The following is a 118,126-nucleotide window of genomic DNA, read 5'->3' on the forward strand; positions in this document are numbered from 1 at the left end:
TCAGCACAATCCCAATCAAAACCCAGCAAGTTAGTTCCAAAATTTATATCAAAAAACAAAGGAACTAAAGTAGTCAAATATCAATAACCTCAGATATGCAGATGACACCACCCTTATGGCAGAAAGTGAAGAGGAACTCAAAGGCCTCTTGATGAAAGTGAAAGAGGAGAGTGAAAAGGTTGGCTTGAAACTCAACATTCAGAAAACAAAGATCATGGCATCTGGTCCCATCACTTCATGGGAAATAGATGGGGAAACAGTGGAAACAGTGTCAGACTTTATTTTTTTTGGCTCCAAAATCACTGCGGATGCTGATTGCAGCCATGAAATTAAAAGACGCTTGCTCCTTGGAAGGAAAGTTATGACCAGCCTAGATAGCATATTAAAAAGCAGAGACATTACTTTGCCAACAAAGGTCCATCTAGTCAAGGCTATGGTTTTTCCCGTGGTCATGTATGGATGTGAGAGTTGGACTGTGAAGAAAGCTGATCGCCAAAGAATTGATGCTTTTGAACTGTGGTGCTGGAGAAGACTCTTGAGAGTCCCTTGGACTGCAAGGAGATCCAATCAGTCCATTTTAAAGGAGATCAATCCTGGGTATTCATTGGAAGGACTGATGCTAAAGCTGAAGCTCCAATACTTTGGCCACCTCATGCGACAAGTTGACTCACTGGAAAAGACTCTGATGCTGGGAGGGATTGGGGGTAGGAGGAGATGGGGACGACAGAGAATGAGATGGCTGGATGGCATCACCGACTCAATGGACATGAGTTTGAGTGAACTCCGGGAGTTGGTGATGGACAGGGAGGCCTGGCGTGCTGTGGTTCATGGGGTCGCAAAGAGTCGGACACAACTGAGCGACTGAACTGAACTGAACTGAAAGTAGTCAAAATAATTCTAAAAGAGAAAAACAAAGTTGGGGGATTCACACTACCCAATTTCAACACTAAGTATAAAGTTACAGTAATCAAGATGACGTGATATTGGTAAAAGGACAGATAAATGTACCAAGGGAACAGAACAGAGCCCAGAGATAGACACAACTATAGTTTGATATTTGACAAAAGTTCAAAGACAATTTATTGATAAAGAATAGTCTTTTAAAAATGGTGCTGGAACAACTGGATGTCTATACAAAAACAAAATAATATATAATACCAAGATTGGACCCTAATGTAAACTATGGACTTTGAGTGATAAAGTGTTAAATAGATTCATGTTAGTTTCTTAGTTTTGATGAAGGCAGCATGGTTATGTAAGATGTTAAAATTAGAGGAAGCTGGATGAAAGGTAAATAGAAACTCTATACTATCTTTGTAACTTTTTTGTAAGTATAAAATAATTTCAAAAAGAAATATTTTAAATGACTATAGAATGATTTAATTTCAGTCTACTCTCTTAAGTAAAACTGTAACATATATTTTTAAAAAGGCTTCTCAGTGTAATTTAAACTGTTATGATTTTTCTTGTTTTTAAATTATATCCCTCTTAGGATGTACAGTCAAAGCACTGTTTCAATGACTCTTACAGTAATTTTCCTAATGATCATGCCATTAATTTGATGGACATCTAAGGTCAAGTGCTTCTGTTTATTTTAAAAAGGAGGGAATCGTATTTTTTTCTTTTTTATTTCTTTTAATTATATATAAATTGTATATACATCTAGAGTCAGATTGTACATTTAAGTTTGTCTTGTTTCTGTTCCTGTCCCCTCTACTCTGTTCCCTCTCTCTCCTTGTAGGTAACCAGCTTTATTAATTCAGAGGTTTCATCTTTCTGTGTGCATGTGTGCAAAGTCACTCCAATCGTGTCCAACTCGGTGCGACCCTATGGACCATAGCTCGCCAGGCACCTCTGTCCATGGGATTCACTAGGCAAGAATACTGCAGTGGGTTATCATGCCCTTCTTCAAGGGATCTTCCCAACCCAAGGTCTCCCAACCCAAGAATTGCAGGCAGATTCTTTACCATTTGAGCCACCAGGGAAGTCCATTAACATATCCTAGATGAGTATACAGCTTTATCACTTCCTTTTTATAGATGCATTATACTTGAAAAAAATTTTTTTTCAACCTGTTCCCTAATGATGAATGAGTAGCCTAATGAATTATTGCCAATGTATCTTTGAGATTGATTCCTAGAAATGAGATTTCTGGGTCCAAGGGTAAATGCATATATACTTTTGGTGGGTATCACAGTGATGCTCTATCAATTTGCATCCTCACAAGCAATTTACAAGAGTTCTGATTTATTACATGCATATTGCCAAAATATTGTTTTGCTAATCTATTGATTGTGTGGAAAATGGCACTTCAGTGTAGTTTAAAAACTTTTTATTTGCTATTTATATTTATTTTTGGCTGTACCAGGCTTTCTCTAGTTGTGGTGAGCAGTGAGGAGATACTCTCTAGTTGCAGTGCAGAAATTTCTTATTGCAGTGACTTTCTTGTTGCGAAGTATGGACTCTAGAACTCATGGGCTTCAGTAGTTGCAGCACATGGACAAAGTAGTTGTGGCTCATGGGCTCTCGAGGACAGGCTTAGCAGTTGTGGCACATGGGTTTAGTTGCCCTGCAGCATGTGAAATCTTCCCAGACTAGGGTTCAAACCCATGTCCCCTGCACTGGCAGACAGATTCCTAACCACTGGACCACTAGGGAAATTCACACTGTAGTTTTAATTTGTATTCTTTTTATACAGTATTTTAATACAGTAGACTAAATACTTTTTCATTGTTTAAAGACCACTGCATTTTTCTGGTAACTTATATTTTCATATATTTTGCCCATTTTTATATTTGTATGTTAGATTTTTCTTCTAAAAATTCAAGAAGTATGTAAATATTTTATCGCTCAGTCATGTCCAACTCTTTGTGACCACCCCCCTGCCCATGGACTGTAGCTCGCCAGGCTCCTCTGTCCATGAGATTCTCCAGGCAAGAATACTGGAGTGGATTGCCAGTTCCTTCTCCAGAACTCTTTATCTATTTTGGATATTTGCCCTTTCCCTGTGATGTAAGTCTTTTGTTTTTTGACTTTGCTTATAAAGATTTTTTTGCCATGCAGATTTTTTTTTTTTAAAAAAGAAAAAGCTTCTTATGAAGAAGTGAAATTCTTATACAGTGCAAGATATCATATAAAGATGAACATTATTCCATTGCACTAGGGGGAAAGCCCTGGACCAAAATATGACAACCACTGTTGAAGTTGACTGCTCAACAGAATTTTCTTTTACCATTCTATATTTACTGATTTACTTACTCAAGAATATTTATTGAGCTCCTAATCTGTGCTGGGGTCTTCCCTGGTGGCTCAGAGGTAAAGAATTCGCCTGCTAATGATTCGATTTGATCCCTGGGTTGGGAAGATGCAGATTTGATCCCTGGGTTGGGAAGACCCCTCGGAGAAGGAAGTGGCAACCCACTCCAGTATTCTTGCCTGGGAAATCCCATGGACAGAGGAGCCTGGCAGGCTACAGTCCATAGTGTTGCAAAGAGCCGGACACGACTTAGCAATTAAGCAACAACAACAACAATCTGTGCTGGGCACTGTTATTTGGTATCCTGAGAGCAGAATTAGCTGCATCTAAAGGTCAAGGGCTCCTGTTCAAGCCTGGGTCTTAAGATGTGTGATTTTGGTAATGGCTGCCTTGACATCCTTGTTTCTTAGAGTGTAAATGAGGGGATTGAGGATTGGTGTGAGAATAGCATATGCTACATTGCCCATGATGTGGAAGTCAAGGGGCAGGTCAGCCCTGTAGGCCACATAGGCTACGGCAATGGATGAATAGTAGGTGCCGACCACCAAGAGGTGGGAGCTGCAGGTGGAGAAGGCTTTGGAGCGTCCTTCTCGGGAGCCGATGCGAAGCACTGAGGCCAGGATGTGGGCATAGGAGAGAAGCACCAGGAGAAGGGGCAGGAAGGACACCACCATGGCGATGCAGAAGCCCATGAGGGTCTGGGGGGTGGTGTCAGAGCAGGAGGCTTGAACTAGAGCCAGATGATCGCAGAAGCAGTGGTAGATTCTAGCAATGTTGTCATATGCCATCTGGGAGGTCTTCACTACTGCTGGGATGGGCAGAAGGAGGGCAGTGAGCCAGGCACTGGCTGCCAGGGCAGCGTTGGTCTGCGGGGTCATGTGGACAGGGTAGTGCAGTGGGCGGCAGATAGCCACATAGCGGTCATAGGCCATGACCACCAGGATGAAGGCTTCAGAGCATGTAAAGCTTTGGAAGAGGTACATCTGCAATAAGCAGGAAGTGAAGCTGAGAAAATGGTCCCCAAACAGGAATAGGGACAGCATCTTGGGGACAGTGGTTGTGGTGAAGAGGATGTCCAGGGCTGAGAGGTTGATCAGGAAGAAGTACATGGGCTTGTGGAGGCTGGGCTCTGCCACCACAGCCACCAGGATCAGGGCGTTACCCGTGAGGATGAGAAGGTAGAAAAGGAGAAAAATCAAAAACACAGGGAGGAAGAGGGACTCTGGCAGAGAGGGGATGCCCACCAGGTAGAAGACTGGTGAGCCACCTGCTGATCCATTACAGGTTGTGGCCTCCATAGTGAGCCAGAGCTGGATTTCTGGGAGATGGGCAGCTGGAACATCTGGACACTGGAATATCTGGAAACAATAGAATCAGAGGATTATGGAATGAGAAATCTACAATATTACACTCTAGTCAAAATATAAAAGTAATATTACAACCAGCTCTTGAGGACTGATTAGTAGGTTGTGGTGTTAACTCCTACCATATGAACCCAAAACTTCTACCTCCTTTCGTCAAACTAATTATTAATTAACTAATAACCTACCAAATGAAAGACTTTCTATGTTCAGCTGACACAGTGATGAAAATGGAGAAGGCAGGCAAAGTCCTTGAACCCATGCCTCTTCTTTTGCACTCAAAGTTCCACCACGTTGCTTTGGAAGGACTGCTTTCTCCAAGGTTCTTTGCAGCATGCTATTGCTCACATAGTTATCAAGCTTATTCTTCTCTTGTAAGCCTCGAATAGTGGTTCTTCCCAACTCCTTCTAAACTAGGTGTCAGTACTTGCATTTCTGTGTAGAATATAATAGATCACGCTAGCCCAACACTTCCACTGCAGCCATTAGGCAAACCTGAGTGAATTACACAAATCATATTTTTCAGTAATTTGCAGAAACACAGGTGCAAGAAGGATGCAATGAGTTGGATTTCCAGGTAGGAGCGGTCCTCCAAAGTGAACCTACGATCACCAGCTCTTTTCTTCTCTGGGAATATGACTCTGAGATTACTCCATCCCTGATGTTGCTTCTGATAAAATATCTTTCATGCCACTGAATTATAAAAATGCCAAATATAGACATGTCCAGCCAGGTTTGTTTTTTTTTCTTTGTAGACAGAAGGGGCAAGAGCTTGCCCAAGATTACACAGCAGAGCTAGGACCAGAACCCAGACCTCTGACTGCCAGACTAAGTCTATTTATTCTATGTTATGGCTTCTGGAGAATCTAGAACTTAAGTTTTCATGTGGAGAGAGATTGGACAACAATTTTCTCTTTCTGTCTCCTTTTCTAAGATGATATTGTCAACAACAACCCTAAATTCCAAATTGCTCTTAGGTTTCTTAAATGTGGAGGGAGGCATGATTCCCTGTAAGTTGGTGAAGGCTGGTAAAATGTCTTTGTAAAAGACACCTGAAATAAGCCACTCCGTTGTGAAGTCTTCCTTTAAAGAAAAAAAATATTCTAGAGGTTTGCCTCCATTAGCTAAGCAGAAAAGCAGAATTCCTGCACCTTGCCTTAAAAGAATGAACCCTCAGCTGACCAGATCCAGTCTCCCAAAGCCAATCACCAGGTTTCTCTCACACCCAAGTTGATGCAAATCACCTTTATTTTCTTGCATGTTGTAAGAGCTCAGAGAAGTCAATTTTGGATTGAATGTCACTGAGTTCAACTGAGTTGGGGTTTGAGGGGCAAAAATTCAGAGCCATCAAGTCCAACTCCTCCCACCTCTGGCTCATTTCTATTAAGTGGGGGAGACAGATACTGAGTCTGAAGCCCGGAAACTCTTTTCTTAATGTCAACTGACAATTCATAGTAGAGGTAGGTCTTGCACCCAGTGTCCAAGCTCCCATCCAGTATTCATTAAGGACTTTTTGTGAGAGATGGTCCCATAGCCTCCATTTGAAGCTTATCTTCTTATAGCCTTATTTCTCCTGACTCTATCGTCAAATGGCAACTCCTTGCTCTTGCCTCATTCTTTTTCCAAATTAAGCTCCAGTGTTCCCTCCTCCAAGAGGACTTTGTTGATCTCAGCTGGCTTGGAGGTCTCTTTCCTGGCTCTCACTGTTCACGTGCTTTTTTCGGTCATCGCTATGATCACGATAGATTGTCTCTTCTCTGTCTGTTGATTTGTTTGTGGCTCCATCAGACTGGGAGCCCACGGTTGTAACTAGGCCTGATATTCTATTTAATGAAGCACCAGCACCCTTCTTAGGAACTTGGGGTTCCAGAGACAAGGGCCAGAATGCAGTTTCCCAACAGGCTTTGATTTGCTACTCACTCATAAAATTAGAACAAAAGGATCATTAGCAATAAATAGTCTAACTGCCTCATGCGAAGAGTTGACTCACTGGAAAAGACTCTGACGCTGGGAGGGATCGAGGGCAGAAGGAGAAGGGGACGACAGAGAATGAGATGGCTGGATGGCATCACCGACTCGATGGACATGAGTTTGAGTGAACTCCGGGAGTTGGTGATGGACAGGGAGGCCTGGCGTGCTGTGATTCATGGGGTCGCAGAGAGTCGGACACGACTGAGTGACTGAACTGAACTGAACTGAACCCTTTTCTTATATAGCAGGGAACACAAAAGGTGGGGGGCTCAGTAGCAGGCTGTCATTTGCCCACGGTCACACAGTAAGTGAATGACAGAACCAGAATTAGACCATCAGCAGGGCTGGATTATCACTTTGAGTCCAGGATAACTAAGCAATGAGCCCAGTTTGCCTCATCTACTTGGGGCCACAAGACAGATCAGTATGTTGATGTTTATTTGCTCATCCTAAAGGCACTGATACACTTTCCTTCCCTAAACTTCTGCTTGGCAGAGTGGGTCTATGCAACAAACCAACAAAACATGTGTTTAGGGTGCTAGCTAGATAACAACATGAAAAAATGTTAGTGTTCGATATTTTAAAAAAGCATAATTTGATGTAACAACACAGCAAAAATCGGAAAAATTTTTGACTTCTTTACATTTATTTTGTGGTTTAGATTAAATAATTTTATTTTGAATACATATTTCAGGGGGTGTTTTCAGGACTTAAGGGCACTAAACATTGTTAGAAGACCATTTCTTTGGTCAGTATTATCTATGAGCCAGTTACAGAGCTGGCGGGGACAGAGAAGAACAGAAAAACCAATCACTCAATGTCCAGCCTGACACCACGCATTTCTCTTCCCATCATGAAATCTTGCCAGGGAGTGGTTATGCCCCTTCAACAAAGGAGAAACTGAGGGTTGAAGAAAAACAGATATTTGTTCAATGAGGGGTGAGAGCAGAGGTTGTTCTGGAGCCAGCCTGCTGGCAAAAGACTGTGCCCTGCCTGGCAGCCCAGAGTCCTGGCCCCTTGCTTGCTGTGACTTTGGGCCTCAAGGCCTCAGTCTTCCCATCTGCAAAAGGAACACCTTGGGAGAGATAATCTCCTTCCACTCAATACACACTTTTTAGTGTCCCCTCTGGATTTGGCCCCACAAACGGTCTGAGCTGAATGCCTCCTGGCCTAAGACTCTAGAAGAGAGAGTAAGATTCTCCCATTTATTAAGCTCCTGGTGCATGCTTCATTCTTTATAGTCATTTTGTCACTGTACCTCTCTACAACTCCCAAATCCATGCCATTCTCTCATATTTCCCCTACCCCATGCTATTCCCACAGCAAAGGAGAATAGGTGTGAATTACAGAGTGTGGGTTGATGACGTGGAATTGGAAGGGCCTGGGTTTCCCTTCTGGCTCTGCCTCTTTCACTTCCCCTCTCTGAACTGCAGCTCTCTCCTGTGTGACTCACAGTGCTGATGGACACCTTGTCGAATATTCCCATTTCTTTTACCATCCTCAGCCTTGCTTCCTTGTGAGAAACTCTTACAAGCTCATAGGCCTCTTGCTTGTGACTGCACATCCCTGTCTGTCCCGCCAAGGTGGCTGACCTGGGGTCACATATTCAGACTGTGTGTGCACACGGGGATCCGGATGCTAGCACAGCACGTGTGTACGCCTGGGCTCCTGGCCTCCCTGAGCTTGCCTGCCCATCCACCCCAGACTTTTCTCCCTTCTGAACACTCCCTCCCCAGCCCCGCTCACCTGCTATGCCTGATCCACCTTGGTGTCTTCTGTGGAGTCATCACACTTGGCCCCGGGGAAAGAGCCAGGTTGGAGCCGAGCCATGGCCCATTAAAGCCCAGAGCCAGGCCCTGTGGGGGTGCTCTCCTTCAAGTTGGCTCCCCTATGGGACCCCACCTCTGCCCACTGGGAACACTTCCTAGGGTGGAATGGGGGACTTGGCCCTTGGCTTTGCAGATAATGAAAACAACGTCATTAACCATCCTCATGGGTCCCAGAACTTTATCACTAACAAAGCAGTTTGATTCCTGTTTTCCTAGCTGGTCTCACAATAGCCAGTAGGATGATTCCTACTATATCGCATTTGAGGAAACTGAGATTTGGAGAAGTAGAGTGACTTGACTTAGGTCACATGGGTTGCTGGTGGCAGAGCTGGGATTTGGACCCCAAATCTGGTTCAGCAGTGCATCATCTTGTGGCTGAGACCTGAGTTCTTCCCAATGATGTCACCTTAAGCTCACTGAGCCTTCCTTCCCTTATCTTGTAAGAGAGTGTAAGGGGCTACTGGGAAGATTTTGTGCTTAGCCCGGTGTCTATCACAAGATAAACATTCAATTAAGTGAGAGCTATTATTATTTTTTTCTGATTAAACAAATAGACTGCAACATTGACTTTAAACACTTTGCTTGATGAATGGAAGGTGAATATTTTGCTAATAGTCGAGCTTTATTTATTTGGCTGTGTTGGGCCTTAGTTGCCTCATGCAGGACCTTCTGTTGTGTCTTGTGGGCTTAAGTGCACCATGGCATGTGGGAATTTATTTTCCAGGACAGGGATTGAACCTGAGTGCCCTGCACTGCAAAGTAGATTCTTAACCACCGGACCACTAGGGAAGTCTCCAGAACTATTATTTTAATGAACTTAACTAGGAAACCCTGTCCCATGATTAGAATATAATCGGTGATGCTATATGTGAGGTGGGGGTCTCACCCCCAGGCAGTGCCAAAGCCCGTTCCTGCCTCAGGCTTTCTGATTCTCTCCTTTGGTTCCACAGCTCTCTTTCCGTTATTCTTTCACTAATGTGTGCAAAATGTTAAAAAAAATTTTTTTTTAAATTTCACAAGTAACAAGTAGATCTCATTGTTAAATATCTTCATCAATTCAGAGCTTTTTTGAATAAAAAATGGAAATTTTCTTCACATCAGCCCTTTCGCACAGTTCCCCTTCCCTCCTCACAAGTCATCACTATGACCGATTTGGTGTGTTCCTTTCAGACCTTTTCTAAACATTTGTATGTGCATAGCTTTGCTTGGAGAATCCCAGGGACGGGGGAGCCTGGTGGGCTTCCATCTATGGGGTCACACAGAGTCAGACACGACTGAAGTGACTTAGCAGCAGCAGTTGTGTTTTGCTTTTAGCATAAGTGGAATCATTCTGTACTTATTGTGTCACTTATATTCTAACTTAATAAGTCTTGGAATCTTTCTATGTCTGATCTACTTCATTCTTTTATCTGATATTTGGTGTTTGATGGTATGGGTATTATATATTTTAATAATTATCCTGCTAGTGGATATTTGCGCTATATCCAATTATTGATATTATGAACAATGTTATAATTAACATACTTTTTTTAAAAACTTACTTTTAATTGGAGGCTAATTGCTTTACAATGTTGTATTGGTTTCTGTCATACAACAACATGAATCAGCCATAAGAATCCATATGTCTTCTCCCTCTTGAACCTCCTTCCAGCCCCCACCCCATCCCACTCCTCTGGGTTGTCACAGAGCAGCAAACTGAGCTGTCTGTGTTATAGAGCAACTTCCCACTAACTATTGTACACGTGGGAATGTATATGTTTCACTGCTACTCTCTCACTTTCTCGCACCCTCTCCTTCCCCCACTATGTTCACAAATCTATTCTCTATGACTGCATATCTATTCCTGCCTGAAATAGGTTCATCAGTACAGTTTTTCTAGATTTCATACATATGCATAGGTTATTTGTTTTTCTCTTTCTGGCTTACTTCACTCTGTATAACAGGGTCTAGGTTCATCCACCTCACTACAACTGGCTCAGATTTGTTCCTTTTTATGGCTGAGTAATATTTCATTGTAAAAATGTACCACAGATTCTTTATCCATTCGTCTGTTGATGAACATCTAGGTTGCTTCCATGTCTTGACTATTGTAAATAATACTGCAATGAACATTGGGGTACATGTTGTCTTTTTGAATTATGATTTTCTCAGGGTATATGCCCAATAGTGGAATTTCTGGTTCATCTGATAGATTGATTCATAATTTTTAAAGTAATCTCCATACTGTTCTCTGTAGTAGCTATGTCAGTTTACATGTGCAGTGAAAGAAGATTCCCTTCTCTCCACATCCTCTCCAGATTTATTGTTTGTAGATTTTTTTGTTGATGATCATTCTGACTGGTGTGAGGGGATCAGTTCAGTTCAGTTCAGTCACTCAGTCATGTCTGACTCTTTGTGACCCCATGGACCACAGCACGCCAGGCCTCCCTGTCCATCACCAACTCCTGGAGTTTACACAAACTCTTGTCCATCGAGTCAGTGATGCCATCCAACCATCTCATTCTCTGTCGCCCCCTTCTCCTCCTGCCCTCAATCTTTCCCAGCATCAGGGTCTTTTCAAATGAGTCAGCTCTTTGCATCAGGTGGCCAAAGTATTGGAGTTTCAGCTTCAACATCAGTCCTTCCAATGAATACCCAGGACTGATCTCCTTTAGGATGGACTGGTTGGATATCCTTGCATCCAAGGGACTCTCAAGAGTCTTCTTCAACACCACAGTTCAAAAGTATCAATTCTCCAGGGCTCAGCTTTCTTTATAGTCCAACTCTCACATCCATACATGACCACTGGAAAAACCATAGCCTTGACTAGATGGACCTTTGTCGGCAAAGTAATGTCTCTGCTTTTTAATATGCTGTCTAGATTGGTCATAACTTTCCTTCCAAGGAGTATGTGTCTTTTAATTTCATGGCTGCAATCACCATCTACAGTGATTTTGGAGCCCAGAAAAATAAAGTCAGCCTCTGTTTCCACTGTTTCCCCATCTATTTGACATGAAGTGATGGAACTGGATGCCATGATCTTAGTTTTACCTCGTTGTAATTTTAATTTGCATTTCTCTAATAGTGAGCGATGTTGAGCACTTTCTCATGTGTTTGTTGGTTATCTGTACATCCTCTTCAGAGAAATGTCTGTTTAGGTATTCCACCCATTTTTTGATTGGGTTGTTTTTCTGGTGTTGAGTTCCATTAGCTGCTTATATACTTTGGAGATTAATCTTTTGTTGGTGGTTTCATTTGCAGTTCTTTTCTCCCACTCTTTAACATACATTTGAGGGGCACATATGCCCAAATATATCTCTGAGATAGATTCTTAGAAGTAGGAATTCTGGGGTGAGCAGTAAGTAGATTTTGTTTTATTTTATTTATTTCTTAAAATTCATTTTTATTGGAGTACAGATGTTTTGCACTGTTGTATTAGTTTCTACTGTATGAATAGATTTGATTTTATTTTATAGATTTTAAAATCTGCATGTGTGCATAGACAGGGATGGTCCCAGCTTCAAACCCACAGAGTCTGAGAACACTGAGAAGAGACTTCCATAGTGAAACTCTACTCACTATAGATTTATAACTGCAGGATGCAAGGTTACTAAGCCTTGGCAGCTGAGTACAAAACTTCATGGAAACCAGAAACTGGTACCGCAGTCCCTCCTGATCTAATGAACTTCGTGATGGAGCTGAAGGTGGTTTTGAAAGTTTCTTTGAATAACAAACGAGAACTATATATGTCATCTCTTCCTCTCCAGATCTACTCCTTTTGATCAAAGAGAAAAATTTGAGTTGGGGATAAATTTATACATGTGGATCTCTACTTCTGGATGGTAAAGGTAAATGCTGAAATTGTTTCTGGGGGAGATAATCTAACCATTCTTAAGTAAAAGACAAAGAATTTTATAGAATAACCAGATTGTTAGGTGGATTCTTTTGTTCTGTTTTCTGTTTCTCAGACACTACAGAACTCCTTAATAAACAAGCAGAACCAGCTTTTGGCAGGCTTTCTGGGATGTTATGGATGACACTAATTGAAAAACTTGGAAACTTGGGCCAGAAGAACCTACTTGGAGTACAACAGTTAAGTCAGAGAAAACAAGCACAAACCAAGATTTAGATTCCTTTTAGGTTTCTAACTTTATTTTGTTTTACTAAAGAAAATGAACCTAAATAGAAGAGCTAAACAGTTGGCTGAGATTTCCATGTAAAAAGTCAATATTCTAAAACTTACTATTATCACATTATGGAATAAAATATTATTTATTTATTTACCTCTGAGAATAAAAATGTTCTCAAACTTGAGGAAATTACTGGTTCTTCTATAACTATGGTGACAAATAGTCACCATAACTTTTTTAAACCTGTTTTCGTCGCTCAATGACAGCTCTGCATCAGTACATATTGCTGAAAGCCAGCCAATCAATCAGTCACTCAGCAACTGCTTCACTCCAGTAACTACACTTGCATGGCTAAAGGCAAACCAACCCCTAGATACTCCTACTCCTGAAAGTCCACCAACCCCTAATCTCCACATTTTCCACAACTCTATTTAAGATCAGCTCCCTGTGTTGCTCAGAAACAAACCATGCCAGAAACTATAGCTTTCCTGTGCTTAAGCTAGTGATGAACTCAGCTTTTCCTTCCAGATGTTATATGGTGGTCTCTTTTAACATTTCTTATTTATGTCTCTGTAGATGGTATTGATGTCTTTCTTTTCATTTTTATTTCAGTAATTAGCTCTTCTTTCTTTTTTCATGGTCAGTCCAGATAAAGTCCTGTCAAATTTGTTGATACATTTAAAGAATCAGTGTTGGTTTTGTTTATCTTCTCTGCAGCTTTTCTATTCTCTTTTCATTTATTTTCAGTCTAATCTTTATCATTATTTCATGCCTACTGCTTTGAATTTAGTTTGTTTTTCTTTTCTAATATCTTAAAGTTAAAAATTAGGTTATTAATTTTGAGATTTCCCCTTTTAAATGTAAATATTTATATAAGTATTTACAGCTATAAATTTCCTTCTAAGCACTGTTTTGGGCTTCCCTGGTAGCTCAGCTGGTAAAGAATCCACCTGCAATGCAGGAGACCCCAGTTCCTGAGTCAGGAGGATCCAGGGATAGGCTACCCACTCTAGTATTCTTGAGAGTCCCTGGTGGCTCAGACAGTAAAGAATCTGCCTGCAGTGTGGGAGACCTGGGTTTGATCCCTGGGTTGGGAAGATCTCCTGGAGGAGGACATGGCAACCCACTCCGGTATTCTTGCCTGGAGAATCCCCATGGACAGAGGAGCCAGGCGGGCTACAGTCCATGGGATTGCAAAGAGTCTGGCACTACTGAACGACTAAGCACAGCACAGCACAAGCACTGTTTTAGCTGCATCTCCTAAGCTTTTCATTTTCCTTCATCTCAAAATATTGTCTGATTCCCATTGTGATATCTTTTTTTGACCCATTGGTTATTTAAAAGTGTGCTGTTTAATTTCTAAATATTGTGAAACTAGTATTCAGTAATGGGCTTCTCTGGTGTCTCAGACAGTAAAGAATCTCCCTGCAATGTGGGAGACCTGGGTTTGATTCCCTAGTTGGGAAGAGTCCCTGGAGGTGGGTATGGCAACCCACTCCAGTATTCTTACCTGGAGAATGCCCACGGCCAGAGGGGCATGGTGGGCTACAGTCCACAGGTCGCAAAGAGTCGGACACGACTGAGTGACTAAGCACAGCACAGCACAGCAGTGACAGCCTTTATCATTTTAAAGAAAGCATAGAAAAAGTGTGCATATTATTTTTAAAATGTATTGCTTAAAACCATAAAAAGTTAGTGTAGAAATAATGAAGTCAAAGGTGAAACTAGACAAGGTTAGTGTGAACAATTCTGGCAATATACTTGAAAAAACATAAGAAGAACATAAATTAAAGTGAACCATGTTATTTGGAATACAAAAAGAAAGAACACAATAAGAATTTAGTATACTATAACCACTTCATTTACCATAAAGAATATAAATAATCAATGCATAAAAATAGTATTACAGGGACCTCCCTGTCTGTCCAGTGGTTAAGAATCCACACTTTCACTGTGTGGGAGCGTGAGTCTGATCTCTGGTCAGGGAACTAAGATCCTGCATACCGTGAAGTGTGGCCAAAAAAAGAATGTTACATAAATATGCTTCCCTGGTAGCTCAGCTGGTAAAGAATCCACCCTGATTTGATTCCTGGGTCGGGAAGATCCCCTGGAGAAGGGATGGGCTACCCACTCCAGTATTCTTGGGCTTTCATGGTGGCTCAGATGGTAAAGAATCTGTGAGCAATTCAGGAGACCTGGATTCAATTTCTGGGTTGAGAAAATCCCCTGGAAAAGGGAACAGCTACCCACTCCAGTTTTCTGGCCTGGAGAATTCCACAGACAAAGGAGCCTTGCAGGCTACAGTCCATGGAGTCGCAAAGAGTCGGACATGACTAAGCAACTTTAACTTTCAAGGAAGAATTTTCACTTTGCATAAGTGATAAGTAAAGTCAGCTTTAGAATTCAACATTCTAATTAAGTTTAAATGTATTTTAAACTAGTTTTTGAAATTTTAGAATCATTTTTTAAATTATTTTTTAATATTTCTTCTTCCCTCCTCTCCAAGTAACATTGAGTATCATTGAAATATGAAATATAGTACATAGAAGGCTCATGATATACATGCTTAATACATGACAGCTTGTGTCATTTAGCTGACAGATTTGATTTTTCTGACAAGAAGCTTTGGTAGCCATTTGTGAGGACAGATTACTTTTAAAAAATCCGATCATCTCTGCCTGTAATACAGCTTGGCTTATGTGATTACTCCAATGCTTAGTTGATTTTTGTTTGTTGTTGTTTTTTTAGGTCTCCACTGGGAAGAATCAGTAACATTAGGACTATTAGTTGTGTACCCTATGACTCAGGATGAGCACTACATTTTTAGGTTAAAGTGAAATTGATTTTCAGGAAGTATTTTCCTGATGGAAGTACACCTTATCTGCATTTAATGCAAGAAGGTTCTGAGGGCTATAAACCTGACTCAAGTAGGACCTTAAGACTGGCAAGCAGTCATCCTATATGTCCCTGCTTTGTTCCCTTGTCTTCTTTTCTACATGTCTTTTTCATTCCTTCTCTTCTCAGTCCACGGATACCTATTCCCATTGTCACTACAGCTAATGAGGAGAGAAGTCCCGCGAGTTCTATCCTGTCTTCCCTCACCTACCACCATCTGTGCTCATGCCCTGCCTAGGAAGTTGGTCTGTTCCCATGAACTTTTCATGCCCCTTTCAATAATGTTCCCTTCTGCCTCATATCACCAATTTTTTTATTCTCTCCTGGATTATTTCCATCAGTGTACAAATATGTTGTTTTTACTCCCATCTTAAACTACTGATTAAATTTTTATTTTTTAGGATTCAAAAAAGTTTAAAATAGAGATAGACTGTGATTTTAGGGGGTAAGAAAAGGACGGTAAACAGACATTTCTCCAAAGAAGACATAAAGATGGCTAACAAACACATGAAAAAATGCTCAACATCCCTCATCATCAGAGAAATGCAAATCAAAACCACAATGAGATACCATTTCACACCAGTCAGAATGGCTGCTATCCAAAAGTCTACATGAAATAAATGCTGGAGAGGGTGTGGAGAGAAGGGAACCCTCTTACACTGTTGGTGGGAATGCAAACTAGTACAGCCACTATGGAGAACAGTGTGGAGATTCCTCAGAAAACTGGAAATAGAACTGCCATATGATCCAGCGATCGCACTCCTGGGCATACACACCGAGGAAACCAGAATTGAAAGAGACACATGTACTCCAATGTTCATTGCAGCACTGTTTATAATAGCCAGGACATGGAAGCAACCTAGATGTCCATCTGCAGATGAATGGATAAGAAAGCTTTGGTACATATACACAATGGAGTATTTCTCAGCCATCAAAAAGAATGCATTTGAATCAGTTTTAATGAGGTGGATGAAATTGGAGCCAATTATACAGAGTGAAGTAACCCAGAAAGAAGAACATCAATACTGTATATTAACGCATATATATGGAATTTAGAAAAATGGTAACCTGAACCCTGTATAAGAGACTGCAAAAGAGACATAGGCATTTAGAACAGTCTTTGGGACTCTGTGGGAGAGGGTGAAGGTGGAATGATTGGGGAGAATGGAATTGTAGCATGTATATTATCATAAGTGACCAGTCCAGGTTCGACGCATAAATTTTCCTCTGTTCAAAAAAAAAAAATAAAATAAAATAAAGTGTTAACTCAGTAAAAAAAAAAAAAAAGAAAAGGACGGTAAATGACAAAATAAGTTCATTAGGAGGAAAACAAAGTTCAGTATTTATAAGACGTAACAGTGGAAACAGTGGCTGACTTTATTTTTCAGGGCTCCAAAATCACTGCAGATGGTGATTGCAGCCATGAAATTAAAAGACACATACTCCTTGGAAGGAAAGTTATGACCAACCTAGACAGCATATTAAAAAGCAGGGACATTACTTTGCCAACAAAGTCGGTCTAGTCAAGGCTATGGTTTTTCCAGTGGTCATGTATGGATGTGAGAGTTGGACTGTGAAGAAAGCCGAGCCCTGAAGAATTGATACTTTTGAACTGTGGTGCTGGAGAAGACTCTTGAGAGTAGACTCTGGTCAGCACTACAGTGAAATCTCTCCTTCTCCAATGGGAGCAGTTTAGGGCTTCCATTCAATCAGTTCACATCCATCGTGGTGTTAACTCCATGAGGACTCCCAGACAAACAGAAACAAGTGCGTAGGTTAACAGTATTTATGGAAGACATTTTTATTGATATCTTGGATTAGATATTGCAAGGAGATCCAACCAGTCCATTCTAAAGGAGATCAGTCCTGGGTGTTCATTGGAAGGACTGATGCTAAAGCTGAAGCTCCAATACTTTGACCACCTCATGCAACGAGTTGACTCACTGGAAAAGACTCTGATGCTGGGAGGGATTGGGGGCTGGAGGAGAAGGGGACAACAGAGAATGAGATGACTGGATGGCATCACCAACTCGATGGACATGAGTTTGAGTGAACTCCGGGAGTTGGTGATGGACAGGAGGACTGGCGTGCTTGGGGTCGCAGAGAGTCGGACACGACTGAGCGACTGAACTGGATTAGATATTACCCTGGGTTCCTGCTGCCCCTTGTGCTTCCCTCTGAAACATCATCTGCCTCATTACACTTTTTCCGCTCATGTCTGTCTTCCTCACCAGACTGCGAGTGAATTGAGGGTGGTGATGGTCCCGAATTACCTCTGTCTTAGCTTTTACAGTATAGATTGTGCGGGTGTGCATGCGTGCTAAGTCGCTTCAGTTGTATCCAATTCTTTGGACCCTTTGACCGTAGCCTGCCAGGCTCCTCTGTCTGTGGGATTCTTCAGGCAAGAATACTGGAGTGGGTTGCCATGCCCTGCTTCAAGGGATCTTGTCGGCCCAAGGATTGAACCCACGTCTCTTACGTCTTCGGCATTGGCAGGCAGATTCTTTACCATTAGCACCACCTGGGAAGCCCACTATATAGATTAATACTTCCCAGATGCTCAGTAAAGACTTCTTAAATGAATGGACAAATGAAGAAAACTATATTCAGCAGCTTGATGCTTACCATGGATGTGAAAACCACCACCATCCATTGTACCCATGGGAAGACTTTGACCAAACCTTGAGAACTACTCTCAGAAAGTCTGCCCAGTGGAATGATGCCTTGGCAGAGGTTATAATAAGATACAATATTCATACAGAGCAGAACTGTATAAAGCCTAAATATAATAGTTTAATTGTAAAGAAAATACTCATGTCACCATCACTCAGGAGAGAATGAAACAGTGACAACACCTCATAAGCCCCTCGGCAGCCCTCTCCGAGAACAACCCTCTCCCTCTCCTGCAGAAATAACCATGATTTTGATGTTTGTAATAAATATACCTTCCCTTTTCTTCATAGTTAATGACATCTGTGTGCACTGATTTAAAAAAATGTATTTAGCTTTGCCTGTCTTTAAGCTTTCTACAACTGAAATCATATCACATGTGTCCTTTTGAGTCATGATTCTTTCAGTACTGTGGGATTCTTCTAGGTTGTTGCATGTATACATAATTCCTTCATATTTCATTGGCATATAGTGTCACATTTTAGGAACACTTCACAAATTGGGGAAATGCTGCTGTTGCTAGATCATAGAATATGTGTGTCTTCAGCATCACAAGAGAATGATGAAGTGTTTTCAGAAACGGCTGTACCAATTAGCACTCCCGCTCTCCGCGTGTGAGAGCTCCATCCATCCACATCCTAGCCAACCCGGGTATCATCAGACTTTGGCATTTTAGCCGGTCTGATTGGTTTCTAGTGGTAACTATTTGCTGTTGTAATTTACACGTCTATTACTAAAGAGCTTGAGCACATTTTCTTATATTTATTGGACATTTGTTTATTCCCTTCTGTGCAGTATTTTGCTCTAGCAGTATTTTTTTATGGCTTGACTACCTGTTTTAAAAATTGATTTGATTTTCTGTATATCCTGGCTATGAATCTTGAGTCTTTTTATTGATAATATACATAAGAAATAACTTCTTTTCTTCTGTAGCCTGGCTTTCCAGTCTCTTTTTGGTGCCTTTGGATGAATAGAAATTTTACATTTTAAAGCAGTCAAATTTATGCTTTTTTTCCTCTACATTTAGTTTTAAAAATCTTACTTAAGAAATACTTTTCTTCTCCAAGATCAGAACTATAGTCTCCTATACAGTTGCATAGTTCTGCCTTTCATATTTAGGTTGAGATTGTTTTTTGTGTGTGTTTGAGGTAAGAGACAAATTTCATCTTTTGACATGTGGATATCTGATAGTTCTAATACTGTCATACACTGATCTACAGTGTCCTTTATATATCAATTGCCCATATATCCAAGGGTCTGTTTCTGGGCTCTTTGCTGTTTTTCAATGATCTACATGCCTATCTATGTCTTAATAACTACTTTGTCTGCATTCTTGTCTTTATTCTTACTTTAGACCTATTATCTTAAAAAATCTACTTGATACTATTAAGAAGATACTTTACATACTCTGACATTCTTATTTCTTTCCACAAAAGGATTGATTTCATTACTTAGCTTTTCATTAATTTTGGAAAGGGAAGGTCCAATAGTGCATTTTTGGCCCTGCTATAAGTCATTGTTTCCTTCAAAGAAATTTTTTTATGGCATTCTCTCTTCTTAACACACAGGTATCCTGGGTGCAGGATTAACTATATCTAAGAGATGGGCTCCAAAATCACTGCAGATGCTGATTGCAGCCATGAAATTAAAAGACGCTTACTCCTTGGAAGGAAAGTTATGACCAACCTTGATAATACATTAAAAAGTAGAGACATTACTTTGCCAACAAAGGTCCGTCTAGTCAAGGCTATGGTTTTTCCCGTGGTCATGTATGGATATGAGAGTTGGACTGTGAAGAAAGCTGATCGCCGAAGAATTGATGCTTTTGAACTGTGGTGTTGGAGAAGACTCTTGAGAGTCCCTTGGACTGCAAGGAGATCCAACCAGTCCATTCTAAGGGAGATCGATCCTGGGTGTTCATTGGAGGGACTGATGCTGAAGCTGAAACTGCAATACTTTGGCCACCTCATGCGACGAGTTGATTCACTGGAAAAGACTCTGATGCTGGGAAAAGTTGGGGGCAGGAGGAGAAGGGGACGACCGAAAATGAGATGGCTGCATGGCATCACCCACTCTGTGGGCATGAGTTTGAGTGAACTCCGGGAGTTGGTGATGGACAGGGAGGCCTGGCGTGCTGTGATTCATGGGGTCGCGGAGAGTCAGACACGACTGAGCGACTGAACTGAACTGAACTGAAGAGATGGGAATCCCAGACAACCTGACCTGCCTCTTGAGAAACCTGTATGCAGGTCAGGAAGCAACAGTTAGAACTGCACATGGAACAATAGACTGGTTCCAAATAGGAAAAGGAGTACGTCAAGGTTGTATATTGTCACCCTGCTTATTTAACTTATATGCAGAGTACATCATGAGGAACGCTGGGCTGGAAGAAGCACAGGCTGGAATCAAGATTGCCAGGAGAAATATCAATAACCTCAGATATGCAGATGACACCACCCTTGTGGCAGAAAGTGAAGAGGAACTCAAAGGCCTTTTGATGAAAGTGAAAGAGGAGAGTGAAAAGGTTGGCTTGAAGCTCAACATTCAGAAAACGAAGATCATGGCATCTGGTCCCATCACTTCATGGGAAATAGATGGGGAAACAGTGGAAACAGTGTCAGACTTTATTTTTTGGGGCTCCAAAATCACTGCAGATGCTGATTGCAGCCATGAAATTAAAAGATGCTTGCTCCTTGGAAGGAAAGTTATGACCAGCATAGATAGCATATTAAAAAGCAGAGACGTTACTTTGCCAACCAAGGTCTATCTAGTCAAGGCTATGGTTTTTCCCGTGGTCATGTATGGATGTGAGAGTTGGACTGTGAAGAAAGCTGAGGGCCGAAGAATTGATGCTTTTGAACTGTGGTGTTGGAGAAGACTCTTGAGAGTCCCTTGGACTGCAAGGAAATCCAACCAGTCCATCCTACAGGAGATCAATCCTGGGTGTTCATTGGAAGGACTTATGCTAAAGCTGAAACTCCAATACTTTGGCCACCTCATGCGACGAGTTGACTCACTGGAAAAGAGTCTGATGCTGGGAGGGATTGGGGGTAGGAGGAGACGGGGACGGCAGAGAATGAGATGGCTGGATGGCATCACCGACTCGATGGACATGAGTTTGAGTGAACTCCGGGAGTTGGTGATGGACAGGGAGGCCTGGCGTGCTGTGGTTCATGGGGTCGCAAAGAGTCGGACACGATTGAGCGACTGAACTGAACTGAACTGAAGGATCAAACGTCCTTAGAATGCCCTAGGTTTTGAGGACATGCCATTTTGGTGATGGCTGCTTTGACATCCTTGTTCCTCAGCGTGTAGATGAGAGGGTGGAGGACAGGTTGAGAATAGCAAACACCACGTTGCCCACGATGTGGGAGTTGAGGGGCAGGTCAGCCCTGTAGGCCACACAGGCTACGGCAATGGATGAATAGTAGGTGCCGACCACCAGGAGGTGGGAGCTTCAGGTGGAGAAGGCTTTGGTGCGTCCTTCTTGGGAGTCGATGCGAAGCACTGAGGTCAGGATGCGGGCATAGGAGAGAAGCGCCAGGAGAAGGGGCAGGAAGGACACCACCATGGCAATGCAGAAGCCCATGAGGGTCTGGGGGAGTGGGGTTGTGTCAGAGCAGGAGGCTTGAATTAGAGCCAGATGATCTCAGAAGCAGTGGTAGATTCTAGCAATGCTGTCATATGCCATCTGGGAGGTCTTCACTACTGCTGGGATGGGCAGAAGGAGAGCAGTGAGCCAGGTACTGGCTGCCAGGGCAGCGTTGGTCTGCAGGGTCATGAACACAGGGTAGTGCAGTGGGCGGCAGATAGCCACATAGCAGTCATAGGCCATGACCACCAGGATGAAGGCTTCAGAGCAGGAGAAGCTGGTACATCTGCAGGAAGCAGGCAGAGAAACTGAGGTAGTGGTCCCCAAGTAAGAGAAGGGATAGCATCTTTGGGACGGTGGATGTGGTGAAGAGGATGTCCAGGGCTGAGAGGTTGATCAGGAAGAAGTACCTGGGCTTATGGAGTCTGGGCTCTATCACCACGGCCACCAGGATCAGGGCGTTACCCACCAGGATAAGCAGGTAAAAGGACAAGAAGGTGAAGAAGACAGGGAGGAAGAAGACGTCTTGTAGAGAGGGGATGCCCACCAGGTAGAAGATGGGTGAAGAGTCTTTTGATCCATTACAGGCTGTGGCATACATGGTGGGAGAGAGCTACATGCCAGGGTGACAGGCAGGCAGAGCATCTGGAAACTAGATAAAACAGAAGTTCGGAAGGAGAATTCTGTATAGTGCACTCTATAATGATTGCAATCCAAATCATTTATGCTGTCATTCTTCCATCTTAACCCACAATTTTCTCCTTCCTTCTTCCATAGTGTATTTAGTAAGTACCTACAATGCACAAGGCTGTGAGAAGGTAAATAAGGCACATAAGGCCCCTGCCTTTACAAGGCTTAAGTTCTAATAGAAGGATGGTGGGTTTAAAAGCAAACCACATAGGATTTCCTTGGTGGTCCAGTGGTTAAGACTTTGTACTCCCAGTGCAGAGGGCCTGAATTCAATCCCTGATCAGGGGACTAGATCACACATACTGCAATGAAGATTCCCTATGTGGCAACTGAGACCCAGAAGAGCCAAATTAATACATAAATATTTTTTAAAAAGCCAATCACATGGTTAATTATTAGTTATTGCTATGATAAGTGCCTTGAAAGAGCTTCTGTTCCTTCTCTGCTCCACGTCCCACTTCTCTGTCATCAAGGGCATTGTAGTTAACAGATATTGTTTAATAATTAGGATCATGTGGCCTCTATGCTGTTAGTCCCCAAACAATGCTGAAAATCCTCTGTGATGTACTCCCGGCACTCACGAGACCAGTCATCCATTCATTAATCTTGATTTAGGAATGCATATCCTGTCTCCAAGCACTTACCCCCATGCCCTAGATTAACTATAAAATCGTCCCAGTGGCCCCTCCATGGTGCATAGTGCAGCTATGAATTGCTCTAGATTCAATTTTCCAGATTGTTGTCTGCTTGATCCTGATAAGTTACCCTATAATAAAACCACCTTGTAAGTTCAGTCAGTTCAGTTCAGTCGCTCAGTCGTGTCCGACTCTCCGCGACCCCATGAATCACAGCACGCCAGGCCTCCCTGTCCATCACCAACTCCCAGAGTTTACTCAAACTCATGTCCACAGAGTCGGTGATGCCATCCAGCCATCTCATTCTCGGTCGTCCCCTTCTCCTCCCACCCCCAACCTTTCCCAGCATCAGGGAGACGCCGGCCCCGGCGGCGCAGACGGCAGACGCGAGAGACGCCGGCCCCGGCGCAACCGACCACGCAAAGAGGCGCGGCTGTGAGGAGCTACCTCACGCCTGAGGCCAGGGCCGGCGGCCGAGAAGAGTTACCCCACGACCAGTAGGCGGTGGCTGCGTGGGCGCAGGAGGGCCAAGAGGAGCTACTCCACGTTCAAGGTCGGGGGGGGGGGCGGCCTTGAGGAGATACCCCCTCATCCAAGGTAAGGTGCAGCGGCTGCACTTTCTTGGAGCAGCTGTGAAGAAATATCCCACGCCCAAGGTAAGAGAAACCCAAATAAGATGGTAGGTATTGCGAGGGGGCATCAGAGGGCAGACACACTGAAATCATAATCACAGGAAACTAGTCGATCTGATCACATGGACCACAGCCGAATGTGGTCCACTGGAGAAGGGAATGGCAAACCACTTCAGTATACTTGCCTTGAGAACCCCATGAACAGTATCAAAGGGCAAAATGATAGGATACTGAATGAGGAATTCCCCAGGTCAGTAGGTGCCCAGTATACTACTGGAGATCAGTGGAGAACTAACTCTAGAAGGAATGAAGGGATGGAGCAAAAGCAAAACCAATACCCAGTTGTGGATGTGACCGGCGATAGAAGCAAGGTCTGGTGCTGTAAAGAGCAATATTGCATAGGAACCTGGAATGTTAGGTCCATGAATCAAGGCAAATTGGAAGTGGTCAAACAGGAGATGGCAAGAGTGAACATAGACATTCTAGGAATCAGTGAACTAAAATGGACTGGAATGGGTGAATTTAACTGAGATGACCATTATATCTACTACTGTGGGCAGGAATCCCTTAGAAGAAATGGAGTAGCCATCATGGTCAACAAAAGAGTCCGAAATGCAGTACTTGGATGCAATCTTAAAAACGACAGAATGATTTCTGTTCGTTTCCAAAGCAAACCGTTCAATATTACAGTAATCCAGGCCTATGCCGCAACCAGTAACGCTGAAGAAGCCGGAGTTGAACGGTTCTATGAAGACCTACAAGACCTTTTAGAACTAACACCCAAAAAAGATGTCCTTTTCATTCTAGGGGACTGGAATGCAAAAGTAGGAAGTCAAGAAACACCTGGAGTAACAGGCAAATTTGGCCTTGGAGCACGGAATGAAGCAGGGCAAAGGCTAATAGAGTTTTGCCAAGAGAATGCACTGGTCATAGCAAACACCCTCTTCCAACCTTGTAAGTTACCCTATAATAAAAAGATCCATTGATCATATGGAGCTGCCTGCCTCATTTTACAGTCTCAGAATGTCTTCTCAATTTGGAGGGTACTTTTTATTCCCTCCATCCTCCAACACTTGTTTTTCTCATCTGTGTAGTGATGGGTTTAGAGGAAAAGAACTCTGAGGGGTTTCTAATCAGATGAACCCTTTCCCAAGTGTCTGCTCTGTGTCTGGCGGAGCACATGTCACATGGCCCATGACCCAAAGGGAGAGGGTGAGGGTGAGGGCTCTCCCCTCTAGTGAGTACCTGCTGCCAGCCAGGGGCTTTATCTGCAGCATATCCTGAGGGCCTTAGTAGTCAAGTGTGTGCACTGTGAGTCAGAAGGGACCAGATTCCCTTCCCAGCTCTTAACTGCAGCTAATTTCCTTCATCTGTGACCCCCGGGGTTGCAGAGTTCTGCAGAGAGAATGCTGAAGCAATGCTACACAAGAGCCTGGAACAACTATAAGCCCCAAGTGGGCTACTGTCTCCAATGTTGCTGCTGCCATCAGCCTTGCTTTCCCATGGGAGGCCTTGGCCAGGACGATTTGAATCCCACCTCTGAGCACACAGACCTGACAGGGTTTGTGGTCCAAGGTTCTGCAGCACACATGCACACAGCAAACCTGGCTCCTGGTGCCTACCTGTTGTGTACATCCAACTAGTCTTCCTGATCCCTGGTCCCAGTTCTATCCCTCCTTCCCACATCCTTGCCCTGTCTCCACACTCTGGTCTTTGCTGAGCTCTGGCACGTCACCCCCAGCTCACTCACCAGCCAAGTCCTGTCTACCTTGATGCCTCTCGTGGTGTCCCCTATGTGTCTTCCAACCTGGCTGGCAGAGAAGATCCCGGTAGCAGATGGGCTGTGGCTAATTAAACCCCTAACCCTCCCTTTCGGCCAGGCCTGCTGGAGTACTCTCCCTCGAGGCAGGGCTCCTTTGGGGCACTGAGCCTCCCTACTCACCCAGGATTGACTTCTTGGCCCCTCCTAGAGTTTGTGTTGGGATGGGATTTACCTCTGAGATTTGCCGATAATGAGAACAACATTGTTAATAGCCCTCATGGGTTCCAGAACTTTACACCCAATGGGGCAGCTTTTACTGACATTATTCCATTTGGTCCCCAGAACAGTCAAGGGAGACAGGCAGGTCACGAGGAGGAAATTGAGGTCCAGAGAAGTGAAATGACTTACTGATGCTTATGCTAATGTTCAGTATTAAAGTTACATGGCAGACCCAGAACTTCAACCCCAGGACTGTACTCTGCATATGGATCAGGGCAGAGGGTCTAAATAGGGTCCTGGGTTTGAATACCAGTTCTAATATATTTTAGCTATGGTTGGGAAGATCCCCTAGAGAAGGGATAGGCTACCCACTCCAGTATACTTGGGCTTCGCTGGTGGCTCAGACAGTAAAAATCTGCCTGCAATGTGGGAGACCTGGGTTCAATCCCTGGGTTGGGAAGATCCGCTGGAGGAGGGCATGGCAACCCATCCCAGGATTCCTGCCTGGAGCAACCCCATGGATGGAGGAGCCTGAAGGGCTAATCCACGGGCTCGCAAAGAGTCAGACACAACTGAGTGACTAAGCACAGCTTGTCACTTTAGGCAAGCTACTTGAACTCTGAGTCTGAGTTTCTCCATCTATAAAACGGAACATAATAATATTACCCATCTTATGAGTTTTTGAGAGGATTTAATAAGATAAATTGAAGAAAGAAGGGAAAACCACTAGACCACTCAGGTAAGGCCTGAATCAAATCCCTTATGATTATACAGTGGAAGTAAGAAATAGATCTGAAAGACAGAGTGCCTGATAAACTATGGACAAAGGTTCGTGACACTGTGCAGGAGACAGGGATCAAGACCACCCCCAAGGAAAAGAAATGCAAAAAGGCAAAATGACTGTCTAAGGAGACCTTACAAATAGCTGTGAAAAGAGAAGCGAAAAGCAAAGGAGAAAAGGAAATATAAACCTATTTGAATGCAGAGTTCCAAACAATAGCAAGGAGAGATATGAAAGCCTTCCTCAGTGATCAGTGCAAAGAAATAGAAGAAAACAATAGAATGGGAAAGACTACAGATCGCTTCAAGAAAATTAAATATACCAAGGGAACATTTCATGCAAAGATGGGCACGATAAAGGACAGAAATGGTATGGATCTAACAGAAGTAGAAGATATTAAGAAGAGGTGGCAAGAATACCCAGAAGAACTATACAAAAAAGATCATCACGACCCAGATAATCACAATGGTGTGATCACTCACCTAGAGCCAGACATCCTGGAATGTGAAGTCAAGTGGGCCTTAGGAAGCCTCACTACGAGTAAAACTAGTGGAGGTGATGGATTCCAGTTGAGCTGTTTCAAATCTTAAAAGATGATACTGTGAAAGTGCTGCACTCAATATGCCAGCAAATTTGGAAAATTCAGCAGTGGCCACAGGACTGGTAAAGGTCAGTTTTCATTCCAATCCCAAAGAAAGGCAATGCCAATGAATGCTCAAACTACTGCACAATTGCACTCATCTCACATGCTAATAAAGTCATGCTCAAAATTCTCCAGGCCAGGTTTCAACAATATGTGAACCATGAACTTCAAGATGTCCAAGTTGGTTTTAGAAAAGGCAGAGGAACCAGAGATTAAATTGGCAACATTCGTTGGATCATGGAAAAAGCAAGAGAGTTCCAGAAAAACATCTATTTCTGCTTTATTGACTATGCCAAAGCCTTTGACTGTGTGGATCATCACAAACTGTGGAAAATTCTGAAAGAGATGGGAATACCAGACCACCTGACATGCCTCTTGAGAAATCTGTTTGTAGGTCAGGAAGCAACAGTTAGAACTGGACATGGAACAACAGACTGGTTCCAAATAGGAAAAGGAGTACGTCAAGGTTGTATATTGTCACCCTGCTTATTTAACTTATATGCAGAGTACACCATGAAGAATGCTGGGCTGAATGAAGCACAAGCTGGAATCAAGATTGCCGGGAGAAATATCAATAACCTCAGATATGCAGATGACACCACCCTTATGGCAGAAAGTGAAGAGGAACTCAACAGCCTCTTGATGAAAGTGAAAGAGGAAAGTGAAAAAGTTGGCTTAAAGCTCAACATTCAGAAAATGAAGATCATGGCATCTGGTCCCATCACTTCATGGGAAATAGATGGGGAAACAGTGGAAACAGTGACAGACTTTATTTTCTTGGGCTCCAAAATCACTGCAGATGGTGACTGCAGCTATAAAATTAAAAGACGCTTACTCCTTGGAAGAAAAGTTATGACCAACCTAAAAAGCATATTAAAAAGCAGAGACATTACTTTATCAACAAAGGTCCATCTAGTCAAGGCTATGGTTTTTCCAGTGGTCATGTATGGATGTGAGAGTTGGACTATAAAGAAAGCTGAGTGCCAAAGAATTGATGCTTTTGAGCTGCGGTGTTGGAGAAGACTCTTGAGAGTCCCTTGGACTGCAAGGAGATCCAACCAGTTTACCCTAAAGGAGATCAGTCCTGAATATTCATTGGAAGGACTGATGCTGAAGCTGAAACTCCAATACTTTGGCCACCAGATGTGAAGAACTGAGTCATTTGAAAAGACTGATGCTGGGAAAGATTGAAGGTGGGAGGAGAAGAAGATGAGGTGTTTGGATGGCATCACTGACTCAATGGACATGAGTTTGAATAACCTCCAGGAGTTGGTGATGGACAGGGAGGCCTGGCGTGCTGTGGTCCATGGGGTCGCAGAGTCAGACATGACTGCGTGACTGAACTGAACTGAATGAAAAAACAGACACAAAGTATTTGGAGTGAAACACAATTATGTGAAAATTACTCCAGGAGTTTTGTTTGCATTTTCTAGCAATACCCAGGGGAGAGGCTGCCTGCATACATTCAGTTTCTCAGGCGACTAGTGATGTTCATCTCCTGCAGGGGAAGATGCACTTTTCATGGGCTCTTAGGGTCTCTAGATGCCTAAAAGCTGGCTTTATAGATATTGTACTTCTATAGGAGGTCAACAGCTGGCATCCAAGCTTAGACTGCTTGGTACCCAGTAGTTTGTTTGCTCTACTTACAAAGTTGCTCTCTTATTCCCTTTCCCCCAAAAAGGAAAGCAATGAGGGTCAGGGTCACCACACCTCTATCTTAGGGTATATGTGTGTGAGTTGTTAGCAGCCAGCACTCAGCTGCTAGAAGACAGACCACTGTCGACTCCAGTCTATCCCTTGAATCTCTCAGATTCATTCACTTTTTAAAAAGTTTTTCTAACATGGACCATTTTAAAAGTCTTTATTGAGTTTGTTATAATATTGTGTCTTTTTTTTATGTTTTGGTTTTTTGCCTGTGAGGCATGTGACATTTTAGGCTCCCCAACCAGGGACTGAACCCACATCCCCTGCACTGGAAGGCAAAGGTCTTAGCAACTGGACCACCAGGAAAGTCCTAGATTCATTCAGTTTTCACAAGTTCACTCCATTTGGACATAGGGTTTCCAGAATTCTGACTGGTGACATTTTCGAAGGAAATTTCCAAGAAAAAGATTAGTTGAATTAATGACTGCCCCTGCTGCTGCAGTTGGTCCCAAGGCTGTAAGCAATCCTCCTCTTCTTCCTCCTCTTTCACCCATTCTAGCTCCCTGTCCCCTTTTCCTTCACATTCAATCATTTCAGTGGATCTAGATGGAGTCCCTTCTAGCATGATCCAGATCTTCATCCTTGTCAGTTCTGAACCCCTGGTTGCTATTCCTCATCATGCTATGGTTGTTTTCATGGTCCATTAAGAGTTACAGTTGGCAGAAATAAGACATGCTACTTGCCTGAGTGCCAACCTCCCAGTCCCATTATGGAAGAGCAGTTTTCCTTCCTCCTGAAGATCACGGTAAATTGCCCTTGTTAACTCCTTTTTTTTACTGCTGGTCTACTCTCACAGTAAGCTTAAAATGACCAGGCAGAAGTTGTAGCTTTAAATTTGGTGAGATTTATTTTGTCTCCAGTTGAATCAGGCTGCTTAATCCACAGAGGTCAGAATCATCAGGACTGGAAACACAAATTTCCCCAGTGGGGTCACTGAGGGTAATGATGAGTGGAGCCACTCTAACTTCCACCCGCCAGTTCTTGGCAGGAAGCATCACTTTTTAATGGACATCCAAACTGAAAATGGATCCGTTCCATTGGACAAGAACACGGACCCTGTTACCGCTCCCTGACTGGAGAAGCTAGTGGTTTTCTTATGCAATCTTTTCAAGCCTCTCCCCCAACTGTATTGCTGATTCATGAATATTTGCTAACAAACAAGTGATATCAATGCCAAAAACAGAAGAACTTACAGGAAAATTTTAACATTGAATCAAATGCTAACTTCTTGGCCCCCTCAGTCCCCTCCCCTGTTGCTTCTCTCGGTCATATTGCCTTATAGTATTTCTTTGGGTCTGACTCTCCAGTTAAACTGTAAATACCACAGGAGCAGCAAATAGGTCTGGTTTATTTCTGTGCAGATCAAGTAAAGATTTTTAATATGAATCACTGAATGATCAAATTTTACTCATCATGTTAATGACTGGGGGAAATTGTGAAAATCAATTATTCTGTAGCACCAGTGGGAAGACTTCTTGATCCATTATTTGAGGACCAGGTTTTAGGTGTCTGATCAACCAAATGAAGTCAATTTGGGTTCTATAATTCATTTAAAAATGTTTATTGTGTTTATTCTGTACTGGGCACTGTCATTTGTGTCCAGGGAGCTGAATTAGTTGGAACTAAGGATCAAGGGCCCTGGAATTCCCTAGGTTCTGGGGACATGCCATTTTGGTGATGGCTGTCTTGACATCCTTGTTCCTCAGCATGTAGATGAGAGGCTTGAGGACAGGTGTGAGAATAGCAAACAGCACGTTGCCCACGATGTGGGAGTCGAGGGCCAGGTCAGCCCTGTAGGCCACACAGGCTATGGCAATGGTTGAGTAGCAGGTGCCACCACCAGGAGGCGGGAGCTGCAGGTGGAGAAGGCTTTGGAGTGTCCTTTTTGGGAGCCGATGCGAAGCACTGAGGCCAGGATGCAGGCATAGGAGAGAAGCACCAGGAGAAGGGGCGGGAAGGACAGCAGCATGGCGATGCAGAAGCCCACGAGGGTCTGGGGGTGGTGTCAGAGCAGGAGGCCTGGACCACAGCCAAGTGGTCACAGAAGCAGTGGGAGGTGTGAGCGATGTTTTCAAAAGCCGTGTGGGAGGTCTGTACCACTGCTGGGATGGGCAGAAGGAGGGCAGTGAGCCAGGCACTGGCTGTCAGGGCAGCGTTGGTCTGCGGGGTCATGAGCACAGGGTAGTGCAGTGGGCGGCAGATAGCCACATAACGGTCACAGGCCATGACCACCAGGATGAAGGCTTCAGAGCAGGAGAAACTGTGGAAAAGGTACATCTGCAGGAAGCAGGCAGAGAAGCTGAGGTAGTGGTCCCCAAACAGGAATAGGGACAGCATCTTGGGGACAGTGGTTGTGGTGGAGAGGATGTCCAGGGCTGAGAGGTTGATCAGGAAGAAGTATATGAGCTTGTGGAGGCTGGGCTCTGCCACCACAGCCACCAGGATCAGGGCATTTCCCACCAGGATGAGCAGGTAGATTACGAAGAAAATGACAAAGACAAGGAGGAAGAGGGATTCAGGCAGAGAGGTGATGCCCACCAAGTAGAAGACAGGTGAGGAGCCCTTTGATCCATTGCAGACGGCTTCCATTGTGAGTCGGTGCGGGATATCAGCAGACAGACACTGGAAACATCAGTACATTCCTGTAAACCAGAACAAGCATGAAAATGTCAACTGAAACATGTATCTTTTTCTTTTCAACCATGGATTTCAATCCTAACAGTTTCTTTGTGCCTAGAATTTCATTGCACAACTAAGATGCCCAGGATGGTGAGTTGTCTAAGGAGCATTGGTTGCAAAGCTGGTCCTGTCTGGTGGGGAAGAGAACTGGACGTAAACCTCTGAAGGACAGGTAGAACACATACCTAGAACTGGGGCCAGTGTGAGCAGCTCCAGGGACACAGAGAGTCCCACATATGAAATAAGTTTCTTACAATCATCATTATCCCATATGGCAAAAGACTGGCTTGAAAATGAGCAAATTTCATATAACTAGAGGTATGCAAATCTGGGGTCTTTTTGGCTAAAAAGGTGCAGAGGAAGTTTAATATTTAGATAGGCGCTTTATTAAAAATCTTTAAGCAACTGTCTGACCCTAGATCCATTGGTTCTTTTTAAAAAGTATTATAAATGAGTGACATAAATCAGAAAGTGGAGGATTCCCTTTCTGTGATGTCTTATTGATAGAGACAGCTGCTTTCCTCAGGGGCCGCTACAAAATGCCATCTGCTTCAGCTGAGAACAGCTCCTCTTTCCATGCAGCTGCTGCTGGGGCTCTGTCTGTCTCAATCTAACATGATTCCCTGGGACCTGTCCTTCCTGTCTCTTTGTCATGTCCAGGGACCAACCATCCTGCTTTGCCCAGATCTGCCTGGTTTTAGCACTGCTAGTGCCACGTCCCAGGAAATCCCTTCAGTTCATTTCAGTTCAGTCGCTCAGTCGTGTCTGACTCTTTGTGACCCCGTGAATCACAGCACGCCAGGCCTCCCTGTCCATCACCAACTCCCGGAGTTCACTCAAACTCATGTCCATCAAGTTGGTGATGCCATCCAGCCATCTCATCCTCTGTCGTCCCCGTGTCCTCCCACCCCCAATCCCTCCCAGCATCAGAGTCTTTTCCAGGGAGTCAACTCGTCGCATGAGGTGGCCAAAGTATTGGAGTTTCAGCTTTAGCATCAGTCCTTCCAATGAACACCCAGGATTGATCTCCTTTAGAATGGACTGGTTGGATCTCCTTGCAGTCCAAGGGACTCTCAAGAGTCTTCTCCAGCACCACAGTTCAAAAGCATCAATTCTTCGGCAATCAGCTTTCTTCACAGTCCAACTTTCACATCCATACATGACCACGGGAAAGACCATAGCCTTGACTAGACGGACCTTTGTTGGCAAAGTAATGTCTCTGCTTTTTAATATGCTGTCTAGGTTGGTCATAACTTTCCTTGCAAGGAGTAAGCGTCTTTTAATTTCATGGCTGCAATCAGCATCTGCAGTGATTTTGGAGCCCCCCCAAAAAAAGTCTGACACTGTTTCCACTGTTTCCCCATCTATTTGCCATGAAATGATGGGACCAGACGCCATGGTCTTTGTTTTCTGAATGTTGAGCTTCAAGCCAAACTTTGCACTTTCCTCTTTCACTTTCCTCAAGAGGCTTTTGAGTTCCTCTTCACTTTCTGCCATAAGGGTGGTGTCATCTGCATATCTGAGATTATTGATATTTCTCCTGGCAATCTTGATTCCAGCTTGTGCTTCTTCCAGTCCAGCGTTCCTCATGATGTACTCTGCATATAAGTTAAATAAGCAGGGTGACAATATGCAACCTTGACGTACTCCTCTTCCTATTTAGAACTAGTCTGTTGTTCCATGTGCAGTTCTAACTGTTGCTTCCTGACCTGCATACAGATTTCTCAAGAGGCAGGTCAGGTGGTCTGGTATTCCCATCTCTTTCAGAATGTTCCACAGTTTATTGTGATCCACACAGTCCCTTAGTCCCCGGCAAACTGAGATGTTAGTCGCCCTGCAAGGGTAGGAGCATTTTATATGCCTATGGTAAAAGGAGTCATCTCCCCAGTGAATCCAAGTGGAACATGGATTCTCCACCTATTGGGAAAAAAAGAAAAAAGCAGACTCCCAGGCACTTCCTGGACCACTCTGTGGTCTTCCCCGTGCCCGGCTGCTGCAGCTCAGCAGGTGTCACTGTCTAACCACTTCATGCCCACTGCCTGGGCCCAGTCCAGAGTGCACCACAGGGAACTAAAACATCTCAGAAGCAGTGTCAGGAGAGACAGCCAAGCCCTCTGCAGAGAGTAACTCCGTGCCTGGGAGACCACTGAAGAAAGCTACTGAGGATGCGTGGCAGCCCAAGGCCCCCAGAGTGAGACTTTCCAACCCTCAGAACTGAGCCAATGGCAGTGTTGACTCATGCTTCACCTTGACTGAGCAATCCAGGGCCAGGTTACGTTGATGTTCACTGCTTTTCTACCCCAGGAACCCCTGGAGCTGATCCACTTGATTTTCCAGAACCATCTCCAGCTTCTCTCCCTCTTCTAACAAAACCCTTCTTGTGTCAAAGATTATGCAAGCACGAAAATTGTTTGCAGACAGTTGAGTCCCTGAACCTTCCTTTCACAAATGAATCTTCAAGCTGGGGTGGGAATGACGAGCAGCCTCCGGTCAACAGCTGGTGTGCACCAGCCTTGGTCCTGGAATCTAGGCCTCTAGATCTGGTCTTAACACTCTTTCCACCAAGACAGGCCACCTGGAGGATTCAGAAGCTCTGGTTTCCACATGGGAAAAAAATAGGCCAAAATTTTCCTTTTCCTCTCTGTTTATTAGACTGCTATCAGAGACAGTTATGAATTTCTCTTTTGTTCTGAGGGTGTTTTCAAACAGTTTTAAGTGGACTGGTTACTAAACAGAGGCTCTGCATGGCTAGAAAAAAAAATGCTATCCTCAAGAAGTGACTTAAGGGGACTTCCCTGGTGGTCCAGTGGTTGAGAAACTGCCTTGCAACACAGGGGACCCAGGTTTGATCCCCGGTGGGGGAACTAGGACCCCTCATGCTGCAGGGGGACTAAGTCTGAGCGTCACAGCTACTGAGCCTGTGAGCTACAACTCGAGAGTCTGCAACGCAAGGAAAGATCCCACGTTCTGCAGCTAAGACCTGATGCACCCAAATAAATGTTTTAAAAGAGAAAGAAATGACTTAAAGAAGAGGTGGACTGGATGCTTCTGCATGCAAAAAAGTCATGGCAGTCAGAGCACCCATCCTGAGTAAAACTGTTGTACACTTTGTGCCTGGTAGAACCTAGCTCATAATAAACCCTCAACAAATACTTTTTTAAATAAATGAATTAATGAATAAGACGGTTAACCTGAGTTCAACTTAACTTTTTTCCATAATGGACTAATCAGCAGGGATTTTTCCTTTCTTTTGTTTTAGCATCTAAATTAATACAAACCATATTTCCGGGGAAGTTGATACAATTCTGAGATGCTGTTCTCTCGCCCCTGACTGCGCCCATGTAAGTGAGTTGTGTGAGGTTTGTGCAAGGTTTTCAGGGCTGTCACAGAATATCAGAGCCAGAAGGATCCTTAAAAGCAAGCGGTGTAGTCCAATTCCCATGGCCCTCCCCTCATTTGTCCAATAAAGTAACTCAGAGAAGGGAGCGACTTGCTCAGTCAAGGTCACACAAAGAGATGAAAGTCAGATCCCCGACTTCCTGCCCAGGACTCCCAAGGGTTCACCACGAAAGAGGCACTGAAGCGCCTCTGTCTGGCAGCCCGGATCATTCATGTTTCCCTCACTAGCCTGTGGCTTTCTTGGGGCTGGGGACCAAGCCAGCTCCTCTCCTATAAAACCAGCATCTCCGTGGGGCCCAGCACCTCGTTTCTCAGTGTTTCCACAGAGCTGTCCTGACCACCCCCAGGGCTTTCCCTCCAGCATTCTGCAGAATCAGACCCTTGATTCTGTGGAAGCTTCTGGCCCTGCTCCCTTACTGTCGCTAATAGGGAGGAGGAGGCCTAGAGAGGGGCTGTGCCTGGCCACAGTCACACAGTCAGTGAGTCAGCAGCCAGACTGCATGCCCAGTAGCTTCAGCCATGTCCTGTTCTTTCCATGGACTGTATGCCCACCAGGCTCCTCTGTTCATGGGATTCTCCAGGCAAGAGTACTGGAGCGGGCTGCCATGCCCTCCTCCAGGGGATCTTCCCAACTCAGGGATCGAACCCACGTCTCTTACGTCTCCTGCATTGGCAGGCAGGTTCTTTACCACTAGCATCAACTGGGAAGTCAGCCTGCAATTCTATAAATTGAGGCAGAAAGAGTTTATCCCATTTCCCTTCTCTTGGAGCCCCTCTCATTGTGGGGTGAAGGTCCTTGACTTTCTGCCCCCTTAAACCATGTCCTTCCAGAGCCTTGTCCTTCCTTGGGCTCTGACAGGCTCTGGGTACTTCTTTGTAGCCTCCAAGTCTACATGACGGGGGCTCAGCTCACCTGCAGCTCAGGCCACTCCAGTTGCCCCTTCCTCTCCCCAGGCCAGCGTCACCTCAGTAGGGAGGACCAGGCTGGGACTGAAACTGGATTCATCAGACCCCTAAGCCCTCATCCCTAGCCCGCTTGGGTCCTGTCCCCTGAGGCCCTCTTCTATCAGGGCCCTGTGTATTGCTTTTCTGGGGATTCCCAAGTGGCTAGTTAGCAGCTACTACTGGGCTTTGCTGATATGAGAACAACAATATTAATAGTCCTCACTGGGGCACAGAACCCTGTGGTCTATGGAGGCTTTCCCACCAATTGAACAACAATTCAGAACCCCATGTGACAGGTGAGGAAACTGAGGTGCAGAGCTGAAAGGAATTGCCCAATTCACACAGGCCAAGGCAGGATCGAGATCTCAGGTTTGCTAATTCTTAGTCTAGCCTCTGAGCCAACCAACCACACAAATGAGAAAAAGTTTGTGAAAAAATCTCCGTATAATTGTAAACTGTGCTACTGGCCAGAGGAAGGAGTGTGGGGAACTTTTGAGGATTTTGAAGCTAGAGATACAGGGGTTACAGAACAGAGAGCTACTCCGTTTCCCAAATGTCCACTCTCCCTCTCCTTGGCTTCTCTTACTCTGTCTTTCTTAGATGGAGTTTGTTCTCCATCGAATGAGTCTGGGAGGCCACAGAGTGGATATGTGCTCAGACCCTGGTGGCACACCAATTTGGTTCAAGCCTGGCTTGGAGCTCTCTGAGATTCTGTTTCCTCTTCTGTTGAACGGGAGTCTGTTCTGTGCAAGCTCTGTACTGGTGAGGTGCAGGGTGAGAAAAGGCGAAGGGGGCCAGCAGTTGGCAGAAGCACCTTCCGCCCAGGTTACATGACCCCGTCTCTCTCCCGGGACTGTGGGAAGGCCCATAACATTCCCAGTCCAGGTCTCCTCCATCTGAGAAAGTGGATGGGGTGGTCCAGAAATGTCTCCAGGAGGAGTCCATGTATCTCAGGAACATTTTTTTTTAATTTATAGGTTCCTTTACTTTTTATTAAAAAATTATTTGATTTATTTTTGTGGCCACACTGTGTGGCATATAAGATCTCATTTCCCTTACCAAGGACTGAACCTGTGCTCCCTACAGTAGAAGGGTGGGGTCTTAACCTCTGGGCCACCAGGGATGTCCCACCTCAGGAATACTTTTGAGCTCCGAACAGAAGGCAGCCTGGCCCTCTGAGTTCCTCCCCGCCCTGCTCCCACAGCCAGTGGGGGCCAGCTGCCTAAGCCACTCTGCCCCGGAAAGTTGTCAGTAGACAGTCTGTCTCTATCTCGCCCCTACTGCTCCTCACCTTCCCCGGCGTCAGGCTTCGACAGATCCAAGAGGCTGGGAAAAGAAGGTGCCAAGGAGGAAAGGGAAGTTATCAATACATCAGGGGAGAGACTGGGCTGCCTCCTGGTGTGGGCAGGAGGCTCCTGGAGTGCTGGGGAGGAGAGTCCAGAATCCAGGGCCATCACTGGGGCCTCCAGCACACTCATCACTGTCATCACCGTTTCTTCCACCAGGAGGCAGTGTGCCCTTGGCTTTGGGGGCCACACACTTGAGTTCAAATCCCAGCTCCTCCATTTGGTCAGTGACGTCACTTCTCTGTCTCCCCTTCATGAACAGCAGGGAACAGTAGCGGCTATATTGGCTGGAGTGAAGGTTTAGTGAGACACTCTAGGTGAGAGCTCTTTGCAAGCTGTGACGTGCTGTGAAGAAGTTTCCTACAGTATCGCGGCCATGGTCACTGAGAGGCCACCCCCTAGATGTCTTCCCCTCTGCGGGGGGACAGCTTCCTCTGGTGAAGTGGCTTGTGCTGTTGGCCACAAGTGAGGCACAGGTACTGTGGCAGTAGGTCATGTGAGGGGATATGTGCCTGGTGGTCAGGTCTTAGGTACAAGTGCATCATTGTCACTGCCTCCTCAGGTAAGGGGACCTGTGGTGATGAGTCACCTCTGAGGCACCCTTGAACTGCTGTGACAGCCTCTACTGGTGAGGAGGGGGTGGTGTCAGCCATGTCTGAGGTGCACATACTCTGCTGTCACAGTCCCTTCAGGTAAAGAATTTATGGTTAGTGGTCATGTCAGGGGCACCCCTGCACTGCTCTCAGCGCCTCCTCAGGTGAGGGGGCTGTAGCATCTGTCACATCAGAAGTAAGCGTGAAACGCTGTGACAGCCTCCTCAGGTGAGGGGAAGTGTGGTGATGGTTCGCGTCTCACCACATGCTCCTGGCCTGTGGAACTGGGACATCACTTGCGTGTACCTCAGGCCTCACTGCACAACACTAGCCTGTATAGGGTAGGACATGCAGCATTATCACCGGTTAACAAATGCTAACAGGAACCAGTGTTCCCAACCAACCAATGGTATTCCTTTCTTTTTAAGAATTTCCCACAGTTTGCTGTGACCAAACACAGTCAAAGGTTTTGACGTAGTCAATAAAGCAGAAGTAGATGTTCTTCTGAAATTCTCTTGCTTTTTTGATGATCCAACGGATGTTGGTAATTTGATCTCAGGTTCCTCCTCTGCCTTTTCTGGAAGTTCATGGTTCACATACTGTTGAAGCCTCACTTGGAGAATTTTGAGCATTACTTTGCTGCTGCTGCTGCTGCTAAGTCACTTCAGTCGTGTCCGACTCTGTGTGACCCCATAGATGGAAGCCCACCAGGCTCCCCCATCCCTGGGATTCTCCAGGCAAGAACACTGGAGTGGGTTGCCATTTCCTTTGCTAGATGAGTGCAATTGTGCAGTAGTTTAAGCGTTCTTTGTCATTGCCTTTCTTTGGGATTGGACTGAAAACTGACCTTTTCCAGTCCTGTGGCCACTGCTGAGTTTTCCAGATTTGTTGGCTTATTGAGTGCAGTACTTTCACAGCATCATCTTTTAGGATTTGAAACAGCTCAACTGGAATTCCATCACCTCCACTGGCTTTGTTTGCAGTGATGCTTCCTCAGGCCCACTTGACTTTGCATCCCAGGATGTCTGGCTCTAGGTGGGTGATCACACCATCGTGGCTATCTGGGTCATGAAGATCCTTTTTGTGTATAGTTCTTCTCTGTATTTTTGCCACCTCTTTTTAATATCTTCTGGTTCCATTAGGTCCGTACCATTTCTGTCCTTTATTGGGCCCACATTTGCGTGAAATGTTCCCTTGGTATCTCTATAATTTTCTTGAAGAGATCTGTAGTCTTTCCCATTCTATTGTTTTCCTCTTTTTCTTTGCATTGATCAGTGAGGAAGGCTTTCTCATCTCTCCTTGCTTTTCTTTGGAACTCTGCATTCAAATGGGTATATCTTTCCTGTTCTCCTTTACCGTTAGCTTCTCTTTTTCAGCTATTTGTAAGGCCTCGTTAGACACCATTTTGCCTTTTTGCATTTCTTTTTCTTGGAGATGATCTTTATCACCGCCTCCTGTATGATGTCACAAATCTCCGTCCATGGATCTTCAGGCACTCTATCAGGTCTAATCCCTTGAATCTATTTGTTACTTCCACTGTATAATTGTAAGGGATTTGATTTAGGTCATACCTGAACAGTCTAGTGACTTTCCCTACTTTCTTCAATTTAAATCTGAATTTTGCAATAAGGAGTTAATGATCTGAGCCATAGTCAGTCTTATTTTTGCTGACTGTATAGAGCTTCTCCATTTTTGGCTGCAAAGAATATAATCAATCTGATTTTGGTATTGACTATCTAGTGATGTCCATGTGTAGAGTCTTCTCTTGTGTTGTTGGAAGAGGGTGAAAAAGTTCTGGAGATGGATGGTGGTGGTTCTACCACAATGCAAATGTACTTAATGTCACTGAACCATAAACTTAAAATTTAATATGGTAAATTTAATGTTTTAGATATGTAACCACACACACAGAAGACTATGGTTTTTCCAGTAGTCATGTATGGATGTGAGAGTTGGACCAAGCGGCAAAGAATTGATGCTTTCAAATTGTGGTGTTGGAGAAGACTCTTGAGAGTCCCTTGGACTGCAAGGAGATCAAACCAGTCAATCCTAAAGGAAATCAACCCTGAATATCCATTGGAAGGACTGATGTTGAAGCTGAAACTCCAATACTTTGGCCACCTGATGCAAAGAACTGATTCATTGGAAAAGACCTTGATCCTGGGAAAGATTGAGGGCAGGAGGAGAAGGGGACAACAGAGGATGAGATGCTTGGATGGCATCACCAACTCAATGGACATGAGTTTGAGCAAGCTCTGGGAGATGGTGAAGGACAGGGAAGCCTGGCATGCTGCAAAAGAAGTGGACACGACTGAGCAACTGAAAACAACAACCACACCCCTCCCCCCCCAAAAAATTAAGTAACACAGCTACCACGTGGAAAAAACCAGTACTCCTGCCCCAGAGTCTTGTTCTTGTCCACCCACAATTTCCTCTCATTACAAGTGGAACTTCTAATCTGGCAGAAGACAGAGGAGTAGTAGGCATCCACATCAGGCTCAGAGAAAGGTTGATCCTGAGGGCCCAGGGTGTGGGCCAGGGCAGAGTTTGAAGCACAGTCAGATTTAAGGGCTGGAAAGTTCCCTCTGGCTCACAGCAAGATGGAGACTGGAGACAGGGAAGAGACTGGGACACTGCCCAGGCCAGAGCCGCTAGTGGCCAGCACCAGGGCAGTGACAGCAGAACGGGAAGGAGGCTGGTTTGAGAGACGAGTGTGGAGGAGAGGGAGAGAGGGGAACAGGTAGCGACTGCACCCACGGGACTCCCCTGGCCTGTCCACTTCAGCCTCCTCTGACAGTCTCCTTCCTAGCCCCCTCCTCCCTCCCCCCGCACCCCCCCCCCGCCGGACCCCCCCACCAACTGGAGTCTTAAAGGAAGAGCCAGGGGCACAGATCTCCTCTCTGGCCCCCAGGGGGCAGTGTTACAAAGTCTGCAGGGCACTGGGGCGCCTGCAGCCAGGGGCAAAGGCTTGCTCACCTCCGTCTCCGCTGCACCACCACCCCTGTGTCCTCTCTCCCAGAAGTCAAATTATTAATAACTGTAATTTCTCATGTTCCACACTTGACACTTTACAAAAGTGTCAGTGGTACATCCATTAGCTCACATGTTCCTTCCCCAAAGATGGGGCAGAGCAGGAAGAAACTCAGGATGACCCCTTTATAATAAGGAAACCTAGAACCAGGCAGGAAATAGGACCTAACCAAAGACAGTGTTAGTTACAGCCAGGGTTGGGAGCCAAAAGCCAGCCAGTGCCCAGTCTGGACCCTGTGAGAAGGAAGTCTGTAGCACCCACAGAACAACAGGCCATCCCACAGGCCTGGGAGCCCCAAATTTGCCCTTGAACTCCCTCCCACCTCAGAGGTAATTGATTCACATGGGGTTGTCAGTGAGATCGGACTGCCCTGGCATGCACCTGATTTACTTCTTCCTCATCCTCCGCCTCCAGAATCACAAAAGTCATCACCATTACCATCATCACCATATTAATAATGGCTTGTGTCTGCTCAGCTCTCAGACTTGGTGAGCACTAATCCATCAACTCATTTGAGCCCTTGGACAGCCCTGGGAAGGTATTTCACCGACAAGGGCACCGAGAATCAGAGACGGCAAGAGACCAACCTCAGGTCACCCGGCTAGGTCTCCGGAGAGTTCACAGTCACATAGAGTTGAAGACAGAGTGAGATGGTTGGGTTTAGTGCAGCCCTGCTGGGAGGTTTCCCATCATCTCTACAGATGAGGAAACTGAGCCTCAGAGATCTTCTTACTGGGTCAGGATGAAACCATCTGTTGCCACACTCACTCTCTGTCTGGGCACAGTGCATGCAGAGTTTCTAGCAGAGTACATATTCTCTCCAGGCTGGAGGGAGAGGCTGGTGAGAGGTAGCAGCAGTTGGCTGCAGGGGAAGGCTGCTGTTAGGGCAAATGGGCTTCTCCAGGAAGAAACTCCAGGCCAGGTTTAAGCTGCAGAAAGCACAGCCAGGGCTGCACAGGGCTGGGTGGGCTAGAGAAGCCAGCAGCTGTGCTGAGCCAAGGTGGGTAGGGCTGAGTGGCCAGGTTGGACGCTTACGTGCCTGCAGACCTGTCTTCTCACCCAGTTGGGAAATTTTCTGTGTTCCGATCCAGGAGCCATGCCAACAAAGGTGGGAAAGTCCTGAACCCTTGGTAGGAGGGGGTCTGTTCCCCTTCCACCTAGAGGGATATATCAATGCCCAGGGAGAGACTGTGATTTCCCCGTGGTCACAACACAGCAGAACCTGCTGGTCTCCTGGCCTCGGTCTCCCAATCTGAAAAAGTGAGGGATGAATTAAATGAGCTCCAAGTTCCTTCTGGGCTCTGATCTTCTGAGTGCCACCTTTCTGTCCTTGGCTCAGACCCCAGCCTGGACGTATCCTCGACACGTAGTGCCGGGCAAGTCACATGGCCTCTCTGAGTGTCAGAGTCCTCATGGCTGAATTAATACTGCCTCCCTTGAATAGATCTAATGAGCCATGCATGGGATCATGTGGACACAGCTTTGGCTCCCCCACACAGCATCTGGGGGTAGGGATGACTGAGGTTCTGATGGAGGCCATTGCTCGTCCGCCTGGCCAAGGGCTCATTTATAGATATCCGCTCCCTGGCTGCCAGGCCAGAGGGAAGTGGGAACAACAGTGCTGATGTGGCGGTTTAGGGCCTTTTTTAGGAAGGAGCCTCTGCCACTCTTCCCCTTCCCCCAGTGCCCTGCCCTGACCTCCATCTTCTGGACACTTCCCCAGTGATCCTCAGAACAGAACTGAGGTTGGGCCATTTGATGTCAGCATCTCCATTTAACAGATGAGAAGACTGAGTCCCAGGGAAGAGAAAGGGCTTGCTCCAAGTCCCACAACAATGTTGTTACAGAGCTGGGACCAGAACTGATGTCTTAAGGCTGAAGCCTGGGGCTCTCCCCTTGTCTCCAAATTCAGATACTTCTACAAAATGAAGAGTCCCCTACCTTGCCAGGTTTGCAAAAGAGCTTGGTTTCTGCAAATGGCTTGGAGTTTCACAAGCAGCATCAGACTTGACACAAGATGCAGGGCTGTGCAAACATCATTGGGCCCTAGAAGCTGCAGAGCTCTATAAACTGTGCCAGGCTTTGCCACCAGCATGGGACTCTAAAAAGCCATCAAGCTTTGCAAACTGTGTGTATCCACAGATAGTATTGCAATCCACACACATCCTAGGGCCCTGTGAAATGTACAGGGCTCAGCAAACACCACGATGGATGGTGGGGTGCAAACCAGGTTGGTTGAACCTCAAGCCTGGGCCACCCAAAATGGAAACCTCACTGCTGGATTAGTCCAAGAGTTGTCTGAAGGCCTGTTAGCCTAACTCCCAGAAGGTCCTGGAGATTGGACTCATCCTCTAATTCCACAGCTGAATTCAGGAATATTCTTGGACCTGGGTCAGCTTGGGGAGGCTGAAGTGATAAATGAAGGTCGCTCATGCCTGAGGTTACTGTATGTTCTGTGCCCTGTGGGGTGCTGAGCATGGTTAGACTCAGAGATTGATGAAATGAACTTAGCCAGCCAAGCCGGTCCCAATATCATTCCATGTGCAGAGCTTCCGCAGCCTTTGGAGCCACGGTGGGGGTAGTGAGCTTCCAGAAAGTTAAAAGGGACCTTTACTCTCTCTGAGCTATAGTCAGCTCCTGGTCTTGTTTTTACTGATAGAGCTTCTCCATCTTTGGCTGCAAAGAATATAATCAATCTGATTTTGGTGTTGACCATCTGTTAATGTCCATGTGTAGAGTCTTGTCTTGTGTTGTCGGAAGAAGGTGTTTGCTATGACCAGTGCGTTCTCTTGGCAAAACTCTATTAGCCTTTGCCCTGCTTCATTCCGTGCTCCAAGGCCAAATTTGCCTGTTACTCCAGGTGTTTCTTGACTTCCTACTTTTGCATTCCAGTCCCCTAGAATGAAAAGGACATCTTTTTTGGGTGTTAGTTCTAAAAGGTCTTGTAGGTCTTCATAGAACCATTCAACTTCGGCTTCTTCAGTGTTACTGGTTGGGGCATAGGCTTGAGGTTGTATATTGTCACCCTGCTTATTTAACTTATATGCAGAGTACATCATGAGGAACACTGGGCTGGAAGAAGCACAAGCTGGAATCAAGATTGCTGGGAGAAATATCAATAACCTCAGATATGCAGATGACACCACCCTTATGGCAGACAGTGAAGAGGAACTCAAAAGCCTCTTGAGGAAAGTGAAAGTGGAGAGTGAAAAGGTTGGCTTGAAGCTCAACATTCAGAAAACAAAGATCATGGCATCTGGGCCCATCACTTCATGGGAAATAGATGGGGAAACAGTGGAAACAGTGTCAGACTTTTTTTTGGGGGGCTCCAAAATCACTGCAGATGCTGATTGCAGCCATGAAATTAAAAGACGCTTACTCCTTGGAAGGAAAGTTATGACCAACCTTGATAGTATATTAAAAAGCAGAGACATCACTTTGCCAACAAAGGTCCGTCTAGTCAAGGCTATGGTTTTTCCCATGGTCATGTATGGATGTGAGAGTTGGACTGTGAAGAAAACTGATCGCCAAAGAATTGATGCTTTTGAACTGTGGTGCTGGAGAAGACTCTTGAGAGTCCCTTGGACTGCAAGGAGATCCAACCAGTCCATTCTAAAGGAGATCAGTCCTGGGTGTTCATTGGAAGGACTGATGCTAAAGCTGAAACTGCAATACTTTGGCCACCTCATGCGATGAGTTGACTCACTGGAAAAGACTCTGATGCTGGGAGGGATTGGGGGCAGGAGGAGAGGGGATGACAGAGGATGAGATGGCTGGATGGCATCACCGACTCGATGGATGTTGAGTTTGAGTGAACTCCGGGAGTTGGTGATAGACAGGGAGGCCTGGCGTGCTGTGATTCATGGGGTCGCAAAGAGTCGGACACAACTGAGGGACTGAACTGAACTGAACTTACTCTCTCAACCACGTGCCTGCAATTTGGAGTCTGGAAGGCTGCACCTCTGCTAATCTCTGTGAGGACTCACAGTGCCTGTCTGAAGGATTTAGAGAGGGAAAGCCAGTTTGGCTTTCTCAAACAGGATTGGGGTCTGGTTTCCTATCAACTGAAGCCAAGTGTTGACCTCTCCCTGGGCGGTGGTCCTGAATTCCCAGTTCTGATCTCTCAGAGACTCACTCTCACTACGAGTATCTGCCAAGGGCCTACTATGTGCTAGGCTGATCTGTGATTGTTTCAGATACTCCCCACTTCCTTCTAGCATCCCTTATGCCACTAGGAACCAAGTGGGGCTCATGTGTATCTCTATTGTTGCACTCCAAAAGCTGGACTCCAATCCCACATCCCTGTAACATGCAAAGACTCTATTCTTGGAACTGGGTCGGGTTCACTTCTGTATCTTGGATTTGGGTAAACTCAGAGGTCTTCCTCAGAAAATGCAGCCTGGGCAGAGGAAAAAGCCTGGTTCCTAGCATCAGAGGTTCAAGGCAAGACCCCACCACTTCCTAGCCAGGTGACCTCTGGGTGGTTACTGAGACTCAATGCCTCATCTGTAAAATGGGGGAATATATTCCTGGCCCAAAAGGATTAGGAGGGGCCAGTGGGGCCTCATGTGTGAAAGTGCTGAGCAAGGCAGAAGAGGCAAACCAGGTTCACTTTCCCTTTCCCTGCCCTGTTCTGAGTCCCGTCTCTGCCACTCCTTTCTCTGAGCTCCCGGCCTCAGGCTTTGGTTATTTCCTGCACTGAATTTGCACAGCAGCCCTGAGAGTGAGGACTATCAGTCCTTCTTTATAGAGGAGGCAGCTGACGCTCAGAGAGGTGCAGGGACTTGCCTAAACTCACTTGACCGTGGAATGACAAAGCTGAGATAGGACTAAGGTCTGTCTGGCTCCAAGGCCTCCATCTTCAGTCTTCGATCCAGAAAACTCTGGGGATCTCTTATATGCTCTTCTGCTCTCCAACCCCACCCTCCACTGAGATGGCCATACTTTATGGAGCTGCTGCCATGATTCCCCATCTCCCAAGGGCTGGCCACTGTGACTCCCAGTGGATGGGGTCCCTCCTTGCTCTGGATCTGTGGTGCTCAGAGAAGAGATAGGGGTTCAGTGAGAGGGGAGGAGAGCTTGAGGGAGACAGAGGTTCAGTGAAGGAGGACAGTGGGAGAAACGAAGAGATAGGGGTTCAGTGAGAGGGGAGGAGAGCTTGAGGGAGACAGAGGTTCAGTGAAGGAGGACAGTGGGAGAAACGGCCTTATATGGGGCTCGTGAAGGATGAAAAAAGTTCTGTAACTGAGACAAGAGTTTGATGAGGGAGGAGGCTCAGAGTGACTGCTGAGAGGAGACTGGAAAATCAGGACTGAATGACCCCGGGGCTGGGAGGGGCCGTCCACATTCCCTCCACCCCACCCCCCCACCCCCCCCCCACCCCCCGTCTCTCCACCACCAGTAGGAGAAAATATCCGAGGGAAATGAGAAGCTGGAAAGGAACAGGCTGAGGGAAGGCTCGTCAGCAGCCTCCTTCCCCCAGCGGGGCTGTATCTAAACAAACCCAGCCTCCTCCACAACTCTGGTCCTGGGCTGCTGCAGCCAGAAATCACAGGAATTCAGAGAAAGAGACAGAGTAGGAACAAGTGACTAGGGGAGACAGGCCCTTGCAGGGCAGAGTCAAGTCTGAGCAGGGCTTCCTTACCCACCTGGAAGAGGTGTCCAGTGTGGCCCAAGAAGCATCGGTCGACCCAGTGGCTGGAATCCGCACACTGGTGCATCCCCACTGCAGCTCCCCAGCTGCTGTCTCCGGGAGCTCCCATAAGCTCTCACTGCCTCTCTCCTGCTAAAATCCAGTCCTGCAATTGGAATAGGGGCTGAAACTCGCCGCCCCACTCCAGAAGTCATGGCACCCAGGATAGGTAAGTCTGGACAAAGTAAGGAAGGGGCATTGGTAGGGAGTCTGGGGGCCATGTTCCCAGGGTGAGGGGAGAGGCTGTAACATATGCGCTGGGGCCGGGGGAATAGGGGTTCCCAGTTCCCTCCACAGAGCCAGGCATATGGCCAGACCTAGTGAGGGCGTGTTGAATGAATGAATGAAGGACCAGAGAGGTAAGAAGGTTGCTGTTTACTCAGCTGGAGACAGGGCAGCCAGCTTAACCTCCCTGCTGAGACAGAGAGACCGAAAGGGCAATGGAAGGGCAGGCCCCCTGTTACTCCCCGTGCCCTGTTCCCTCTCTGAAGCAGGCAAAGATAGAGACAGACAAAGCAGACAAAAATAGAGACAGAAGTACATAGTCAGAGATCCAGCAAGTCCAGAGACACTCGGAGTTGGACAAAGGCAGAGACAGAGGCCGGAGATGGCAGGAGAAGACAAAGATCAACAGGTGTCAGCTGCAGCGTGCGGAAGACAGGGGCTCCGGAAGAGACCGGAGAAGTAAAGAGAAGCGGAGACAGAGAGAGGGAAACTGACAGCAGAGATCAGGAGACAGCAGACCGCGTCGGAAAGCTGAGAAAAGAAGTGCAATCAGAGAGAGACCTGCAGAGACCTTGGGCGTTGGGGTGGGGAGGAGGCGGGCGGGAAGGTGTCTTGAAACCTCGAGAAGAGAAGCTGAGACCAGAGGGTGACGGAAGCACCGTTTGGAAAGGGTGGTGGCTCTGGGAACAGGAGCGTCCAGTTTCTAGGGCAGGAAGAGGGAGGTGGAAGAAACAAAGAATCTTCAGACAGGGTGGCTCTCGGGCTGGACACCCTGTGGTGATCACCTCTGGCCTCCCTGCAGCTGTCTGTTTGCCTCACACCCACTCAAACAAGGCCTGACTTGCATCCAGAGGGAGGAGACGTGAGGGCTTCCTGGGTCGAGCGGGCAGACGCGGCTATGTTGCAGCCCCGACTTGGGGACTGCGGTGTGGAAGGAAGGGTGGGGGTGGATGCTTCCTCTGAGGGCCTCACAGGAGAGATGACAATGAGGTCAGATCCAGGTGAGTTGGTTTGGAGATGGGCCACCAACAAACCAAATTCTCAGTCAGCCTTGGCAAGCTGTGGGATCCTGGTGATCCTACGGGAATGGGAAGGAACTAGAGACTTCAGTTGTGCTGCACCTGCCCCTCAATTGTTATTCTGATGCCAGCAGGCCTTGCTTCTGGAATGTTCTCTAGCTGATCCTCCACTTCCCACACATACAGCGGGAGGGAGGCTGACCCCAGCATCTGCCCACTGAGCCACCAGAAGCCACCTCTGGCCTCCCTTCCTGAGCCCTAATCTGAGCTGAGGCCAGGCTTCCCCCATGCCCTCCTTCTGGTCTGAGGGTTGCAGGCAGGACAAAGAGCCTGGGAAAAGACCTACGCCCAGCTCGCCTGAGGGAGAGGGGCCAGCAGTCCCAGCCAGGGGCAGACAGCAGAGAGAGGAACCAGGGTCAGAACTGGCCCTCAGTGAAGCCTCACCACCAACTCACCATGTGCTTTTAGGTAACAGGCAGAGCGACCCGGTCTGTGGGGGAGGTGCTTGAGAAAAATGATCTCCCCAGGCCATTCCTATTTTTGTGATTCAGAGAAGCCACTTTCCCTTCTCTGCACCTTTGCTCAGCTTTCCCTCTACCTGAAGGAAGGCACCTGCCCACATCCCATTCTGGTGAAATCTGCCTTGTTTTCTAACTCTTCCAAATGCCACCTCTTCCAGGAAGCCCTGACTGATCCTCCCAGTTGGAAGTAACCTCTCTCCCATATGCTGTTTGACCCTCCCTTTGCAGGGAGGTTCCTGATGGTATTTCTGTTGTTCTCTCCAGTCCTAGGTTCAAATGTGGGCCAACCCAGGGTAGGAGGTAGGGCAAGGGAAAGAACCAGCTTCACACTGCAGCTCTGCCTCACTGGCCTGATGGGAATGCACACTCTCACCCTTTTTTTAATATGTGAGGAAACACGTGCTCACAGAGGGTAAGTGACACATCCAAGGTCACCCAGAAAGCAAGCAGCAGAGTGGGGGGCCAGAACCAGATCAGTCAGATGCCAAAACCCTTTCCCTTCTGTCCCCTTGCCTTCGGGGTTTCCTCTTCCCTCCACACACCCCACGCTGGCGAGTCTCCACCCACCTTGGGCACTTCTCCACTGGCTCCAGACAAAGCAAGTTGTTGTCTGGGAGTTAGTGACTGCAGAGGGGGCAGGAGAGTTATTCCTCCCAGGCTGGGCCGTGTCCTCTGGGGCAGATCGCAGGCAGCTGGGAAACACGTGGCGAGCTTGCTTAGACCCCACAACTGGGTGCCAGGTATCTACTCCCGCCTGCGTCTGTCTCTCCCTGGGATTCACTTTCTGCACCTGTGCAGTCGATGGTAGGGGTTGGCTGAGGTGGTCATTTGGTCCCTTCTACTGCTGAGAAGCTCAGCTTTCTGTCTCTGGAGGGAAGAGGCCTCTTGTATGGGGCAGGGGCTTGGCTATCTCCAGGGTGCAAGTCTGGGCCCATCCACACCATGGGGGTAGAGAGGAGATAAACTTGGCTCCTGCTACCCCTTCTGGACTGCAGTCTAGAGCCCTAAGTGCTAATGTTTGGAGTGATGGGGAACAAGGCCCACCTCCCCAGCCTGGAGCTCCCTGGGAATGGGGTTTGACTTGATCCATTCCTGAGGCCCCAGGACTCCGCACAGGCTGGGCAGAGGTCAGGTACTGGGGAAGGTGCAGCCCAGAAGCTGTTCTTTCTCTTCCTCATGCTCCCATCCCCACCCCCATGGCATTCCTTCCCTCCTCCAACCTGCTTTGAAAGCCTACTCTGTTGAGGACTGGAGATTCATGATAAGGAGTGAGACGGGCTGCAGTGAGGTGCTTAGGAGTAAACGGAAGCAGCGAGAGAAGAGCGAGGACTCACGGTTGGTGGACAGGGTGTGGCCTTGGCCGACGCCCATGCGTCTCTGAGCCTCAGGCTCTGTGTTTTAGGTCTAAGGAGGCTGGCCTGGATTCCCTGCAGGCTCAGGGCTCACCCTCCCTTCTCTGTGCCTTCGTCTCTATTTTTGGGTCATCTTGGGTCTAGATGGGGTAGTCAGGGTCAGAATCGGGAATAGAAAGTCCCAGCACAGGGTTTCTGACCCAGCTTGGAAACCACCAGAAAAAAGCAACAGCATGTTATTGTCTTCCCAACAGACCACCCAAGGGTCCTGCTAGGAGGAATTTCCCAGAGACGAAAGCCAAGGCCAAAGCCTGAGACCTGACCCTGCTTCCTGTCTTTGATTCTAACCTCCCCCACCCCCACTGCGCAGAAGCCCCGTGGGGCCACATGGGGCACTGAAGCCCTTTGGAGCCCCATGCTCCCATACCCCTCCCCAGGCCCGCGCTGCAGCCCCTGATTCCCCAGACCCCCACACTCCAGCCTTCTCTTCTCCCTCATTCAGTTTAGCTCAGTTCAACAATCATGTTTTTAAGCTGAGCCCTTGCAAGATGAGAAGTGGTTTTCTGAGAAGTGGTTTTCTGAGAAGGTAGGACACCTTGGGAAGCCAGGCTGAGGGTATAACATGTGCGAAGGCAGAGAGGTAGAAAAGAACAGGATGAATTTGGGGAATGGCAGACATCTACTGGAGTTACAGAAGAGTGTTCACTAGGATGGCCTTGATCTCCTAGATGCTGAGGCGTCTGGACTCACATGCTGCCGATGGGGTGGAAGGGTGGTTAACCATTGTTGAGGACCGCAGTGCACCAGGCAGGATGGTCTCCTTTAATCCTACCAAAAATGCTGTGTGCCCAGAGAGGGTAGCTGAGGCTTAGAGAAGCTAAATAAACTGCCCAAGGTCATGGCTACAATGTAGCAAACAAATATTTGAACTCAAAGTCTTCTGACCCAGAGGGTTTCAACAGGGACCTGCTATAGTCCATCAGGACCCAGGAAAGGAGAGCCTCTGCCTGGGGGTAGTCCACTGGCTTATCAGGCAGATGGGAGGGGGACATAAATGATGCAGGGGGTTGACCAGCCTGGCATCCCAGAGAAAGGGCTGAGGGAACTGAAACAGGAGTGGGGAGGGGAGGTGGAGGGAGAGGGAGCTGGCATGGGCTGCAGGAGGTAGGTGGGGGAGCCAGCAGGCTGAGGGAGCCCAAGGAAATCTAGGAGGTAGGAAGGGCTGGAGGTGGGGTTGACCATGAGGCTGGCTTCATCCTATCCCAACACTTCTGGAGGGAGGTACCTGCCATCATTGTGACAGATGGATTGCCCAGTGTCTGCTGCTGTGAATATTTGCTCCCCGGGCTCAGGCTGTGGGCGTGTGAGTGCTGGAGGTTGGTAGGTTTTCCAGAAACATCCAGACTCCTTTGTGACACTGCTCTATCACCTTAACCTTGGCATCTGAACATGGTTCCGGGATGGGTTCCTGCTTTCGCTGTTTTCCTCAGTCAGGGCGTGTATGCAATGGATCTTCTCACTTTCCAAGCCAAGTTTGCCCATGTGTGGCTTTTCTTTCCCTCTCTCACACATGCCTTCCAGACGGAGAGCCAGAGGACTGGCCCATGTCCTCTCATGGGCTCTCCTGGAGCCCATGGCCCCTTAGGCCTCTTCCTCTGGGAGCTCCCCTACCAGTCCAGACTCACATATGGCTGAGCTCACCATTACCCTACAATCCCACCTTCCATGGCAGCACACCCAGACCAAAAGCTATACCTCTCTCCACTCCCCACTCCCCTGCCCCCAGGGCTCCTCGGCTTCCTGCACTCCCCACCCACCTGCTTTTCCAGCAAATCCTGTCCATCCCACCTCCCGGCTGTGGTTCATCAGCTCATTACTCTGCATCCCTACAGCCCCTACCTGGCCCAGGCCCCAAGACCATCTGCTCCACTGCTCCTTACTCCTGCCTTCTCCCGGGTCCCGGCCCACAGCCTGACCTCTCCACTCTCCCCCGAACGGCACAGAGGTCTTCATAGGAGGCCAAATTAGACCTCATCCCTGAGCCCAGGATGAAGCCCAGCCCTCCAGCCTGGCATTCAAGAGCAGTCATGGACTGGCCACTCCAGCCTCACCTCCCCACCTTGACTCCAGAGCTCCTGTCTTCCTGGACTATTTGTTTCCTGAGCAATCTTTGCACTTTCATACTTCTGCCCTTTACTCTGATGTTTCTTCCCCGAGGAAGCCTTCCAGAACCTTCCAACGTAGGTTAGAACCTCTTAACTATGTTTCTAAAGTCTTGGAACTCCTTAAGTCACATAGTGAGCATGTGCTGTGGTTCTGTGTTAGATGTTTGCCCTGTCACCACACACACACACACACACACACGCACACCCCCCCTCAAAGCTCCCTGAGAGCAGGGACCTAGGCTGCTTGCTTCCAAAACCCCAGCCACCTGTCTTGTGGAGCTGTCAGCATGTGTGGAACCTTCACTCTTACTCCTAGAAGCAGCAGAGACCAGCTGTGTCCCCCACCATGGTGACCCCGGGCAAGTCATGGCCTTTTCTGGTCTTGCTGCCTCACCCTTAAAAGGGCCCACCCCTGGCTTCCTGCCCAGCAGCACTTGCAGTTCCCAGGGGTGCTTGGGGTCACAGACAGGGAAGCCCATAGGCGAGTGTAAAGGGTCCTGGAGCAAGCCAGATGAGCTCAAAAAGGCTCTCACAGGGCAAATTGCCACATGAAAGGCCAGCATCTTAGACCAGCTGTTTCCATATGGGAAAGTAGGCCCAATGTGGCCAGATCTGCTAATCTTTCAAGAAAAAACAAAAATTGAGAGTTTTGTGTGAAATTTCCTGACTTTTAAATGCTGGCAACTAGCTTAAAAACACTCAGTGAGCCAGCATTGTTGCATTGTTCAAGCCAAATTAAAATGGCTAGGAGTCAGATGCGCCTCCAGGCGGGACTGCCATCCACCGCACAACTCCGGAGGGCACCCTTCACCTCACGGCGCACATCTCACGCAGCTGCACAGAGGGCCTTTGTCCAGGGCCTCCGTGTTGTAACCATTGTCCTGTATCATCTCTCTGCCAGTTCCTCTGACAGCCCAGGCAAAGTGTGTGTGGCGGCAGGTTTCCGGGAGAGGCCTTACCTTCTCTCTTTTTGGAATTTAAGATATTTATTTTCTTGGCTGTGCTGGATCTTAGTTGCGGCACGTGGGAAATCTTTGATCTTCATTGTCGCATGCGAGATCTTTAGTTGCGCATTCAAACCTTTAGTCGGAGGCATACAGGATTTAGCTTCCTGACCAGGGATCATTATAAGGAAAAAAAAAAAAAGGTCATGGAATGCAGCAGGTGATTATGGAGGGCAGAGGGAAGACAAAGAGACCGCAGAGGGAGGCTTCCTGAGGGGTCTGTGTCTCTTCAGGGACCGGGAGGAGGTGAGAGAACAATACCGAGGGTGGGTGCCCCCCTGGAGGACAGTAAGTTCTGAGGCCTGATGACCAGGCCTGGAGATAGCTCCCAGGTGAGTTTGCAGCAAACGCGGACAAAACTGACACTGTGTCATCCTGGAGTTGACAACGGATGCTACCTCTGTGACCCTCATTCAGGCTTAAGAGGCAAGGGTCATTATTTCTATTTTGCAGAGGCTCAGAATGCTGCTGGCCCAAGACCACACTGGGTCTGAGTGATCCTAGGTCATGCTTTCTCTGCTGAGGGACAGGCTGGAATATTCTGGAGAGAAAGTGCCCTTTTCTTGTCCTTCCTTGGTCCGAGCCCTCCTGCTCCATCCTCAGGATGTGAGAACTCTCCCAGGCTCCCTTGGCATTCCTCAGCTCGTCCCTCCTCAAAGTTCAAATCTGGGCCTTTTTACAAGTCCCGAGCTTTCACCACACTCAGGTCCCCTAGACTAGGGGCCATGTCCTTCTCATCACATTTCTCTGTCCAGCCTTGAACTGACCAATGAACTGACTGACTGATAAGCTAAAAAATCAGCTGGTAGAACTGTCCCCATATAACCACCTTTTGCAATTCACTGGAGGGAAGCCAGGCCAGAATCAGAAATGGCTACAGGAGTAGTATTTTTCATAGGTTCTAAGGCCATCATTGGTAGCCACCATCATGGCTGCTGTTAGGGGCCCAAGAGTCAAACAGGTCTGAGCTCCAGTCTAGGCTTTGCTGTTCAGCAGCCCCAGGACCTGGACAGGCTCCCCTCCCCTCTCTGTGCTTCAGTTTCCTCATTGATAGAGTCACAGCAGCTACCTCAATGGTTTGCTAGGCAGATGGGTGAGTGTGCCCAGCGCAGCACATAGGGTAGCCTCAAGGGGAGACAGTGAACCTCCTCCATCAGGGGGTGACGGTGAGCCAGAGAGCTGGGTCTCCAGCCCCTATCTCCCTGGCCCTTCCGGGTGGAAGTTTCTCCTGGTTCCCGGGTTCTAGATGCAGCAATGCTCTTGCTGTCCCAAAGCAATTATGGAGGCAGGCAGGGTGTTTGTACCTGACAGTGAAGAAAACAATGCTCATTGAGCGTCTGCTATGCGTCATGTCCATGCTGGCTCTCGAATGTTAGTGACACAACCTGTTGATAAGACAAAGTCTATTATTTACCAAATAAGGGCCAACACACCTCTTGAAGTTTTGGCAGTGTCTCAGAATGGGGAGGAAAGATCAATAGCGTTGAGCAAGAATCATGATACAACAGTCCAGGGTTTGTTGGCAGAAACATCAAGGTGAGGATTTCGCGGGTAGAGATTCAAAGAATCAGAGGTGCACACCCTGCTGACAGTTTTTCTTGAACAGTTGCTCTGTCTTTCCGGAAGTTTCTGTAATGAAAAATCAAGCAATTTGCTGGGGCTGCTCAATCTAAGAAAAGTAAGAAGAAAACTGCTAATGAAGACAGTGGAGTAGCAAAGTCAAGTTAATGTCATTGGTAAGGTGTGGTTTGGGGCTTTTAGGGTCCTCGCTGAACGTGGAGGGAAGGTTCAGGTTCTCAGTGGGCACTCTCGGCAGTGGGAAGTAGGGGTTGCCGTCCCTGCGTTGAGGATGAGGGTCCCAGCTGGAGGGCTGGAATCTGTGCAACTGCCTGCACGGCTATGAGTGCACATAGCGGGAAGGAACCCAGGTCCTTGGGTCTTGTGGTTGACTGGGGCTTGGACGGGAGGGAGAGAGATAATCCGGAGATGGATGATGGCACTGTCATAGGAAGAGGTTCACGTGGAGGAGACAGCTGTGTGTGGAAGGGTTCAGTTGGGCCTGTAGCCTCAGAGGTGCTTGAAGATTTCAGGAGAGGGGAAGATTGGCCCTCAGGGGGCCTATGGTGTGCCAGGTCTGAGCCAGGTGCCCAAGATGCCTTACCTCCCTGAGTAGAGGCTGTATCCTCACTTTACAGAGGAGACAAGCTAATCAGGGGCACATCCATGCTCCACAGAGGACCAGTGGCTGGACTGGGGTTCAGACCCAGGTCTGGGGACTTTGCAACCTTTGTGTGCATGCATGCTAGGTTGCTTCATTCGAGTCCAGAGCTTTCTGACCCCCATGGACTGTAGCCCGTCAGGCTCCTCTGTCCATGGGATTCTTCAGGCAAGTATACTGGAGGGGGTTTGCCATGCCCTTCTCCAGGGGATCTTCCCAACCCAGGGATCGAACGCGCGTCTCTTACATCTCCTGCACTGGCAGGCAGGTTCTTTACCATGAGCACCACCTGGGAAGCCCCTTGAAACGTAGACTCGATCCCATATCTGCCTGAGATTTTCTGTTTATAGCTGGGAGGTGGAGAAGGCAGATCCCCGAGTCTTTAAAGAAAACAGAACAGGCAGAGAAAAGTGGCCCTTCCTGTCAGGCTGCTCTCTGAATCTCAGCCCTCATTTCCCAGACTCAAATTCCTGGCCTTGGCCACGGCCAGGACACTCTGCCTTGTAGACATCTGGAGCGTCTGAACTGAAGGTCTCTGGTTGACAGAATTTCAGGGCAACTTTCTGACTGACTTTCTGAGCAATTGCAGTAGGTGACCAACCGAGAAACCTGAACAGACGTGTCTCCTAAAGGACAGTGGACTAGTAGACCAATGATTTACCAGCTGACAGACATGAGTGTGCTAGCCATGTGACCCACCGACAGGCACACAGGCCCCTTGCCTGCCAGCTCTGGGGCTGTAGGATGCTAGGCCTTGGAACCACCTGGCCTACCTGGGGCCCCCAAACCTGGCTGCCCAACTGAGAGAGGAAGAGGCTGTAATTTTCTCCTGGGGCCTGGCTCCCTGCCTCTCCCCTCATTCCTACAGGGCCCCTGGGCTCAGCTCAGGTGCAGTCCCTCAGCTGCCCTCTCTCCTCCAGAACTGACCCTTGATAAAGCCTTCACAGGATGGTACGGACCTCTGAGACAGCAGGTGAGGTGGGCCTACAGCCCTGTACTCAGGACTTTCCTTCCAGGGGAAGCTCTATCCCTTATTGGGGCATCGGACTCTCTGCTGCCAGCCCCTCTATAGAGGACTCCAGCCCACGGGAAGGGCTCAAAGGAGACTGACAACCAGTCTGACCAGCCCTGTTCAGTGACCTAATGGCCACTCAACACACTGACTGGCAGCTGTTCTCAGAACCCAGTGGTATGGGGCCAGGGCTTCCCCTTCTCCCCCCAGAGGCTCATACTATAGACTGAGTCACAGGATGGTGGAAAGTTCTGATCTGGTCTATTGATCTTTTGTCCCCTCTCAGCCATGCCCTGGGCTTCTTTCAGAGCTGGGGATCCACGTTAGTGACTTCTGCCCTCCCAACCTCAGCTCCCACTCCATCATCTGGTTGGCCTGCCCCTTGGGAGGCAGGCACCGCTGCCTTTCAGGTGGCCTAGCTAGGACTGGCTGGGCCAAGTCAGAGAAGAGTGGTGTGCTTCTGCCCCTCATTAAATCTGTGCAAGTAGCGCAGAGCAGCATGAAGCTAACACGTGGGCTTGAGTTCCTGTACTAGTATGAGCTAGCAGAGCTAGTTACCTGTGAACCTCGGTGTCCCCATCAGCAGCACAGAGCTCATGAATGCACCAGAGGCATGGAGCTGTGGAGAGGCTTCACGAGCGCTTACTATGTTGGCCAAAAAGTTCATTCGGACTTGCCCACGAATGTGTGTACCCGAACGAACTTTTTGGCCACACCACAGAATGTGATTGCAAGCCCTTACATACGTGGCAAGCATGTAGCACAGTGTTTATGTTATTATGGGTGGGTGGGCTCTACTTGTGAGAGGAACTGGAGTTCAGAAATTGTCCTGTCAATCTCCTCTGGTTGAGTTTGCTTGGAATCCCCTTACTTTCTCTTCTTCAAAGTGATGTCCATGGAGCACTACCTCCACTCCCCTCACCTAGGCCAATCCCTCATCTCCTCCCTGTCACTTTTACTTCAGTGTCTCCTTGTTTGCTCTGAGTGTTCATACCCATTAAAGGGACTCCTCCCCAGCCACACAGGCTTCCATTTCCTTAGCCAAATTACTCAAGCTATTTCAATAGATACTTTTCCAAAGATATGGCCAATAAGCAATGAAAAGATGCTCAGCATCATTAGTCATTAGGGAAACGCAAATCAAAACCACATGAGATACCATTTCACACCCATGAGGATGGTTCTAATCAAAGAGACAGACAATAAATATTAGTGAGAATGTGGAGAAATTGGAACCATCACCCACTGCTAGCAAGAGCGGGTGTTAGATGGTGTTAGAGAGCAGTTCGACAGTTCCTCCAAAAGTGAAACAGTTACCCTATGGGTCAGGAATTCAACTCCTGGCTGTATACGCAAGAGAACTGAGAATGTGTATCTACACAAAAGTTGGCATATGAATGTTCACTGGACCTGAAACAACCCAAATGTCCATCAACAGATAAATGGATAAACTAAATGTAATTGCATGTATTCATGTATATATACATACACTGGAGTGTTATTTCAGTCATTAAAAGGAATGGAGCACAGATATACGCTACAATGTGGATAAGCCTTGAAACATTATGCTCAGTAAAAGAAGCCAGTCACAAAATATCACATGGATGATCTCCTCTATGTGAATGCATTTGAAATATCCAGAATAAGCAAACCCAGAAAGCCAGAAAACAGATCAGTGGTTGCCAGGAGCTGGAGGGATAGAGGATTGGGGAATGACTGCTCATGGGTATGGCATTTCTTACTGGGGTGGTGAAAGTATTCTGGAATTAGAGAGTGGTGGTACTGTATTACTATTTATAGTTATATACTATAGATAGTATATAACTAATTAGATAGTCGTGACTTTTTGAATATACTAAAACCATTGAATTATATACTCTGAAAGGATAGATTTTATGGTATATGAATTATATCTCAATTTTTAAAAATTCCTTAGGCTCCCAGGTACCTTGTGTGAGGAGCACAAAACCCTCACTGGTGGCGGTTGCAGGCTTCCTTATCCCTCTTGCTGAGTTGGTCTTCTAGGTCTCGAGATGTAGTGAGAGGGCCCACACCCCTTCTCTCGGTCAGGAGTGTCCTCAGGGCAGTTTTCAAGCTCCATAAGGAGCTTGTTGAATGAGGGGAAATTCCTGCCAGGTTGAGAGACTTTTGAGACAATGGAGAGGCTTCCGCAGGAAGCAGGGCCCCAGGAGGGGAGGAAAGTCCTAGAAGCCTGGGCTGCCTGAGGTGCAGGTGGTTTTCCTCTAAATGGAGAGGTGGAGTCTCCCAAGGCTGGGCTTCCAGGCTCCTCACTGAGAGTAAACCTCAGGAAACCCTGAAAGATGCCTCTGAAAGGGCTGCAGTGAGTGGGAGACTGACAAGGTTACCATGGTTACCGTGGCTCATGGGACCATGATTTGGGCATTGTACTGGTGAGTATGGTCATTATATGCCATGTAGTGCCCTGTGGAAGTATTGCTATCTATTCCAAACTCCCCCTAGGAAAGCCCTTTATGCCCTGACTTTGGACCAAGCCTTGACCATGCACGGGGCTCTAGACCTCTGATCTTACACTAGGCCAGATAAACCCTGACCCAGAGTTAGCCTCCAGGAACACTGGACGTCTCACAGATACAGGCCCCAGGAGGGTAGGGCTATGCATTTCTACACTAGCGCCACAGCTCAAAGGATGTGTGACGGCATCAGCAGCTTCTTGCTAGAAGGAAGCTTTGTGCTGGGAATGGAATGAAGAGGTGAATAGGTGGTCTCAGTGGTATCTGGCCAGCTTAGGCACGTGGAGCACACACACACCCTCTGAGAAAGGGCTCCTTCAGCTCCTGAGATGCAGGAAAGCTGTTGGTGTTTTGACTCGAATTCTCACCAAACCAAGAAACACCTCGGGTTGCCTGGTCAGGGTCATTCTCTGAGATTCCATCTCCGTTCTCACCCCCTGGCTTTCTGTCCCACAGGGCCAATGGGTGATGAGCTCCAGGTGTCGGACAACGATGCCAAGGCCATGGTGGGCACAGAAGACACACCTGAAGGCAAAGCCAGCCCAAATCCTCAAAATTTGCGGCCAAGTGTGTTCCACAGCATCAAGGTACCTCTCAGGACCTGGCAGGAAAAGGGTCATCTGAGCCTGACAGAGCAGGCTCTGCCACTTACAGGCTGTTAAATGCCAAGCAAGGTGCTGCCTTTCCCTGAGCCTCAGTTTCCTCATCTGTAGAATGGGTGATTGTGATCTCTAGAAGCACTTAGCTTGATTTCAGGCACACGGTCTCTCCTTTCAGAGAGGCTCTTTTGTGGGCACTGGGGGACCAGTCTTCTTGGCGCCAGTTTTTCTAGGGGGAAAGAGAAGGACCCCAGGGATCCTGAACCTATGTGAATACTGGGAGCATTGGCTCAACCAAGGGCAGCCCTAAACAACCAAATCTGTACCAGCACCTGCACGGTGCCAGGCCCTGTGCCAGGGGCCACTCCACCCAGTCTTATTTAGCTCTCACAGTAACCTGGGGAAACAGGGGTGTCATCCTTGTTACACAGATGAGGAAACCAAAACTCGGAACAAACATTCTGTTTTTTAAGCTCCAGCATAAACACCCTATTTTTAATTCTTTGAGACACGTTTTTCTCTTAGGAATTCGACCAGGTTTTCAGGAGGGCTGCAGGCAGGCAGGGTGTTTGCGTGGGGCTGAGTGAGGTGAGGGTGTAGCTTGGGGGTTCGCTGTGTGCAGGTGGTCTCCCAGGGAAGTTCAGGCGAGGACTGGGTGGGGCAAGGTGAGATCTGGGGAGCTTCCTGGGGACAGGAGGGGTTCTAGTCCAGCCTGGGAGACCTCTGGGGACAGAGGGGCTCCTACCATCCTTGGCCCCATGAAGACCCTACTCTCAGTCCTGTGGATTTCGAGTCTCCCCCAGACCCCCGGGGTACCCAGGACAGCTTTCCTACTTTTTGGGCTGTGAGAATCCATGCGCTACCCCAATAACACTTTCCCTCCTCTTGCCCTGGCTCTCCCTCCCTCCCTCCCTCTCCTCCTGCTCCTCCTGTCTGTCTGTCTCCTCTGACTCTGTTTCTCCGTTTGCGGCCTCCCTTTCTCTGTCTCTCTGCATCCTCCCCCACGACTGTCTCCACCTCTGGCCCTCCATCAGTTCTTCGTCCTCTGCCACAGCCTGCTGCAGCTGGCACAGCTCATGATCTCCGGCTACCTCAAGAGCTCCATCTCTACGGTGGAGAAGCGCTTCGGCCTCTCCAGTCAGACCTCGGGGCTGCTGGCCGCCTTCAATGAGGTACTGGCCCCAGCAGCACAGCCACGGTGCAGGGGAGGCGGTGGGGACTTGAGGGAGATTCTCACCTCCACTCCCCCTCCCTCATGGCACTAACGTAAACCCTTCCTCCAGTGCCACGTGCAACCCCATCACAGCTCCTTCCGATCCCACCCTTGGCGGGGGGCCTTCTGCTGGGGTTCACGGAGGATTTTAGAGCTAGGCAGGGTCCCCATTACCCACACCTCCCCACCATTCTCCTTTCGGTTCGACAATTGTCTGGCCCAGGAAGGAATCAGAGGAAGCCATCTCAACAGTAGGGAGAGAGGTTTAAATGAGATCAAAGGCAAAACCTTGGGACCTTAGGGTAGAGGAGGGAATGGATGATACTAGGGCGTGTAGTTGCTGCAGGATCCACAGGCCTCTGCCTCTGGGCTGACAGCCCAGCCATGAGGACTGGACAAGCTCCTCTGGGCGGATTTGGAGATCAGAGTCCAGCTGTGCCCAGCCCCTCCCCCACCAGATGTTTTCCGCCTCGGAGAAGGCTGTTGTCCAGAGAACACTCCCTCCCCAGCCCTCAAGATATCTGTGGAATTGTCTCCCCCTTGGGTGATATGTCACATTCCTCCCAACCCAAGGCCCATGGTCTCCACTCAGTCCCCAGACTCTCCTTATCACCCACTCCCAGATGTCAGAGATGGGAAAAGAATGTCACTACTGTCATTATGCAGTTGTGGGACCTCGGACAAGTCACTCCCTGACTCTAGGTCTCAGGGTCCCATCTAAAAAATGGAGAGTGGCTGTCCCTCCCAAGGCCCCTCTGCTGATACTGCCCCACTCCATCAGCAAAGGACCGGGGTTCACGGGTAAGTGGCCCCCCCACAGTCACAACCAGGAAGCAGCGGAGTGGAGCACACTCCCCAGCTTCTGACAGCAGAGCCTGCCTGCCCTGCCAGCTCTCCAGTCCCCTCCAGCACACACATCCAAGGATTTTAATTCTAAGGCTTGAAATACCAGCCTTAGTCCTGTGGCTTAAGACGTATTTTGTGCTTAGTTGCTCAGTCGTGTCTGACTCTTTGTGACCACATGGACTGTAGCCTGCCAGGCTCCTCTGTCCATGGGGATTCTCCAGGCAAGAATACTGGAGTGGGTTGCCATGCCCACCTCCAGGGGATCTTCCCAACCCAGGGATCAAACCCAGGTCTCCCGTACTGCAGGCGGATTCTTTGCCATCTGAGCCACCAGGGAAGCACTAAACAAGATACAAGTTCTGATTCTGGGTTAAGACACACAGGAATATCTACTCTGTGCTGTTCTGTGCTCAGTCGTGTCCAACTCTTTGGACTGTAGCCCGCCAGGCAACTCTGTCCCTGGAACTTTCCAGGCAAGAATACTGGAGTGGGTTGCCATTTTCTATTTTAAGGGATCTTCTTGACCTAGGGAATCGAACCAGGGTCTCCCATGTCTCTTGCATTAGCAGCCAGATTCTTTTCCACAGCGCCACCTGGGAAACCCAGACTTCATTTATTTCTCATTCATGACATCCCAGAAGCTCAAATACCTGTCCTGGACTGTCCTACTACCCTGTGTTTTAACATGGGACCCAACCCACATTCTAGAATGAAATTGAAATTCTAGCCCTCTCCATGCAGCTCTTATTTCTCTCCTCTATTTGAGCAGTAAGTAAAACACATCCTAGGAGGACCCAGAATCTGGGTTTTTAACGGGGACCTGAATGTTTCTTATTCAACCATTCTGCAGAAGGGAACACTGAGATTGGTGATTGAGACAAGGATGGCCCTCTGCTCTACTTTCATGGGTCCTCTCATCCCTTTGCAGGTGGGGAACACAGCCCTGATCGTGTTTGTGAGCTATTTCGGCAGCCGGGTACATCGGCCCCGCCTGATCGGGTGTGGAGCCATTCTTGTGACCCTGGCGGGCGTACTCATGACTGTCCCTCACTTCATCTCAGAGCCGTACCGCTACGACCACACCAGCCCCGGTAAGAACAAGAGGGGCTGGGCTGAGGGTGAACATGTGGTGCCACATTACTGTACACAGGGCCCAGCCCCAGGCTTCCAGCGGTCAAGATGGGCCCAGCTTCCCAGAACACCTACTAGTCCCCTACACCCCACCCCACTGCCTCCTTCAGCTTCAGCCCAGATGAGTCCTTCTGGCAGCCCTGGGCAGTGGTGATAGGGGGCTAGTCCTGGGGCAGAAAGGTAAGGCCCTCTGGGTTTCTCTTGGTGAGGGCCTGCCTGTATGTCGCTGCTTTTTTTCTTTTTTTGAGGTGGAGGTGGATTTAGGCCCTGGCCTGTGTGGGTCCTCAAGAAATATTTGTGGAATAATAATAACAGTATCACACACCACTTACTAGGTACCACTGTTCTAAGCACTTAATGTGTACTGAGGCATTTAATTTACACAAGAAGTCAAAGCATCGATGAAAGAATGAGTAAATGAAAGAACAAACAAAAACATGGAAGAATTTTAGACAGGAATAGTGAAGCCCCTGTTTAGCCCAGTGGGATTTTGTTGAGAGTCAACTTGACAGATGGATGCCTGTCCACTGGAGAAGGACTCAGGCAGCCTTCCCTGTCCCATCCATCTCTCTGCCCATTCACTCATCTACACATCCATCCTCCTACCCATCCTATCCATCTCCCCATCCACGTACACGCCCATCCACTCATCAGTTCATCCACCCACCTACCCACCCACCCATCCACCTACATATCTACCCACCTATTCATCCACCCATCTACCTATCCATCCAACTACTTATCCTCCCCTCCCCCTTCTACCCTCTCCACCCATCTGTCCATCTGGTGGTCCCTTTAAAACATTAGTGCTTGCTACTTTGTGCTGGACCCTCTTGAGGGGCTCACTCTTTGCCCTCTGGGAGCTCCCCGTCAGAGAGAGAAAACAGAAACAAACAATACCTCCCCTCCCCTCACCCAGTGTAGCAACTGTGCGAGGAAGGAAGAACTGGGCAGAAGAAGCCCAGGGAAGGAGCCCACAGCCCAGCCTGGCATCATGGAAGGCTTCCCAGGGGAAGAGAGCTGTCAGAAAGCACCCTTTCTCCCTTGTCCTCCCATCAGCTCAGACCCCAGAGCTCCTACTCTGTGCCAGGTCCAGGGATGGAAAGATGGAGCAGATACAAGCCCTAAGAAGCTCTGAGAGAGCGTGGGTTGGTGTGAGCATGGGCAGCTCTGCTGCAGACCAGAGAGTCCAGTACAGGACAGCCAGGGGGAGCCGGCAGAGACTTGAGTAGGGGATGGACACTGGAGGCTGGAGTGAGCTGGAGGAGGTGGTGTCTGACTGTGATGTAGAAAGAAGGTGGAGGAAGCTGCTCAGGCAATGGCTGGGAAGTAGGGGAAGTCCCGGAAGAAAGCAGAGTGGTTATGTAGGCCTGAGTGGAGAACTGTCAAGAGGTCTGACTCAGATGCCAAAAAGTTATACTTACTCATATTTCCCCATCCAGAATTTTCACATTAACAGAGCTTGTCCTGTACAGGGTCACACACATTCTTCATCCTCACCACCATACAACACCCTTCTGCTCCTTATGGAACCCCAGGCAAACTTCTTCTCCTGTTTGAGCCTCAGTCTCCACATCTGTCCAATGGGTAAACTGGACTTGGTGACCTCTAAGTACCCACCCTGAACTGACATACAAGGCTATTTCATTCACTCATTCCTCATCATTAATTAATTAATTTTCATTAAGGTGACTCAGATGGTAAAGAAACAGCCTGCAATGCAGGAGACCCAGGGTCAATTCCTGGGTTGGGAAGATCCTCTGGAGAAGGAAATGGCAACCCACTCCAGTATTCTTGCCTGGAGAATTCCATGGACAGAGGAGCCTGGCAGTTGACAGTCCATGGGGTCACAAAGAGTCGGACACGACTAAGGGACTAACACACACACACAGCCTTCAAAAGATACACTTGGACTTCCCAGGTGGCACTAGTTGGTAAGATTCCATCTGCCAATACAGGAGACTTAAGAGACGTGGGTACAATCCCTGGGTTGGGAAGATCCCCTGGAGGAGGAAATGGCAACCCACTCCAATATTCTTGCCTGGAGAATCCCCATGGACAGAGGAGCCTGGTGGGCTATAGTCCATGGGGTTGCAAAGAGTCAGACACAACTGAAGCAACTTAGCATCCAGCACATTAATATTTATGTGCCAGACCCTCTGCTGGGGACTCAGGGGTGGAAAAAAAGACAGATCCCTATAATCATTTCATATCTAGTAAGCACTGTGCACAGGCTTCACTCACCACTCCTAATGCTTACAACCCTTTGAGCAGCTGTTATCATTATCCTATTTTATGAGTGAGGAAACTGAGTCTCAGAGAGGGAGGTACTTCCTCAAGGCCCGCAGCTAGTAGACATCCCCTGCTAGCCTGGCCCTAGAGCCTCTGCTCTGACCACTGAATTCTTCTGCTTGTGAGTTCCATATTTCTGTAGAACTTCCATTCTAGGAGGCTTGTTTGACAGATGAGGAAACCGAGGCCAGAGGGGCTGAGGTCCTCTGCCAAAGTCTCACCGTCTTCAACCCAGGCAATGTGGTTTAGGGTCCAAGTCCTTGAGCTTGGTTCACATGGCTTTTTCCAGCCCTAGTGTCTCACTGGGCTGGGTGGACATGGCTCAGAGACCCAGCTCCCAGAAAGGACTTGGCCAGCCACAGAGAGGAGGCTACTTCTATACCCACATTTAGGGCAATAATCGTATGAGGGTCTTCTTAAGTTTGCTCACCAAATATTGGTGAGCTACAGGAAACAAATGTCTGGCACTAAATTAAGAATTTCCTTTTATTGCACACTACCTCTGTGTCCCGAGCTGACATGGAGCCCTTCCCAGAATGAAGGCCTAAGGGCACCATGCCCTCCATAGCCCAGACCCGGCGTCTCTCCCTTGTTGGGCCCTGCCTTCAGCCCTGGCCTTGACCCTTACACTCTGTGAGCCAGCCATGCTGAACTTCTCAAGACCTTGGTTTTACATATGCTGTGGCCTCTTTCTGGACCCCACCCCTGACCACCACCTTCCCTTTCTGGAAAATCTTGTTCGTTCTTTTCTGCCCTGTTCAAGCCACCCCTTTCAGCTGTCCTACCCTACCCTCACTCAAGATCCACCGTTGCCAAGGCATTTCTACATACCTCTGCTCAGAGATGCGGCATAGGGCAGTTTAAGAGCATGGACTCAGAACCGGACTACCTGGGTTCCAATCCTGCCTCCACCCCTTGTTAGTTGCTGCCTGAGCATCAGTTTTCTCATCTGCAAAATGGGAGTAATGAGAGTACCCATCCCCTGGGTTTGTTGTGGGGATCAGAGAGATTCAGAAGAGTACCTCCCATCAGTAAGTGCTATAGGAGTCTTAGCTATTGTCCTAATACTTTTATCCTCTCTCAGCAGACATGCCACAAGACTTTGAGGCTTCCCTGTGCCTGCCCAGCACCAAGGCCCTAGCTTCAGCCTCATCCAACAGCAGCTGCTCTAGCTACACAGAGGTTCGGCACCTGGCTGTGGTGGGGATCATGTTCACAGCCCAGACCCTGCTCGGTGTGGGCGGGGTGCCCATTCAGCCCTTTGGCATCTCCTACATCGATGACTTTTCCCACAACAGCAACTCGCCGCTCTACCTCGGTGAGGATCTGTCCCACACCTTGGGCTCTGAGGGAGGGCCAGGCTCAGGTCGGGCTAAGTATGAATCCCTGACATCTGCCCTCTGTGGCCACTAGAGGCCCAGAGGAGCCCTGGAGAGCTTCCCAGGTCTGAGTGGGGGAGATGGGCTGCTTCTGCCCAGTGGAGGCTGAGCAGGCCCTGACCTGTGAAAGGAAGCTGGGCCAGAGGGCACTAACCCAGGCTTTCTGTCGCAGGTATCCTGTTTGCAGTGACCATGATGGGGCCAGGCATGGCCTATGGGCTGGGCAGCCTCATGTTGCGCCTTTACGTGGACATTGATCGAATGCCAGAAGGTGAGCTTCAGAGCACACGGTTGTCCCCAGGGGTACACAGACACAGTTGACCAACTGCTGGTCTCATAGGAGACGCTGACTCAGAGGACCCAGCAGCCCACTGACCTGGGACATGCCTCTTAACCTCTCTGAGCCTCAGCTTCCCCATCTTTGAGATACTTTCTGCCCTGTCCACATCCCAAAGCTGCAATCAGAATGCAGTGAGAATGTGGAGATAAGCCAGAAGTTGCCATCAGATGGAGAGTTGTAATTGTTGCCACTGTTGTTACGAGTCTTCACCTAGTTCCACCCTGACTTCCCCCCACCCCAGGCCCTCAGCCCTCTGCTCAGATACACTATGGGACAGACAGGGCCATATATTCTCTTGGTCTCTGGGGTGCTCCCATCTTTATGGGGGACAGACTTCAGGACCCAGAGAGGACACTGGCATGATGGAGAGAATTTCGGAGCAGGACTCAGTACCTTGGGCCATCTCAGAGGGGAAATTCGGGGTGACCTCTAAGGACCTTTCTAGTTCTGACCACCTCAAAGCCTGGCCACCTATGCTGAGGGCACCATTTGGGGAAAAGTGGTCTCTGATCCAGGTGGTGGTCAGGGTGGGCCAAGGTGTGAAACTGAAACTTGGTTCGAAGACAGTCAAGAGTGGGGAGTGTTGGGGGTCTCAGAGCTCTGGTGTTCTGTGGGGAGTGGGAGTGGATTGTTTCTAGAACAGGTCACTGTGGCGTCTCAGCTGCCTGCTGGTCACACCAAGCAGCTCCAAGCCCCCAGCTCTACCTTCTGCATCCTGCTGCTCAGATGTCCCATCCCTCACTTGGAGATTTTCCAGCAACCCTAGAAGCCTCAGGTGACACATGCACAAGAAGATGGACAGGCAGACTCTGTTTCTTGTTATCCAGCTTTTGCCCAAGGGTGCCTCTGGTCAGGATAGGTCTGGGTATCTCTGAACAGGAGTCACTAGGAGTGGCCCTGCCCCAACCCCCTTCCTTCTAGAAACCTGGGCCCAGGAGCCCAGCATGGACTCTGGTTGCAATTCCATTCTCCCTTGATGAAACAGTCCTGAAAATCAGGACTCAGTTTCCCAGACATACCCCCGTTCAGGAGAAGGGAGTATTTTTCTGGTTCTGTTGACATCATCCTGGTAGTACTGACACCTTCACACACAGACATGGCATTACTGTGGACTGTGAACAAAGGTGCCATCTCCCTATTCCTTCTTTCTCTCTGGGGGATTTCACTGGTTGGGCGGGTCACATCCACTGCAAGCCCAGACCAGTATGTGAGAAGCGGAAGATCTGAGATGGGTGTGCGTGAATTCCCACCAGCCTGGAACAGAAGATGGGGGAATAATAAGTGGAGGAGGAAATTGTGCAAAAGCCAATCCCACCCCCAGTTTTACAGATGCATTTGCTGAGTGCTGACTGTGTCCTCTGGGCCCAGTTCCAGAGGCGCTCAGGCCAAAGCATCTGGGAGCCAGCCCCACTCATGGGGTTGATATTGTCATGAATCCATACTGTTAGAAAGTGTTTGCAGGTGCTGTGGCAGTTGAAGAAAGAGGTACCTAACTCAGCCTTGGGATCAAGAGGTCTGATGGCAGAGGTGGGCACTCCAGTCAGGAGGCACATCTGGGACTGTTGTTGTTTAGTCGTTAGATTGTGCCCAATTCTTTTGCAGTCCCGTGGATTGTTGCCTGCCAGGCTCGCCTGTCCATGGGATTTCCCAGGCAAGAATACTGGAGTTGGTTTCCATTTCCATCTCCAAGGGGATCTTCCCAACCCAGGGATCGAGCCTGCATCTCCTGTGCCTCCTGCATTGGCAGGCAGATTCTTTACCCCTGGGCCACCAAGGAAGCACATATCTGGGTTAATCTTGTCCTGATTATACCTAGATGGGGCTCAGAATCACCTGGGGAACTTGTTAAAGGTACAGATTCCTTGACCACCTTTCCACCCCATCCTGTGGCAGTTCTAAGTTGATCCTGGAAAAGGCTGAGTATTTTTGATAAGCACCCCCTGTGATTTTGATCATGCTGGTCTGAGAATCCCAAGTCATCCTAGCCATCAGTTTAACAGTAACGATCAGAAAAGTAACAGCAAACCAAGAGCAGACACTGTGCCGACATTCTATATGCCAGCACTATTCTAAGCGCTCTGCACGTGTCAGCTTCTGATTCGCACATCAGCCTTAGGATGCAGGCACTACCAGCGTCAATGCTTTGAGGGGAAGAAACCGAGGCACAAAGAGGTTGAGTGACTTGCCCAAGGTCACGCCGTTTCCAAAGTCCATGACCTTAACCATGACACGCTGCCATCAAGTTGAGAAAGTCAAGGCCCAGGAAGGGTCAGGGACGTGCCCAAGGTCACACAAGACACAACTGGCAGAGCCGCAAGCGATACCCAGATCCCCGACCCCAGCCCAGGCTGCGTCCTACCTCAGAGGCTGGTCCGAGCGTGGTGGCCAAGAAGTTACAGCTCATCCCGCCCCTGACATCCTCTCTTCCAGGTGGCATCAACCTGACCTCGAAGGACCCCCGATGGGTGGGTGCGTGGTGGCTGGGCTTCCTCATCTCGGCTGGCGCGGTGGCCCTGGCCGCCATCCCTTACTTCTTCTTCCCCAAGGAGATGGCCAAGGAGAAGCAAGAGCTTCGCTTCCGGCGAAAGGGCTTGGCAGTTTCAGACCCACCTAACAGCAAGGTACGCCGCCTCCCCGCCCCCCGCAACCCAAGCTCCAGCCCCCACACACTCATCCTTCAGTGTAACCTCCCACCCCATTCTCCTGGGCATAGCATGCGGCAGCTTCCAAAGCCGTCTCCATAGAGCTCTGTTGCATTCCCCAGCATCCCTGCATGGTGCGTCTTCCCTGCCCCTCCACAGCTGAGGGGATCAAGGGCTGGAGCCGGAAGTGACCCACCCAAGGTCACAAGGCCCACCAGGGCACCGCTGGGACTCTGAGCCCATGCCCCTTGCTCTAACCACTACCCTACTGCCTCTGCTTGTTGCTGAACGTGTTTAGTAGATTGTGAACATGCTACAGCAGTGCTGAGAACTGGAAGGAGGTGGAGAGTTTACAGGAGGGTCTAGGAAGACTTCTCTGAAGACAGGGGGGTTCCACTGGACTTTGAAGCCCATGTGGAAGCATGGCAAGGAGCAGGAGGGCCATTCTAGGTGGGAAACAGCCTGCACAAAGGACTTGGCTATAGGAATGACCGTGGTCTTTTCAGGGGCAGTGAGGGGACAAACAGGTATTGAGTGCCTCGCTGGGGACCAGGCATCAGGCTGGACCCTGGGGCTCAGCATGTGAGCCCCACCCTTAAAACAGGTGTAGCCTCGTGAGGACAGAGTCTCTTTGATAAGTAACAACTGGCCGGGTGCTGCAGGGGGATCTCACTGAACCATTCTGCTCAGCTCATGGGGCAGGTGGTCTCTCCTCAGAGGACAGTACTGAGGCCCAGAAGGTGCAGGGATGTGCTCAAGGTAACATGTGACAGGAGAAGGCAGGAGTATGTGAGGCCACTGGACAGGAGAGAGGATTCTGGGCTAGGGTTCTCTAAGTTTTCCAGGGATCCACAAAAACATGAGGCCCAAGAAATAATAGGTTGGCTCTAAAATATGAAAGAAAAATGACAAAATGAAATGTCTTATCAAAGCTCAATTATATGTCATTACAGTCAGCTTCGTTCATTTTTCTTTAATACTCATACACGTTTCATTATATTCTGAAAATTTGTGCGTTAGATTTTCTCTTTTCCTAAGTCTGGGTGTATAAAGACAAATACTCCTATTTTACCTTTGCACCTCATCCCCCACCCCCCATGCACAAACACATAAATGATACTTCAGTGACCAGATGTATGGGGCTGTTCCCACACGGATCAATTCTGTGCAACATCCACTGGGTGTCCTACACCCTAACTCCATCCTTACTCTGGCTACCTGGAGAGAGTATCAGGTCCCACAGGGTAAGGCTCACTCCCACAAGACTGCCCCTGCTGCAGGCGCCGATCACAAGTAGGAGGCCCCCAAGTCACCTTTAACTTCTGTCTGACTTGGCTACAAATCAGAGTTTCCCACAACACCCTCCTTGGATTTGATTATTTGCTGGAATGGCTAACAGAGCTCAGGGAAACACTTGTTTACCAGTTTATTACATATTAAAGGATATGATAAATGATACAGATAAACAGCCAGATAAAGAGATGCCTAGGGCGAGGTCTAGAAGGTGCCGAGCACAGGAGCTCTGTCCCTGTGGAGTTTGGGTGTATCGCCTACCCAGCATGTGGCTGTGTTCACCAACCTGGAAACTCCCTGAACCCTATGCTATTGGGATTTTTATAGAGGCTTCATCTCGTCAGCATGATTGATTATTAAATCTATTTTTATCTTCTCTCCCCTCTCTGCAGAATTAGATTGCAGTGGTGGGCTGATAGTTCTAAGGTTCCAATCATGGCTTGGTCTTTCTGGTGACCAGCCCTAACCTGGAGCCCAGTGGAGTCACCTCATCAAAACAAATGATGTTCCTATCACCAGGAAATGCCAAGGGATTTAGGGGCTCGGTGTCAGATGCTCTTACCACTCAGGAAATTACAAAGCCCTTAGGAGCTCTGGGTCAGGAACTGGGATCAAAGGCTAAATATTAGAACAAAAGATTTTCCTAGCACCCTTATTTACAGGAGTTTTAGGATCTCTGTGCCAGGATTTTGAGAAACCACAAACAATCATAAATTAAGGAAGTTAGCTGTTGCTAAGTAATTCTAATTTCAAAGGGGACAATTTATAAAAATCCTGTCAAATATTTTGCAGCAAGAATAATTCAATTTAATGTTGCAGGTTGGTGCATTTGAATACATTTGCCATAATGTGAGATAGTGTCTCCTTCTTAGAACAAGAAAATCTGTGCTTTAGACGAAGGGCTGAAAATGTCTCTGCTGGAAAAGCTGAGACTCAACCCCCAAATCAGTCTGATACAGCACCCGCACCACTCTGTTGCCCACCCCCCGCTGAAGCAAAGGGTGTATACATGGGGCTGGGGGATTAAAGAAAATTGATGTCAGGACAGCCAGCAGGGGCCAGAACCATTGCCTGCCAGCTTCAAGAGCAGAGGGTAGCCCAGGAGGGAGTCCTGTGGCTTTATCACCAGGTGCTAACACAGAAAGGATTGGAAGGCAAGGGAAGGTGTGCAGAGAGCAGCTGGGGGCAGGAAGATTGATGTGACAGCTGTGGCATTGGTCCAGGCAGGAACCGGTGCATTGGCAGTAAGGCCGGGCGTGGGGATGAGTCCAAAGAACCACGCAGGAGGGGAAACACATAGACCTGTGTCCTGCTCTGCTATGGGTCAGTCATCCCAGGGACAGCGAAGGGCTGATACTGGCTCAGAGCAGGGGGAGGCAGGCGCTGGGGAAAGATCAGTTTCAGGGAAAAGAAGAAGACAGCTTGGAACCACAAATGGTCCTTCCCGCTTCTGCCTAGCTCGGGCAAAAATATGAATGAGATGGAATTCCTGGAACTTGCAGGAGAGTTCTTAGAAGCAGGGATGGTTACAGAAGAAGGGAGGAGACTGGTTACCAGTTATGGGTAATCTCCAAGTTGGGTACTGAATCTGAACAGAGAAGTGCTACTTGGGCCATGGGGTGGAATAGGTGGAAGAAGCAAGGGTGAGACTAGGCTAGGCTGGGCTCAGTCACACGTCCTTGCTCAGTCATGTGACCTTGAGCAAGTCACTTCCCCATTCCGTTCTACTGTGTGAGACACTGGGTTCAGATTCCTGAAGCAATGTCTTGTGTGCTTTGGATTCTGAGAACACACAATTCCTTGAGCCCAAGCTGCTGTGGTGCAGAGATTCTCATTGTAAGAGCTGTGTCTCTATGATGCCTTGAAACCCTGGCTCCCAGGCTGTGAACCTGTCTGTCTGGATTCATTCGTCAGCACTTGGGGGATGGGGAGTGGAGAGGGAAGGAGGTGAGAGGTTCTGAAAAAAGAACTGAAGGCCAAGAACATGATGATCTGCTTCCAGCAGCTCTCAGGTAATAAATATTGAAGTGGGAGGAACTGTTCCCCTGCCTGCTGAGGCTGCCTCGGCTTGCAGTTGCTTGGGCTGGCCCAGTCTGCTCAGGCCACTGATGAGGTGGATGGACCAGGAGGAAGGGCCCAATTAGGTAAAAGTCCAAGTGTTTCAACATGGTCGTGTATCTTTTGCAGAGAGTAGAAACAGGCAAGAGAAAATGAAGGGTCGGAGGGGGGAGGCTATTTCTGAAGTCCCTTCAAGCACCCCCCTCACAGGGGTTCTCTAAATACCCTCCTAGAAGTAAATGCAGCTTTTACTGGTGTCCAGGAGATGGTGGTATGTAATAGAAAGGATTGTATGACCCAGAGAAGGTCTCTGGCCTCAGGCTCTCTGTCCGTGCAATAGGCAGAAGACTGAACAAAGTCTGCTAGCTCTGGAGGTTTGATAGTAACATGAGTACTTTCACAGGGGGACAGTGGGGTGCATCCTGCAGCCCCTGCCCCAGGGAGCTCTCAGGTCGTGAAAGAAGGCCAGGTGCAGAGAGACGGAAGATGACTGAATGACAGCTGAGGTTTGAATGACAGAGTTCTCTGCCAGAGTTAGCAGTCTCCGCAGAGAAGACTATGAGGTGGGGGGTGGGGAGGCCATACCCGTACAGGAGGGTCAGGAGCTCAGCTTCCCTCTGGCTCTGTCCATGTGTCTGTGACCTCAGAGCTCAGGTGGCTACGCACACATCTTTCTAGAAGGGAACCAGGGTAGGCCTCACCTCTCTCAGGTCTCTGTTTCCCTGTCTTCAATTAGCCAGTTTCTAAGGTCCTGTCAACAGAGGAGCCTGGTAGGCTGCCGTCCATGGGGTCGCTAAGAGTTGGACATGGCAGAGCGACTTCACTTTGACTTTTCACTTTCCTGCATTAGAGAAGGAAATGGCAACCCACTCCAGTGTTCTTGCCTGGAGAATCCCAGGGACAGGGGAGCCTGGTGGGCTGGCGTCTATGGGGTTGCACAGAGTTGGACACGACTGAAGTGACTTTGCAGCAGCGGCAGCATCAAGGTCCTGTCAAGGGCTCAGGGCTCCTGGCCGATGGCTCTGCGGGGCCCATGTAGTAAAAATGGTCTCCTAAGTGCACCCTAGCAGATCATCTGGCCCCATATGGGTGGTGGCTACAGGACCCCATTTGGCCAGCAGCCTTCTTTGCTCTCCAGGCCCTTTGGCCTTTCTGAGCTGCCCTTGGTCCTGGGCCAGGGACTGAAATCAGATCCCCTGGGGACTGCAGGTCCGCACCCAGCCTCTGAGCACCACTGGCCTCTGTCATATTTCCCAGGAGCCTCCATGTCTATTATTTTAAGGTATCTCCCAGAGTCTGGGTTCTAATATAATCTGGTTTTAGAGTTCTAAGTTTATACTAGTTGTAGGTTCTCAATTATTTATGTTTTATTACTTTAAGATTTTATGCCTCAAATGCTGTGTGACTCCCAAAATTCACTTTTCCAAGTAGCTTCAGTTTTGGCCTAAGACTTTGTGCTCCTTCTTGCAGCCCCTGCTAGGTGTCAGGTGACATGCCCAATGTCTCTCCTTAGCTGGCACTGCCTCCAGATCCCTCCCAGTTAGTTTAGGAGTCCTTCCCCTTCCCAAGTGACCCAGCTCTTATGACTCCATCCTCACCCCACCTCCCCCAGTTCAACTGTCACTCCATCTTACAGACAGAAGGATTGGGTCAAGATTGTGTCCAGAGCTTGGCCAGTGGCACTTCCCCCTGCACCAGTCTGTAAAAGGTCAGGGCTTGGCCCCAAAGAGCTGAAGAGAGGCTTCTTCTCCCCGGCCTGATACAGATCCGAGCTTACTCAGTCATTGGGTGTGGAAGGTCCCTTGGGGTGATCTGCTCTGTGGCTTTTAAACTGCACCCCATAGGACCCCAAGGCTGCCACCACAGGGAGACTGAAGAGAGGGGTTCCCCAGCAGGGCCAAGGACCTTCCTCCCTTATACACACACATACACACACACTTTAATCAGACGAGTTCTACTTTTTGATGTTTTTATACCAGTCTTTTGGGTGAGATATAAATTGAGAGAGGGGTTCTATTGCAAAAACCAGTTTTAAAAACACTGGTGTAGTCCAACACCGCCAAATGATAGAGGAGGAGGCTGAGGCTAAAGAAGAGAGCTGACTCGAGCTGATCTGGCCCAAGATGCACCGTATAAGCATTTCCTTGGTGTCTGAGTCTAAGGCCTCCCTCCGTGGCAGGGAGGAAGGCCAGCAGCAGCTTTGTCTGCACCATCCCAGCCTGCATGTGAATTCTAACTCTGTCACTTACTAATCTGAAATCTGTAAAATGGGAATAACCAGACCATCTACATCTGGGGTGGGGGTGGGGGTAGGGGTTGTAAAAGGAAATGAGGCGAGGTTGTGAGGTGGGTGGTTCAATACCAAACCTCCAGTCTCAGTAACCAGGAGTGCTTGTTCTTAGCATGGATCAGGTCAGCTCTTAAAAGGAAAAATGACTTTTTTCTGATATTCTTCTTAGAGGCTTTTCTATATCCTACTTCCACTATATTCCATAAAAGGTTTAAAGGTAACTCACACCAAATACATGTGCAGTACTAGTAAGAGAGTGGGAAATAGGCCAACTTGTATTGCCTACTCTGTTCTAAGCCCTTTGTATTAATTAGCCCATTTAATCCCTGTAACTTACCTATGAAACAGGTTCAGTTTTTACCCCTGTTTTACACCCAAGGGTCTGAGTTACAGAGAGATAAAATAATCTAGTAGAATTGCTAGTAGAAGGTGGAGCTGGGATTCAGGCTCAGAAAAGCTGTCAAAGGGCCTGTGCTGAGTCACTCAATCAAGACCAAGACACAGAAAGATAGAAATAACAGCAAAAGGTTATCAGAATGAGAGAGAAACAGAGACCAATTTAGATGCTATTATTGAGAGAGAAACAGAGACCAATTTAGATGCTATTATTGAAACACTCACTTGGTCCTGAGCTTTCTGGTAGCCACAAGGAAAAGAGACACGATCAGTTGCAAGAAACCCATGGAGGTAAGAGAGCTGGGTGCACACCACCCTACTCCCCTACCCCCTGCCCCATAGAATCTCAGATGCCCAGGAACTCTGCTGGAAAACACCATCTCCTTTCTGTGGGAGATAAGAAGTTGAATAGAAAACCCTGGAGGAGCCTCAGTCTCCTCCTCTAAAACTTGGTGGTTTTGGACTGCACCAGTGTTTTTAAAAATTGTGTTTTGCAGTAGAACTCCTTTCTCAATTTATATGTCACTCAAAAGACTGGTATAAAAACATGGAAAAGTAGAACTTGTCTGATTAAAAGCATATGTGTACGCACGTGTGTGTGTGCACGCACATGTGTTTGTATGTGCATGTTTGTGTGTGCATGTGTGTGTTTGTGTGTGTGTACAAGTTGAGCAGCCATCCTGTGGCTGCTTCCCGTGACCACGTGTGATGGAAGCTGAGGGCTGGTAGAGAGTTCAACATCACCCACTAGGATCCTCACTGGCTCCATGGGGCTGGGGTCACAGTCCTGGCCCAGTGCCTTCGAGGAACCCAACTTCCTCCGAGGACAGCTCCTGGCCTCTGCAGGCCCCGCAGGCAGCGGGTTCTCCCACGTGCTGGACCACACACAGTGTCCCCATTCCTGCGGGCTGCAGCAGTCAGCACACAGCCCAAGAGGGGAAGTTCGGACCAGATCCCAGACCTGCTGACCTAAGCAAACCACAGCCCAGATGTGTCATTCTCTGAAGCCTGCTCTGAGCAAAGGCTCAATGATTCCTGTTTCTGCTCTTAGTCAGGAGTCCTCACAAACAGATGTGGGGAGGGAGGCGGAAACTTCTGAAGGCGACAGGGTACTGGAGGTCAGTGTTCCCAGTACCCACAGAAGAAAGCCCAAATCCCTCAGCCGGGCCCTCTGAACTGCCCCACTCTTGCCCTGAGAGGTTCTTTTCTTCCCCAAAGTTAACAATGACTGTTTATTCATAAACTTGACAAGTGAACCCATCTGCTGTTACTTTCATTTCTTGAGAGGATCAAAGGTGTTAGAAAGAAAAGTGAGTTTTAAAGAGTATAAAGAATACTGAGGCAATTTCTGATTGGCAAGCATTCTATTGAAATTGTTTCTTTGGAAGTGGGGGAGAATCTCTAATTGGTTTCCAGATATATTTGACAACCTATGGAGGGGAAAAAAGAGTAGTTTGTGAGTATTTCAAAAGAGAAATGGCTGTTCAGTGTTAAACCTTGCGGGTTTTTGTGTCTGGCCATTTCTTGTAACAAGTAGAGGTTGATGGGGTGCTTTTCTGTGGTGGTCCTCTTACCATGGTCCTGAGAGGCTCTTAGCGGCTGTCAGGGTGGTTCCCCCCACCTCTCACACCCCTCCCTTCCCACCCCCACCCTTCTGCTAGTACTATGCCTCTGCTTCAAATAACCTCTCCCTTCCTGTCGATCCAATCCCAGACCTCACCTCTCCCTGGATGCCCTCTGGACACCCCCCTCCAGCCCCTGAAGGACTGTCCCTCCCCTCCTGTCTCCAAACCCAAGAGGGCAAGATGGTGCTGGGGGTGGTAACGGAGACTGCTCTGCAAATTCCTTCCCGGGGACACTTGCCCTTTGAGGGGCGGCCCTCAGTTTCCTCTTCGGTGAAGCAGGTGCAATAATAATCCCTCCATCAGACTGTCGTGGGAATTAAATGACAGGGTGGACGTGAAAGTGCAGTGTAGACCACAGAGGGTTTGCACATGTCGCAGCAGATGACACTGTGGCTTTTACTGTATACTTGGGGACAAGGAACCCCAGGCAAGGAAATCACAAGATGCTGCGTGTCTGAAGGATGGGCCTGCCCCACCCCCAATAGGAGGATTGGGAAAAAATCAATCTATCCCCACCCTTCTTATTCCCATTTCTTGGGTGGCACCCTCTCCCCCTGGGACCCAGGACCTTCCCACATGCTCTCCTATAGCTAGGCTAGGACTGAGAATGGAATAAGGAGAGTTTCTGATTCTCCTTAAGACAGCATGTCCAAAAGAATTATCTACATGAGTCACAAACATCGTTCTAAATGGTCTAGTTATTAGTCGCTATTATTATTATTAGTTATTTAGTCGCTAAGTCATGTCCCACTCTTTGTGACTCCATGGACTGTCACTTGCCAGGCTCCTCCGTCCATGGGATTTCCCAGGCCAGAATACTGGAGTGGGTTGCCTTTTCCTTCTCCAGGGGATCTTCCTGACCCAGAGATCAAACCCTGCATTGGCAGGCGGATTCTTTGCTGCTGAGCCATCTGGGAAGCCCAAATGATCTAGTTCAGTTCAGTTGTCACATTCAAAAGTAAAATAAATTAATTTTAGTAAAATATTTTCTTTAATCTTCTGTATTTAAAATATTTCCATTTTAACATAAGTATAAAAAACTAATTGTGAGATATTGTCCATTCCTTTTTTTCATACTGAGTCTTTGAAATGCAGTGTGTACTTTACGCTTCTGGTCCATCTCAGTTTGGACTAGTCACAGTTCCAGTGCTCAGTGGCCACATGAAGCTAGCTGGTGGCTGGTACATCAGACAGCACAGCTCTGAGACACAAATGAATAACAGATCCACAGTGCCTCATCCAAAAAAATAAGACTCAGATTTCAGGCCCCTTCACAGCCTCCCCCAGTGGTGCTTCCTGATTCTGCCAGCCCTGCACCAGATCTCTGATTCACAGGCTTGGAGGATCAGGTGTGTGTTTTCAACTCAGGCAGGCTTAAGCTAAATCTTAGTTCTGCCCCGTGCTAGTTGGGTGATGTTGTGCAAGTGACTGTCGACTGGAAAAAAAAAAAAAGCACAACACGAGAGTTGTGAGTTAAGTTTTATTTGGAGCAAAAGGAGGACTATAGCCTGGGAGATAGCATCTCAGATAGCTACGAGCTTCCTGCCGACACAACAGCATCTCCTGTTGATGTCCTCACATTTCTTCCAAGAGCCTGGTGTTGCCTGCACCCACTGCCCATTGGAGCCATCTCTTGCACTCTTTCTGTCCATAGATAGTCCTCAGACAGTTACCATTTCGCTCCAGGCCTTCTGCTAGGCACCAGGGTTTCAGCATGGAGTGAGGTCAACGTGGTCCCTGCTCTTGCAGAGCTGAGTTCAGCAGGAGAGAGATACTGAACAAGGTTTGACTCAAAGTGTCTATAAGGTAGACTATTCCTGGTTTCCTCTGAAAATCAACTTAACTTTTTCTCTGAATGCCCATCCTGCTGGCTCAGCAGGAAAGTCAACTTCAGCCTTTCTCAGGGTTCTCCCACCAAGGTGAAACAAATGTCCTGAGGTCTTACAGGATGTGCAGGCACCAGGGAGGTCCTGTCCTCACCACCACCGCACCCCCAGCAGGCATCAGCCTCAATTCCCCATGGCCCATGTGGTCCCCCTTAACCCGTTTGGGACTGAGGAGTTCCATGTGGGTGGGAACTCAGCCTCTTTCAGTCAGTCTGCAGCCTGCCCCTTTGAAGTGAACTGCATCCTCGGCTATGTGGCTTCCTGCTGCTCAGGGAACCCATAGACTGCTCAGGGCCCTCCCTCTCACCTCACACTCCCCACAGCTCTCACTGTAATCTTCCCGATGGAGTCAGGTTTTGGAAACAAAAGCCAGAAGGGGGAAAATCTTGCAGCCATGACTTTTTGCCCTACCACAAACCTCCCCTGAGGCCGGGGAATCCGGAGCCCAGTACCTGCTGGAATAGAAGTAGGGAGGAGGAATGGAGAAGCCTACAGGGGAACAAACACACTTGAACTGATTTTGGAATAAATTTCCTTTCAGGGGTGAGGCTAGGCTTAAGCCAGTCAACACCTGGAAGCAAGGTGGAAAAGGATTAGAACAGGGCACTCTTGGCATGGGAGCCCTCATGGAGGTTCTAAAATGTGGGGAAATCCCACATTTGCTCCTTAACAAAAATATGGGCAACAAAAGAGAAGGTGTCATATACCAGCCAGAGGGTGAAGCTTATAGGGGCCTCACAGAGGCACTATGGGGAGAAAAGAGCAGAACTGAGACCCCAGATGGACTCTCCAGCCCAACCCACCCTTCCTCAGGGTGGACAGCACTCCAGACCAGGGGAAGCCAGCTTGTGCTAGCATGCTCCTAGTTATGGGGAACTCACTTCCTCCCAAGACAGCCTTGTCCAAATTGCTTGTCACACTGGGCTTCAGTCTTCCTCCATGGAACTTGTTGCTTGTAATCCTCGTCTCAGACTGCACATAAAAACGTAGTAAAATCAGGACTTCCCTGGTACAGTGGATAAGAATCCACCTGCCAACGAAGGGACATGGGTTCGATCCAAGGTCCAGGAGGATTCCACGTGTCACGGAGCAACTAAGCCTGTGTGCCACAACTACTCAGCCCGTGAGCTGCAACTACTGCAGTTCATGCTCCTAGAGCCTGTGCTCTGCAACAAGAGGAGCCACTGCAACGAAAAACCCAAGCACTGCAATGAAGAGTGGCCCCTGTTCTCCACAATTCGAGAAAGCCGGAGCACAACAATGAAGACTCAGTGCAACCAAAAAAATAAATTAAAAAAAATTTTTTTAATGTAGTAAAATCAGACTTCACTAGATCACTTATGTTTGAATGACCCTGTGCCAGTAGCAACTTCGCTAAGACTTAGTTACTCATATAAAAATGTGCACAGTAATAGCAGCTGTATGAAAGCATTGTATTGGAGCAGGGCGGGTAGACTACGCAGCACTCAGTACTGGGCCACTCAGAGCATCGGTTCCCTCCTGCCTTTAGGGTAAACTGATCAAACGCACACAGGCCCTGGAGTCAAGCCATCTGGATTCAGGTCCTAGCCAGACCACTTACCAGTTGTGTGACCGGGCAAGTTTCTTCATCTCTCTGTGTCCCAGTTTTATTCCCCTGAAAAACAGGGATTATACTGTTCTTAAGAAACTTGCTGTGGGGTTTCAATGAGTTAACAGACTTGTCATTGGAACAGCACTGGGGTGGTAGTAAGTGCTTAATAGCCATTAACCGTTGTTTATCATTTTATCCTTCCCGCCTTGGTGCAGTCAGAAGACTAATCATATCACCCTGATCTCTTTTCTGGGATTGAAGACCTTTTTCTCAGGAGTTGCACAGAAACCATCCTTTCCCACATGGAAGAGTATACCCCAGGGTAGCTGTGAGGTTCCTCGCAATGTGGTCCAGGGCTGAGCAATCCCCTCTGGCTGTGGTGTGACTTCTCCAAGAGGAGAAGGGGGCTGTTGCCTCTTCCCTCCCCCAATCCAGATCCCTTCCTGTTGCTGCAGACAGGATGGAACAGGACAAGCCCTGGAGGCACCTGCTCATGGTGACTCTCCAGGTGATGACAGCCATGAGTGATATAAAACTGAAGACAGTGTGGTGATAACCTTGCACAGAAGCTGGTGATGCTGCTGGTTGTGGTGAAGACAGAATAGGGACAACACTGATGTGAGAGACAGCGATAATGCCATTAGTGATTCTGATAATGACGTTGTTGCTGTGATATGAAGGGTCAAGTGACAGTGATGATGACAATGATTGTGAGATTGTGCAGGTGGCTGGTGACCTTCCCAGAGACAACAACAATAGTAAGGCCAATCTTGGTTGTTTATTGGTGGTGAAATTGGTGATATGAACGGGGGTGACATTTAAGATGATGAGAATAATGATGTTGGTGATGGTGGGAAGTTTCATGGTCATGTTGGTTATTATGATGTTAATAATGGTGATGACAAAGTTCAACCTTTGGAATTCCATCCACTTTTCAAAAACCACTTGCTAAGTATCTACGGGGCCAAGAACAAATGGGACGCAGCTGGCAGTGACAGACCCCTCGTCCTCTCCTCCCTCAGAGCTCCCTTCCCTCGCCCACAGCTCCTCTGGGCAGAATGCTGGGCGTCTAACTGACTGCCCTCGGCTGTGTGTCTTCCCAGGGTGAGGATTCGTCTTCTGAGCAGAGCCCTGCAGAGTCCCCAGAGAAGAAAGACAACCTAACTCAGATTGCCCCAGACCTGACTGTGATCCAGTTTATCAAAGGTAAGTGAGCTGAGGCCAGAGGTGGCGCCAGAGAGGCAGATGAGACTTTACAGAATCCAGCCCCCCGCCTGCCTTTCTTGATTTCTTTTCCACACCTACAGGCCCCTCATGAGCACCATGCATTTCTTGTAAGACTTTACTCATAGGATCCCTTTTGCTTAGAACATCATTTTTTATCGCTATCTATTAAAAGCTTCCTTGTGCCTCTAAGTCAAGCCACTCTGTCCAACCCCCAACCTAGCTCTCCTTGCTGTCAGCTCTCTGAACTCTCAGGGCTCCTGTATCAGCTCAGATCTGCGCTGTCTAACTCTTTTACCAAACAGTGAGCTCCTGAGGGTCTGGCTTGTGATGGCTCATCTGTGACCCTTTTTCTCCTCCCACCACAGAGCCTGCAAACAGGAGACTCTCAGTAAATATTTATTTTTTTATGAAATTATTTGGCTGTAGCATGGATGAAAGGAACTCTGGCTGAAGTCCAGAAATCTGGACTTTCATCCTGGGTCCTTGCTCCTCCTCTCTGGGCCTCAGTTTCCCCATCTGTACAGTGAGAGGTGAAATCTATGTCATTCTGACCCTGAGACTTTGAGCTAAATCGATCAGTAACCAGGGTCCATGCTGTAACCACGTCATCCTATCTAAAGAGACTGATCCCGCAAACGCAGGGCCTGCTGTGCATCAGGATCCTGGAGGGCACAGGATGGCAAGCCAGAAGAAGGGGTGGTTTAGAGGCCCACCCCTGTCACTGCCCAATGTATGATCTCTTAGAAGTTACTTTCTTCCCCTAACCAGAGTTTCCTCATCTAAAAGACTGGGTCAGTAATCCTTGCTCTGCTTCTCTCGACTGTTAGGAGACTCAAATGGGATGATGAATGGAAGGTCCTTTACATACTATTAGAAAACTATGCTTATATAAGGTACAATTATTTTTTCAATTATCATTTCTGCCCTGCTGTTATTATTCTGACCATGTCTCAGGACAGTAAATTGAGTTGCCTGTGGTTTAGGAGGTTGATAACCACAGGGTTTGCTTAAACCACCCCCCATCCCCAAGGACTTTTGCATTAGGAAGCTAATTAGGAGAGAGTTTCTTGGGGAAAGTTTCCTAAGATTTGATGTTGGGGTACTAGTAATCTAGCCCTTGGTGTCCTCAGATTTGATATTAGGATATCAGCAACCTATCCCCTGGTGTCCTAGGATTTGATGTTAGGGTACCAGTAACCTAGCCCCTGGTTGTCCTCTATTCCTAGGGAAAGAAAGGCCTGGAACCTATGAGGCTGGACCTAGAGGCAGGGGCTTAGACTCCCTAACCTAAGGTCACCCCCAGCTGCTGGAAGGCCCCAGTGCCCTGTTCCTTGGAAGAGCTTGTTAATCATTGTTTTGGCTTCAGCCTAGAAGAAAGCTGGGGCCAGTCGCAGAAATCGGATCCTAGAGTGGGTGTCCTGGGCCTGATCATCTCTGATGGTTTCAAGCTCCTACATGATCCTAGGAGAGACCAAGATAGGGCTGGCACAGGCCAGCTTCTCGGCTTCCTGCTTTGCTCCAGGAAGGCCAGTCTGATCCTAAGGTTTGGCCTTGACAGCCTGGGACTGGGAAAGGGAGAGGCAGAGAGAAGAATAAACATAGTCCTTCAGCTGCTGAAATCATAAATTCTTAGAAGAGGACAGTCTCTGAGCTAAGGAAAGGCTGTCTGATGGGGGAGACATAGCCCCTGAGCTGGGAGAGGCACTGTTTGATGGGGAGACATAAGTCTCCGTCTGATAGAGGATACCTAGTCCCTGAATTGGGGGAGAACTTGCCTTGTCTAATGGAGGAGACCTGGCTTCTGTGCTGGAGGAGGTTCTCCTGTCTGATAAGGAAGACACAGTCTCTAAGTGGTGAGAGGCCCTGGCTTGTCCAAGGGGAGGAGACATTGTGATGAGCCAAGGGAAGCACCTGTCTCGCCAAAGTCTCTGAGCTAGAGACAGCCCTGGAATTCCTCTTCAAGTATCCCTTATCTAAGCTATAGGCATAGCCCTGCCTTTCAGGAATTTTCCATCTGTCCTAGGGACAATTGAAGATGATGAAGAGAGGTAGAGAATAGGAACAGGTGCACTGCAGTGATCAGCCCAGGAGAATGGGATGGAAGCAATCCATGAGATGGAGCCCTCCCTCTGAAATCAGGCAGCCAGAGGCCTAGGAATGTAGGCTGGGGTGGGAGTTGGGACACAGAAGGGGAAATGACCCTGACACCAGGAGTCAGGAAACCCCCAGCAACTCCTGGCCTGATTCAGACCTTCCTAGATGAAACTGGGCCAGTCCCTGCCCCACTCCTGGCCCTAACTGTACCATGAAGTCACCTGTATGGCTTGGACCAAGCCCAGGCTACTCCTGGCCAGGGCAGTTCAAGGAGGGAGGAAAGTGGAGCAGCTGGCTGGGGTGAAGGCCCGGTGTCACATCTTCCCTACTCCAAGTGCCGGCTGGATGTGCTGGATGTGTGAACAGGGACTCAGACAGGAGGCGGCCTGGGACACGAAGGAGGGGGATTTCCACAGCCCCAGCTCTCCCCCGTACACACTGCCTAGACTCTTTGTTTTTATTTTCTGGCGCCCAAGGAGAAGTGTTCTTGGTCAGGCCAGGGTGCTAGGGAACCAGCTGGCTTGGCTCTCGCCATGCTCTGAAGACAAACAGAAACTTCCTATGACAGGGACCCTGGCCCTGCTGCTGCAGGAACAGAAGGGACCCCCCTCAAACTCAGCCCAGAGGAGCCCATGTCCATCTCTCCCCATCAGCCCAGCCTGGCAAGTAGTTTGCTCCTCTGATGCCTCTTTTCTTTTTTCTTTTTTGATAAATACTGTTTATTATTTTAGATATAATCCTATGGAATGACCTATTGGTATGAATCAGGATTTTTTTTTCTTTTTTTGGCCACTATGCAGCATGCAGGATCTTAGTTCCCTGACCAGGGATCAAATACATGTCCCCTGCAATGGAAACGTGGTGTCTTAACCACTGAACCTCCAGGGAAGTCCCTGATACCCTGATGCCTCTTCTTAGAAAGGTCTTTTCTCCTGTCTCCTTCACGCCTTATGTCTCTAACTTTATCTTGCCTTCTGAGGGCAGGAACATGTATTTCTCTTCTGTTGTCAATGGAGAGAGGTCACACAAAGCCTTCTTGGGCATCACCTTGGGTGGCCTTGCTGATGAAGGTCCTGAAGCCCAGACCTCGGGACTGACTCACTGTGTCGACTTGCAGCAAGGCGACCTGTACCTAGGCATTGGTTTAGGAGGTGGCAGGAGAGGGGAGAACCATCCTTTCTATTCCTGTCTCAGGGCTTTTGCCTGGCTTCTCCACTATAGGACTCCCTTCCCCTCCCCCGCTCCAAATCCTCCCCTTCTTCAGGTCTTACCTCTGTCCTACCTCCAGGAAGCTGCCCAGCACCAGGCCTACTCAGTTTTCACCTTCTCTGAAGATTTTAGTTTCTACCTTAACATTTTGCTGTTTGATCACCTTGAGTTTATATGTGCATTCATTCATTTTCTCATTCATTCCATAAATATTTATTGAGTGCATACTACACCCTGGGCTCTGGAGATTCAGCAATTGACATAATGGATAAAAATCCCTGCTCTGATGATGCTTACATTCTGATTGGGTGACAATAAAATGGCTAAATGAGCGAAATGTGTAGTAGTTAGGTAAAGTACTGTGGAGAAACATAAACTAAGGAATGGGGAAATCAAGGCAGTGGGTGCTGTCCCATGTTGGAGACACAGAAGGGAAGACAGAGGCCTGGGTTACCTTGGAAAGAGCTATTGCAGGACACGTTGGGAAGGACTAGGGGGTGGGTGGGGATGAGATGGATAATAGAACGGAAGAAATGAAATGGGATGAGCTAAATGAGAATCAAGCAGGATAATATAGAAGCAAACTACATGGAATTGCATCTTGAGTAGAACTGAATTGGAAAGAAATGTAGTTGATTAAAATGCAGTCTAACTCAGTGGAATGAAATGCAACCGAACTTCAAAGATGAAACAGAAGTATATGGAATGTCATGGGATGAAACTCAATGCAATAGAATTAAATGGAATGAGATAGGATGGAAGACATGGAACAAGCTGAACAAGGCAGGATGGGACGGAAACGAGTGGCACGGCCAGCCCACCCTGACCTTCCCCCACTCACCCCAACAGTCTTCCCCAGGGTGCTGCTGAGGACCCTGCGCCACCCCATCTTTCTGCTGGTGGTCCTGTCCCAGGTGTGCATGTCATCCATGGTGGCAGGCATGGCCACCTTCCTGCCCAAGTTCCTGGAACTCCAGTTCTCCGTCACAGCATCCTACGCCAACCTGCTCATAGGCTGCCTCACCATCCCGCTGGCCATTGTGGGCATCGTGGTGGGGGGCATCCTGGTCAAGCGCCTCCGCCTGGGCCCCATGCACTGTGGCACCCTTTGCCTGCTGGGGGCGCTGTGCTGCCTGATCCTCAGCACGCCCCTCTTCTTCATGGGCTGCTCTTCCCATCAGATTGCAGGCATCAGCCACCAGCCTGGGTGAGTATGTTTGAGAGCCGGTGAGCATAAGCTGGAGGAGGGTGCCAGGGGCACAGGAGGGGGTGGCCCAGAAAAGCCCAGGTCAGTGGAGTAGCCCCCACCTCACATCTCCCCACCTCTCCCCATTTGGCTCAGCTATGAGCAGTGGGACTTCTCCCTCGAAGGCTCAGTGAAGGTGCCATTCGCTACCAGGTAGGGATGGAACTTGTGGGCAGGACAGCTCAGGTCTGGGAAGGGCTGGAGGCTGAGGCAGGGCGAGGCCACTTGTGTGGATGGCACATGTAAGAAGGCCCTTCTCAGGAATGCTGCCTAGGGAACATATGCCCTGGGAGGGAGTTGGACTGGAGATCTTGGAGATTCTTGGTCCTTAGAGGCTAGGAGCTAAAATACTGTTGTCCTGTGGCCCTAAAGTACCAGTTTTTTTTTCCCAGATGTGAGGGGCAGCACCTGTCTCTACCCTCCAGGAGGAAAGCCTCTGATACCTCTCTCCCTTCCCCTTCTGTCCCCTAAACCCCCATAGACACAGGACTCTTTCCCCTTGGGAACCATCTTGGAGAGGATTTTGGAAGTTTCATTGATGCCTCTTCTCCAGAATGATTGTATTTTTCCTGGGAAGCCACTCCGGGCTTAGGCTGGCACAACACCCAGCTAACATCCCCCAACGTGCTCTGTTCACTCCTCTCCCTTGGCATCTCCTCCCTCCATCCACGTGCCAACTTTCCACACCTGGGGCTCCTTCTGGTAACTGTGGGCGAGGCTCAGTCCAGATATGCTCAGCTCTTGCCCGCCCTGTCCCAGGTTCCACCTCGTCCACCTCTCCCCTCTTTCCTTGTCCCTTTTCTTCTCGAAGGTCTGCAGAGCCTCCTTCTGGGCATGGAGGAGGGGCTTCAATCAGGCCCTCATGAAGTCTCTGGTCAGAGGAGGGAGCCAGGGCCTTTTAATCATTTTTAGATTAAGAAGTAAATGAATATCTTACCACAGTTTTTTTTTTTTTTTAAAGGAAATGGGGAAAAATCAGCCTACCTCACATGCCCCATTTGTCTCTTCTTCTGAAGTCTCGACATTTCATCTCACCCAGATTCTCATCTATATTCTTGCAATTTACTCACTGAGCTTTGGGTTCTAATTCGTTGAAGAAGCCTTTGGGGACCAACTGAACAAATTGAGAATTTCTCATACTCCACCATGGGCTTCCCTTGTGGCTCAGCTGGTAAAGAATCAGCCTGCAAAGCGGGAGCCCTGGGTTAGGAAGATCCCCTGGAGAAGGGAAAGTCTATCCACTCCAGTGTTCTGGCCTGGAGAATTCCTTGGACTGTATAGTCCATGGGATCACAAAAAGTCAGACATAACTGAGTGGCTTTCACTTTCACTTTCACACTGCATCATAACTAATGGTGTCTGCAGCTGCCGAGAACCGAGGGTCTTCCATGCACTCAGTCGCTCCCATATTCCATCTCACTGAACCCTCGTGGGATCTCCAGGAGAGGTCCTACCATTATCCCTATTTCACAGACGAGGATAGCAAGGAGTCCCCTCCCTTCTGATCTCCTGTCCCCACGTGCCTGGCCCTGGCCAGACTAGAGCAGGGGATCTCCTGAGACTTGGGAACAGACTCTCAAAGGGAGTCAGATGGGACTGAAACATGCCCTGGGCGGTGAAGAGGGTGGTGAGAGTGAGAGGGAGGTCGTGAGGCTGCAGGATGGCAATGGGGAGAGGGAATCCGCAGAGGTGGCAGAGAAACTGAGGCCAGAGAGAGGCAGGAACAGGTCGGAAACCTCACAGCTACTCAGGTACCCTGACCGGACCCCACACGTATAGTTCTAATTTTGTCAGAAAAGGAAGCAATCCAGCTCGTTGAGATAAAGGTACTTTTCATATGAGACTAAATTCTGGGAAGAATTTATCTTATGTCCCCTAAAAAGAGGGTCACTGAGGAACAGAGATGTTCACAGAAGCAGCTCAAAGACTTGTAGGATCTTGGGACTGGAAGGGGTCTCAGAGCCTCTGGCCCAGTCCCTGCTTCCCAATTCTCCCATTGGAGGCCTCTTGCAGCTTCCTTGGCAAGGGGCTCACCACTGCATGTCATGGAATAGCTCTGACGGTAAAAACCTCTATGCAGAGCTGAAGTCTGACCATGGCTCTCAGGGGAGGTTGCAGGGGCGAGGTAGCCCTGGCCTGAGGGAGGGAGAACCAGACCAACCATGCCAGCCTTCTCTCCCACCAGCGCCCAGCCTGGCCTGGAGCTATTTCCAGGCTGCATGGAGTCCTGTTCCTGCCCCTCAGATGACTTTAACCCCGTCTGCGACTCCAGCACTCGAGTGGAGTACATGACGCCCTGCCACGCAGGCTGCACAAGCCGGGTAGGCCAGGAGGTTCCAGACAAAAGCCAGGTGGGTCAGGCCTTCGGCTGCTCCCTCTGCCTCTCACAGGCTCTGCTCTCCCTGTCTCCGTGTGCCTGTCACGCCCTCCACCTCTGAATGTTCTCATTCTCTGGCTCTTCTTTCTGTTTATCACCTGTCTTCTCCTTCTGTTGGCAGATACAGAATATTATTCTTTCAATAAGCCTTCATTGCCAGTCTTGTGCCAGGGCCCCGAGTACAGAGGTGAATCAGATCTGGTCCCAGCTGTCCAGGCAGGGGAGGTGCAGAAGGAAGTAACTCAGGAATTCCAGGGGTGGTGACAGACAGAAGTGGTCCTCACAAGAACAATCAATGATGGAAGGAGATGTAGCCCACCTGGGAGGGTCCCAGAAGGCTTCATGGGACGTGGCATTTGTGCTGGATCTTCAAGGGTAAGCAGGCAAACTAGGGAAGGGCTTTCCCGGCAGGGAGGGCACAGCACACGGCATTCAGGCACACATACACACACATGCAGATACCATTAGAGCAGAAGCCTAAGATTTCATGGAGGGAAAGTAAGGCCCAGATAAGGAAGGGCCTCGAATGCCAGGACACGAGTAGGGACTTTATCTGGAGAGCAATGGGGAGACTTGGATGGGTTTTGAGCAGGGGAGTGACAAGGTCAGACCTGTGTTTGATCACACTTGAGGCCATAGTGTGGAGGAAGGTGAGCAGAATGCAGACCAGGAAGCAGGGAGGTGAGTGAGGAGGCTGGAGCAATGAGCCCATTCAGTTAGTCAGTCAGTCAGTCAACAAACCTTTGTGGAGAGTATCCTTTGTGCCGGGTCCTGTGCTGGGGGCTGAGGACAGACCCAGAGCCAAGAGGCCCTGCTCTCAAGGAGCTCCCAGGGGTGGGGTGTGGGGGGAGAAGGGGAGGAGTGGGCAGCATAGCTAACTGCAGTGCATTCTATGGGAACCTTAGAGAGACCACCAGGACCAGCTGGCTCCTGCCCTCCTCCCTCCTCACTAGCCCCGATGGACAAATGGGGACAATACTCGCCTTCCTCAGGCCCCCAGGCTGGAATATAGTATGTGTGTGTGTGGTGGGATGGGAGTGTCAGGCTGGTTGTTATGACAATACCTCCCTCTCTCCAGAGTCCCCACCCACATCATGCAGAACCCCTGCCATTCTGTCCTGCTGGGCAACAGCCTCTAAGCCCAAGACCCTTACGGGGAGGGACCTGGGCCGCACAGGCTGGCATGGAGTGAAGCACCTGGTTGATGGTACTTCAGAAGCCAGCCAGGCACCTCCCGTGCTCTGTATACTGTTTGCAATCCAGGCTTTCAAGCATCCTAGCACTCACTGTCCTGACCTTATTTGATCTCCCTGAGACCCTTCTAGGGGACCCCAGGCCTTGGCAGCTGGGGCAGGATCCCCAAGGTGACTGTGAACTCCTGCAGATATGGGGCTGTGAGTACTGAGGCCAGGCTATCTGGTTCTGCTTCCAGCTGGCTCTGTTACCTTCAGCAAATGGTTTAATCTGTGCCTCAATTTCCTGCTCTGCGAAGTGGGGGTGAGAGTATTGAGTGCCTGCTATACACCAGGCATTGTTCAGAATTCTTCATCTAGATACATTTATTAAGTGAAGAGCCACATGACATGATCCAAGAAAAGCACTCAGCCTGAGAAATTTTAAGGATGCAGTGATACACACTTCTGTTGTGCCCATTATACAGATGGGAAATGGAGGCCCAGGAAAAGGACAAGGCCTTGCCCAAAGTTTTAATGCCAAACCTGATACTAGAACCAAGGGCTGTGGCCTCTGAGCCCAGCTCCCTCTCCAGAGCACCCTCAGAGGTGGTGTTAGGTATGGCATTTGGGGGAGGGTGCAGCTGAGTCCTGGTTGACACTCAGGAACTATCACACTGGCTTGGAACTGTCTCTCTTTTTTAAATTAATCGATTGATTGATTTTTGGTTGTGCTGGGTCTTCGGTGCTGCACACGGGCTTTCTCTAGTTGCAGCGTTCAGGTTTCTCGTTACAGTGGCTTCTCTTGTTGCAGAGCACAGGCTCTAGAGTGCACGGGCTTCTGTAGCTGTGGCACACGGGTCCAGCCATACCATGGCATGTGGAATCCTCCTGGACCAGGGATCACTCTGGACTGCCAGGGCAGTCCTGGGATTGTCTCTTGATGAGCCTGCCTCCTCAGGCCGACTTGAGCTCCTCAGCCCAGGGATGAGTCAGGCGGTGTCCATCACAGCTGCACTCAGTAACCATTTATGAATGAGGAAAGGACCAGAGGTAAAAAGGGAGACGTGGATGGCTGGCGGCATCTAGGGCTCAGGGGGTGGGGCCCCAGGGAGTGAGGCTCAGAAGCAGCTGGAGAGACTGAAGCCATTCGTAAGAAGAGCTTCCTGCCGTGGAATTAGATGAATGTGGATAAAGGGCTGGGAAAACCCCACGAGAAAGCCCTGTAGCTTTTTCGTCCCTCCCAGCAACGTTCTGCGTCTCAGAACAGAATTGTTCACTTCCAGTGACCTGGCCTGGATGTATTTCTCCACTTCCCTGTCCCTTTATTGGTTGGAACCCAGTGGGTTGCTCAGTGTAGTGAGGTTCCAAATGGTGTGTGCTCAGGGGGGACCCATATATGGCCAGCGTAGCCTTGTCATGCAATGGCTGGAGCACCCAGTCACCCAAGCTGGAATCCCAGGTCTCCAATCTGTCCTCTCTCTGTTTCTGTGTGTGTGTGTGTGTCTCACCTTGCCCTAATTCCACCTCCTAAATATAGGGTTGGCCAAAAGGGTCGTTCAGGTTTTCCCATAGGAAGTATGTTTGGGAAAAACCCGAATGAACATTCTGGCCAAAGCAGTATCTCTCAAATCAAAACCCTTTTCTCCATCCCACTCTCCCTCCCTCCTGCCTCTTCACCTGCCTCCTGGATCAGGTCCATCCTCTTGAATCAGCAGAACAGCTTGTGTGCTATCAGGTCTTGTCTCTCTCATGCTTAAAATCTCCCTGTGGCTCTGGGCATCCATGTCAGGGCTTCCCAGCCCTTTCCATACTAGGAAGAGCCTACAGCTGCCACAGCTGGAAGTGAAAGGCCTAGAGGATTCTCTCTGCCCAGAGCTCACCAGGTCATCCTGAGGGCCGCTGGCATCTCTGCTCACCTGTCTCTTGGCTGAGGCCAAGGGCCTCTGGGACACACTGGTTGGGAAACTTTGATCTACAGAGCAGAGGAGCAAAGCCAGGTCTTCTTGGCTCAGCTTTGCTCCCTTCAGGCGCCCTAGGTGGTGTAGACCAATTCTGAAAGAACTGGGGGTTTTCCAGGCCACCTGGGTCTGGGAATGAAGGATGGAATCAAATGCACCCCACACCAGCCCGAGGACACTTCCTTGCACTTTAGAAAGCAGTTTGCTTTTCCTCATTCTTCAGCCTTTGGTTGGGGTCCCAGTTTTCCAGGTGTCTCCTATTAGGCTTTTCACCTGGCTAGAGGGAGGGCCAGGACTCATCCTCTGGCCCTGTAGCCCCCAAACCCCGGAAAGCTGTGTTCCATCGTACAGGGTTCTGCAAACACCTGGCGGCCAAAACCTGTGTCAGGACTCTGCTCTCCTCCCTGGGTTCACTTCACTTAGTTCTGAACCGGAGAATTTTTTTCCAACCTATGGATACTTTCGGAACACTGCTTTCAATATTTTATCCAGGGTTTTAAATCAGCAGGATGACTGACGGGGCACCTAGCCCACCCTCTTCTGGAAATAGCAGTCGGGTTCCCTTTTGAGTCCAAGGCTCTTCACAGTGTGGCCCCAGCACACAGTGACCCCCACCCCGAGGGCCTCCCCTCTGCCTTCGCGTACATACAAGGAGAGATTCTCTGGCTTCTTTCGTGCCACTGTAATTTTACATTTGACACTCCTTCTACTCCAGTTCTCCTCTTGGTGAACTCCTATTCATTCCTCAAGACCCAAACCCAACGCCTCTCTTTGGTGAAGCCTTCCTTGGTGCTCCCTTACCTGCTGGTCCAAGACTCCCCCTGTGATGTCTGCCTCTCTCTCCATCCTGTACTTGAATCTCTCCCTGAGAATCCACTCTAGCATCCCGGGAAGACCTCAGGAAGGCAGAAAGGGGGACACTGAACTGGAAAATCTGAATTCCTTCCCCCCAAATACTCTTTGCTGCTTTAGTCTTTTGCACAGACCATGAGGAATTTCGAACATTCTGACGTTGCCAGGTGAAAAAAAATGAGTGAGAGTGTGTGGGGTGTGTGTGTGTGTGTGTGTGTAAGTGCATGAGCATGTGTGTGGGGTGTGAGTGTCAGTATGTGTGAAGGCGTGTGTGTGTACAGGTGGTGAGTGTGTGATTATATGTATGTGTGAGCACATACACGTGTGTGTGTAGCGAACGTGCGTGAGTGTCTGTGCACTGTGTTGGGGGTGATTGTCTTCTGGTTCTTTCTCCCTTTTCTCTTCTCCATGCCCCCCTCTCCCTACAGCCTCAGCCCATCTGTGTGCAGACAGCCTGTGTCCAGATACTGTCTGGCGCTCAAGCTATCCCGACTCAGCCAATGGGCCAGAAGTCCCAGCATCCAGCCAGCTCTGCCCCACTTCACTGTCGTTGGTGTCCGTGGCTCTCTCACAAGCCTCCTGGAGCCTCGGGCCCTTGGCCAGCTGCTTGTCCTTAGAGGTTCCTGAAGGCTCTTCTTCCCCGCTCCCCACCCTAGGTCTTCTACACCAACTGCAGCTGCGTGGCGGGGGGCGGCCCCGTGCCAGCCGGCTCCTGTGACTCGGCCTGCAGCCACCTGGTGCTTCCCTTCATGATCCTGATCAGCCTGGGTGCCGCGCTGGCGAGTGTCACCCACACACCCTCCTTCATGCTCATCCTAAGGTGAAAGCAGGGGTGTGCCAGAACTGGGGGATACCAAGAGGTCCTTAACCACAGGCAAGACAGGGAATCCTGAGGGAGGGGTCTGAAGAAGCCGGAGTCCTGGGCCCCTGCAGCAGATCAGGCTGTCATATCATCATCTTCATGGCAACTGCTGAGAGGAAGTTTTCTCTCCATCTTATAGATAGGACAACTGAGGCTCAGAGAAAGTCAGGAGCAAGTGTTGAGGGATTGAATGCCCACTGTGGACCAAGCCTGTGCTGTGCACTCCCTCTTGGTCCAAGATCTTCCTGGTCATTTCCTGAGGATACCTGCCGGGACCGACAAATTGTCCCTTGAGGCCAGAGTCAGCACCTCCTGAGGTGGAGGCTGGAATAAGAGGACCTCAGAGCAGGATATTTCCAAATTTTCATTATGCTGGGATTATGTTATTCCCTATTTCTTTTCTAGAAAATTAGAAGAGGGATGCCTTACCATATTAGAAGGCATGTGGATCCATAAATCAGGCTGCAAGAGCAAAAGTAGAGGAATCAGATGCCCCAGCAGGCAGCCTAAGAGGAGTTAATGCAGTCAGTCTGCTGCACAGATTCTGACTCCTGACACCCATCAGCTGTGGGATCTTGGCCAAGTCACTCAGCTTGCCTAAATATCTGTCAGTCTCTTTATCTATAAAATGGGCGTAATGCTATACCTACTACATGGCGGTGACATGACGGGGGGGCACACTAGAGAATAACCGAACCATAGCGAGCACTCTGGGATTACTAAGAAGAGGAGCCAGTGGTCACCAGGGCCACCCAGGCTGAGGTATCATAGTGATCAGGGAAGTTAAACCATGTATCTGATTGCCCAGCTCCAAGTTTTGCCAAGTGTGGAAGGAAGGGGAGAATTTGGTGGGTCCAGGGGGTGGGAAGAGAGTGGTGCTGTGACGCACAGGTAGGTCAGCACAGGGCCCTGATGGCCAACGGGTACAGCTAGGACCAGGCTCTGTAGGTTGAAGGGAGTGTGGAGCCTGTGCCCTACCTGCCAAGGACCTCAGACGGGCCAGGCTGATGTTGGGTGGTAGGGGAGAGGGGGATGGTGAGAACCCCTTGAAGGCTGGAGTCCTCTCAATCCGCATGTCGTTCTGTCCCTGCTTGTTAGGGGAGTGAAGAAAGAAGACAAGACTCTGGCTGTGGGGATCCAGTTCATGCTCATGAGAGTTTTGGGTAAAGAACATGCTGGGGACCACTGGTCCAGATACCTGCTGTGTGCCAGGCCTGGGGGGCATAAGGATGAGTGGGAACCAGTCCCTGACCTTAGGCTTCACTGGTCCACAGGGCTCCAAATCTGACCTAGGTACCCTGGACATGGGTGTGCAAGCAGCTAAATAGCCCATCAGGGAAACAGCATCCAATACGAGGGTGAGGGTGGGCTTGAAGGCTGAGGACTTCATGGGCCAAGAGGCTCCCAGTGGCTCAGAGCCCCAGTGGTTCAGTGCCAGGGATGGGGCGGGGTGAGGGGTACAGGGATGCCGAGTTTCCACTGTCCCCTGACCACCTCCTCCTTCAGCCTGGATGCCCAGCCCCGTGATCCACGGCAGTGCCATCGACACCACCTGTGTGTACTGGGCCCGGAGCTGCGGGCGTCGGGCCGTCTGCCGCTACTATGACCATGACCTCCTTCGAAACCGGTGAGACCCAGGATTCAATTGCCAGGGGGCTATAGGGAAACTGCTCAAAAATATTTTTGGGGTCCCATCAGGGAGGGGCGGTCCGCTGACACCCACCTGCAAGGTGACACAGGCTCTCTCCAGTGCTAATCCCCAGGCTTGCCAGCTAGATATTGTCTCCCCTTGGGATGGACGAAGATAGTGAGATTTAAGTAAGTGGCCCAAAGTCACTCAGCTTCTTAACTGGCAAAGCTGGGATGAGTGAAGAGAGACTACGGGAAGCCAAGCAGTGGTGAGAAAGACAGGAAGTTGGCATGGGGTAGGAAGATGGCTCTATCTAGGACACTGGAGGCCGAGGATCCAGGCCCAGCTCTGTCTCCCTCATTGTGAGACCTACCTTTTTTGGGACTCAGTCTTCCCATCAGTATAATGGGGAGCCCAAAGGAACCTGAAGGCAGAAAGGCTAGTGGCCCTGGGATTGATTGACAGTTGCAGAGATGGACTTACTAGCACATCTGGAAGCAGGGAGCTGTTTACCTCCAGCTCTGAGGAGTGCATGGTTCCAGGAGGGCTTCCTAGAGGAGAACTCAAAGAAGAGCCTTGGTGAATTAGAGAAGCAGGAATCCTCCTCTTGTGGCAGGCAAGGCAATCTAGAGTTGCAATTAACAGGCCCCCTGAGCCCTTAGAAAGACCCAGAAAGAGGCAGGGCCAGCCCAGGCCATGAGGCAGTCAGGACAGGGCAGGGGAGATGCCCAGGCTTCTCCCCCAACCCAGGGCTCCCTTTTCAGAGCCTTTCCCACCTTCCAAGGAAGGACTCCCATGGGGGTCAACTTCAGGGGCTCCCCTGCCTCCCCAGCCAAAGCCATGGTGACAGGGTCCACTGCCCTGAGGCTGGAGGCCTCTCCCTGACAAGGCCTCAGTGTCTCCACTGCATAATGGGTGATGATTGCTGACCCGACTCTGCTCCCAGCCCCAGCACATCCAGGCTTTGAATGGGGAGGTCCTGAGTTCAAGGGTTCCTCACTCTTTCCCAGGTTCATCGGCCTCCAGTTCTTCTTCAAGATAGGCTCCCTGGCCTGTTTTGCCTTGATTTTGGCCATCTTAAGGCAGCAGGACAAAGAGGAGAGGACCAAGGCGACCATACCCAACCCTGGCCTGCAGCAGCAGCTGTTAACATCAGAGGCAAAGAAGGAGCCTGAGGAATCCAGAGTGTGAGCTGTCCCAGGGCCCTAGCCTAGCCAAGAGTGGCAGCCACGGCGAGTACCTCCTCAGGGCCCTTTGCCTGAAATTGGGTATTGGAAACCCTGTTTTCCAATTGTGAGTCTTCCACTAACTTGTTGTGTGGCTTCGAGTAAGCCACTGACCCTCTCTGGGCCTGTGTTTGTTCATCTGAACCAAAGAGCTCCTTGGGGGTTTGTTGTGTTGACCCCTCCTGGAGCATGAGGGTCTTCTGTCTTTCTCCCTCAGCCACACAGGCTGACCTGAAAACAGACTTTCCTGGGTGGAAGGACCCAGGGCCCTAGGATGGAGAAATGGACAATCGTAGGCCAGGCTCCCCCACACACTGGGTCCTGGCCCCTCTCTGCTGCTCACCTGGAGCCTCAGCCTCCATCTGAGCCTCAGCCTCCATCTCGGTCAGGAAATAAACTTGTCAGCTTTCAGGTCTCTTCCAGTTGGGACCACCTACTTGGCCAGGACATCCAACTCAGGTCTCCTCCCCAGCCCCACTCAGCCTGAATGTGGGGCCAGTACAGCCTCTATTGAGATGTGTCTATTTGGCGCCCCCTGGAGGCAGAGTCCTGAGCACTGGGGAGACACTCAGGACATCCAGGCTATGCAGGCAGGGCCTTCAGGAAACCTGGTGAAGGCCCCAGGGGCCTTGGCTGAGCAGGGAGCCTCGTCTCTGGACTCAGGAAATCCCAGCCCTTGCCCTCAAGGTATCAGAGTCTGGGTGAGGCCTATTCTATGCCTGGTGGTGAGGGGGATCCAGGTCCCACTCTTGGGCATTTTCTAATTTTGAAGACCAAACCCACTCATGATAGACTCACTGGTATCAATGGATTGCCAAGATTTCATACGTTTGGCATGGGCCCACCGCTTTGACTTCTGTGACGAGAGTCTTAACTTCACCACTTCCTCCCCAGTGCCTGATCCTGTGTCAGCTGGGACCGTGTAGACAATGTCTCATTCTGTGACACCCACATATTGGGATAACATCTGGTTCTCTGTGATGCCTGGGTTGGCATAAGAACCTGTTCGTTGTGATGCCCAGCCCGGTGATCCGGGAGCAGTAATGCCTGATTCTGTGTAATAAGTGGGTCTGTGGGCTGCTTGGGTGTGAACAAACAGGCCCTTGTCTGTGTCAGGCCTTGTCTGGTTTTCTGGCCAGGGCTTATCTGGCTTGATTATCTTCCTGGGAAGGGGAGAGAGTTTCCCAACCTGCTCCCAGCCTGTTCTGTCGCCAGCCATACCCAACCTTGGGAGACAAGAGACAGGGAATCATCAGCAGGAGCTTCCCAAACCCAGGTGGAGCCCTGTGCTGGGGGCCAGGGGAGAAGCTGGGGGTTTAGCCACAAGCTCTGGCCTTCTGTGCAGCTCTCCGTGGCAGGGCTTTGGGGCTATCCCATATGAAAGAAGAGGGAGATACAAACGTTCTAATTCCCGTTTTTATTCTACTGGTTGATACCTTTAAATGTTGAACAAATATCTGAGCCTGTACTTATCAATGCCAGGAATTTCAAAGTCTCATCCAACAAGATGAGGCTGTTTCTATGTTCATATTCCTCCTCATTCCCTCTTGTTTCCCACATTTTGCAGAAATAATCTGGAATCATAAATATAGCTTATCAATAAATTTGTTCTTGCACAGTGTCTCTTCTATTACAGAAATCTTTCTTACAAACTGCATTACAGTTTGCAACCACATTATTTCCAGTTATTTCGATTTAAGTTTTACTGGATTCATTGCTTACCATTATTTCTTGTATATTACATCTTCCCCTCCCTATGTAGTCTGGTCTCACTTTCATCTGGCTGGGTTACTTCCTCTAGTAACATTTTCAGAAGTGGAATAAGGTCACAAGGCTTTCCAAGTCCTTACCTGCCCAAATTGTCATTCACGTTTTATAGAAGAGGAAATGGTTCAGAAAGGATAAGCAACTTGACCAAGATTACACAAAGTAAAGGCTGGAGCCAGGATTAGACTTCAATTTTGTGAGAATTGGAGCTTATACAACTTGGGAAGTTTTCTTTAAGCAAAAGAATACAAAATAAGGTAAGAAGGTGAATATTTACTTAGAATTAAAAAAGAAGTCAAAACAATGTATCTCACAATTCAGAAAAATAGCCTAAGACTTTTTACTGTCTGCTGTGCACACTTCCAAAAATTTCCCCTAATGATTGGAAATATTTTCTACAGACTAGCTTCTGGTTCTGTAGATTTCAAACCCGTTTCTCCTCTATTGTCCATACACTTCCAGGGTGAGGCAGCAGAAAACACACTCATGTCACCAGATGACCTCTGAATATGACACTTTGATGTCACAATGCCAAATGAGTTGAACTGTGGATAGGAAGATTCCTAGAAGCCATTCTCTATACAGAGGTAGCTAGCAATGATTTATCTCTTTGTGAAGGTGACTGATAACCACATAAATATATTCCAATGAGCCCAAATTAAATTGTTCTCCAATTCCACTCCCCCTTAGCCATATTCCAGAAATGCCCATGCCAATGACCTTACATAAAGGGAAGCCAGGATACAAGGGAAATTGGAGGGGAAAGAACTAGCAACCTTGACCCACTGTGGTGAAAGTGTCAACCTTTGCAAATTTCCCGAGAACTTGACAACAGGGATGTATTGCAGAGGCCTCTCTCTGGGCCTGGGTAGAGGCCCTCATGCTCAAGCAGCCTTAGCTTCATGCTGAGTCCACCTCTGGGTTGAGCTGAGATTCAAAGAAGTTGAGGTGCTTAAAATCACCCAGGCTGGTCAGGATGAGGAGACTCCAGGAGTAAATCGCAAGAGACACATGGGGCTGAGAGCCAGGGGTGGAACAGCTAAGGGCCCGTGGACTTCCCAGATACAGGGAGCAGCCCTCTTCCCTGACAAGGCTTCTGGCCATGAAAAGCTATAAGCAGTTGCACCTGTTAGCTCCCTTTCTTCTCACCCTGTCCCTGGGAGTTGGAGGAGAAGGTGTATAGTCTCCCGCTAGATTCTATGGTGGTGAAACCAGCTGAGAACAGCACTGGAACCAGATTGGACATCCTGATTCCTGGCCTGGAGTTCCTTTGGGCGACAGACCCATCCTGAGAAACTGCACGGCAGGCAGATCGCCCTCAGAAGCCATGATTGGAGCACAAATAAACAAGGAGCAAGAACCTACAGCACTCTTGCCATTCTTTAGATGTGTTGAATTCTTTCCCCCTAGAACCCCTACATGTGCTCTTCCCTCTATCCAGCTGACCTTGTTCACATGCCACTCCATTGTTAGTCTCACAATCTCGCTTCATGAAGTCCTGCCCAAACTTCCAGCTCAAAGGCCACCACCTCCAGGGACGCAGCATCATATAAGCAACGGGAGTGGGTGACTACCACCTTAGGGAATCAGATGAAAGATATAGATGCCCCATTAAAGATGTACACGGACTTATACACAATTGTGCATCTAATTTCAGAGGTTGGGGGTCATCTAAAGCCTGGCTGTAGACTTCCAGTGGAGTGGAGAAAAAAGAACAGAATTTTAGAGTCAGTTCAGATCTGGACTCTGCCACCGGCTCATGATGTGATCCTGGGCAAGATTTAACTTCTCTGCCTCTCAGTTTCTTCACCTGTAAAGTGAGGTTGATTATTCCTACTTCCTCTACCCTAAAAAGTATGCAGACAAAATAATGATAATATACCCATTCACAGACAGTACACCTGATGATCAGTATTTGTAAGTTTCCCTCCGCTTCTCCAGTCCCTGAAAGAATTTAGGGAGCACGTGGTGGTGCGAGTGGACAGTGAAGACAGAGGGAGGAGGCACCACTGAGGGGGAGACACCTTCCCTCTGCCCTGCCCTGGCTGCCGCTCTGCCTGTCCCCTAATCTCTCTTCCACTGTCAGCCAGGGCTCAGCCAGCCCAGTCTTATCTCTCCCCACAGCCAGCCTGGGACAGCTTTTCTCAACCAGATTTACATTTTTATTGATTTTCTTTCTCCCTTCGAGCAGTCCCAGCAGCCCCTTCCTTCTGCTTCCCCTTTTGCTATAAAATGGGCTAATGCTGGAAACAGTTCTGGCGCTGGCCAAGAAGTGATGGTTCAAGGATGGATCCATTGACTATTCATTCATTCATTTATTCAACCACCCACCCACCCAACAATTTATACGGCTGCTCTACACCCTTTTCCTGGCCCTGCTGGGGATGCTCCTTGGGGCCAGGATCGGAAACTCCCAGTATAAGCAGATAAGCTGACAAATAGTAACAAAAGCATGAGTAGTCATTTTGGATAGGGGAGAAGGGGATGCTATGGAAGGCTTCCCAGAAAAGGTTAAGTCAGAGCTGGCCTTGAAGATTAGGCCGGAAATCCCCAGGTAGAGGATATGTGAATGGGCATGAGAAATGGTGGGAAGGGCAAAGATAGGAAGGAATAAGACAGCGAGGTGTGGGCTTCCCTGGTGGCTCAGGGGTAAAGAATCCAACTGCCAATGCAGGTGACACAGGTTCCACCCCTGGTCTGGGAAGATCCCACATGCCTCGGAGCAACTAAGCCCGATCACCACACCGACTGAGCTTGTGCTCTCGAGTAGGTGAGCCTGCAACACCTGAGTCCATGTGCCACAACTACTGCGCCTGCACTCCGCAACAGGAGAAGCCCACGGACTCAAACGAAGAGGGGCCCCTGCTCCCAGCAACTCGAGAAAAGCCCGTGTAGCAGTGAAGACCCGGCACAGCATAAATAAATAAAAATCACATTTTTATTAAAAAAAAAAAAAGAGAGAGAGCAAAGTGTGTCTGAGATATGGTACAAGAGTGATGTGGTTGGGATGTACTACGTGTGCAGGGCCATCAGGAGAGAGAGGAGAGCCGAAGCTAGAGATACCTGTAGGGACCAAGCCTTGATTTCCAGCTGAAGGCTTTGGATGTCTTCCTGAGGGCAAAGAGGAGCCCTTGAAGCACTGATTGATGGATCAGTCAATTGACTGGTTATTTTAAGCAGGGAGTGACATGACAAGATTTGTGCTTTAGAAAGACTGCAGGCTGCACCATGGGGGCTTTGAATGGAAACAAGAAGCTGGATGCCAAGAGCTCAGGCAGGAGACTGGTGTCCTAATGAAGAGGAGATGTAGGAAGCCTTGAACCAGGTCAACAGCAGCATCCTAGAAGTTTGGACATCTAAGATGAGTCTTAAAAGATGAGTAGGAACATACCAGGTGGAGAAGTTGGGAACAGTGTCCAGGGAGAAGAAACTACACAGATAAAAGCTCAAAATACAGAGAGTTCCTGTCAAGCTTGGGAAATTTCCACTAGTTCAGCAGGACTACAGTGTAGTCTAAGAGAGAGAGCATGGTGAGGGACGATGCTGGAGCAGTTGGTTGGGATGCTCAATTGCTCTCAGGATTCTCTGTCTTCTGAACCCAGACTCAGGTGGAAGCAGAGAGGGAGCACTGGCCTTGTGTACAGAGGAGGCCTTGTGGGGCTGCCTCCCCTGTGGACTGTGAGAGCCTCTCCATGATCACAGCACTACACAGCACTGCATTTTACAAAGTCCCTTCACACTGATTCTCAGAGCTGCCTGGTGAGGAATGTAGAACAAAAGCTATTATCTCCACACAGTGGCTAGAGACACCGAGGCAGAAGCTTGTCCAAGGTTGCTCAGACATCCCCCTCTTAAATCCCAGTGTTTTTTCTAATAAACGTACTTGTCCCTGACTCACACACACACAACAGATGTAGTAGCTGCTAACGGATGTGACTGGAACCTTCACCTTGAAGCTGGAGCCATTCCAGCTGGGAAGACAGAACCAAGTTCCCTCTGCTTCGGAATCCAACAGACATGAGGACAAATCCCAGCTCGTCACTTTCCAGGTGTGCGAAGTCAACTGCATTCATCTCAGCCTCGGTTTTCTCATCAGAAAATTGGGAGAAAAAAATCCTGTGTTTCAAAGAGTTGTGATGAGGGTTTAACGTGATAATGTAGCACTGTAGCAGTTAACTATTGCTGAGTAACAAATTATCCCCGAACTTAGCCGCTTAAAACAACAAATATTTATTATCTCACACAATTTCTGAAAGAGGAAATGGCAACCCACTCCAGTGTTCTTGCCTAGAAAATTCCATGGGCGGAGGAGCCTAGCGGGCTACAGTCCATGGGGCTACAAAGAGTCAGACAGGACTGAGTGACTGAGCACAGTGCAACATACAATTTCTGAGGGTCAAGAACTCAGAATTGAGAGATTCTGGCTCAGAATGTCTCATGGGGTTACAGTCAAGTGTCAGCCAGGGGTGCAGTCATCAGAAGGCTCAACCAGGATTGGAGGATCACTTCCAAGCCCCCTCTGTGATTGTCAGGTCTCCATTCTTTGCTGGAAGTTCGTCAAAAATTTTAGTTCCATTTTACACAAGAGGCTCCACGAGACTGCTCATGACCGGGGGCTGACTTTCACTAAATGAATGAGCCAAGAAAGAGAATCTGCTAAGATGGAAGCCACAGTATCCTTTATAATCTGACCTTGGAAGTGACATACCATTACTTTTCTCATACTCTTTACTTTTCTGATACTCTTTTGGTCACCCAGACTAAACTTGGCACAGTGTGGGACAGGAACACACACAGGTGTGGATACCAGGATGTGTGTGGATCTTTGGGAGCTGTTGGAAACAAGCTACTACAAGTATTCAAAACAGGGCCTGGCACCCAATAGGTACTTATTCATTAGTAGCTGCTATTATTCTCCCAATGCTCACAGACTAGCCAAGGAGACAAGATTTGGACATGAAAAGATGAAAAGCTTGGCAAAGTAGACTGTGACGTGAACTGGGCAATGCTCAATTACGTGCTGGAAGAGGATCCGCAGGACAAAGAGACAGAAATAAAGAAAAGCCACCTGGCGGAGGTGGAGCTGAAAAGGGAGGCTTCAGAGAGGAGACAGAGGGTGAGGGTGGCACGCACTGTTAGTTGCCTTCCAACAGCCAGTACCCTTTTCCTCTTTCCAATAGCAAGGTGCCCAGCCACAGGATGATCCAAGCCATTCATGGAGATGCCTTCCTCTTTGCCAGTGAGTAGTCTAAGAATGAACGTGTGACTTTATTTTGGTCAGTGAGATATGAGGGGATGGTCTTCTTGGAAAGCGCCCCTCTTGGATAAGAGAGAGGCATGAGAGAAGATTCTTTTCATTTCCATGCCCTTTCTTCCTGCTTGGGAGGTCATGATACTTGGTGCTGCATCAGCCACTTTGTGATCACAAGGAGAACCTCTCTCTCAAGGCTTAAAATGGAAAAAGCCTGGGTCGTCAGAGAAATGGTTGAATAGCCAGACCAACCCTGGCTCCACAGCCCTCTGGCTTCCTTGTTAAGGAAATAAAAAGTTTAAGCCATCAGTTTTGGGGTTTTTGGCGGGGGGCAGTCCTGGGTCTTTGCTGCTTTGCATGTGGGCTTTCTCCAGTTGCGGCGAGTGGGGGCTACTCTGTGTTGTTGTGCTTGGGCTTCTCATTGAGGTGGCTTCTCTGGATGTGCAGCACAGGCTCATCAGTTGTGGCACGTGAGCTTAGTTGCTCCGTGGCATGTGGGATCATTACAGTCCAGGGATCAAATCGGTGTCCCCTGCCTTGGCAGGCAGATTCTTATCCACTGCACCACCAGAGAAGTCCCCCACCAGTTGTTTTTTTTTTGTTTTTGAGGTTGTGTGCTCTGTGTGCTCAGCTGTGTCCAACTCTCTTTGGCCTGCCAGGCTCCTTTTTCCATGGAATTTTCCAGGCAAGAATACTGGAGTGAGTTGCCATTTCCTACTCCAGGAGATCTTCCCATCCTAGGGATCAAACCCATGTCTCTGGCATCTCCTTCATTGGTAGGTGGATTCTTTACCACTAGCGCCACCTGGGAAGCCCTTTTGAGGCTGGAGGAAAATATATTTAAACTGTGAAAAATGTTTAAGAACTAAAAGAGAAAATAACTGGAGTCCCTACTGTGTGGAGACAGGGATGTGATAGGAGATTGGAGTGGGTGACACAAGAAAACCTGAGATGTCCTCTTATCTGGGAAAGGAATTTTGAGAGATATGAGAAAGAAAGGAATAAATACATCAGAGAGAGAGAGTGGCTAGTTACACGATACCTGAGTGAAATTTTTGACAAAGCGATATAGTGAAAATATTTAAATTTCCAGTTGGGTTGATGTGCTGTCCAGTAGAGTAGGGAATGCATGTCTTGAACTCCTCAGCTAAGACTCATGTGATCAATAGTGTGGGGACTGAAGTGTGTTACTGTGATGGCCTCTGTTACCTGGAGGAGTGCACACAGGGTTAGAAGGCATGGTTAAGTGAGGATGGACAGAAAGTTATAGGAGCTTGATGATAAAACAGTACAGAGAATACTTTAAGGTGACACAATGCCTTTCCCTATCCTCCATGCCCATTTATGGATTTGATAGTTACCCCAACAGAGAAAGTTTTGAATATACATTCTTTTCAATATATGTCTCAGTATTTCCAAAAGTGTAGTAAGCCTAGTCATGGGAGCATTCAGAATAATTTTAGGTGGTGTGCCATAGATACTTGGTTTTATGGTGTTGTTTATTTTGTTTTAAAATTTTATTTATTTCTTTATTTTTGGCTGTGCTAGGCCATTGCTGCAAGTGGGCTTTTTTCTAGTTGCAATGAGAGGGGGCTGTTTCCTAGTTGTGCTGCCTAGGCTTATTTTGCAGTGGTTTCTTTTGTTGCAGAGCATGGGCTCTAGGGTACACAGACTTCAGTAGTTGTGGCTCTCTTAAGCCACCAGGCTTTCTCTTACTTGGATTCTAACTGAGAGGAAATAATTCCAGTCCCCTCTGAGTTTCCTTTTCCCCAGGAAGGTAGAGTGAAACTGTGGTACATGAAAGGGTCCTTGGCTGGGAGGCAGGAGTCCTTGGTCTAACCCCAGTTCTGTCTCTGAGTTGCTCTGTGATCTTAAGCAAATCCCTGCCCCTATGGGCCTCCAGTAATCATAGCTAATATTTATTGACTGCTTGCTGTGTGCCAAGCATTCTGCTAAGAGCTTCCCTTGCATTATCTCATTCAATCCTCCCATCAAGTGTGCCATGTCAATATTATTATTATCTTTATTTTTTAGATAAGGAGACTGAGGCTCAGGGATTTTAGGTAACTTGCCCAAGGTTACAGAACAAGTTAGTGCTGGATCTTTGCATTCTGAGTTCAGGCTCATCTCTCTTCTCTAAAGACCCAGCTCCTAACCATAATGCTATACTGCTTTGCAGTAAAAGGAAGTCTCTGAACAAGATGACCTCTAAGGGCCTTTCTAGCTCAAATATTCTTTGACTTGCTGTCCCATTTCTAGCTACATGATGAACAAACCAGCTTATCCTAGAGAAGAAAGAAATAAGGACTGTCTTTAGCCATCTGAAAAGCTGTCATGTGAGTGGAAGATTAGACTTAGTGTAGCTCAGAGGACATGAACTGGACTGATGTGGGGACACTACAGGGAGGCAGCTTATATAAGGGAGAGCTTCTTAGCTTCCATTCAGCCAGGGGTTGGGGTATGCAGAGAGGCAATGACGCCCCTGTCACGAAATTGACACAAGGCTGTGCTTGATAAACATTTGTCAAAAGTACTGCATTGAGTAGGAATGGAGTTGAATGGCTTAAAACTTGGGGTAGGAATTAAATGGGATCATATACTCTAGTATATTCTAATACTCCCAGCACCATAACTGATACAAATAGAGTCACTAAATTGCTGTTTCTTTTCCTTTTTGACACTGAGATTCTTGGATTTTAAGATGCTCTAATATGGATTGTTGGCCCTTTGGTTTTAATATGCCACAGTTCTATAATTTCAACACACTGTAATTCTGCCCTGCTAACATGCTATGATTTTAATATTCTAACTTGCCATGATTGTATGACTCTGGAAGCTGCACAGTCTATGATTTTGTAATTTAATAGTCTCTAGCTTTAACAATCCCAGATTCAATAAAATGTCTCTTACCAGCTCCAAAAACATGAAGGAGTTGCTCTGTATGTGGTGCTTCACTGGCTTGGACACACATTGGGCTACCTCTCTGCTCATGTTATCATCCCACTGCCATCCCCCACCCAGCCTTGGGCTCTCTATTCAAACCAACCCTCCTCACTGATTCCAACCTCAGCCTCACTCTGCAGTCTCCATACCCACAAAGCAGGTATATTCACTCTCTATCTAGTGGTGATTGTTCATTAAATAAGAACCTTCTCTGTGCCCAGGCTTATTCTAATTCCAAAAGGAATATAAGAGAATGAAAAGGCATGATTGTAATATGAAGGGCTCAAGTCCCTTGCTTTTAGTTTCAACTCAAACTCACCTCTACCAGAAAGCCTTATTTGATTGACACTGAATATCTAGCACCAAAAACCTTAATCACAAATGTGAAGATTTGACATCTTTGGTTGATTATAGAGCATATTTTAATTTATCTGTTATCTTGTCTTTCTGATTATAATTGAGACTCCCCCATAAATTAAGAGTGTCTCTTCAACCAAACAGAGTTTTTTAGAGGAAGACAATGTCTTCCCCATCAGACTGGAGGCTCCAGTCTGGTCTATGACTCTCTTATATCATACTTGAGCTTGAGTTAAAGGCAGAATGATGTTTCTCCACCAAATTAATAAATTCCCAAAGGTAAGTTCATTTCTCTGCCATTAGACTGAGGACTTTATAAAAGCATAAGATACATCACTCCTTAACATGAGGAATCCCCAAAGACCAAGGACTGAGCTTTTGCCCTCATGCTGGGGCAACTTCCTGAAATCAAGGGGTTCAGGGTGCTCCTTTCTCTATTTCTTTAACCCCAGTTCAGGACTCTAGTCTTAAGAAGGGATATTTTCTCTAAATCAGATAGACAAATGAAGAAGAGAAGATTAGAAACTCAAACCTTTCCCCCATGTCCAGACCTTTTCTTGCTCTTTCCTGGGCCATCTCCTAAGAGCTGCCGTCCCTCTGCCCAGATTGGGCCCCTCCCAGCAACTCAGAGCAGTAAGTGAAGATGTCAGCACCTTGGACAGCGCCCAACCCATTACAGGACCCAGAGCCAGCGGAAGCCAAGCTCTCCTACTCCCTTAGCCTCTGGGTGATGGATTTCCTCGTTTCTCAATTTGATTAAAGCCCAGGAGATAACCAGAGCGCCTTGTTCCTTTCTCTTCTCTCTTCCTGATGAACATAATTAACTCCGTCAGGCTGGGAATACTTGCTCTTAAATACTGCCTGCCCAGCCCCCACCTAGACACGAATCAGGGACACATAGCCAGAACAACTGAAAGACTCATACATTTTTTTCCTGGAGAATGGAGGTGGGAGAGGAAGCTCTCCCTGAAATGTATAGGGGGCTGTGACTGGAGATGAAATGTGGTGGTTGGGTAAAGAAAATACCAAACTGAAAGTCAGGAAATCTGAAGCTTAGTTCTGACTTTGCCACTAATCTAGATATGATCTACAGCAAGTGGCATGCCCTTTACGAGACTGCTTTTTTTTTTTCCTTTCATTTTTAAGATGAGGATGTTGGATTAGGCAATCTCAAATGTGTTCTGTGCTAAAATTCTTTAAAACAGACAGGGGAAGAGATTTGCCCAAGGCCATACAACAAGCTGAGGGCAAAGGTGGGGCTGAATTCACAGCTCCTGGTTTCTACTTCAGTGTTACTTCCCTTGCATAGAGCTCCCCACTTTGTCCACATCACAGACTTTTTGCCTGGGAATAGGGCTGAATAAGTCGAAGACAGGCAGGGTTGAGTTCATTTGTACCAACAAAAGGAAATAAAGTACAAGATACATGGAAATGCTAATCTCTCTTCAGAAAGCATGATAAAAATAACTAAGATTGGGGGAAAGGAACAACTGACAGAGTCAGAAATTCAGCCCTAAACTCAGAGAAATCCAGAGATGTTTTGTGTTTTGCTCAAGGCCATCAGCAAGGCAACTGTAGAATCCTCTTAAACAGAAAGAGTGAACTCTTATCCTGATCAAGTGTTGGGGGTGCCCCCATCAGAGAAGAAAAAAATATCAATCAGGAAGTATGTATTAGGTTACTAAAATGTGCCCAGATCTGCACTAGGCACTTTGGCAGGAACATACAAAATGGGACATGAATTCTGCTTTCTATACCTTTGATGTGCTGCTTCTACTTGGAATTACTTCCAATACATCTGTGTATGTCCAAATACTGCTGTCCCATCGAGGCTCAAAGCAAAGTTTCCCCTGTTGGGAAAGCATCCACAGTCTTATCCAGATGCCACTTTTCTCTCCTCTGAACCTCCAACACATTTTCTTTATTCCTGTTTTATCATACTCAGCATCATCTGTCTTATCTGCTCTCATCCCTTCCCCTAAGAAGACAGAGAGCTTGCATTTTATTCAGCTTTGAAGCACTCAGAATACTCAATACAAGATCTGAGATGTGATAGAATCTCAGAAAGTATTGGATGGATGGATAGATGGATGGATGATGAATATTGATGTATGGGTGACTGGAAAAGAGAGTAGATGAAGGGATGGATGTGTGGATGGGTAAGTGGGCATACGGATGGATGGTGGGTGAATGTATGGATGGACAGATAAGTACAAAATATAGGTGGGGAAAAGGTAATCAGGTTGGTATGTAGGTGGGAAGATGGACAGGTGAATGAGTACATGAGTGATTCTATGCACAGCTAAATGAAGGGTATGTAGGTGGACAGTGTGGTTGGTGAGTGGATAGATTAATACATAGTTAGATAGTTGTGTGGGCGAATGATGTATAATTACATGATTATATGGTAAGATAAATGTCAGGGTATATGGAAAGAAGAATTATGGGAAACATGGAGGCATTCTTAAATATCACAAAGATCACTTTCATGGAGACTTTCTATTGCTAACATCAGAAAAATGACCATGGGGGTGAGCTGACTCTATCCTTAAATTGAGTCAAAAGTGTGCTAAGACCCCAAAAGATCTCAGACTGTTATCAATGAAAGTCTAATAACATGATCAAAAAAGGTAGTGGCCTTTTTCTGGGGCCTGTGTTCTGCCCTGTGCATCAGGAGGGATGATGACATCCATGTCTTGTCCACGTAGGAGATACAGTGAGGAGTAATCTGTCAAGTCTACCAAATGAGGAACTGGTGAAAGAGCCAGCCTGGAGAAAAGTCAGGGATGATAATCCCTCTGGCTCAGGATCTGGCTGGCTGTCCTGGGGCATGCCCTGTGGCCCCAAAGGCAAAGCTAAATCCCAGAGGAAGTCACAAGACTGGGGTCTTTTTCATGGGAGAAAGGACATCATACAATGAGAAGGACTTTCTTGGGAGAGTGAGATTCCCATCTCTAGGGCTGCACAAGAAGGACATCCTCTAGCAGAGAAGCTACAAAGTGGAGACGTGCATCATGTGGAAAGCAAATAAAGGCAACTCTACAGTCTCTTCCCACCCCCAAATTAAATCATCTGCTCATCTCTTCAATCCTCAACAATTAGGTTTAGCAATGTCCTGTGTTCACATTAAAATGCGGGGAATTTCCATCTAGCACTGAGTGTTCGGAGAGATTTGAGAGACAGAAATAGGATCTAATGGAACCCTCAACTTTCTGTTTGGGTCTGGGGTTTGAGGAATGAGGAGAAACTGAAAATGTCCTTTCAGAGGCCCAAATGACAAGGGAGGGGGAGAATCAGAACCACCCAGAGCCAATCCATGACCTAGATTCTCTGTAATTAATGAGCCTACGTCACGGACGTGTTGGCTTCTGATCAACACTGTCTCCCCAACCCCGCCCAGCTCTCCGGTATGAGAAGATTAAATCAATTAGGAGGAGGAGGAGATCTGGCTGGCGCTGGTTGGGAACAGTGGATAATTCACTTACATAACAGGGGATTGAGGTTTAGACTTGGCCTCTGAGTAGTGGGGGTGGATCCCAGACCCCAAGCTTTTGGGAAAGACCTCAGGGGTTGCAAGTTAAAGCAGAGGGGGAAAAGAGGGACTGCAGGGGAAAGGGCAGCCATGAGCCCTGACGGAGGCCCATATTCCATCTTCCTGCTGAGAACTAACTAGGAGAGGGACAGGAGAGGTCTAGGAGAGGGACAAATTGAAAAAATGACACCCAGATGAGGGTGTCCCAGCCACCAGGATTTTTCAAAAATGAAAATCTGACCAAGCCTCTCTCCTTAGCCTGGCATTCAAAGCCCTGCAAATTTGCCAGCTGCATCTCCTGTCTCCAAGGGGTGGGGGTGGGTAGAGAGGCACAAAATCCCTCCTAGCTTTCCCCTCTGCACCTGGTCCTAGCTAGACACTGGAGGTACAGAGAGAAACAGACCCAAAAGTATGGCTGAGTGGAGGGGACGTATACCGACAACGTTCTGTGCCAAGTGGTTCAACAGAGGCCTGCATGGGCAGGACCCAGAGAGGTCACGATGTGGAAGATTTCCTGGGGCCAGTTCCAGAAGGCTCCCCAGAGAAGGCAGTAATTGCACTCACTGAGCCTTAAAGGAAGGATGGATTAGTGGGAGTTCACTGCGCTGACCTGGTTGAGGGAGGGCCTTGGGTGGAGGGAACGGCATGTACAAAGGCATGGCAGTGAAACAGCTTGGCATACATTCAGGGAACTAGTTGGTGAGTCTGGAACTTAGAGCAGGACGGAGGAAAGGGGGAGATGAGCCAGGAGAGGTAGCTGGTCCCCCAGTTTCGCTTCTGATGGCATGCCAAGAAACTGAGGCAAGGACCCCAGAGTCTCTCTGATCAACCCTCGCTTCCTGAGCACTGACAGTGTACCAGGCCCAGTGCTGGGACTGGGAGCAGATGGGAGTGGGGGATAAAGAGATGAATGAGAACCAGGTCCTATCCTCCAGGAGTTCTAGAAGTGCATACAAATATTTCCCCTTACCAACCTGATAGTCCCGGCTTGGCTCGAGGTAGGACTCAGGCCTGGCTGATGTCTCTGGAGCTCTGCTTGTTGGCTGTCTGCCTGCAATCCCTTGCCCAAGGACTGAGATACCCAGGTAAGCAGTCTTGCTGGTCAAAAGTGACCTGGCCTCTGGAGGCCTGCTCCTGACACCTAACTCCTGAGGACCAGTGCTGTGGCAAACAAGGTCCCCATGAGCAAATTCAGATAAGATAGGGGAGAGTGACCAGCTGAGCTGGTGTCCTAGGGAGGGAGGCAAGGCATGGATCAAGAAACGTATAAGAGTTAGACTCAAAGGGTTTCAGGAGACACTCAGGGTTGTTATCTTGGGTCATGTCATCCTATGGGAAACAGGAGGATGTAAGGTCAGGAGCTGCAATAGTTTCAAGCTCCTCAATTACAGGATTCATTGGCTGGTGGCCCATGGAACCTTAGGAATTCAAGTGGACCACACACGAGCGGTCTGTAGGAAGTGGCTGGTGGAAATCCTTCCCTAACCTATTCTCTTCCTTCCTTCAGTCTTTCCTTCAGCAACTTGCAGTACCTCTTCTCTTCAAGCAGGCTCTGGGTTGAACAATGAGGTGCAAACCTAGGGTCATCCTGTTCTTTGTCCAAATGACCAGCATTAAGCACAACATTCCAGCACATCCAGGACATGTCTGCATTTAAAATGTTGGCTGGGAATTGAAGCTAGGGCCTGAAATTTATTCTACTTTTAAAAGATTTAGGAAGTAAATCTTTGTGATTGCAAGCAACAGAAACTTACTGAAACTAAGCAAAACAGAAAAAAAAAAAACAAAACAGCACTTCCACTGGGCAGCTAAGAATGGATGAAAAAGCTGGAGAACCAAATGAGCATGCAGCTGGACTCATAGCCAGGGTTATATAATACCACAGGAACAGCTGGCCCCAGCACTTCCACCAGCCTGCCCTTTGAACATCTCCACCACGCTGCACACCCAGACATGGCACTGCTACATGATGTAAACACAAATGAATGCTAACAAATCTTCTTTCCAGCCTCACTAATCGTCACACCAAAGCTCTGAGACAGGTACAACTGGTCAAATTGGCAGGAGGTGGCAGTGGGAGAGAATCTGGCTCCTTTTGACTTTGAAATTGAAGATTGGGTCCTAGTTTCCATAAGAACTGACCTAGTGGGAGATTCACTCAAAATATAATACAAAGCAATGGATTGGTCTTAGGCAGCAGAAAATGTGACAAATGCCCACTACACCTTTATAGAGGAGTCACTAAATGCTGGATGTGTTCCAGGAGTTCTACATAAGCAAATCTGCAAAACTCTCTTTTAAACTGGATTTTGGTTGATCCCATTTTATAGCTGAGGAAACTGAGATTTTGGAAGTGAAGTAACATTTATTCAGCTGGTAAGTGATGGAACCAGGATTCCAATACAAGTGGATAGTTTTGTTGTTATAAATACATTATGCTGTCTCCCAAATTGTAACCACAGAGAATTTGTGTTTATGATTCCTAATGTATTTTTAAAGCATGGGGCAAATAAAAATGACTAGAAGTAAATGCTCCAATATCTTCACACAGTGATTGATGGGCTAATAAAATTATGAATAATTTTTCCCTGCTTTTTTATGTTTTTCTATACTTACTTTTTAAAAAAGAGTATGATTACTCTAATAATTACAAGAAAAAATAAAATGACAATAGTTTAAAAGATTCTACCAGTACTGACACAATCATGGAGAAACTATGCATAGAAAAAAGACTGGAAGGAAATTTGTCCAGAAAGTCTCTGGATAGTGGGATATGGGTCTGCTTATTTTTCTTTCAACTTCCTTTTTTCAAATTTTTTATTGTGAACACACTCTGAAACAAACAGTAAAATAAGTTTTATTTTAAAACCCAGCATAAAAATGGTATTAACTAAGAGATGGTACAACTCCGTCTTAGTCCATTCAAGTTCTGACATGTGTGTGTTAGTCGCTCAGTACTGTCCAGCTTCTTGTGACCCCAAGGACTATAGTCCGCCAGGCTCCCCTGTCCATGGAATTTCCCAGGCAAGGATACTGGAGTGGGTTGCCATTTCCTTCCCCAGGGGATCTTCCCCACGCAGGGATCAAACCTGGGTCTCCTGAATTGTAGATAGATTCTTTACCATCTGAGCCATCTAACTCAGACCAGGAGATGCAGGAAACCAGGAAACCCTTCAAGTTCCCATAGTCATGTCCTATAGTGGTTAGAAGCCAAGTTGGTTTTGGGTTTTCTGGGGCAGCCTGGCAGTCCTTTGCAGTGTTTGCTACCAGACCTGGCATAGCTGGCATGCATCACAGTCACCAGTTATCTCAGGCTGAACACTCTGAACCCAGCATTCCCACCTCTTGTTACAATGCACGTGTTATCAGGCTCTACTAAACTCTGAGGATTTAGCTCAGGGGGCTGGACTCTTCCTCTCTGCTGGTTTTATCGCTCATTTCCCAGGTTTCAAGATTCACCTTCCCTCCTATGAACGGGGTGGGGATGCTCAGTCATGAGAAGTTTAGATCCATCAGAGGTGCCAACTGCGTCTCCTGGTCTGAGTTGCAGGTCCCCTATCCCCTCTCCTCTCTGCACTGCCCCAATGCCAAGTGAGGTTTGGTCCTGTCTGGACCCTGTCTGGTGGGAGAGTCAGTCTTCCAACCTCAGGGAGATTGTAGACTATTCCCTGCCTTAGGAATGTCCCAATCAGGGCTTCCCAGGTGGCTCAGTGGGTAAAGAATCTACCTGCAATGCAGGAGGAATGTCCCAATCAGATGGAAGAGGCAGTGTTTCTCCACTAATGGGGAGTGGAATGGGGAGACGAGACAGGAGAGGGTAGGAGCTGATTCATTCAGGAAGAAATCAGCCTCAGCCAACCTCGATCCCTAACGTTTCTGCCCCAGGACCCCACTACCTCCTTACCCCCTCCTCCAGAGGGGACAGTCCCAGTCACAGCCTCCTGGGCCCTCTGCTCCCTCCCCTCCCCCAGCTCCCCAAGCACACAGGGGTTTCTCATGCCCTGTGTGTCATCCCCAGCATTCTCTGGTAAGTCACACACACCACTACCCCCCACTTCTGCTCCCCCCATCCTGCTCCCCTGGGCAAGGAGAGGGAGCTAGATCCGCTGACAGATCCTCCATCTCAGTGGGGACATTCTTATCTCACTGCCCCTTCCCGGACCCTCCCCGTCCCCCTTCCTTCTCAGTTTCTTCACCAATCCACTCCCTGTTCTTCTCCTTCCTTGTACACCCTCTTCTTGCCGAGCCCCCAGAATCTCCAGGTGGAGGCCCACTTGGCTCCTGCAGTGGCCAAGCTGCCGCAGTAAGGGATGCAGTAGGGTAGAGGAGAGGTGGTTGGGGAAGGGAGAAGAGCCCAGGCCAAGGCAGAGGTTGCCGAGGCTGGGCAGGGCGGGCAGCCAGCCTGTGAGGCCTCAGCCAAAGCTGCCTCAGCAGCTTCTGCTAAACTCCAGCCAGGCATCTACGTTCACTGCTCGGTCCGCTCGGGTGGCCGCTCCAGAGCTGAGAGGCTCTGGGGGAGGGAAGCATCTGCTGAGGTCAGCACAGCCTCCAGAAACCTCTTCAGCAGAGGAAGAGGCCCCAGAGAGTCCCAGCCCCACCTCTGGACAGAGGGATAAGAGGAAATGACACTTCCTCCTCCTTAGGGAGTGTGACTTGTGACTTAGTTTCTGGCGATCTAGAATCCAAGGCTGAGCGGGTCCCCAAACAACACTGGCTGGATACAGGAATCTCTTCTACTCCCCAGTGGCTATAGAGTACTCCCAACGTGCCTTCCTGGGTGGGAAGCATCTTCCCTCCTACAGCAGCCCAATCTACCGGGAAACTGTCCATGCTCAGTTATAAAACTACCACCAATGTCTCCTCTGTGTCAGGACCTGGGCTGGGCCCTAGGGAAGCAGGGATGAACATGGTCCCTGCCCTCAAGGAGCTCTCCATCTAAGGAAGGAGACAGACATTGAGCACACACAGTGATGGGGAAGCTGTGGGAACCCAGAGGTAGCCCAGAGCCAGCAAGGTGGGGGTCAGGAACTGCTTCCCAGGGCAGGCAATGGATCCCAGGGGGCCTTGAATAACCAGGCAGCTTCAATTACCACCTAAATGCCAACAACTCCCAGCCTTGCAGCTCCAGCCTTGACACAGCTCCCAAATGCCTGACTTAAATATCCAACTGCCCATTCAGCATCTCCACTTGGATGTCTTGGAATCTCTAGCACATCAGGGTCAAGGCCAAGTTCACCTCTCTGCCCACCCCGCACCTGGCCTTCCCTCTCTCAGTGCATGCTCGCATCATCCACAAGCTGGACACCCCAGAGCCATCCCTCTCCCAGCCCCATATCCAGTCTGTCACTAGGCACCTAGTGACAAACCCATCACTACCCCCACCCCCATGCCACCACCCAGCCCAAGCACTGGCATCTCCCACCTGCACGCCCCCAAGAACATCTTCGGTTGTTTTCTCACACTTTCCCCCCTTGTCCTGCAGCGACAGTGGTCTTTTTGAAGAGCACATAAAATGGTCACCTTTCTGCTTAAAAGCCTTCAGTGGCTTCTCCTTGCCTTTGGGAGAAAGGTTAACACCTTGGACAAGGACTCCAAGGCCCACAAGGCCTGGCCGCAAAAGACCTCGCCAACTGTCTCTCAGCAACCCTCTCCTCCATCTCTTGATCTCTTGTCTCTGCCCCACCCCCAGCCTGGGGCCCCCACCTCAGAGACTTTTGTACACATCATTCACATTGCCTCCTCTTTGGGCACAAAGACGTGGTCTGCCATCCTTTCCTTTGCCAAATTGACTCCATGGATGTCTGTTCCTTGCATGTTCACCGTCACTGAACACCAGTCTCTAGCCCTTTTCACTTGAAGGAACAGCTTAAGGACACAGCCAATGGTCACAAAGTAACTGGCAGATTTGCTACCCAAGGTCTCAGAACCTCCCAGCATTCCCAGAGGCACATCCCCGACTCTAGCTCCCAGGTGCCTTCCAGAACTCACACTCGTATGCTGCTTTCTCCCTCCATTTATGGACTGGGGGCTGGGAGTGGAGGGTGGGCAAATCTCACCATCCCCTCAGCCCAGACAAGTTCTGGGCCTTACAGTGAGCCCAGAGGGGAAGAAATGAAGTGCCCAGGTTGGTACTCTCTGCCTGGGCTTGCAACTCTGGGCTCCCAGATCATCCAGCCATCCTCAGGCCTCAGGCCAGGTACTGCTTCCTCTGTACAGTTTGCCAGGACTCCCTGAGGCAGGAGGACTGTCTTCCCCAGGCTCCCGCACCACTCAGTATGCCCAGAACTGTCAATTTGCCTGTGCTTGTGTTGGTTTCTCTGCTCAGTTTGCTCGGGTGCTGGGTATTTCATCTCTGCACCCTGAGTCTGGCTTCAGGGTGATCTCAAAAGAGAATCTCACCTAAACAGACATTTCTCCAAAGAAGACATACTGATGGCTAACAAACACATGAAAAGATGCTCAACATTGCTCATTATTAGAGAAATGAAAATCAAAACTTCAATGAGATATCACCTCACACCGGTCAGAAAGGCCATCATCAAAAAGCCTACAAACAATACATGCTGGAGAGGGTATGAAGAAAAGGGAATCCTCTTGCACTGCTGGTGGATGTAAATTGATACAGACACCATGGAAGATGGTATGGAAATTCCTTAAAAAGCTAGGAATAAAACCACCATCTGACCCAGCAATCCCACTCCTAGGCATATACCCCGAGGAAACCAGAACTGAAAAATTCACGTGTACCCCAATGTTCATTGAAGTACTATTTATAATGGCTAGAACATGGAAGCATCCTAGATGTCCATCAACAGATGAATGGGTAAAGAAGTTGTGGTACACACACACAAAGGAATATTACTCAGCCATGTAAAGGAACGCGTTTGAATCAGTTCCAATGAGGTGGATGAACCTAGAGCCTATTATACAGAGTGAAGTAAATCAGAAACAGCAAGATATACACTAACGCATATATACAGAATCTAGAAAGACAGTACTGATGAATTTATTTGCAGACTAGCAATGGAGAAATGGGGAGAGGGGAGGAGAGGGTGAGATGTATGGAGAGAGTAACATGGAAACTTACATTACCATATGTAAAATAGATAGCCAATGGGAATTTTCTGTATGGCTCAGGAAACTCAAACAGGAGCTCTGTATCAACCTAGAAGGGTGGGATGGGAAGGAAATGGGAGAGAGGTTCAAGAGAGAGGGTACATATGTACACCAAAGGCTGATTCGTGTTGATGTTTGACAGAAAACAACAAAATTCTGTGAAGCAATTATCCTTCAACTAATAAATAAATAAATTTTTAAAAATAAATAAAAGAGAGTTCCAGAAAAGCCTCAGCTCTAGAATTTGGGACTAACATCTCATAAATGTATACTTTTGTCTTCTCGCATCAAGTGCTGTTAAGTGAAAAGGTAGAGTCTGACCAGCCTTAGTTTTGACATCAGCTCCACCTGTTTTTAACCAAGAGCAAGTGCTTAGCTTCTCAGGGCCTCCGTTGCTTCCCCTCAAAATGAGAGCAACATCCCCCTCTTAGGAGTTTCATAATTGAGTCAGTGATCGTATGCAAAGGTTATGGTAGATAGTGGAGAATCCCATGGACAGAGGAGCCTGATGGGCTATAATTTATGGCGTCACAAAGAGTTGGACACAATTAAAGCAACTTAGCATGCACACACACGCACATGTGCTCAATAATTCTTTCCCCTCTCCCTCACCCAACATTTTCCCTGATAGGGACTTAGCATTTACCTGGATGAACTTGAACCTATGGTTGTCACCTATAGGCCAAGTCAATTCAGATCACTTTGAAACCTAGTCTGGCCATCTGACACTTCACACTCCCATCCACAGACTAGATACACATTTTATTTGGTCTCATCCAAGTCCTTAAAAAATACATCAGACCCACAAGTCAACCTGGGGGATGGAGCCTGAACAGGGCTCTAGTCTGCCCTCCAGGCTGCCATTGATCTGCTAATCAATTCTCCTCCACCAGCTAGCCAGGCAGCTAGGGATTCCCCTGGATTGTCAGTCACTATTTGATCCTGCCCCTCATCTTGCAATAAAAATACCTTGGGAGATGTTCCAAATGCCTTTTGGGTTTTTTTTTTCATGATTATAGTTGACTTACAAATGTTGTGTTAATTTCTGCAGTACAGCAAAGTGATTCAGTGAAACATATATATTCTTTTTTTATATACTCTTTTCCATATGGTTTATCAGGGTATTGAATATAGTTCTCTGTGCTTTGCAATGGGACCTTGTTGTTTATCAGCTGTCTGCATAAAAGCTTACATCTGCTAACCCCAACCTTGCACTCCATCCCTCCCCCAAACCCTCCCTCATGGAACCACCAACCACAGAACCACCAGTCTGTTCTCTATGTCTGTAATTCTGTTTTT

General features: G+C 48.3%; 2 protein-coding genes and 2 pseudogenes across 6 annotated transcripts; 1 reads left to right on the plus strand and 3 right to left on the minus strand.

The window, feature by feature from the left end:
• Positions 1 to 3,603: 3,603 nt before the first annotated feature.
• LOC129554026 (olfactory receptor 2AT4) lies at positions 3,604 to 4,554 on the minus strand. The gene has a single exon (XM_055422679.2). The coding sequence runs from the start codon at positions 4,552 to 4,554 to the stop codon at positions 3,604 to 3,606; it is 951 nt and encodes a 316-aa protein (XP_055278654.2).
• Positions 4,555 to 21,321: 16,767 nt separating this feature from the next.
• LOC129554027 (olfactory receptor 2AT4-like) lies at positions 21,322 to 22,284 on the minus strand (annotated as a pseudogene).
• An 8,087-nt stretch (positions 22,285 to 30,371) lies between these two features.
• LOC129553658 (olfactory receptor 2AT4-like) lies at positions 30,372 to 31,338 on the minus strand (annotated as a pseudogene).
• A 14,855-nt stretch (positions 31,339 to 46,193) lies between these two features.
• On the plus strand, positions 46,194 to 97,517 carry SLCO2B1 (solute carrier organic anion transporter family member 2B1). 5 transcript variants are annotated; one of them, XM_055423681.2, is made up of 14 exons: positions 46,194 to 46,603; positions 58,899 to 59,029; positions 60,076 to 60,213; positions 62,029 to 62,191; positions 65,608 to 65,841; positions 66,075 to 66,173; positions 68,673 to 68,863; positions 81,109 to 81,211; positions 85,385 to 85,742; positions 87,967 to 88,132; positions 92,800 to 92,963; positions 94,104 to 94,168; positions 94,512 to 94,632; positions 95,646 to 97,515. In XM_055423681.2, the coding sequence occupies exons 1-14, from the start codon at positions 46,588 to 46,590 to the stop codon at positions 95,824 to 95,826; spliced, it is 2,130 nt and encodes a 709-aa protein (XP_055279656.1). In that variant the 5' UTR covers positions 46,194 to 46,587; the 3' UTR covers positions 95,827 to 97,515. The 5 variants fall into 5 exon arrangements, with proteins under 5 accessions (XP_055279656.1, XP_055279657.1, XP_055279660.1 ...); XM_055423682.2 differs by having other exon boundaries at positions 65,611 to 65,841; positions 95,646 to 97,514; XM_055423685.2 differs by lacking the exon at positions 46,194 to 46,603 and adding an exon at positions 54,240 to 54,456 and having other exon boundaries at positions 60,096 to 60,213; positions 95,646 to 97,517.
• The last annotated feature ends 20,609 nt before the right edge of the window (positions 97,518 to 118,126 follow it).

Source organism: Moschus berezovskii, chromosome 14, assembly GCF_049115385.1.
Source record: "Moschus berezovskii isolate FMDL1 chromosome 14, NW_MosBer_1.0, whole genome shotgun sequence".
Classification (NCBI taxonomy): Eukaryota; Metazoa; Chordata; class Mammalia; order Artiodactyla; family Moschidae; genus Moschus; species Moschus berezovskii.

What these genes read in the sequence shown, in the direction of transcription:
- LOC129554026 (XM_055422679.2), bottom strand. Translation starts at nt 4,554, where the DNA reads ATGGAGGCCACAACCTGTAATGGATCAGCAGGTGGCTCACCAGTCTTC.
- SLCO2B1 (XM_055423681.2), top strand. An exon ending in TGCTGGCCGCCTTCAATGAG is followed by an intron (nt 60,214 to 62,028) that starts GTACTGGCCCCA and finishes ATCCCTTTGCAG; the next exon opens with GTGGGGAACACAGCCCTGAT. An exon ending in CATGCTCATGAGAGTTTTGG is followed by an intron (nt 94,169 to 94,511) that starts GTAAAGAACATG and finishes CTCCTCCTTCAG; the next exon opens with CCTGGATGCCCAGCCCCGTG.